Genomic DNA, 144,179 nt, shown 5'->3' on the forward strand with positions numbered 1-144,179 from the left:
TGCCAGGTTTGCTCTTTTTTCGTTGTGTGCTCATTTTCAGTGGGTGCAGGAGAAGCTGCATGGCCCAGGTATGCTTCTAATGTCTTTGGACAGGTTTTCTTGTAATGTTTGCTGTTACCTTTTCAATGCAGTATTCTTGGTGAGACATTTTTTTTTTCCATATTTCTGAATTTTTAATGAAAATATTGATTTGCGTCTCAACATCCTTTGGTGTCTGCCACTTCTTTCCTCTCGCCCGTACAGCCTTTGGAAAGGCTAACGAATATTTAAAACTTATTTTTAATCTTTCCAAAGGCAGGACCAATTTTGTCATTCCCTCATTCCCTCCGCACACCTCCCTCCACCCCACCACATGCGCTCACTAACCTTTAAGTGGCCATATCCCTTTTTACTTGACGCAGTAGCCCTCTAAGGAAGCATATTAAGATTATTTAAATCGGCTAACCCTGCTGAACTAGATGATGTGAGCGGGCATCTTCAGCAGTGCAGGTGTGTATGAGAGTTCAGAAAGTGCAATCGGTTTGCCTTCTGATCGGGGAATTAGTCCTATGTTGTTTATATTTTAATTAGTAGCTGACTTATTTGGTTTTCTTTATCTGCATTTTTTGTGATAATCCCATGATTCTGGAATCTGTCTTCTCCATTCCGTGTTTTCTTTCGTCCTGGGATTTTTATGTTTTATAGTTAATGATCCTGTGATTTCTGTGTCTTCCATCTGTTGATCCCATGGTCCTGCCCTTATTTCTTACTGCACTTCCTTATTTTCCCACTAAGAACAGAAATCTGGAGAGGACACGGGTAACTATTGTTTCATGAAGCATCAGGATTAAAAAATGACTGTGATTATTAGCACAAGAACCTAGTTCTCTCACCACAAAATCTCACCTCATTTACAACATGAGGGCCCCATATTCAGTGTTAAGGAATGTGACAATTCTGACTTAGAATGTTCCTGACTTCCTAATGAGCTCACGTGATACTCAGTTTCAAGTCACACGCACCAGTCTTTCTTGGACACACTGAAGTTAGTTAGCATATGGAGCTCTCAGGCTTTTATTCATTTGTAACTGTTTACAAAAATGTTCATGTTTTTGAGGGGGCATCAACGCCTTATAAACTGACTCACATGATCATGTTAAACCCAATTTTTATACAGCTGCACTGGCACGGAGCGGGCGAGCATAGGTCAGAAAAACTTGCATGCCCGATTGTGACACTGCAAAGTGTGCAGAAAGGGGCAGCACTACAGGCAAGCAAATCTCCTATTACTGTAAATGATGCGGGTCATGCCTCACGCTGAATTTCAAGAGTTTGGGTAAGGCTCTGCCCCAACAGCTGCTCGCTCACGTTACGAGCAAATGATTAGCAAACCAGCCTGGCCTTGAAGGAAATTGCTTTGTTTTATTTGAAGAGTTGTTGAAGTCTAGTTTTTTTGGTAGTGAGAATTTCTCTGCTTGTGTATTAAGAATTCCGCGTAGTTTATTCCCCTCTACATAGTAGCCTTTCTGCTGAAAGGCTACATTTGCAACAGTTACTCCTGCTTCTCCCAGCTCCACATTCAGGTAAGTATATTTTGAAACCTTACCTTGTTACTGGAGACCTAATAGGCGGTCCCTTTAAGGGACAGCGCCTGTTAGGCCGCATGTACAGCTGCCTCAGGGCAAACCAATGTTGCAGTTGGTGGGGGGGGAGGGGGGGAGGTCTCAAACAGGTTTTGGGCCCCCTATTTGCATATGCAAAGGGCCGAACGCCTGTTTCACTGCATGCAGATTTTTAGCCTTTACCAATATGGTGGCCAGCCCACTTCTGGCTCGTGATAAGCGAGCGCTTCCTGCCCGCTATATTCGAGGCTTAGGAGGCCATTTAGTGCCTGAAAAACAGGCGCTGAATTTCTAGGCCCATGATACCAAATGTGTCAAACAGGGCAAGTTATTTCCAGGGTGAGGTTCCTGACCTAGCAGTCCTTGTAACTATTCCAAGAGGCCCCTTAATTATTTGTGAAGCTATAAAACGCTGAAAACTGGAGTATTTCCCTCTTCAGTGTACCAGGCACGGTATGGACCACAAACACATTTACAAAACTAAACAACACGAATGATGTTGCCTGCATTTTTGTTTTAAACTAAAGAATTAAGGAGAGCACCTTTGAAATTCAAGGGCACCGCATTTTCACTCTCTTTGCGTCCGTCTCTCATTTCCCAGGCAGCGCACTGTGCAGAGACAGGCAGAATTGTTTCACTATTATAGCGTCACTCACCTGGAACATGGTGCAGGACAGTACGAATCCAGCATGCTCTTCTTCTGCTTTTATATAAGTTATAATTTTGTCTTTTCACTCCGGAATAAAGGGTTTATTCTGGTCCATGCATCATAATGTGGCTGAGAGAGTGGTCAAGCCAATATACACCTCAGCCTCTACCTTTCCACTTAGTAACAGATAACGAGAAATGCCCGAGAGGCACAGATTGAGACTCCCTCTAATTTCTTCCCCTGTGGGGGAGTGCCTGGCTCTGCTTTGCACATCTTCGATGATGTGGCCAAGACTAGAAATTCACTGTTTGGGCAATCATGCATTACATAGAAACATAGAAATATAGAAGATAGGAGCAGAAGTAGGCCATTCGGCCCCTCGAGCCTGCTCCGCCATTCAATGAGATCATAGCTGATCATCCAAATTCAGTACCCTGTCCCTGCCTTCTCCCCATATCCCTTGATCCCTTTAGCCTTAAGAAATATATCTAACTCCTTCTTGAATATATTTAATGAATTGGCCTCAACTGCCTTCTGTGGTAGAGAATTCCACAGGTTCACCACTCTCTGGGTGAAGAAATTCCTCCTCACCTCAGTCCTAAATGACTTACCCCTTATCCTTAGACTGTGACCCCTGGTTCTGGACTTCCCGGCCATCGGGAACATCCTTCCTGCATCTAGTCTGTCTAGTCCTGTTAGAATTTTATAAGTTTCAATGAGATCCCCTCTCATTCTTCTAAACTCTAGCGAGTATAAGCCCAATCGACCCAATCTCTCCTCATACGTCATTCCTGCCATCCCAGGTATCAGCCTGGTGAATCTTCGCTGCACTCCTTCCATTGAATAAACCCATGTCCTACCACTTCTTGGCACAGAAGGTTGGAATACCAGCATGCTGCAGTAGGGAACCACTATGGAGTACTGTTCCTTTAAGTCTTCTTTATAGGTGTTTGTTAATATTTATATGTGTATATCTATACTTGTATCTGAATATATAGGGAATTGCTGGCACAGTTAATTAGAACCTACTCTTTCATATCCAGGACTTGGCATTGAATTCAGGCCAATCAGATGGAAGGAACGTCTTCTCTCTGCTAGCTTAGTTGAAATGGGTTTGTGCAATTTCAACTCAGTTCCCAATGGGTATAAATGCACAGCTGAAAACTGTCCATTATTCAACATCCTGCCATGCTTTATTTCATGAAGTATCGCGTAAAACATGCCAGGGTGAGATTAGGGTGTTTCTGAAGAAGTATCCAGCATAACAGTTGGGCCTTAATATTTATGCATTCCAGTAGGCCTCTGTCACAACCTGCCTTGAGAATGTGTGCAATAATCATCTGTGAAAGTGAGGTATGTTCATCTCTGACTGCAGGTGCAAGTGTGTGACTACTGGCTGGTGTGCAGCCTGATCTGCCTAGCGTCCCTTCGATGAGGTTCCTCTTCTTCCTCCAAGCACTTCAAACAGGGGGATTCTAATTGGAAAACCTATTGGTGTTGGGGGCAAAAAATTAAAACAATTGGCACAAAGGGTCAATAAAACCTGTGCCCACAGGGAAAAAAAAAGAAATTCAGACCAGAATAGTCTCAAAATTATTGTATGAATTTTGTTAAGCGCTCTTTAAATTTACTTTTGCACACAGCTTAGCACATAGCAATCTGGATCCTATTTATTTGGGTGTGATTTGGAAGTGACATTGTCCCAGCATAAAGGATGGGAAAAAAAAGGTGTGGGAGGCGTGATTATGTCACTCCTCTTCATTTGATTCTTATAATGAAGTCACTGCCTGAATCAGGCAGGAGCTTCCCTGCCCGGAGATATACCGTATGTGCAATATGGGCAGAGGCTCAGTATTCCATGCCGCAATGCCTGTGAATTAGCACACAAGGCATTCACAAGATGAAAATTGACCCCACTGAGTGTGAAGGATGCATGCCTTGCAATTGAGAGAGCACATTGAAGGTTTGCAGTGGAACCACAGACCCTAACTATGATCAAGCTTTAAGATCTGGCTACTGAACCAACAAACCCACAAATAGTTCCTGCAGGAAGTTGGGGAGAAAGGTCCCTTTTTCTTTTAAGGTATTTTGAATATCCATCTGTTCTCCCATGGTCTTCCAGGACCACTTTGAACTTAGGACATTCCCTGCAGGGCTCATGCCTTAATTCCAGAGCTGCCAAACCCAAACTTGCACACAATCAGCACATTGAGGAATGGTCTTTGAACTAATAATTACCCACCCCAAGAGAACGGAAGGCCAGCATGCCAATCAACTACCATGGTGGCAGTTGGCTGAACAAGAGAACAAAGGACCATAAAAATAATTGAGAGCTAAATGATGGATCATCAAACTAATTTGCTTTAAAATTAAATACTGTACAAAGCAGCTGTAAGTGATCAGGGACCATCTAGCTGCACAACTGGAAGTAAAATGCCATAAAATGATCTAAATATGTTGATGCATCTACAGAGTCTAACAAAGCCCTCAGTAATAATGTTTGAGCCATAAACACTTTTATATAAATATGAATGAATTGACTCTCCCGGCGTGGAGTTTCAACCACTGAAGGCATATATTGGCAATTTGGACACATCCTCCTATTAAAATAATGGGGCGCACGCTCCAGAATTCTTGATATGTGTCCCAGTAGGCAAAGCTCCATGCCAAGAGTGACAATTCGTGAAATTACCTCTCTAGTTAGGGATCTAAAATCACTAAGTGAGATAGCCTACAGGATATCAGTCAGGTGGCTGCATCCTGTCCAATGTCACACTGTAAAACAGAATAAAAGGAGTAACAAATTGGGGCACAAAATGCTGCAGTCATCTTTGCTAGGTAAACAAGCACAGAGGTGGAGATGAACATTTTACTTCCGCAAGGTAGTTTTGGGTGGCCATATTTTTCTCTTTCCTCCTTTATTAGGGTGACCATATTTTCTAAACCGAATCCGGGGACACACAGGGAGCACAGAAAAGTAGCCAGGATGTGTTTCAAGAAAACCGGCATGACGACTTTGTTGCTTCTGCTAGTGGAATACATGTAGAGACAACGCCATTTTCACTTAACACCGAATCTCGAATCTTGCGTGTGTTCTGGCAATAGTGCTGTACCATCTATACTCGTCCCTGAATACCCTAACTTTTAATTTCTCAATTTTAAGTCTGTTCCAAACAGACTGAGATTTTCCATATAAGGTGTGATATACCGTCTGTCTCAGATGGTTTCAGAAACCTCTTCCCGGTGGGAGAATTTAAAGCTTGGCTTTTTCAGTAAAAAAAAATCACGATGCACCGTACTAATCTGAGGTAAAGTAAATCCACTCACCCATCAGCTCTCATTGTGCCCTCGGCGCATTTTAAAGGTTCCACCCTCTGACCAGTCATTATTGGCCAAAACACGGGGTCAGATGACTTAATCCCCCAGAGTGCAGTGCGGCCCGAGCTATCGATGGGACCTTTTCTCTGCCACGCTGCATTGTGGGAAGGCAGGGCCGCCATCGTCACCTCCATTCAACTGGCTCCTGGATTCCGTTCCTGAGCTCAAACCGGGTGGAACAGGCTGCAAATCTCCCCTGGGGTTTCTGTACATTTACGTTTTTAAAAAAAGACTCTATACGGGGATGAGTTTGCTGAACCGGGGACTCTTCTGGGGACATTGTTTGCCCGGGGATACAATACTTAATCCGGACACTGTCCCCGGAAAACGGGGCCGTACGGTCAGCCTATCCTTTATTCCTCTAGGAGTCTCCCTCTATTCTGAATGGAGAATTCCTTTCTCCTTTTTTTCTCTCCTGTCTTCTCAGCTAGAAAATTACTATCGGAGAGTTAACTGAGGGTTACAAAGTAAACTGCATAACACTGAAGAGGCAATAATCCACACTCAGCCAGCATCCATTTAACAACTGAAATAGCACTGGGAGGCCAGAGCAGCTGTTCACGGAGCAGAATTGCTGACAAATGGGGTTTTACAGAGTGAGGAAAGGCAGGTTTACTGCCCAGGTGCTGGAAACCCTACTGCAAGGAGTCAGAGAGAAGAGGGACAGATGGCCGCCCCTCCCCCCATCTAGAAGCATGTGGTGCAGCTGGCCTGGGAGGAGGTGGCTGAAAGCAAACAGCACCAATCAGATGCCACAGTACAAGGTGTGACTGATTTTGATGCAAGACCCTCTCACTAGACAGTCCAAGGAGTTTGTGAATGAAAGAAAAACAGAAATTGCTGGACCTGTTCCAAGTGAAATAGCGATTTACTTGTACTTCTTGCAATTTAGTATACTGTATTCGCTGCTCACGATGTGGTCTCCTCTACATTGGGGAGACCAAACGCAGATTGGGTGACCGCTTTGCGGAACACCTCCGTTCAGTCCGTAAGGGTGACCCCGAGCTTCCGCTCGCCTGTCACTTTAATTCGCCGCTCCACTCCCACCCTGACCTCACCGTCCTCGGCCTCTTGCATTGTTCCAATGAAGCTCAACGTAAGCTCGAGGAACAGCACCTCATCTTTCGATTAGGCACTTTACAGCCTTTTGGACTCAACATTGAGTTCAACACTTTCAGACTATAACCTCAGCCCCTATCATTTTTTTCTCTCTCTCACTTGGCAGCTGTTGATGATTTTGCCAGTGCCATTTACACTTCATCTAGAGTCATCTTTTGTTTCTTAACTTGTCCCATTACTGTCTCCTTTTGTCTTGCCCCATCAGCCCTTTTGTCATTTAATCTCTCCTGCCTTCCGTCCTATCACAGACCTTCCCTTTTGTTCTATCCTCACCTCCCCCCTCTCCTACACTTGCTTAAAAACCTGTTACATCTCCAACTTTTTCCAGTTCTGACAAAGAGTCATCGACCTGAAACGTTAACTCTGTTTCTCTCTACAGATGCTGCCTGACCTGCTGAGAATTTCCAGCATTTTCTGTTGTTATTTCTTTTCTGTTCTTGTTGGTCCTTCTTTGTTAATTCTAGTGTTAATGGAGCAATAAATGAAATCCCCACGGTGCACAAAAAATTTGGAGTTTATGAGCAGGGCACCTTTAACTGAAGACTCTAGATCTGTACAGCAACACTGATTCTGCATGAGAACTAGCAGCACATTAAATCTGCGATGCATTAACTTTGGAATATGAAGATCGATTTTCTGGTGCCTAAGGCCAGTGATGCAGGACCAGAAGAGACACTGGGGGCCCAGGAGTTCTGGCTAAGAGTCTGTTATGAATGTTTAATTGGAGGAACTTGAGGTTCATCCAGGACTGGAAGTAGTTTTAAAACTGTTTATCTTAACCTTTTGGGTAGTTTATTCCTCATTTTTGGGCCATTTTTGGTTTCTTTTCATTTCACTATTGCTTGTTACTTTGGATTGGATCAGTTTCTTCCCTTTTGTTTCATTTCAACTTTACTGCTGCTCCACTACCCTTTAAGACACTTCCCCACACTTAGGGGCTAGATTTTCCTCAAAGGCAGATTTACCGCTGGAAGTGCATTAGAGCTGTTCTTAAACCCACCAGCGTTATAATTTTCCTCAGTGGACCTTCATTATATATTCATGGTACACACTCTCTGCTTCTGGGAGTGGAGGAAAAAGAAAAGAAAGACTTGCATTTCCATAGCGCCTTTCACGACCACCGGACGTCTCAAAAGTGCTTTACAGCCAATGAAGTCTTTTTTTTGGAGTGCAGTCACTGTTGTAATGTGGGAAATGCGGCAGCCAATTTGTGCACAGCAAGCTCCCACAAACAGCAATGTGATAATGACCAGATAATCTGTTTCAGTGATGTTGATTGGTGGAAAATCCAGTGCCACTGCAGCAGCTGAAAAGATCAGCACGGCCATTTTGTGTTTGTAACCATGTGGCTCAGTGCAATGTCTGAAGTTGGTACTTCTACAGTTTTAAAGGCTCTTCATTCGGGAGAGGCATGATCCACCCCCTTGGAGTGAGTATTACCTCATCCCCATTAATGAAACCTTCACTGCATTCCAGAAAAAGGAAGTGTCACCTCAATCCTTCAAGGCTTCTGTTGCAATCATCAAGCAACCACCTCAACCTCCTGCCACTAGAGGAGAAGCTAGAGGCCCAAGATTGAAAGTGCAAACAACAGTAAGCACCAAAGGGAGCCATGGTGGTCTTAAACAGTAAGAAGGTTGTCAAATTTGTTGTCAGTGAGATGTTATTGTGAGATGTTATTGCCACTAATGGGATATGTGTAGAATGATTTGGGGCACGGTGGCAGAATGCCTGCACGAAGGAGTAGCATAATGATCTCCAAATGGGAACCTTGGTAGTTGTCCAGGAGAGCTATATGTCAGCCAGCGACTGTGTTGAGTATATTGCCAAAAGGGGATTGTGATGACAGGACTCATTTGGCAGGGGCCTTGGATCTTAGTCAGCTAAAGGTCTCCCTTATGCGCTGTGCCCACAGCTGTCTGGCAGCTGGAACAACTCAGTCATTGCTTTGTGAGGGAGGCCATCCCTTCTGAAGGCTCTCTGGGGATTATGGTGCAGTAGCCCTCCTGTATCTGCTGACAGGGAGGTGTGAGTACCAGCGAGCGGAGGCCTGAGGTCATCTACAGTGCCTGGTTAGCTTGGCATCCCTGCAGTTAGTTTCCTGATCCTCCACCTTTTTCCTCCTCAAAGCCAAGGAATGGGGCAGGTCCAAGGGAGACCCCACTGGTTTCCGAAGCCCAGTCCACAGCCTTAGCATATAAAAGTCTGGCAAAAATAATTTAAAAATCTTTACAGATTCTTTAAAAATGCTTAAAAAAAGTGTCTGGAATTTCCACGGTGGATCATCCAGTGCAACTTTGGCAGAGGATTGGTGGAAACTCTGGAGAAGTGACATAAACAAGGTTTCAGGTAATCTTTCACCAAAGTTATGGTGGGAGATCGCGAGAACCCCCATGGAAAATCCAATCCATTAAGTTTGAAAAACTTAAGAAATAATTACAAAAACTTAAAAATAATTAAAATCTACTTTAAGTAGCACAAGTAAAAGCTTACTTACCTGGTCCCTATGGCCTTCAGTGATACAGCACCTCTAACCTGCTTCAAGCATGCCTATCACCTCCTCCCTTCAGGCAATCACTACCGCTGGCAGGTTCAGAACAGAAATACAGGAAAATGTGGCTCTACAGCAAACATCGCCTGCCTGCCCCCTTTTACATGCGGTGGGGTGGGAGTGCCACAGCCAAAGAGCTATGCCCCTAATGGGAGCAGAGAAAAATCCACCGGCATGTTTCTGTGGCGGTAGCCCTCAAATTCCTAATTTTCATCTGTTGGCTGCACCAGGTGCACCCAAAAACAGGTGGCCAAAATCCAGCCTCCCTGTCTCCTGGACAATAACGGACCCCTGCCTCATCACAGTAATGTGTAGCAGAAAATGGCCAATTTCGAACACTACTGCCACTTTAAGGAGCTGTGCCTGAACATTTATGCTCCTGTCCAGGAAATCCCATTCCTTCTCCTCCCTCTGCACTTCCAGCACAAGACACAAATCACAATGGCCCAGAAATTGGTGTCGGGGGCTTCCCGCGGGTGCAAGCCCCCGACCTACACTTACATAGCGCGCCGACAGTTGAAGCCTGGCCCTGCGTGGATTTCCTGTCAGTGGCCTGGTTCAGCTCCCGGCGCGCTGTGCTTGCGTGATCCAGTGGCGTAGTTAGTTCGATGAGCCGGCTGGGATCACATGAGCACTGGGCAACCAATCGGAGGTTGCAAAAGTTCATTCATGAGTTTGATCGTAAGAACTGTCAAACTCATGAAAACTCCGGGTGCCTAAAACAGTACTTAAACTTCAAATAAAAGTTAAAAAAAATCCCACTAATTAAATGAACTATTAATAACTGTAAAAAACTAATTTAAACAATTATTCAAGTTTTTGAAAAAAATAATTTTTTAACAAATCGGGTCTAAAAATACACTTACCTTACTGTAAAGTCTTCAAAAATAATAAACCTGTGGAAAAAAAATTCTAACTTTAATTGATAGACCACTTACCTTTTAAAACTAAGTACTTACGTCTGCTTTTTTCTCGCGTAAAAACTGGAGGCCTTATCGTACGGGCAACCCTGTAAAAAAAAAGGAATTTCAGCGCGCACGCGTAGACTCCTGCGGGCACGCATTCCACCTCTGAACCCCTTGGTTCAGAGGAAAGGAAATGCCGGTTTTCCGCGCATGCGCTGTGCATGCTGAAAACCGGCACTTCCATCGGGCCCACGCGTGAGTACACGGTGCTTACTCACGCGTTGGGACCCGAATTACTGGGCCATTGGGTGCACACTAGCACTATATAAATGAGGGAACAGTAGAAAACCCAGGGAAATCCCTTCAGTATACCAGCAGCACAAAATGTGTTGGCATAAATGCATTAGCACTGCCAACACATCCATAGTGGAATTTCAGTCCCTATATTGCTTAGGCTACAGATGGAATATTGTTGCATTGCTGGTTACCCCATTATATGAAGCATATTAAAGCCATTGAAAAGGCACAGCAATTATATCAGGAATAAGAGTTGGCCTTAATAAAGTATATATGCAGAAATGTGGCAAAAGGCATATTTGTGTACACAGATTTAGATGTACCATAATCAAAATGCATATCATCAAGTGCATAGGCGATATACATTTACTGTGTGCACATTTACACTGCTTTGCTCTTGTGGGGCCGGTGCTCTTTCTCTAACCTATGGCTTCTAATCTATCTCTATGTTTTTTTTAAATTCTCTGACAAGACCACATTCATTGCCCGTCCCTAGTTGCCCTGAGAATGTAGTGGTGTGCTAGCTCCTTGAACCGCTGCAGTTCATGTTCTGAGGATGCCTCCACAATGATCTTAGATTTGGAATTTCAGGTTTTGACCCACTGATGATAAAGCCACAGTGATATGTGCCCAAGTCAGGATGGTGTGTAACTTAGAGGGAAACTTGGAGGTGAAGATGTTCCTACGAAGGGCCGGTGGCTGTGAAGTACCTTTATCTAATTTTGGAGAAGCTGAAAGGTCTATGCATCAGCATCAGTGCCAGGAGCTTCCTGAGATGTTGCCACAGTTGCATTAAAGGGAACAGAGGTAGGTTCCACTGACATGCTATTTTGGTACGACTACTTCATATAGCTGATGTAGATGTAGAGCAACAACTATAATTTTACATTTAGGTGGCTAAGCCAAATAATTGCGTCAGGAGTAGCGGAATGTATCGCTGTGATGTCTCCTTCATATTTGTGAATCGGGCATTGAGTCGTTATATGTTCCATGGTCTGTTCTGGGTGACCACAGTCGCACATTGGCAAGTTTTTAATTCTCCATTTGTGCATCCAGTATCCGCATCTGCCATGGTTTGTGCAGATGCGATTTAGGGTTGCCCATAAGCTTCGCGGAAGATCGAAGCCAGGGATCTTTCACGAACATACATACGAACATACGAATTAACAGCAGGAGTAGGCCACTCGGCCCTTCGAGCCTGCTTCGCCATTCAATAAGATCATGGCTGATCTGATTACTCCACATTCCCGCCTACCCCAATAACTTTTCACCCCCTTGCTTACCAAGAATCTATCTACCTCTGCCTTAAAAATATTCAAAGACTCTGCTTCCACTGCCCTCTGAGGAAGAGAGTTCCAAAGACTCACGACCCTCTGTGAGAAAAAAATTCTCCTCATCTCTGTCTTAAATGGGCGACCCCTTATTTTTAAACAGTGACCCCTAGTTCTGGATTCCCCCACAAGAGGAAACATCCTCTCCACATCCACCCTGTCCAGACCCCTCAGGATCTTATATGTTTCAATCAAGTCACCTCTTATTCTTCTAAACTCCAGCGGATACAAGCCTAGCCTATCCAACCTTTCCTCATAAGACAACCCGCCCATTCCAGGTATTAGTCTAGTAAACCTTCTCTGAACTGCTTCCAACGCATTTACATCCTTCCTTGAATAAGGAGACCAATACTGTACACAGTACTCCAGATGTGGTCTCACCAATACCCTGTATAACTGAAGCATAACCTCCCTACTTTTGTATTCAATTTCCCTCACAATATACGATAACATTCTTTTAGCTTTCCTAATTACTTGCTGTACCTGCATAGTAACTTTTTGCGATTCATGCACTAGGACACCCAGATCCCTCTGCATCTCAAAGCTCTGCAATCTCTCACCATTTAGATAATATGCTTCTTTTTTATTCTTCCTGCCAAAATAGACAACTTCACATTTTCCCACATTATACTCCATTTGCCAGATCTTTGCCCACTCACTTAACCTATCTATATCCCTTTGTAGCCTCCTTATGTCCTCTTCACAATTTACTTTCCTACCTATCTTTGTGTCATCAGCAAATTTAGCAACCATACCTTCGGTCCCTTCATCCAAGTAATTAAGTTGAGGCCCCAGCACTGATCCTTGTGGCACACCACTCGTTACATCTTGCCAATCAGAAAATGACCCATTTATGCCTACTCTCTGTTTCCTGTTAGCTAGCCAATCTTCTATCCATGCCAATATGTTACCCCCTTCACCATGAGCTTTTATTTTCCGCAATAACCTTTGATGAGGCACCTTATCAAATGCCTTCTGGAAATCTAAGTACAGTACATCCACTGGTTCCCCTTTATCCACAGCACATGTTACTTCCTCAAAGAATTCCAATAAATTGGTTAAACATGATTTCCCTTGCACAAAACGAGGTGTTTGTTTGTGACTTCTTGTGAATTCCATTTGGCTTTCTAAGCATCATTAGGGTTGAAGTCGCATTGTTGAAGGTTAAGTGCATCGGTCCAAAAGGGCTTGCGCGACTTCAAGCATGGTGAGGGACGTTGTTGAGATCCTGGTGGATGGGGAGATGTTCGCTTTCCATGATTGCCTGGACTTCCCGGAGGGTTGCAGCATCGTGACAAATGGATGAGCGAGCGACAGGCAGCCAGGGTGTTGGAATCGACTTGAGGGTTCCAGTGAGGCACCGCATTGCAGTACCAGTTGGACATCAACAAGTCAAGTGCGGCTACCTCTGATCCATACCGATGCACAGTACTTGGCTACGGAGTACACAAGGGCCATCACTGATGTCCATAGCACCGATGCTAATGCTTCCCAGCTTGTTCTTGCCAATTTCTGGACCAGGTTGACCGTCGGCTTGGCGACTACCTTCTTCAGGTGGTTGTGGAAGGTTAGCGTGCAGTCCAGCTTCACTGCGAGATAGGTTGGAGTGGGGTCATGTCGCACAGTGTTGCCGCAGTAGGTCACTTTCAGGGTGCGCTTAGCATTCCTCTTATCAAGATGGAATGCAGTGACTGTTGTTTTTGAGGGGGTTTCTGCTTGAACTTCCATTTTTGGAAATATTCCTCCATGGTGTTTAGGTCCCCGTTCAAGGTGGACTCGATGTCATTGAAGGTGGCTGCTTCCGTTGCCAGGACAATGTCATCCGCATATGCAAATTTGCCTGACTTCGTTGGCAGCATGTCGCTCGTGTAAACATTGAAGAGCGTTGTAGTGTATGTACCTTTAAGAGAGAACTACTTTTACAGCTCCTGTATACTGTAGTACCGGCAGTGACCACACCTGTATATAAGCCTTGAGCATGCCTCTGTACTGTTAGTCTTTAGACTACCCTCCTCCAGTAAACACCTGTTGATTGTTAATTTACAGCCTCCGTCTAGTTATTGGAAAACATCATACTTTAAGAATCACGGATTCAACAAGCGTCAGCGCGAGTCCTGAGCTTTGTGGCAGTCCATTGTTGAGGAACCAGGGTGAGCTGTCTTTGTCGACCAAATGGACATGTAGCCGTCTATTGCTCAGCATCGTCCATGGCAGGCGTAGTGTTTGAAGCAGTGGATGATCCATGTGAGCTTCAGTATCAGGTCTTTAATCCAGACCATGTCGTAGGCCAATGACAGGTCTACAAATGGCAGCGCCAGTCTTGGATTGCTTCTGGAATCTGGCCTCCATGTGCATTGCAAGGGCCAAAACCTGGCCGCAGCAACTGCGTTTAGGCCGGAATCCCGCTTGTTCTTTGGGTATCACTGACTTGGCGAGAGGGCTGATTCTCCGGAGGATGATACGTTCCTGGCGTTTGTAGGTCGTGCACAGGAGTGATATTGGCCGATGGCTTCCTGGTCGTTGGTCGGTTTGCCCGGTTTAAGTATGGCAATGACTATGCTTTTGAGATGCATCCGGATTCCATAGCTATGGTGTACAGTTTTGCCAGCCATTGAAGTTATTTTGATGTTCACACAGCACTATGCCAACCGAAAAGCCAGCCAGAGAATACGGTATGTCATCTCACCTCACACCACAGGGGGCATGTTCTTATGAGTGGCATGATCTGTTGGAGCAGAGAATGATGCACCTGCAGAAGCTGCTGCAATCCCTCCTGCTGTCTTGCTCCTAATTAGCTGAAGTTGGCGTACACATTTTGTCATCCAATGTTGCCATAGCTACAGTCTGAGCATTTGAGATTTGCACACGATGTTTATGGCCTCACTTAGTCAGGCTGCTGTAGCATGTACCACCATGTCTGTCAGTTGATATACTCCAGAGCATTTGGTCCATGTCTTTCAGGTTGCTCATGATGTTGGAAATAGACTTTTCAGAGCACTCAGACCTTTTGACGCAAATCTCCCCATGGAACCAAGTGAAGCAGATGCACCATCCTCCACTCAAAGAGGTCTGCTGAGGAGCTTATGCTCTCGGGCATGTTTCGAGTGGGTTTGGAGTGGCTGAGTCTCAATTAGCTTCTTGGAGCCTCTCTCAAGGCACCTCTGGTGCCTTTCCAATAGAGCTGTTACCTTCACTGAGGGGATTGTGCTATACCTCCCTATCCTGTGAATTAAGTGATTTTATGTTGTTAAAATGTATGAAATGTTCCTCCTGTTGTTACTTTTGCAGACTGCTTCCAGCATAAAATGTCGGATTTCACACAAAAGAAAATTAGAGCTGATTAACTTAAAAAGCAAGAATACTAAAGCTCTGACAACCGAAAATGAAAAACATACTGTACAGGGTGGATTTTAACTCCGAGCTTGGGGGGAAATCACTCCAGCTAGTTAATGTCCTGCCTGCTAGAGGCAGCAGGAGGGCACAGCAATTTTAACCTTGCTTAAATGCCTCTGGTCCACTTCCTGACTGTTCCAGGCGGGGAGAGGGTGCAGAACAGCTGCCAGCAGGGGAAGATCGGGTAGCCCATAGCCGCCCGCCAGCTTCCAGGTAAGTAGTGGGGAGGGAGTGAATCCGGGGTAGGGGAGGCTGCCACTTTCCATGTGGTGCATACAGGAGCACTCCTGCTTCTCCGAACTCCACAAAGGATACTTCTTGACTTACCTGGAGGGCCTCTTCCTCCTGCCGACCTGCTACAGCCTGGCGGGAAAGCACCGGCGGCTTCCCCGCTCACGTCCAGACGAAGATGATATTGGGGTCCTATTGACGCAATGGGGCGCTGGTTTTCATAAATTCATGAGGCCCCTGTCTGCTTTAGGTGGGTGACTCATCCGCCTGCAGAGCCCTCCACGTTATTATCGGAAATGGCAGGAAATGGTCAAGTCTGGAGGGGGTAGGTAACCCGCTGCTTTTAACTGCCCACCTGCCCGGTTTCAGCCAGCTGGGTAGGGTTAAAATTGACCTCAAATGTGTTTGTATCATAACAATTTTGAGAACCAAATATAAAAAATTAAAAAGTGGCTCTCCTCATTCAGTGTCCTATTTAGCAAGACTCTGTTCTCAATCTCCTTTCAGATGCCCCTGGCGGGAATGCCAGGCGTTAATATTTTTCGCTGATTTGACCAGACAGATTATACTAAACATAAATCTTTTAATGGACAGATTAGAGGTCCTTTCACCAGACAAAGATGCCTGGAATAAACTCCTTGGCTAAACACTGCTCAATAGATCTCCAATGTGGCAAAATCTGGGAAAGATGATTTCTTCAGATCTCTCTGGAGATACCATTCCCTATGGATTCAGCACTTTGTGTTCTAGTGACCCAGCATTTCAAGATATTAAAAAAATTAATGCTAGTGAACTTTCAAAGTGGGAAGTGTGTGTTATGGATGTAGAAGGAATAAACCTCAATTATTCAAATGGTTGAGAGAAATCATTCGACCAAGCAGACTACAATTCTTAGCGAATTGGGGGGACTGTTTTGTAAGTGATGCACTCCTTATATCCAGATTTATGTTGTGTGCTAATTTTTAAAAATGTCAGCCTGATGCTGGTGTTTTTTTTGTAGGACCTTTCATTTTAATCAAAAGTAAGAGCTAGGCTTGCTGGGCTCAGGTTGGTAATTCGAATAGGTCGGTGTGATGTTACAAATCCGACTTCATACACCCGATGAGAACTTATAAAAGATTTCTAATATTAATTAGGTTTTACTTCAATCAAGATAAACACTTCTTACATTACAGATTTGTCAAAACCCCAAGGAAATAAAAGGTCTTTTTGTGTAATTGAATGATTAATGATATCAAGGAAAGAAGCTCTGGAGAACTGGGAGTTTATCCGCAGGGGTGTTACTACTGAGAATGATATCCTCTACATTTAAAATTCGAAAGGGTTTTAGATGATGCCATACTGCTGAGTTTTTAATAGTTTTATTCGAGATATCCTCCATGGGTTCAGCGTCACCAGCCTCCCTCATAATCAGACCTCTGTCCCCTATGAACCAGAGTGTGCCTTTACTTACCCAATAGCTGATAAATAAGACCCAGGGATCAAACAGAGAATCTTGCCACTATACTTTGGTTTACTATAATATATGATGTGCTGTCAAGTATCAGCTAGGTTCACTGATAGTACCCTTGCCTCTGAGTCAGAAAGTTCTGGATTCAAGCCCCTTCCAGAGAATTGCACCCAGAGGGATAAATTTAACCTAAGCCGCCGGGAGGGAAATGGGCAGTTTCTGGTCAGATTCCCTTTTTACACCCCACTTGAATTTACTCTCCTTTGACTTCAATGGAGAGTAAAATAGGACGGGTTAGGTTAAAGTTTCCCCATAACCTAGGCTGACACTTCAGTGCTGCATTGCCTGGGGTGCTGTCTTTTGAATAAGATATTAAACTACAACACTGGCATCTATCCGACAATGTTGAAAACTGCCCAGGTATGTCCAGTCCACAAAAAGCAGGACAAATCCAATTCGGCCAGTTATCGTTCCATCAGTCTACTCTCAAACATAGAAACATATAGAAACATAGAAACATAGAAACATAGAAGATAGGAGCAGGAGTCGGCCATTCGGCCCTTCGAGCCTGCTCCGCCATTCAATGAGATCATGGCTGATCATCCAAATTCAGTACCCTGTCCCTGCCTTCTCCCCATGCCCCCTGATGCCTTTAGCCTTAAGAAATATATCCAACTCTTTCTTGAATATATTTAATGAACTGGCCTCCACCGCACTCTGTGGCAGAGAATTCCACAGGTTCACCACTCTTTGGGTGAAGAAATTCCTCCTCATTTCAGTCCTAAATGTCCTACCCCTTATCATTAGACTATGACCCCTGGTTCTGGACTCCCCGACCATCGGGAACATCCTTCCAGCATCTAGTCTGTCCAGGCCTGACAGAATTTTATAGGTTTCGATGAGATCCCCTCTCAATCTTCTAAACTCCAGTGAGTATAAACCCAATCGACACAATCTCTCCTCATACTTCATTCCTGCCATCCCAGGTATCAGCCTGGTGAATCTTCGTTGCACTCCTTCCATGGCAAGTACGTCCTTCCTCAGATAAGGCGACCAAAACGGCACACAATACTCAAGGTGCGGTCTCACCAAGGCCCTGTACAACTGCAGCAAGACATCCTTGTTCCTGTACTCGAACCCTCTTGCTACGAAGGCCAACATACCATTTGCCTTCTTAACCGCCTGCTGCACCTGCATGCTTACCTTCAGCAACTGGTGCACAAGAACACCCAGGTCTCTTTGCACTTCCCCTTCTCCCAATCTATTGCCATTCAAATAATAATCTGCCTTCCTGTTTTTGCCACCAAAGTGGATAACCTCACATTTATCCACAATATAGTGCATTTGCCATGTTTCTGCCCAATCACCTAACCTGTCCAAATCGTACTGGAGTTTCATGACATCCTCCTCACAGCATACCCTCCCACCCAGCTTTGTGTCGTCTGCGAATTTGGAGATATTACATCCAATTCCCTCGCCCAGATCATTAATATATATTGTGAACAGCTGGGGTCCTAGGACCGATCCTTGCGGTTCCCCACTAGTCACTGCCTGCCACTCGGAAAACGACGCGTTTATTCCAAATCTTTGCTTTCTGTCCGCCAACCAGTTCTCTATCCAAGTCAATACCTTGCCCCCAATCCCATGTGCCTTAATTTTGCACGCTAATCTCTTATGCGGGACCTTATCGAAAGCCTTCTGAAAGTCCAAATACACCACATCCACTGGTTCTCCCTTATCTATTTTACCAATTACATCCTCAAAAAATACCAGTAGATTAGTCAAGCATGATTTACCTTTGGTAAATCCATGTTGACTTTGTCCGATCCTGTCACTGCTTTCCAAGTGCTCTGCTATTACATCTTTTATAATGGACTCTAGCATTTTCCCCACTACCGATGTCAGGCTTACCGGTCTATAATTCCCCGCTTTTTCTCTGCCACCTTTTTTGAATAGTGGGGTAACATTAGCTACCCTCCAATCCATGGGTACTGTTCCAGAGTCTATTGAGTTCTGGAAGATGACCAGCAATGCATCTACTATTTCTAGGGCCACTTCCTTAAGTACCCTAGGATGTAGATTATCAGGCCCTGGGGATTTATCGGCCTTCAGTCCCATCAATTTTCCTAACGCCATTTCCCTACAAATACTGATTTCTTTCAGTTCCACCCTTTCATCAGACCCTATGTTCCCCGACATCTCTGGGAGGTTATTTGTGTCCTCCTTTGTGAAGACAGAACCAAAATATGTATTTAGTTGGTCTGCCATTTCTTTGTTCCCTATTATAAATTCCCCCGATTCTGACTGCAAGGGACCTACGCTTGACTTCACCAATCTTTTTCTCTTCACATATCTATAAAAGCTTTTACAGTCAGTTTTTATGTTCCCTGAAAGCTTACTCTCATATTCTATTTTCCCTTTCTTAATTAATCCCTTTGTCCTCCTTTGTTGAATCCTGAACTGCTCCCAAACCTCAGGATTATTGCTTTTTCTGGCCAATTTGTATGTCCTCTCCTTGGATCTTATGCTATCCCTAATTTCCCTTGTTAGCCACGGTTGAGTCACTTTTTTTGCTTTATTTTTATGCCAAACTGGGATGAACAACTTCTGTAGTTCATCCATTCGGTCTTTGAATGTTTGCCATTGCCTATCCACCGTCAACCCTTTGAGTGCCATTCCCCAATCAATCCTACCCAACTCGCTCCTCAGACCATCGTAGTTTCCTTTATTTAAATTGAGGACCCTAGTTTCTGAGTCAACTACTTCATTCTCCATCTTAATGAAGAATTCGATCATATTATGATCGCTCCGACCCAAGGGGCCTCGTACAACAAGATTGCTAATTAATCCTTTCTCGTTACATAATACCCAGTCTAAGATGGCCTGATCTCTGGTTGGTTCCTTGACATATTGGTCCAGGAAACCATCTTGTAAACACTCCAGGAATTCCTTCTCCACAGTATTGTTACTAATTTGGTTAGCCCAATCTATATGTAGATTAAAGTCACCCATGATGACTGCTGTGCCCTTATTGCACGCTTCTTTAATTTCCCTTTTAATGCCATCCCCAACCTCCGCCTTACTGTTTGGAGGTCTATATACCACTCCCACTAATGATTTTTACCCCTTAGTATTTCTCAATTCTACCCATACAGATTCCACATCATCAGAGCTAATATCCTTCATTACAATTGTGTTAATCCCTTCTTTAACCAGTAATGCTACCCCACCTCCCTTTCCTTTTTGCCTATCTTTCCTGAATATCGAATACCCCTGGATGTTGAGTTCCCAGTCTTGGCCATCCTTGAGCCACGTTTCCGTAATCCCAACCAAATCATATTCGTTTACCTCTATTTGCGCAGCCAATTCATCCACCTTATTACAAATGCTCCTCGCATTAAGACACAAAGCCTTCAGGCTTGTTTTTTTAACGCTCTTAGACCTATTAGAATTATTATTTACTGTGGCCATGTTTGATTTAAACCCTTGATTTCTCTGACTGCCACTTTTGTTTTTCTCCTTCCTATCTTTTGCTTTTATCCTTGTTTCCCTTTCCTCTGTCTCCCTGCTCAGGTTCCCAACCCCCTTCCATTTTAGTTTAAACCCTCCCCCACAGCACTAGCAAACAAACCCCCTAGGACATCGGTTCCAGCCCTGCCCAGGTGCAGACCGTCCGGTTTGAACTGGTCCCACCTCCCCCAGAACCGGTTCCAATGTCCCAGGAACTTAAATCCCTCCTCCTGGCACCATTCCTCTAGCCACGTATTCATCTGAAATATCCTTCTATTTCTACTCTGACTAGCACGTGGCACTGGTAGCAATCCTGAGATTACTACCTTTGAGGTCCTGTTTTTTAATTTACCTCCTAACTCCCTATATTCCGCTTTTAGGACCTCATCCCGCTTTTTACCTACATCGTTGGTGCCAATATGCACCACGACAACTGGCTGTTCACCCTCCCCTTCCAAGATGTTCTGCAGCCGCTCGGAGACATCCTTGACCCTTGCACCAGGGAGGCAACACACCATCCTGGAGTCTCGTTTGCGGCCGCAGAAACGCCTATCTATTCCCCTTACAATAGAATCCCCTATTACTATAGCTCTACCACTCTTTTTCCTCCCATTCTGTGCAGCAGAGCCACCCCTGGTGCCAGGAAGTTGACTGCTGCTGCCTTCCTCTGATAAGCCATCCCCCCCAACAGTACTCAAAGTGGTGTATCTGTTGGAGAGGGGGATGGCCACAGGGGACCCCTGCACTACCTGCCTGCGCCTAGTACTCTGCCTGTTGGTCACCCGTTCCCTTTTTTCCTGTCCAACCTCTACCTGTGGTGTGTCCAACTCCCTAAACGTGCTATTCACGATGTCCCGAGCATCGTGAACGCTCCAGTATGCATCCAATCGCAGCTCCAGCGCCGCAATGCGGTCTGTCAGTAGCTGCAGCTGGGTGCACTTCCTGCACACGTAGTTGTCAGGGACACAGGAAGTGTCCCTGAGTTCCCACATATCGCAGGAACATTTGCATCAGCAAAGTGATGGAAGGTGTCATCGACAGTGCTATCAAGCGGCACTTACTCACCAATAACCTGTTCACTGATGCCCAGTTTTGGTTCCGCCAAGACCACTCTGCTTCCAACCTCATTACAGCCTTGGTCCAAACATGGACAAAGGAGTTGAATTCCAGAAGTGAGGTGAGAGTGACTGCCCTTGACATCAAGGCAGCATTTGACCGAGTGCGGCATGAAGGAGCCCTAGCAAAACTGAAGTCAATGGGAATCGGGGGGAAAACTCTCCACTGGCTGGAGTCATACCTAGCACAAAGGAAGATGGTTGTGGTGACTGAAGGTCAATCATCACAGCCCCAGGGCATCGCTGCAGGAGTTCCTCAGGGCAGTGTCCTAGGCCCAACCATTTTCAGCTGCTTCATCAATGACCTTCCCTCCAACATAAGGTCAGAAATGGGGATGTTCGCTGATGACTGCACAGTGTTCAGTGCCATTCACAACTCCTCAGATAATGAAGCAGTCCATGCCCGCATGCAACAAGACCTGGATGACGTTCAGACTTGGGCTGATAAGTGGCAAGTAACATTCGCGCCACAGAAGTGCCAGACAATGACTATCTCCAACAAGCGAGAGTCTAACCACCTCCCCATAACATTCAATGGCGTTACCATCGCCGAATCCCCCACCATCAACATCCTGGGGGTCACCATTGACCAGAAACTTAACTGGGCCAGCCACATAAATACTGTGGCAACAAGGGCAGGTCAGAGGCTAGGTATTCTGCAGTGAGTGTCTCACCTCCTGACTCCCCAAAGCCTTTCTACCATCTACAAGGCACAAGTAAGGAGTGTGATGGAATACTCTCCACTTGCCTGGATGAGTTCAGCTCCAACAACACTCAAGAAGCTCGACACCATCCAGGACAAAGCAGCCCGCTTGATTGGCACTCCATCTACCACCTTAAACATTCACTCCCTCCACCACCGACATACCGTGGCTGCAGTGTGTACCATCTACAAGATGCACTGCAGCAACTCGCCAAGGCTTCTTTGGCAGCACCTCCCATACCGCGACCTCTTCCACCTAGAAGGACAATGGCAGCAGGCGCATGGGAACACCACCACCTCCAAGTTCCCCTCCAAGTCACACACCATCCTGACTTAGATGTATATCGCCGATCCTTCATCGTCGCTGGGTCAAAATCCTGGAACTCCCTCCCTAACAGCACTGTGGGAGTACCTTCACCACACAGACTACAGTGGTTCAAGAAGGCGGCTTACCACCACCTTCGCAAGGGCAATTAGGGATGGGCAATAAATGCTGGCTTTGCCAGCAACGCCCACATCCCATAAATGAATAAAAAGAAAACCATGTCTACCTGTTCAGGCAGTTATAAAATATCCTATGACACTACTTGAAGAAGATCAGGCCAATATTTGTCCCTTAACCAACACCAAAAATAACCCGGAGTAACTGGACATTATCTCATTGCTGTTTGTGGGACCTTGCTCTGTTTAAATTGGCTATCGTGTCTGCCTAGATAACAAGTGACTACACTTCAAAATAGCGTGTATCTTTCACTACCTTCAAAAGCCTTCACAAATGGAATTCATTGGCCCTGCTTTTTGTTAACTCCACTGACCCTTCTCCTATTGATTTAGTGTCAGATCCAACTACCACTTCCCCAATCACAAAGCCCCTTAAAACCTGTAATAACATTTGACAGATTTTATCAGTGCAAGTTATTGCTGCTGTCAGGGGTGCATAGGCGCTCCTGATATGGGACTCAACTAAAAATCTGTCTTGCTCTCAAACGTCCTTACCTCTATTTTGTCAAAGATGATATCGCCATTCGTCCTTTGTGCATCTTTCTTTTGTTGCTTCTTAATTCCAAATGCATTGTAATTCTCCCGTCTTGCTGCATTCCCAGTGAGTTGAAATCAAGATTCATCCAGTTAATATCTTACTCAAAGTTGTTTTTTTTCTGGGAGCTGAAAGCAGTTGAACTCTATAACTTCTTCATTCTTCTTAGTCCTCTAATCAAAACTTTTTAAAATCAAAGTTTGACAGCACAGCTTCCTGAAGGGTCTCCCACAAACCATTAACATTTCTTTCTCATTCAAATAATGATGCCAAATTTACTGTGTAAGGATTCTGCTCTGCCGTACTTTAAATCAATAACTGCAAACTACAAAAGCCTCATACTCATTCAATGTATATTAAAGATTCTGACCCTGATTATTTGTCAGGCAAGGATCAAACAAACTCGCCTAACATTCACACGTATGTTAAAAGAAATGAAGACTTGCATTTATATAGCGCCTTTCACGACTACCGGACGTCCCAAAGTGCTTTACAGCCAATTAAGTACAGTTTGAAGTATAGTCATTGTTGTAATGTACGAAATGCAGCAGCCAAATTGCGCACAGCAAGCTCCCACAAACAGCAACGTGATAATGACCAGATAATCTGTTTTAATGATGTTGATGATGACTGCTCTTCTTCAAAATAGTGCCATGGGATCTTTTACATCCAAATGAGAGAGCAGACTGGGCCTCGGTTTAACATCTCATCCGAAAGACGGCACCTCCAACAATGCAGGACTCCCTCAGCACTGCACTGGAGTGTCAGCCTAGCTTTTTGTGCTCAAGTTTTTGGAGTGGGACTTGAACCCACGACCTTCTGACTCAGAGGCCGGATTCCCAACCACGTAGAATGATCAAGTGTGAATGATTGAAATGATTGAATTGAACCGCCAAGATATTGTCTAAATCTAAACTATTGTTTAAATCTAAACTATACCATTGTTTCAGTCGCTCTCAGCGGCCCTTACAAAGTTCACTTGTGATAGGATCTTTCACTGATGAAGTTACAGAAATTCTTTCTCGTATGATAAAGTGTCTCTGTAGAGTGCTGAATACAACTTTCATACTCAAGAACTGGTAAAAGTACAGACAAATTGTCTAACTGTGTCTTTATTCAGGAAAAAAATGGTGAAATAAGATCTGATTGTTCTTTTTTAAAAATAATGGAAATCGATATTGCGAATTTAGAATAAGAACAGCAAATGTTGGAACTACTCAGCAGGTCAGGCAGCATCTGTAGAGAGAAACTGAGTCAATGTTTCAGGTCGATGACCCTTCGTCAGAACTGGAAAAATTTAGAGATGTAACAAGTTTTACGCAAGTACAGAGGCAGGGATGGGGGGGAGCGGAGGAAAGAACAAAAGGGAAGGTCTGTGATAGGCTGGAAGGCAGGAGAGATTAAATGATAAAAGGGATGATAGTGCAAGGCAAAAGTAGATGGTAATAGGACAAATAAAGAAACAAAAGACGGGTCTAGAGGAGGTGTAAATGGGAATAGCAGAATCATCAACAGCTGCTGTCCGAAAAAATGGGGATAGTGGTTATGATCTGAAATTGTTGAACTCAATGTTGAGTCCGGAAGGCTGTAAAGTGCTTAATCGAAAGATGAGGGGCTGTTCCTCGAGCTTACGTTGAGCTTCATTGGAACAGTGTAAGAGGCCGAGGACAGAGAGGTCAGAGTGGGAGTGGGCCGAAGAATTAAAATGACAGGCGACCAGAAGCTCGGGGTCACGCTTGCAGACTGAACAGAGGTGTTCCACAAACTGGTCTCCCAATCTGCATTTGGTCTCCCCAATGTGGGTTGGACGGCCCAACAAACACACCGACGGCTGCATATAGTGACTCCACTATTCCTGGAATGTATGGGGATGATGGGGTAATTCCCCCAGCAATCACACTTGGAAGTGACTGGGATTGAATTTACACACATAATTTGTATTATGTAACTATCCATCACTCATTGCATTTTGCTGGAGAAATCACCCTGTTTTTATTGGGAGAAGTTGCTGAATTCTGTTTGCCGCAGTTGATAGAGACTCTTTTTAAATAGATGCTGTAAATAAACTTTGTTTGCTTTGCTGTTTGCTGAGTAAGTGCTGTAAACCGATATGTCGATCGTGGGTACAGTAGCATAGTAGTTCTGTTACTGGATTAGTAATCCAGAGGCCTCGACTAATGATTCAGTGACATCAGTTCATAATCCCACCACGGCAGCTGGAGAATTTAAATTCAGTTAATTAAATAAATATGGAATAAAAAGCTAGTATCAGTAATGGCGACCATGTAACTACCGGATTGTCGTAAAAACCCATCTGGTTCATTAATGCCCTTTAGGGAAGGAAATCTGCCGTCCTTACCTTGTCTGGCCTATATGTGACTCCAGACCCACAGCAATGTGGTTGACTCTTAACTGCCCTCTGAAACATTCTTGCCATGGAGGGAGTTCAGCGAAGATTCACCAGGCTGATACCTGGGATGGCAGGAATGACGTATGAGGAGAGATTGGGTCGATTGGGCTTATACTCGCTGGAGTTTAGAAGAATGAGAGGGGATCTCATTGAAACTTATAAAATTCTGACAGGACTAGACAGACTAGATGCAGGAAGGATGTTCCCGATGGCCGGGGAGTCCAGAACCAGGGGTCATAGTCTAAGGATAAGGGGTAAGCCATTTAGGACAGGGATGAGGAGGAATTTCTTCACCCAGAGAGTGGTGAACCTGTGGAATTCTCTACCACAGAAGGCAGTAGAGGCCAATTCATTAAATATATTCAAGAAGGAGTTAGATATATTTCTTAAGGCTAAAGGGATCAATGGATATGGGGCGAAGGCAGGGACCAGGTACTGAATTTGGATGATCAGCCATGATCTCATTAAATGGCGGCGCAGGCTCGAGGGGCCGAATGGCCTACTCCTGCTCCTATCTTCTATGTTTCTATGTTTCTATGAAATGGCCCAGCAAGTCACTCAGTTAAGGGCAATTAGGGATGGACAATAAATGCTGGCCTTGCCAGCGACACTCCCATCCTGCGAATTAAAAAATGTCCTGCCATAAGTCCCATCCTGCCTCCAACTCATTGGGAATGTACGTTGTGAGGAGGATGCAAAGAGGCTTCAAGGGGATATCGACAGGCTAAGTGAGTGGGCAAGAACATGGCAAATGGAATATAATGTGGAGAAATGTGAAGTTATCCAATTTGGTAGGAAAAATAGAAAAGCAGAGTATTTTTTAAATGGTGAGAGATTGGGAAATGTTGGTGTTCAGAGGGACCTGGGTGTCCTTGTACACGAATCACTGAAAGTTAACATGCAGATACAGCAAGCAATTAGGAAAGCAAATGGTATGTCGGCCTTTATTACAAGAGGATTTGAGTATAAGAGTAAAGACGTCTTACTGCAATTATAGAAGGCCCTGGTGAGACCACACCTGGGATATTGTGTACAGTTTTGGTCTCCTTACCGAAGGAAGGATATACTTGCCTTAGAGGGAGTGCAACGAAGGTTCACCAGACTGGTTCCTGGGATGGGGGGATTGTCCTATGAGGAGAGATTGAGGAGACTAGGCCTATATTCTCTAGAGTTTAGAAGACTGAGAGGTGATCTCATTAAAACATACAAAATTCTTACAGGGCTTGACAGGGTAGATGCAGGGAGGATGTTTCCCCTGGCCGGGGAGTCTAGAACCAGGTGTCACAGTCTCAGAATAAGGGGTCGGCCATTTAGGACTGAGATGTGGAGAAATTTCTTCACTCCGAGGGTGATGAATCTTTGGAATTCTCTACCCCAGAGGGCTGTGGAAGCTCAGTCGTTGAGTATATTCAAGATAGAGATCGATAGATTTTTGAATATTAAGGGAATCAAGGGATATGCGGATAGTGCAGGAAAGTGGAGATGAGGTAGAAGATCAGCCATGATCTTATTGAATGGTGGAGCAGGCTCGAAGGGCCAAATGGCCTACTCCTGCTCCTATTTCTTATGTTCAGCTCTCGCTTGAAGGAATTCAGCAAATTGGCATCCACTGCACAAGCCGGGAGCCTTTGCCAGCAGTCCACTATTCTCTGGGAAATGCTGCCCCTGTACGCGAATGGAGTAATCTTTCGGTACAGCTATCTCATTCAACCATCCCCCAGCAAAAAGGTCACTTCATTCTGCAAATAGCCCTCAGCATACAATTCTTGGCCAGATGGTAAAGTTATGGCAGAGGAAGAAATACTGATGGGGAAATTAATGTAGTACCAACAATACAACACGGAAGACTGGTGCACCAGGTATTGCAAACATTTTTCAAGGAAAAACATTTCTTGAAAAGGTAAGTACATCAGCATAGTAGCTATGCTTAAAATACCTTCTCCTCCAGTGCCATTCTCAATTCTTCAAATAATATCCAATGCCAACTTATGCTGAGCTGCTGTATTGCAATAAATGGCAAATAAATGGCAAACACCACAATGTTCAAATCAATTGCAGTGCATTTGTTTCATTATGTAGTGTGTGAATTTTGGCAGCTTTAATTGGCATGGTGTTTCTCTGTGGTGCTTGTGCTTTCTTTCACTGAAGGTCTGCCTGTCACCTTTAGTGGCTTTAGACCTTCTTTGGCTGTACATTCCAAGGACCCTGCATGTGAGTCTGCTATAGCCAGTACTGTAAAGGCTGAGGCATGCTGCCTGTTTCCAGCCACCTCTCCCATGCCTGGTGCACCGGGTAACCATCAGATCCATAAATTGTATCTCCCTTCTCCTTAACTTCTTGAAGTAGGACTGGAACTGCCTAACCTGTAAAACTGGCTTTCCTTTATCTGATTTGAATGCAATTTTGCTCAGAAAATATCTGCCTTTGCATTGCTAATAAAATTGCTTACCTGTTTCACAATTGTGGCTACCAGCTGATTAAGAGGATTAGTACATCTCCTTCTAAAATCTTTGGCCCCCCACATTTTTGCCCTGACTGAAAACAGCAAAATTAATTGCGGTGAATGGCTGTTGTTGCTCAATGCAGACTTCAAGGGATGGAGGTGGCCTCAAACTTCTGCAGGTAAGGTCATGAGATGGAGCTAGGTTCAAAAAGGCAGTGACTGGCAGCACTTACCCAGTAATTGACACTTCTTCATTTCTTTGAAGGCCGGGCTGGTTTGGAACATGTGTGGTACTCTGTGAGGAAGCTGTCCCACCTGTCTATTTCTCTTTTCATGCCTCAGAGGCTGGGAACTCTTATAGGAGGATTTGCTTGAGAGCAGATCGTAGAATATCTCTGAGGAGTGTGAAACCCCCCCAATCATGGTTCTCTATCGCTGATCCCCCAATCTATCAAATCTGACACTGACAGTCCTGTCGCTTGGAATACAAGCTCTTGGTACAAGCCACAGTCACAGCATTTGTGAGAGAAACTGTGTCTGGGTTTGGTTCCTCTGTCCTCAAGAGCTGCCCTGCAGATCTCTGAGAAGTTGCCACCTGCTCCAGCGTGCACTGTAGTTGTGTAAATCCATGATGCATCGCTGCTGAGAAGTTGAAGTACTCTCCTGCACATTGTCCAACAACAATTGTATGGTTTTCATCATAGCCTTAAAATATATTATAAGGGCCTTTTGATCATTAATCAACTCTCTTCTGAAGACAGGCCCAGTAGGGCACCAATTCCTTGACCATACAACAGAGAAACACTATTTCTCAGCTGCCACGTCTACTTGCTGCTCTTCAGTTGTGATTGTGTTTTTCACTCAGTGTTCCCTTCTCAAACTCACTGTCTAATTGGCCCTGAATGCTGAGATATCACAGAATCACAGAATCACAGAAACCCCACAGTGCAGATACAGGCCATTTCGGCCCATCGAGCCTGCACCGACACATATCCCACCCGATCCCCGTAACTCCTACACCAACACATATCCCACCCTATCCCTGTAACCCCACGTATTTAATCCCCCTAACACTAAGGGTCAATTTATCATAGCCAATCAACCTAACCCGCACATCTTTGGACTGTGGGAGGAAACCGGAGCACCCGGAGAAAACCCACGCAAACACGGGGAGAATGTGCAAACTCCACACAGACAGTCGCCCGAGGCCGGATTCGAACCCGGGTCTCTGGCGCTGTGAGGCCACAGTGCTAACCACTACGCCTGTCTGTGCCAGGTATATCGTTTGGATATGGTTTGCTATGAAACATATGGGCTTGGGCTGCTACCAGCTGATGTCTCCTCAACAACAACAACAACAACAACAATTTGCACTTATATAGCACCTTTAACATAGTAAAACATCCCAAGGCACTTCACAGGGGCATTAGCAAACAGAATTTGACACCCAGCCACATAAGGAAATATTAGGGCAAATGACCAAAACCTTGGTCAAAGATTTTTAAGGAGCATCTTAAGTATTTTAAGGAGAATCTTAAAAGAGGAAAGAGAGACGGAGAGGTTGAGGGAGGGAAATCCAAATCTTATGGCCTTGGCAGCTGAAGGCACGGCTGCCAGTGGTGGAGTGATTAAAATCGGGGATGCTTAAGAGGCCAGAATTGGAGGAGCGCAGATATCTCAGAGGGTTGTAGGACTGGAGGAGATTACAGACATAGGGAGGGGCGAGGCCATAGAGGGATTTGAAAACAAGGATGAGAATTTAAAATCAAGGCATTGCTTAACCGGAAGCCGATGTAAGTCCGCGAGCACAAGGGTGATAGGTTAATGGGACTTAGTGTGAGTTAGGACATGGGCAGCCAAGTTCTGGATGACCTCAAGTTTACGGTGGGTAGAAGGTGGGTGGTTGACCAGGAGTGCATTGGAATAGTCCAGTCTAAAGGCAACAAAGGCATGGATGAGGGTTTCAGCAGCAGATGAGCTGAGGCAGGGGTGGAGTCGGGCAATGTTATGAAGGTGGAAATAGGCTGTCTTAGTGATGGCGCAGATATGCGGTCAGAAGGTCACCTTGTGAAGACCCTATGGAAGAGAAAAGAAAGGTGTGTTACAAGGTTTTCATGATGGAATATCTTCCCTTAAAGACAAGATGCCAATATAGGAACAGCAGTAGGCCATTCAGCCATTTGAGCCTGTTCCACCATTCAATTAGATCATGGCTGCTCTGTACCTCAACTCCATTTACCTGCGTTTGCTCCATATCTCTTGATACTTTTACCAAACAAAAATCTGTTGATCTCAGTCTTGAAAATGTCAATTGATCCAGCTTCCACAGCCTTTTGGGGGAGTAGCCTACTTCTGCTCCCATGTCCCTATTTTTGCACTTTTGATGCTCAATTTCAATATTCAACAATTGCAAGTCAGCTATAGAATGAAGTAAATGCAGAATAAAATACCCTTTACTCTGGCCCAACAATCTGCTTCAATTTCAACGTCAGAAAAGATCTTTTACTACACCAGTACAGTCATGCCATTGGTTTGACAGTAGTGACTGATAGGGAAAATGGAAATGCCACATTAGCACAGTAGAAGCACTTTTGATGCTGGGATTAAAGTATTTTATTAAGACACGGTAGAGGGAGCTTTATCTTGCATATAATCAATGCAATATCTAAGCTGGGAATACTTGCTGGTGTGATGTAGACGGAGCTTTATGGTGCACTTAATCCATTATATACCTGAAATACTTGATGCTTACACTCAATGGAAAAATGGTCCATTCCTTGAGCTGGATTTCCCTCTTCAACACTAGAACTGAAGTCCTTATCACAAGATCAGACAGAAGAAATAAAAGATGACTAAAGCTTGGATAAGGGTTTTTGGCAGTGGTGGGGTGAGGTGGGGCAGAGGCAGATGATATTGCAGAAGTGGAAGTAAGTAATCATGGTGATGGATAGGACATGGGGTTTGTAGCTTTGCTCTCAAGTAGAATAGCAAGGATTTATTGGCAAAAGAAGTTCTTAAAGAACCATCTGCCTACCACATAATCAGATTTCCATGCATTTCAACAGTCGACAATGAAAAATTATCAATGGCGACAAAATGGTGAGCATCTCTCCAAAGTCGTTGACAGTTTCCATTGGGTAAAGTGGAAAACCTTTTGAAGTGTACTCACTGTTGTTCTGTAGGCAAATGCTGCAACCAATCTTCACACAGCAAGGTCCCACAGACAGCAATGAGATAGAAGACCAGTTAACTTTTTTTGGAGATGCCAATTGAGAAATAAGTGTTGGCCAGCACATCAGAACTCCTCTGCTCTTCTTCAAATAATGCCATGGGGTCTTTTACATCCACCTGAACATGTAGATGGGATCTTGGTTTAATGTCTCATCCGAAAAATGGCACCTCTGACAATGTAGCACCCCCTCAGTACTGCAATAAAGTGTCAGCCTAGATTATGTGCTTAAGTCCCTGGAGTGGGGCTTGAAGATTTTCATTCCAGTGGATGGAAAATTGTGAGCAGTTTTTGCCTGATTTTGTCCGCCAAACTCTTACACCCCTGACATTAAAGAGAAAAATATGGATCCTTATCATGAACATCTCCTTATCTTGTGATCATAAAGTGCACCAAAGAGTAGATGTTTATAGAAATTGCACAAAGATGAGAATTCCACATGTAAAACCAGCATGACAGTACAATGTTTTGAAATTCCTACACACTGTGTCATAGTCCCCAGTTACCTGCATGAAGAGTTTCCAACCTTGGTTGTTTTGTCAAAGAAGGGTGGTAAGTGTAAGCTCGGCACTTTCCCACAGATGGGAGCGATATTAAGGCAGACACCTGTTCCTCCCCGCAGCCTGGGTCACTCTTACACACTGCTGGCAGATGTATAGAGTAGTCCTGGCAAAAGCCTGGGAGCAGAGGAAAAGGAGAGAAAAATAATGAAATATCTTACAATTAATGTTCCTGTTAAGCTGTGCGGCCACGCAACGGACTGGAGGTCTTGCGCAGGCTGCTCACTGGCTTTTACATGGGAGAAACAGCACGTGCGCGAAGAAAATAGAATGGGCTGCGCAGCCAGTTAAAGGGGCTGCTCACCAAAAAAAATTATAGGGAACATTGCTTACAAAGTTAAGGGAAATGCAGTGTGAATTAAAAACAGACATGCGTTAGACTGATCTGCATTAGATGCTCAGGAAGCTTTAATTGTGGGCCGATGTGGAGCGAGAAGGGGTGGAATTTTATTAATCTGCTTTCTTGAGCTGTTTTGACTTCTCTAGCTGCTTTTGTGCTATAACTTTACTTGAGCTTTTTCTAATTAGTGAACCTTTACTGTAATTATGTCATCTGCCAGTACCCCATCTTAAAACAATGGCACCCTGTGCTGTTTTTATTTCTGGTTACTGGTTTCTTTCAGAGTCGAAGCAGAACTGACTCCAATATCTAACAAACTTGTGCAACTAAAGTAAGATGCAACAGCAAGACACATAATTGTGTGAGAGGAAACAAAGACTTGCATTTATATAGCACCTTTCATAACCTCAGAATGTCCCAAAGCGCTTTACAGCCAATGAAGTACTTTTGAAGTGTAGTCACTGTTGTAATGGAGGAAACGTGGCGGCCAATTTGCACACAGTGCTTTAGTGATGTAGGTTGAGGGATAAATATTGGCCAGGACTTCGGGGAGAACTCCTCTGCTCTTCTTTAAAATAGTGCCATGGGATCTTTTACGCCCACATGAGAGGGCAGACAGGGCTTCGGTTTAACATCTCATCTGAAAAGACGGTAGCAGATAGACACAATCTGGTTTTTTTCCCCTCAAGCTGCTAGAAGCTGGACGACAACTCCTGTACACATGGGTCACGTCAGTGCCTGTATATCACATTTTCCTCAAAAGGAATGATTTGTTAATAAACTCAGAAGCAGTTTGTTGCCGAGACATGTCAACTTGTCCCGCGAGAAAAAGGAATACTATCAAATGATTACCCGCGCCATTGGTTTATATAGTTGTAATTTATGATAGACAAAAAAGATATGGGTGGGAATTTTAACCCTCCCATGCCCGGTAGAAACTGGGTGGGAGGGCAGTTAAAATAGCCTATGCAACTTACCCCTCCAATCCTTATTGCTTTCCTGCGGGTCCCGATATTAACCTGCTCATTTTTGCAGGCCAAAGGGACCCTGCCTGAAGGCAGTGGGGTCCTTCTTTAAATATGCAGATCAGACTCGCAGGCGATATTAACCTCAGGTCTGCGTAAAGAAGCTCTTGTGGCTTCCCCGCCAGGCCAATCCTGCTGAGAACAGGAGCCATGATCAAAAGAGGCCCGGGTAAGTTTAAATTAGATTTTTTTAAGGTTTCCTTGTTGTCCAGGAGGAGCAGGAATGCGGCTCTGGATCCCACAAGGACATCTTTGGCCTCCCCTGAAACGAATTTCTCTCCCCCCAGGCCTTCCCAAAATGACTGCCTGAGTGCCGGGGACCCATCCGTCGGGTCCCCAGCGGCAGCCTTCCCCCCGTCCAAGTTTCCGCCCCCACCCGGCAGCCGGGCAATGATTACTGACGGGTTCGTGCAGGAGTCTAAACCCTGATATAAAAATGAGACCAGGAGCTAAAATCTTTCCGGACCTCCTACGCACCAGCATGCAAGCTTGCTACTCGCCCCATGCACCCCCCCTCTCCCCACACACCATTCCCACTACCTGTTAAAATCAACTCCATGATTTCTACTTAGGCTGCAGCCCTTCAAGGAAGAAGTTGCAAAGCCCTCAGTAAGACCACATTACTTTTTTATTGACATAGTAGAAGATTGTAATTGTTTTCTATCAAAGTTAGATAATACTATGTTGATTAACTCCTTTTAGAAGGTATTGAACAAACATCCAGATATAATTGATATTGAAGATTATAAGGATAAATATAGGCATCGATGATCAAATATTATGTGCAGGCCTGTTCACACCATAGGAATGCCTTATGTGAAATACTGTGGCAAAGCCACTAAAGAGACTCTCATAGTAACTTGTACAATTGTCTTTAATCATTATTGTTACCTTTTAATGTTTGCCCTGTTTAAACAGCGCGGGATCGATAAAATCGCGATCTGACGCGATGACGTCATCACGTGGGTCACGTGACGTTCCCAACGGCGGGAAACATGATGATGTCATGACGTCAGGGTTGGAGGGCGTTTCCAGTTAGTCCTCGTGGAGTGAGCTAGTGTACAGACCTGTTTGGAGTTTCTCCTGCGTTTTTGTTTTGTAATACTTTCAGTGCATTAAACTAAGTTTGTTAACTACCAGTTTAGTTCACAGTGTTTTTGTTAGGAGTGCACAGACTCCTACAATACTATAGTTTGGGCCTAATAATGTTAGATTGATATGGTGAAGATTTTTTCTTAATTGTGGGAGAATTTCAGAATTTCCTCTTCTCTCAAGTTTTGCCTGTGGTTGTTCAACCCATTAAAATAGTAGGAAAGAGCTTATGAAGGTCTATATTTTTGCATAATCCTTTGTATGGCATAGGCTTGAGGGACTCACTGTTCTTTTATTTCGTACTTATGTTTTAATGTATTTGACATGATTTTTATGAGACGTATGAAAGATACATCTTCCGTTCTCGGACACAGCAACAAAATGAGACTTTTGATAGCTTTATAACTGATCTGAAACTGAAAGCACAGACATGTAATTTCTCTGAGCTCAAACCATCCATGATTCGTGACCAGATTGTGTTTGGTATTCATGATAAAAAAGTCAGGGAACGTCTGTTAAGAGAAACCGAACTAAATTTGGAAAATGCGGTGAAAATATGCCAAGCCAGCGAGCTAGCTCGAAAGCACGCGAAGACTCTCAGTGAAATCAATAATGATGCGATTGTAATGAGTGAAAATGCTGCTGTCGGTGCTGTGTCCTACAAGGGGAAGAAACGTGGGCAGAACAGAAATGAAAAGCAATCGGAGGATGAAATTTTTAATTGTAAACGCTGTGGTTACAAACACCAGTTAAGACAATGCCCAGCGTTTGGAAAAATGTGCACAAAGTGTAATGGAAAGAATCACTTTGCCAAACAATGCTTTTCAAAAGTAAAAACAACGAAAGGGCAACAAGTTAATGTGATTGAGGACACTGATTTAAGTGAGACATTTTTTGTAGGAATGGTGTCATGTGACGATATCAAAAAAGATACAGAAAATGTGCAGCCCTCAGAAATGGACAATGCTGAACATAAAGTCAATGCAGTAAAAGTGGACAAATGGATGATCCCACTGCAGATAAATGGAGCATTAGTTACATTGAAACTGGACACTGGGGCAAAAGCAAACTTAATCAGTATGAGTGACATAAAAAATATGAAAGAAAAGCCCAAAATACAGAAAAAGTCAGTACTACTGAAGAGCTATAATGGACAGAAAATAGATAGCTTAGGTGTATGCAGACTTAAAGTGACAGTCAAAGACAAAGTGCATCATCTCATGTTTTCTGTTGTGGCTGAAAGGCTTGATTCGATACTAGGTGACAAAGCTTGTGAAGACTTAGAACTGGTCAAGAGAGTCTACCGTATAAACTGTGCCATAAGCAGACCAGATGACTCAGGTGATGAAGCAGAGAGCCCATCAAGGATGAAAAGGCCAAAGGGTATCCATGTCTTCAAAAAGCCTAGTTTCTCCAAGAAGAAAGAAAAAGACTTTAAGGTCAAAGAGAAGCTAAAGGAAGAAAAGCACAAAGAGAAAAAACACAAGGAGAAAAAGTCCAAAGATATAACCGCAGCAGATGTTGTTAAGCAGTGAAAAGAGAAAAAGAAAATGAAGAAGCCTGCACCAGAGCAGGAAGCAGTTCCGGTGGATACTCCTTCTTTCCTCAGGCCAATCTTTGGTGTTCCATTAGCCGAGGCTGCTGAGAGGACTATGCTGTATGATGGGATCCAGCTGCCAGCAGTTTTTCGAGAGTGCATTGACTACATTGAGAGTTATGGCATGAAGAGTGAAGGAAACACTGAAACCCTCTCCAAGCAAAGATCGCAAGGAGACCTCGATCTATACAAGAGCAGATTAATGACAATGCCGCAACTGCATCTTGTCATTCACCGCCAGAACAATCTCATGAAGACACATCAGACTTACCCGTGTTGAGAAGATCCACACGTGAAGTAAAAAAGCCTGATAGACTTAATCTTTGAGTACAATGTAAAGCTTTGAAAATGTGTTGACTGTTTTGAAAATGTTTATGTTTATAGAGCACTAACAAAAGTGTTACTGATATTATCTTTATTGTTTTCTTGAAAGTTGATTGATATTGATTTTGTTAAACCTCAAAGAAAGGGGGATGTAGTGATCAATAGCATGTCATTCTATAGTGGACACTAGGTGGAGCTGTGTAGAGCTGTATATAGCTGTATGTATAAGACTACACTACCCAGCTGTATGATATTAAGACTACATTACCCATGAGGCACTAGGCTACCCACAAGGCAACAGTCAAGATGGCAGCCTGCACACAGGAGCACAATGCTGCATCTCTATTGATACTGTACCTAAAGAACGTGTACTGAATAAATGACTAGCTAGAAGCTAGCTGTGTTCATAATAAGAATGTCTATTTATTAATGAACATAACAGGGTAGATGCAGAGAAGATGTTTCCACTTGTTGGGGGAGACCAGAACTAGGGGCCATAAATAGAAGATAGTCACTACTAAATCCAATAAGGAATTCAGGAGAAACTTCTTTACTAAGAGAGTGGTTAGAATGTGGAACTCGCTACCACATGGAGTGGTTGAGGTGAATAGCATAGATGCATTTAAGGGGAAGCTAGATAAGTACATGAGAGAGAAAGGAATAGAAGGATATGTTGATAGGGAGGGAGGAGGCTCATGTGGAGCATAAAAACCGGCATGGGCCAGTTGGGCCGAATGGCCTGTTTCCGTGCTGTAAATTCCATGTAATTCTATGTATTGTGCTTTGTAATGACTATCTATTTCCAAACGTTCTTTTTTTATTCCAGCCAGTCTGTTTGTTACCTATATATGCTGATTGATAAGTTTGCTGTCCAATTGTATTGAAGGGTTTACTTAACTCTGGCCTAGAAATTCGGCTCCGTAGCACCCGATTTTTCGGCGCTACACGTGCCGACTTGTGTCGAAAATGGCTGCTCCAATAATGCCAAGCAGTATCTCCTTCATCGGGGTTAGGCTATGCAGGCATGCCTGTCCCCCTCCGGTTAGCAGCTGCTGCCTGCGGTTGTGCACCACCTTCTCCTGCAAGAGAGAGGGAAGTGTGTCAGTGAGTGTGGTGCAATGTGTTTGGTTGATATGCCTGTCATGGTAAAATAGCTGGCAGTGAGTGCAAGCTGTGAGATGTGGGTGTGAGGCTTGCAGCAGGATGTGAGGGTGAGGTGAAGCTATGATTGTGAGTTAAGAGTTGGGATTGCTAGAGGTTGTTGGTAGGTGAGTGATGGGGGTTGACGTAAGAAAACTACTAGGCACTTGGTCAGAGTATTAAACAAGGCTTTAATCGACTGTTTCACAACATGGAAGTCTAGTTATCCTTCACTAGTTCCTGTTGACAAAATGTCCCTGAGCAAGCTGGGCCCGTGCCCGAGTATTTATACTCTCCCTGGACAGTGCCACCAGCAGGCCGCCCAGTATATTTCATAAGTCATTTCTACATGAATGGCACGATTTATGTCATTCTTCCCGCCTGAAAGATTGGAAGTCCAGCGGCTTCTTTCTACCGAATTAGTCGGACTAAGAATAGACGCAGTCATTTGGATCTCCGTCAGTAGCCGGAAGGCATGTCTCCTTGGACCGTGTTTTGGTACCTGGGTCGTTTAGTTCGTACCAGCGGGCTGCCAGAGTCCGTGTCACTTTGATCGACCTGAGGGGTATTATGTCCGTGTGTAATTGAGACACGGACTGTAGGAGTTGGTTATAACAGGACTTTACTGAGTGGAGACAAACTGGAACTAACTATGCAAAGTTACTACACAGGCTTATATACAGGGGTGGTCGCTACTGGTACTGCAGTATACAGGGGCTGCAGAATATAGTTCCTTCTGCAAAGTACATACACTACAATTCCTCCCCTTTTAGCTAAACAGTACATAACATTCAATTAATAATTAAATAACATATTTACAATTACAGTTGTCATATACATTAGCTGAAGTTAAGCAATTATAAGTTCAGTCTTTGAGGAGGCTTCCTGATTCTGTCTGGATAACGCCTCTTTGGGGTATCAGGTTCTTCTGGCAGAGCTGATTCGGAATCAACGTCGTTGTTGGGTTCGTCTGCTTCCAATATTCCCGATTCTGAGGTAGATGCAATTGGTACTTCGGTTTCATCGCCAGGTGTATCGGATCGTGGTGTGGAATTGATGTTTTCCAGTGACTCTAGAATCTGGTCAACATGGCGTCTTACAATGCTCTCTCCAACGTCCACGGTATACATTAGAGGTCCTTGCCGTGTACAGATCGTTCCTGGCTGCCATTTCTCTGTGCGGTAGTCCCGGGCCAAAACTGGTTGACCTATCTTAAAACTCCTGGTCGGCCTTTCATTCATATTCTGAAACTGCCTGTTCTCCACATCTCTTCTGATGTTTGGCTTAACCAAATCCAAGCGGCATCGTAGTCTTCGATTGAAGAACATCATGGCTGGAGTTTGGTTGGTAACTGCATGTGTCGCATTCCGGTAGGCAAACAAGAAGTTATCCACCTTGTGTTGTAGGGGTATGTCTTCATTACACATTGCCTTGATAGCCTTCTTGAATGTTTGAACGAACCTCTCAGCCAATCCATTGGTGGCTGGATGATATGGGGTGGATGTGTAATGCTTAACACCATTGTTCTTTAAGAACCTCCGGAACTCTTCAGACACAAACTGTGGTCCATTGTCGGAGCAAATCTGTTCAGGCAGCCCATTTCTGGTGAATATGGTTCGTAAGACTGTGATAGTTTTTTCTGTGGTGGTTGAGGACATTTTTATTACCTCTGGCCACTTTGAATGTGCATCCACCGCAATTAAAAACATCGAGTCCATAAATGGACCAGCAAAATCAATGTGCACCCTTTGCCATGGAGATGAGGGCCACTCCCATGGATGTAGAGGGGCTTGTGGTGGGGCGTTTTGGACCTTCTGGCATCCTGTACAGCTCTTGGTCATCTCTTCGATTTCTCTATCGATTCCCGGCCACCACACAAACGCTCTGGCTAAGTTCTTCATTTTTACCCCTCCCAGATGACCCTCATGAAACTCATTGAGCACTCTATCCTTCAATTTGGGTGGAATTACTACTCTGGATCCACACATCAAGGTTCCTCTGCACACCGACAGCTGTTCTCTTCTTGGCGAGAATGCTGGCAGCAGTGGTTCGCCATGTGCTGGCCATCCCTTCACCGTTAAATCATAGACCCAGGAGAGTGTCGGGTCATTTCGTGTTTCCTTTTCTATGTTTGCATTCGTCACAGGGAGACATTCGACTATGGTCGAGTGGAATATCTCCACTGGATCCACTGCAGGTGCTTCTTCCACCGTCGGCAACGGTAGGCGCGACAATCCATCAGCATGCCCATGCTGTTTAGTTCCATTGTACTCGATGTCATATTGGTGTGCCCCTAGGAAAAGGGACCACCTCTGTATCCATTGTGCTGTCATTATCGGGACGCCCTTCTGAGGGTTGAAAATGGAGACAAGAGGTTGATGATCAGTTAGTAGAGTAAATTTCTGACCGTGCAGGTAGTGATTGAACTTCTTCACCCCCCACACCAGGCTGAGGGCCTCTCTGTCAATCTGGGCGTAGTTATGCTCGGCTGAAGTTAACAAGCTTGACGCAAAAGCTTTTGGCCTCTCTGAACCATCAAGGAATTTATGTGACTGTACCGCCCCAACACCGTAGGGAGACGCATCACACGCCAGTCTTATCGGTAGTGATGGGTTGTAGTGAGCCAATACTTCTCTTGAAGTGATTAGGTCTTTACTCTTCTGAAAGGCCCGCTTACATTCATCACTCCATTTCCATGCTACTCCAATTTGTAGTAGGGCGTTCAGTGGGTGCAGAATTGTGGACAAATTCGGCAAAAACTTATGGTAGTAATTCACCAATCCGAGGAATGACCTCAGTTGCGACACATTTTCAGGCACTGGAGCCTTAACTACCGCTTCAATTTTGTCAGGGGACTTATGTAACCCCTCTTCATCAATCACGTGGCCACAATACGATATCTGTTTCTTAAAAAACTTGCACTTGGGGCGATTGGCTCGTAGCCCATGTTCTCTTAGTCTAGTGAGCACCTGCTCTAGGTTGGCAAGGTGTTCAATTCAATTCAATTCAATTCAATTCAAATCGCTTTATTGGCATGACAAGTTACATCTTATGTTGCCAAAGCATCGGAAAACATTCATGTTTGTTCACAAAAATACAGATCTATCCATACAGTGTATAAACAGATATATCCCTGAGTGTATAAATATATACTTTCATATAATTTATATATACTCTTTTCTTATATTTACTGGTTGTCCCTCTGTTTATGGCTCACTGTCATCTTCACCTGTTACTAGGATGTCGTCCAAGTAACACTGAGTCCCCGGAATCCCTTGCAGGACTTGTTCCATCGCTCTTTGCCATATCGCCGGAGCTGATGCTACTCCGAATACCAGTCGATTATACTGGTAAAGACCTTTGTGAGTGTTTATCATGAGATACTTCCTAGAGGATTCTTCAACCTCCATCTGCAAATATGCTTGTGCTAGGTCAATTTTTGTAAAACGCTTCCCTTCAGATAGTGAGGCGAAAATATCTTCTATCCTCGGGAGAGGATATTGTACTGTGTGAAGGACTGGGTTCACCGTCACCTTGAAGTCCCCACAGATGCGAACCTTCCTTGGCTCCTCAGACTTATTGTTTAACGTTTTCTTCATGACAGGAACGATGGGTGTTGCCCACTTGCTCCAGCCTACCTTAGATAACACGCCTGCATTCTCCAGATTCTCCAGCTCTGCCTCGACGGCTGGGCGAATTGCATATGGTACCGGTCTTGCTTTGAAAAACTTGGGAATTGCATTCTCTTCTATTTTTATCGAGGCAGTTATGCCTTTAAGAGTTCCCAGTTCTTGTTGAAATACCTCTTTGGCGTTAGCTAAGATTTTTGACAATCGTCCAGGTGTGACGTCGTCATCCTTTTTACCAGCCACCGTCAGTGCCTGAATGGAGTGCCAGTCTAAACTTATCTTTCTGATCCATTCACATCCCAATAACGGTGGTCCACCATCTTGCAGTATGTACAGATACAATTTCTGTATTTCCTTGCCATTGTATTCGACAGGCACCCTTATTTTCCCTCTGGGGTATACTTTCTGCCCCGTATACATCTTCAAGACAATGGATATCTCTTTCAAGGGTATGTGTGAGAATAGCCGCTCGTAGTCTCGTCGATTCATGACGGTCAGGGCTGATCCTGTATCCAATTCCATTTTGACTTGGGACCCTGCTATCGTGAGGGTGACCCAAATGGTTCGGTGATCCCCTTTTGCGATTACGTTGTGAAGTTTGAGACAGCTTAGTCTCTTGTTCCCGGATTCACTATCGCTCATCTGGTCTTCGGAACTACTGTCCGTCATCTTTTGTACTTTCTTGTACGGTTCCTTAGTAGCCTTTTTGTTGTCGCTGGTCTTCTTCCCAGACCTGCAAACTCGTGCAATGTGTCCCATCTTTCCGCATTGCCTGCATATTTTGTCCTTGGACCAGCATTCCTTCTGGTCATGGGTTGTTCTGCCGCAGCGATAACATTTTTCAAATCCCTGTGTCATTTCGTGGGTGCCGTATTCCTGTGGCTTTTGCTGTATTTCTGCAGCTCCCCTTGCTGCTGCTTCGTACGATACTGCCACGCTGAAAGCCTTATCTAGCGTCAGCTCTTTCTCTGAGAGTAACCTCTTCTGGGTTCCTTCACTCAGGAGTCCACAGACAAATTTGTCCCGTAGGGTATCTGCCAGTCCTGCTCCGAACTGGCAGTGCTTTGATAGCTTGCATAGTTCCGTAAGGTAATCAGCATTGCTCTCATCTTTATGCTGATTTCTCCTGTGGAATTTAAATCTTTCTGCTATCAGTAGCGGTGTAGGATTTAGGTGTTCCTGTAGGATATCAACAATTTCGTTAAAACTCTTCGCCATCGGTTTGGCTGGAGTAATCAGGTTCCGTACGTTCTTGCGCCCATTAAGTTTAGTAGTACCGATGCCTTTTTCTCATCGGCTACTTCGTTTGCCTTGCAATATACTTCGACTCTTTCCACATATGTGGGCCAGTCTTCTATTGCATTATCGAAGGCAGTGATATTGCCAGTCTTCGGCATCTTGGAAATCTAAGATGGCACCTCCCGCGCTTTGCCTTCTTCCCCGATTTAACAAAATGGCGCCTCCCGCGCTTTCCATCTTCTCCACTGCTGCTAGCGCTGTTGCTGGCGTTTTATGCCTTGATGGCGACGCCCTATGGTCTTCGCGCACTTCCCCCCGCGCTGCTGCTAACACCGCTCTCCGCGGTTCCCGTGGCAAACTGCAGCTCCTCGCGGCTTTCTGCGCTTCTCATTTCTTTTATTTCCCCGTCGTCAGAGCAACCCTGCGGGACACTTCCCTCCCTCTTCTCGGGTCTGTACGCTGCCCGGCTTCGTAGCACCGGCCACGCCCTGTGTGCTCCACCCTCTCTCTCTCTCTCCTCTTCCCGACAACGCTGCTCGGCCCCGTTGAAAAGCCACCCGATCGAGCTCTAGCCCGCCGCAGCCCAGGAAGGATCAGTGTACTACCTGCCACCAGCCCGATTAGCTGGAACACCATCGACAGGATAACCAAGCCCCGCTCTCGACAGCCTCTCCTGCAAATCTTTCACTCCGATGAATCAGAGGCGGTTGCCCACGGTCGACGCCCATTTCTTCTGATTGTTTTATTTATTTATTTATTTATTTCTTTCTTCCTTCTGGCCTCGACCTCTGACAACTTCGCTTCAGGGATGGATCCCCATGAGGTGGTGCAGACTGTAGGTAAGTTCGGATCTGCTCGTCGCCAGTATTATGTCCGTGTGTAATTGAAACACGGACTGCAGGAGTTGGTTATAACAGGTCTTTACTGAGTGGAGACAAACTGGAACTAACTATGCAAAGTTACTACACAGGCTTATATACAGGGGTGGTCACTACTGGTACTGCAGTATACAGGGGCTGCAGAATATAGTTCCTTCTGCAAAGTACATACACTACAAGAGGGACTGGGGAGATCGTGGCTCCGGGTGCGTTTGGATATCTGTTGGTGGCCGGAAGGCACATGTCCTCGGACCGTGTTTTGGTCCCTGGGTCGCTTAGTTCGTAACAGCGGGCTGGCAGAGTCCGTGTCACCTTGATCGACCTGAGGGGGACTGGGGAGATCGTGGCTCCGGGTGCGGGCCCCCACAGGCGCAGAGCTGGCTTCACCATGCTCTGTAGTCAGTGACTGACCGGCGTCCTGGCTTCAGGTGGCCATCCCGTGGGGAGCGCTCTGTTCCCCAGGTTGATCCAGCGGAATAGCTGGCAGATCCCTTGACGTCCCAGGTAGGGCGTCATCCTCAGAGGAGCACAGGGTATCGGCATCATTGATACGGGTCCCACCATCAATTGGGTCCATGGGACCGGTTGGGCAGGGAGCCAGATCCCAAAGTGACACTGCAGATTCCCAGCCATCATGGTACTGCACGTATGCGTACGTGGGATTGACATCCGTCAGTTCCACTTCATCGATGAGGGGATCACTCTTAGAGGATCGGACAAATCTTCGGAGCAGCATGGGCCCAGGAGCTGCCAACCATAATGGTAAGGACGTCCCATGAGTGGAGCGATGCTGGAACCCGAAGAATCGTTCGTGAGGAGTAGCGTTGGTGGATGTAGAAAGAAGAGACCTGATGGAATGCAATGCGTCAGGGAGCATAGTTTCTCACTGCTGGTCTGATAGGTTGTGTGACCTCAGTGCAAGACGAACAGTGTTCCAAATGATAGCATTGTATCTCTCAACCTGTCCATTTCCAATAGGGTGATACGGTGTCATTCTACTTGTGGCGATTCCCCGTTGGGAAAGATAACTTTTGAGTTCGCTTGACATGAAGGAGAGACCCCGATCAGAGTGGATGAAATTGGCCGTACCGCAAAGGGAAAAGACCTGATCGAGGCATTCGATCACTGTGGAAGTAAGCATATTGGGACAGGGGAAAGCAAAGAGAAAGCGTGAATATTCGTCCACCATAGTAAGCAAGTAGGTGTTTCGCGTTGAGGAGGGCAGTGGCCCCTTAAAGTCAATGCTGAGTTGCTGCATAGGCTGTGTAACGCGTATGAGCGAGCCATCCGACGGACGGAAGAATTGCGGTTTTAATTCCGCGCAAATTCTACAAGTGGAGCATGTTCTTCTCACGTCTTCTGTAGAAAATGGGAGATTTTTAGATCGCACAAAGTGTAACATATGGGTAACGCCAGGATGGCATAAGTCAGTATGAAGATCCGCAAGAGTCGAAGTTGACATGGAAGAGCAGAATGCACGCGTGAGGGTATCCGGGGCCACATTCTCTTTGCCGGGTCGATAATGTATGGTGTAGCAAAAGGCGGCCAATTCCATCCTCCAGAGCTATATTTTGTTATTCTTGATCTTAGTGCATTTCCGGTTATCCAGCATAAAGGCCACGGAGCGCTGATCAGTTATAAGTGTGAAATGGTGACGAGCGAGAAAATGACTCCATTTACGTACTGCTTCGCTGATAGCCGTAGCCTCCTTCTCGACAGGAGGATAATGGAGCTCGCTACCCTGCAAAGTTCTGGACAGAAATGCAACGGGTCGACCACCTTGATTCAAGGTAGCCGAGATCGCCACATCCGATGCATCGCACTCGACCACGAAAGGGAGATTTTCATTGATGGAACGAAGCGTGGCTTTTTCCAGTTGTTGCTTGAGGAGGTCGAAAGCTGAAATAGCCATTGCCTTCAACAGAAATGACTGCGTGAAGCAGGGGCTGGATCTTTTCGGAAAAGTGGGGTATCCACTTCGCATAATAGGCGAACATGCCGAGGGCCCGACGAAGAGAGCCGAGATTCGTAGGAGGAGGGAGCTCCTGAAGCAGACGAAGTCTTTCCGGATCCGGTTTGATGACACCATTGCCCACCCAGTAGCCAAGGATGTTGACTGATGGTACTGATTTCATAGATTTGGACTCATTTAAGGTTAAGTTGCGACGACGGAGAACGTCAAGAAATTTCTGGAGGTTGGCGTCATGCTCCTTCTGGTCATGACCAGCAATGGTGATATTATCCAGATATGGAAAAGTGTCCGTTAAGTTATCCTGTTTGATTAGGCTATCTATTGCTCGTTGGAAGATGGCCACCCCATTGGTGACCCCAAATGGAAGGCGACAAAACTGGTAAAGCCGACCATTGGCCTCAAAGGCCATATATTTTTTGTCAGAGTCCTTTAACGGTACTTGATGGTATGCGCTCTTTAAGTCAAAAGTTGAAAATACCTTGTAGTTGGCAAGGTTATTGACCATGTCATCGATGCGTGGTAGAGGGTAGGCATCCAGGTCGGTATACTGGTTAATAGTTTGCGAGTAATCGATGCAAAGACGTTTCTTGTGTTGCTTCAGAGGATTTTTAACAACGATGACTTGAGCCCGCCAGGAAGATGAACATGGCTCAATGATACCATCAGCTAGAAGGCGAGAGATCTCTGCCTTGATAAAGGATAGATCATCTTGGCTGAAATGTCGTGATTTAGTAACTATGGGCTTACATTGGGGGGAAAGATTGGCAAACAAGGAGGGCTCGTCGAGCGAAGCCGCCGAAAGCGCACAAACCGGTACTTTGGAAATAGTAAGCTCCGGTTTTGACCCTCCAAACTCAAAAAAGTGAGTCTTTTGTGTTGTTTCTGGAAATCCTGTCCCGGGAGCACATCACTGCATAGGTTTTTGAGCACCCCGAGCCGGGTGGAGGAATAAGTGCGGCCATTGAGAATAAGGTCGACAAGTCAAAAGTCGGAAGAGTTGGTGGTCAGTGTCGTCAGAGCCATTGCAGTTTCCCTGTCTGAGGGGTAAATACGCAGTTTTAACTTACTGACAGCCTGCTCACTGATGAAGCTGTCAGAGCTGCACGAGTCGATTAGTGCACTTAAAATGTGTCCATTTACCGAAACCTTCGTGGCTGCATGGGACAGGCTTTGGGGGAAAACAGCTGTGATGGGAGGAGGAGTAGTTTTACCCTTGACAGTTGCAACCTTAGTAGGGGCTCTTGGGGGAGGAGCAGTTTTATAGGCAGCAGCTGTAACCTTAGTAGTGGCTCTTGGGGGAGGAGCAGTTTTATAGATAGCAGCTGCAAAACTAACAGGGGCTCTTGACTGGCATACCTTAGAAAAGTGACCTTTCTTACTGCAATCACTGTAGGTTGCGTTACGAGCAGGACAACATTTCCTATAGTGGAATGCACCTCCCCAGAAGAAACACTTCCTTCCAGATTGCCAAGATGCCGCTAGGGCAGGGTCGTCATCAGTGAGGGCTTCTAGGGTAGGGTCATCATCGGCTAGGATAGAGTCATCATCAGTGAGGGCTTCCGCCAAAGGAGTCACCAAAAGTGATAGCAGCAGTCCGTGCACGCGGTAAAAGATAGGCATCTGCATTTTTTTTTGCTAAGTCCAGAGAACATGCCTGGTCATAGGCAGCTGCATTTTTTTTGCTAAGTCCAGAGAACATGCCTGGTCATAGGCAACTTGTAACTTGAGAGTTTTATTCTCCAACAGACGCTGGCGTATGAAAGGAGACACAATTCCGTTAATAAAGGAATCACAAATTAACTCCTCCTGGTACTGTTCAGCTGAGACAGCTTTGAGGTTACAATCCTTGCTGAGCCTGCGAAGCTTTTGAAGGAATTCGTCAAGTGATACCCTGGGTTGTTGTCGAGTTGTGGCAGAAGATGGCGAGCAAAAATTTCATTTGGGGCCTTAACATATGTAGTATTTGGATAGCGGAGTCATAGTCTACACAGTCTTCAATATAGTCAAACACATGAGGGGATACATAATTGGCAAGTATCTTCTCTAACTTATCAGGAACATTCTCACCACACGCCCTGAGGAAGTTGCTGAATGTACGATACCAGTGTTTCCATACCTTAGCCGTTGTAGGTGAATTCGGGTCCAGGTCAAGACGGGCGGATCAGAGTAGTTTCTCCATGATGGATTGATTACTACCTCTGGTTCCCTTCTACCATTTGAGTTGTAGCCGTCAGTTCCCCAAATGTCTCAGAGTGTAAAGCAGCAAACAGTTGATTAAATTGACAGAAGAAAACTACTAGGCACTTGGTCAGAGTATTAAACAAGGCTTTAATCGACTGTTTCACAACATGGAAGTCTAGTTATCCTTCACTAGTTCCTGTTTACAAAATGTCCCTGAGCAAGCTGGGCCCGTGCCCAAGTATTTATACTCTCCCTGGACAGTGCCACCAGCAGACCGCCCAGTATATTTCATAAGTCATTTCTACATGAATGGCACGATTTATATCAGGGGTGTTGTGCATTGAGCAGTGTGTGAGGCTAGTGGTGCAGTTGGTGGGATATGGCATTCACTGACTTTGACCACTCATGTGAGGTCATTGAACTTCTTTTGGCACTGCATCCAGGTCCTTGGGGCAACACTGCTGGCATTTACCTCCATTGCTATCTGCTCCCACTGCCTTTGTAGTGCCTGTCTGGAGGACCTCCTGGCCTCCTACGGATACAGGACCTCTCTCATCCTGTCCACTCCCTACACTAAGGCCTCCAGTGCTGTGTCGGAGAACCTTGGAGCCCTCTCTCTGACGTGTCGTGCCATTCCTGTTTCTTTGCCAGGTCATAGAATCATAGAATAGTACAGCACAGAAGGAGGCCATTCTGCCCATCGAGTCTGCACCGGCTCTTTCGAATAGCAATCCAGTTAGTGCCACTCCCCCGCTCTTTCCCTATATCACTCCAATTTTTTCTCCTTCAAGTATTTATCCAATTTCCTTTTGAAAGCCACTATTGAATCTGTATCCACCACCCTATATCAGGCAGTGCATTCCAAATCCTAACCACTCATTGCATCAAATTCACTTCTGGAATGAATTCCAGCACTTGCTTTTGTCAAACTCTATCTCTCCTTTAAAAATTGCAGGCTGGCTTTAATTGGTGCTAGCCTCGCATGAACTTGGGCCCCCTGCTGAGCGTACAACCACTCAGCAGCACTTCCAGCACTGGGCTGCACACTGCAATCATGTAAATGACCAGGCAGCACGCGGTTTGCATGCTGCCTGCATCGGAACGAATGAGTGCGGGTTGATCGTGCATCGTGATCCCCGCACCCGCTTTCAGGGGCGACCGAATTTTTAGCCCTCTGACATTTATTTATTAAGAAACCAAGGTGAATTGCTAAGGCAAGTAATGCAGAACACCAAAGGACAGAGGTTAAGGAAGAAAAGAGAGATGGAAAGAATCTTGAAACATATTAATAATAACAGTAAAGTATTCTGCAAATATATCACTAAAAAGAGAATTGTTAAATGTGTGATGGGACCCCTGAGAGGAGACGATAAATTTAAACTGGTGGGGTGGTGCTGGTGAGAGGTGGGAGGAGGGGTGGGGGGAGATAGTGGGTACAACTGTACCGGGGTCTCGAACTCAAGGGGCCAAAATTTTATGTTTTCTGTTAAATAAACTTTAAAAAATCTTACAATATTAATTCATTAATTTACATTTGATTATAATCTATAGTAGATTTTGAAACTGAACTCATTGACAACAAAGTTCGGCATATGGGGTTGGGCCCCAACGGCAGGGCGATACCGAGCCCCCAAATTTCTCTTGACAAACCTTGATGGGGATACTTAGCAAAAACTTCACATCAGTGTTCACAATGGGGGAAAGAAAGAAAAAAGAAAGACTGCATTTATATAGCACCTTTCATGACCACCGGATGTCCCAAAGCGTTTTACTGCCAATTAAGTACTTTTGAAGTGCAGTCACTGTTGTAATGTAGGAAACGCGGCAGCCAATTTGCGTACAGCAAGCTCCCACAAACAACAATGTGTTAATGACCAGATCATCTGTTTTTTTTAGTGATGTTGATTGAGGGATTATTTTTTGGCTCGGACACCAGGATAACTCCCCTGCTCTTCTTTGAAATAGTACCTTGGGATTTTTTACGTCCACTTGAGAGAACAGACGAAATGTAATGGATGTGGTGTACATAGACTTTGAGAAAACCTTTGACAAGGTACCACATAAGAGACAATTTGAGAAGATTAAGGGGTATGCAATTAAGGTAAGGGTAGCAAATTGGGAGATTAATGACTAGATCATCTGTTTTTTTGTGATGTTGGTTGTGGGATAAATATTGATCAGGACACCGGGGCGATCACCCCTGCCCTTCAAATAGTGCCATGGGATCTTTTAGGTCCACCTGAAAGGGCAGACAGGGCCTTGGTTTAATGTCTCATCTGAAAGATGGCACCTCCAAAAATGCAGCACCCCCCTCAGTACTGCACTTTATACACCTTGTTGGCTGTGTAATGTGTGTGGAACAATGACGACAATTTGCATTCACATAGCACCTTTAACATAGAAAAGCATCACCAGGTGTTTTATAATGGGAAAAAAAGTAAAGGAATGGACGCTAAACCTTGGTGGGAGAATTAGGAGAGACAACTGAAAGCTTGATTGTAGGAATAAAGGGTGCAAGAGGGGACACAAGACTGGAGGAGGTTGCAGAAGTAGGGTGGAGCAAAGACCATGGAGGAATTTGAAGATGATTTTAAATTCAATCCACTGGGGGTCTAGGAGACAGTGTAGGTCAGTGGGAATGGAATAATGGACTGTGGTAAAATAACAACAGAGAATGCTGGAAAAACTCAGCAGGTCAGGCAACATCTGTGGAGAGAAATTTGAGTTGACGTTTCGGGTTGAAACCCTTCTTCAAAACTGGAAAGAAAATAAAAAGATCGAAGGCAAAGCTGCAATCGAACAAAAGAAGAAAAGGAGACAATAAAAGGTATTAGAAGCCAGATGAGATGGTAATGGGCCCGTGGAGACAAAAGGCAGCTGAGATTAGATGTGAAGTGTACTGGCAGGATAAGGACAGCTGCCAGGTGAGAGAGAGAAACAAAAGGAAAGGAGGGGGCAGGGGCGGGGCGAAAGGAGGACCCAAAACAAAGGGGTGGAAAAAATTTAAAGGAAAAAAGTAATAGGGGCCGAGGTTATGATCTGAAATTGTTGAACTCGATGTTGAGTCCGGAAGGCTGCAAAGTGCCTAATCGGAAGATGAGGTGCTGTTCCTCGAGTTTACGTTGAGCTTCCGTGGAACAGTACAAGAGGCCAAGGACGGTGAGGTCCGAGTGGGAATGGAGCGGTGAATTAAAATGACAGGCGACCGGAAGCTCGGGGTCACCCTTACGGACTGAACGGAGGTGTTCCGCAAAGCGGTCACCCAATCTGCGTTTGGTCTCCCCAATGTAGAGGAGACCGCATCGTGAGCAGCGAATACAGTATACTAGATTGCAAGAAGTACAAGTAAATCGCTGTTTCACCTGGAAGGGGTGTTTGGGGCCCTGGACTTGATGCAGGAGAGGATATGAGTGGCTGAGTTTTAAACAAGTTGCAGTTTATTGAGTATAGGAGGTGGCAAATTGGTTGTTAGAGAAATCAAATCGAGTGGTGACAAAAGTATGGATAAAAGTTTTGGTGGCAGTGGGAGGTGAGGTAAAGGCAGAGGTGGATGATATTGTGGAGGTAGAAATAAGTAGTCTTGGTGATAAAAGGGAGATGGCGTTTATAGCACAGGCAGAATGCCAAGGTTTTGCTGGGACAAGATGTTCTTAACATGGGAGAAAATAATTTATAAAACCTTTCCCTGCTATATAATCAGATGTGTATTTCATCCATCAGCAATGTAATACCATCAATGGTGACAAAAAACTGCTGACGAAACCCCAAAGCAGTTGACAGCTTCTATCAGGTAAAGTGGAAAACATCTATGTTAAAGGCAGAGAAAGAATGAAAAGAAAGAGAGAGAAAGAAAAAAAGAAACAAACAAACTTAAATTTATATAACACTTTTCATGTCCTTGAGATGTCCCAAAGCACTTCATAGTCAATGGATTACTTTTTGGAATGCAGTTACTGTTATGTAGGTGAACCTAGCAGCAAGGTCCCACAAACAGTAATGCGATAAATGACCAGTTAATCTGTTTTTGGTGGTGTTGGTTGAGGGATAAATGTTGACCAGGGCATTAGGAAATTTTCCCTACTCTTCTTCAAATAGTGCCATGAGATTTTTTTTTATGTCCATCTGAACAGACAGAGCCTCAGGTCAACATCCCATCTGAAAGACAGCATCTCTAACAATGCAGCATTCCTTCAGTTTTGCGCTGAAGTGTCAGCCTAGATTACGTACTGAAGTCTTGCAGTGAGACTTGAATCCACAAACTTCTGACTTAGGGGTGAACCAATCTGAAACCTGTATTGCATTTAGAGTTATATAAAATACACAACATGGAAACAGGCCAGCTGTTTTGGTCTTTCTCCTCCATATGAGAACTAATTCTTGAAATGGCTTCTAGTCCTGCTATTAGAGAAACCACTTCACTGATATTGCAGGATAGTTTCGACAATAACTGAATTGACTGCACCTATGCAGTTGTTCTAATGTCTGAAACAGTTCTAAAGTCACAAACTATGACTATTTTATTCAATGTCACGACCTTCCCCAAAGTCTGGGAAGATCTGTGCAGGCCATGAACAGAGAAACAACTTTTCTGGCCAGTTAGACATTGGAGCAAGTGTTTCAGTCACTCTGCCCAACAACAGCCGTAGTTCTTGTCCGACTTGTATGATGAGTTATTTGATGTTGGCCATTGGAGGCACTGCTGCCATCAGATGTCCAGTTCAAAAGCACCTATTTTGGTGCTATGCACTGCCTATGATGGTGGAAGCGCTGCTTTGTTTACATTTGTAGTTTTCTACCAACTTCAGATAGACCATTGGTAATAAACTGTACATGTAAATGAGCTATTATTTTTACTGCCTGAGCAGAATGATAATGAGCTGACTGCTGCCAACTGGTCATATATCATGATGGGGAATGGTTTGAAGTAGCTGGTAGTAGCTGCTGGTAGAATTGTTTCACCTCTAGGCAATATCTTTAATCATACATTCCTGTACACCGTGCACTTTATCAAATGTAGACCCTGTGCAACATCTAGAGGAGCAATTGCACTAGGAACTATTTCATATATCTTGTTGGACTGCATGAATTTTTGTTTTTGTACTTTCTGTATTTTGGCAATCTTTTATTAGCCATATAAGGAGTGAATTTGCTGTCGGTGGTATATGTAACATATCCACTACCATATTTGAATTGAAATTTCTCTATATTATTTTGACACATTTGTTAACCAGTAAAAAGGCTTGCATTTATATAGCGCCTTTCCTGACCTCAAGGCATCCCAAAGCACTTTACAGCCAATGAAGTACAGTATACTTTAAGCAGGTAAACAAATGCAATAAAATAAGAAGTGTCCATTACAAATATTACTAAGAGCAATGACTGGTTTGTGAAAAATTGCTAAATGAAAGTATGAAAAGAATGTGCATTCATTCCAACAAGACTATTTTTCCTCCATTAATCATGTACAATTTGCTTTGTAATGTACTCTACCTAATCCACTCAATCTCCTATATGAGGTAAACAACCATAGGTAAACCTCAAAGAAACTGAGGCTTCTACCTGACCTCCATGGGTAATCAAGCAAAACTCCAGAATATTAATCCAAATTTAGAACCCTCTTTACAGCTCTGACCTGTTGCATTGCTCAGGTGACTCATTAATGGTTACAGTAGCACATGACCATTGTGTTCTGCATTTGATTCTTTGTACTTATCTTAATCCTTATAAATTTCAATCTCATTCTTAAACAGATATTTGTCTGTCTTTTTTAAAGGAGCTAATCAGCAAAACATAAATTGTTTTTGCTGAAATTCTATTTTGTGAATCTATTACTCTTTAGGAAGTGTTCTCTTTATGTTATCCTGGACCAGCCACATAAATACTGTGGCATCAAGAGCAGGTCAGAGGCTAGTTATTCTGCGGCGAGTGTAACACCTCCTGACTCCCCAAAGCCTTTCCACCATCTACAAGGCACAAGTAAGGAGTGTGATTAAATACTCTCCACTTGCCTGGATGAGTGCAGCTCCAACAACACTCAAGAAGCTCGACACCATCCAAAACAAAGCAGCCCGCTTGATTGGCACTCCATCCACCACCTTAAACATTCATTCCCTCCACCACCGGCGTACCGTGGCTGCAGTGTGTACCATCTACAAGATGCACTGCAGCAACTCGCCAAGGCTTCTTCAGCAGCACCTCCCAAACCCGCGACCTCTTCCACCTAAAAGGACAAGGGCAGCAGGCGCATGGGAACACCACCACCTCCAAGTTCCCCTCCAAGTCACACACCATCCTGACTTAGAAGTATATCGCCGATCCTTCATCATCGCTGGGTCAAAATCCTGGAACTCCCTACCTAACAGCACTGTGGGAGTACCTTCACCACACGGACTGCAGCGGTTCAAGAAGGCGGCTCACCACCACCTTCTCGAGGGCAACTAGGGATGGGCAATAAATGCTGGCTTTGCCAGCGACGCCCACATCCCATAAACGAATTTTTTTTTAATGTAGCTCGGTGTCAAAAAAATTTTGTCTTGTAATATACTTCTGCGCAGCGCCTTGGGACGTTTTATTATGTTAAAGGCGCTATATAAATACAAGTTGTTGTTGTTGTTGTTCTCTTCAGTCTGGGATTGAATTCAAGGAGGAGGGTTGTTCAGAAAACCAGATTTAGAATTTTAAACCAAAATTACCTGACGTTAAAGTCTTGGCATCACAACCCCTTTTATAATCATATAAATAAAAATGATAAATATTTGTACTGTAACTTGTTTTAAAATGAATTCTGTTGGAGTTTTTATCTTTAAGGTGACTTATGTGAAGCTGATTATGTGATATTCATCTGATATCATTTGTCTAACAGTTTTGGTTTCCTTTTAGAAATCTTTCTAATTCTGTGCAGCATGATTTCCAACAATGGTAGGAGTGACGACTACAAATTTATTCACGTTTTTAACCCAAAAAAGAAATTGTAGGCCATTCAGCTATAAATCCAGTGGAACTATAGAGTTCGGAGCAGAATTGGTATGGAGTGAAATTCAGCTAGAGAGTTATTTTTAATTCATTCTCAGGCAGACATTGTTGGCAAGGCCAGCATTTATTGCCCATCCCTAATTGCCCTGAGACGATGGTGGTGACCCTTCTTCTTGAACTACTGCAGTCCTTGTGCTCAAGGTGCTCTCACAATGCTGTTAGTGGTTTGTGCCATTAGCAATATTGCCGTTCAAATTTTAAAGTGACCCAATAGAATTTCTGCACATGCCCACATTCACACACATTGTGAAATACTTACTCGACTTTTTACAGATTATTTTCACATTCATTTCATCCTAAGAGCAGAACTCCAATCATTTTAGGAAACTGATAGAATAGGACAATCGAGTTTAAAAAAAATCTTTATGATTTGGGATATTTTAATCATAAAATTTGACATTTTGGAAATTGCTACTCAAAATTCCAGCATCTGTAATTCCTGTTGTTTCCTTCGAGGCTGGGTCTTTAATGGCTCTCAGTAGGTGGCAGTAGAGCGGTGCCAGCACGGTAATATTACACCTCAGCCGCAGCAACATGGCTAGTCAAGCACTGCATCACTTTAAAAGCAGCCAAATTGAAACTCGCTTATATTTTATATTATTTTCTATTCATTGTTTTCTTGTTGAATCTGGATTCGGTCGTCGTCGGGATGATATGGGGGGGGGGGCGAGAACTATAATGCGGTGATACCTTTTTATAAAAACTGCTAATTTAAAATATACAATTTGCATCATTATTTAAGAAAGTTTAAAATATCACTCATGCTTTTTCTGCGTTTCCAGTGAGCTGTAAACAACGTCCCGCTTTCGCTGGCCATCAAACAGAATAATCCAGGGACTCCTGCCTGTCAGCACAGATGTTGTTTACAACGATTCACGGATCGACTAAACATGCTGAGTCTGTGCTTCCTACATCGTTGTGCTTATACGTTTTTTTCAATTATAAATCAGTTCTGAATAAATTATTTTATGCAATCCAACCCCCCTCCCCCAATCAAGGGACGAGTGTTGTAATTTAATTACTTGTAAACATGCCCGCTCGCCTTTTTTGTGCGCCTTCGTGAGACAGCAGCTGCATTTACACCTGAGTGTGAAATATGGGATATTTACGGAATAGTTCAAAAATTACGGGTAACGTGTTGTTTTTTTCTTTGCAAAGGGCAAGAACATCGTGATGACACCTGGGGTACGTGCAATGCAGAGAAAAATGCGGAGGTTGGGATTTGAATCCTAAACCCGCAGTTCTGCATCACAAACTTGCAGCATTGCTTTTCTCAAGAGATTGCAATAGGCACATTATTAATAGTAATATCAATAACAAGCTGAAACTGCATCATGTAATTTTAAACATTTTGCTATCCGCACCCCTAATGAAAGTTCTATTTATTATACACATATACGCACAAACCTAATTCCGGGCAGTTATATTGAGCCCAACTGTTTGTGGTTTGATTTATTTTAATCCTGATACAAATTTTGTAAATGATCTTAAATCTTGCAAGGAAGGAGGAAGATAAGTAACATTTTAAACAAATGCACCATGATTTGAAAAGAAAGCTAAACTACAACGAGGGGCAATTTTTTTTGGCCACAGTTTTTATAAATAGTAATGAATGGCGGCTACACCTCTCCTTACTACGTTTACGCATCCATCGAACTTGCTGGGTTTTTTAAGCAGGCGGAAGGTGGGGGAGAGGGGGGGGGGGCAGGAGGACATGGCGAGCAAAGCGAGAGAGTCTGAGCAGCCCGGCGCCGGGATGATTGACAGCTTGTCCGCGTGAAGGAGGGCGGGGCGAGTCGAGGAGGACAACGCAACAACATTCCGAAATAGAACGTAAACAAGAGAGTGGATGGCCAATGATCGGCGGCGGCGTGAGACAGGGCGGGGGGCGGTGCGCCAGCAAAGCGGTTGGCTTGGTGCATGTGCGTGCGTGCGCGCGACCCCTCCTCCTCCTCCCCACACCCTCCGTGCGCGCACACGAGCCGGCGGGTCACTGATTCAAGTTGAGTTGTCAATCGCCGCGTGTGCGCGCGTCACATGTCGGGGAGCGAGCGCTGAGAGCCGAGCGCGGGGAAAGGGGGGGGTTTACTCACATCGGGCTGCGCGCTTGTTGTGGTTCGCTATTGGAGGCGGAAAAAAAATAATAATAATAGGCAGTTTCTTTTTATATAAACTCCGTAAAGTAAGCCCAAGTGCGTCGTCGTGGGGTTTGTTGTTGTTGTAAGATCAGCTGTGTGTTTTTTTTCCTTTTTTTTGGGGTGGTAATTGTTTTTTTAATTTATTTTTTTTGAAGTGTGTCCGGTCCGGACCGGTCCGGTGTCTCACACACACAGTATGGCAAGTCCGCCTGAGCCCAGCTCACCGAGCGCCGAGAGCTTCTCGGACGTGAAGAAGGTGGGCTACTTGAGGAAACCCAAGAGCATGCACAAGCGGTTCTTCGTGCTGCGGGCGCCGAGCGAGCAGGGGCCGGCGCGGCTCGAGTACTACGAGAACGAGAAGAAATGGAGGCACAAGGCGGGCGCTCCCAAGCGCTCGGTCCACCTGGAGAGCTGCTTCAACATCAACAAGCGGGCCGACTCCAAGAACAAGCACCTGGTGGCTCTCTACACCAAGGACGAGTACTTCGCCGTCGCCGCCGACTGCGAGGGCGAGCAGGACAGCTGGTACCAGGCGCTGGTGGAGCTGCACAACAAGGGCAAGGTGCCCGACGACCGCGGGGCCGGCGGCGAGCGAGAGCGGGACGGTGCCGCCGCCGTGGCTGTTGCTTCTGCTTCTTCTTTGGCCGCCAACATGGGAGGAGCGGCAGAGGACAACTACGGAGAGGTCAGCCCCGGGCCGGCTTTCAAAGAAGTTTGGCAAGTGGTCCTGAAGCCCAAAGGCTTGGGGCACACCAAGAACCTGGTGGGCATTTACCGGCTGTGCCTGACCAACAAGACCATCAGTCTGGTGAAGCTTAACTCGGACGCGGCGGCCGTGGTCTTGCAGCTGATGAATATCCGGCGGTGCGGGCACTCGGAGAACTTCTTCTTCATCGAGGTGGGCCGCTCGGCGGTCACCGGCCCCGGGGAGTTTTGGATGCAGGTGGACGACTCGGTGGTGGCGCAGAACATGCACGAAACCATCCTGGAGGCCATGAAGGCGATGAGCGAGGAGTTCCGACCCCGCAGCAAGAGCCAGTCGTCGTCCAGCTCCAACCCCATCTCGGTGCCTCTCCGCCGGCACCTGAACAACCCGCCGCCCAGTCAGATCGGACTGAGCCGCAGGTCGCGGACCGAGAGCATCACGGCCACCTCGCCTGCCGGCAAACACAACTCGTTCCGAGTGCGAGCGTCCAGCGACGGCGAGGGCACCATGTCCCGGCCGGCCTCGGTCGACGGCAGCCCGGTTAGCCCCAGTGCCACCAGGACACATTCCCACCGCCACCGCGGGGGTTGCAGGCTGCACCCACCGCTCAACCACAGCAGGTCTATTCCCATGCCATCCACGCATTGTTCCCCGTCAGCCACAAGCCCGGTCAGTTTGTCGTCCAGCAGCACCAGTGGCCACGGATCCACCTCCGACAGCCTTTTCCCCAGGCGTTCCAGCGCGTCCATCTCGGGATCACCTAGCGATGGGGGGTTCATCTCCTCCGATGAGTACGGCTCCAGTCCGTGTGATTTCAGGAATTCCTTCAGAAGCGTCACTCCAGATTCCTTGGGACACACTCCTCCTGCCAGGGAGGAGCAGGAGTTAAATAATTACATCTATATGGGGAAACATTCTAACCTGGCTCCAAATTGTCAGAACAGGGGCGGTCAAAGGTGGACTCCTACTAAAGCCGAAGAGACAGATTCAGATAAAGGATTTAGGAAGAGGGCTCATTCATCAGGTACTTCACCACCCACAGTGATGGACCAAAAGACTTCTTCTCAATCTTCCACTGCTTCCTTTGAGGAGTACACAGAGATGACACCATCTTACCCTGGCAGCCGTTTATCATCCTGTAAAAATTCTGCTTTTGTACCTACTCATTCGTACCCCGAGGAGTGTTTAGATCTCCAACTAGTCGAAGGCAGGCGTTTCAGCCAAATGGAGGATGGCTATATGCCAATGTCACCTGGAGTGGCTCCTGTGCCCAATAAAAATGACTATATGCCAATGAGCCCAAAAAGTGTTTCTGCTCCACAGCAGATTATTAATCCACGCCAGCACTCTCGAAAAGATGGTTATATGATGATGTCACCTAGTGGCAGTTGCTCACCAGAAAATGTGAACTATGGAAAAATATGGACCAATGGAGGGAATTCTAAGCTGTCTGTTGGGAGTAACGATGGGAAATTGTCATGTAACGATTACATAAATATGTCTCCTGCAAGTTGCTCAACAACGAGCACGCCACCAGACTGCTTTTTCAATCCAGTTGAAGAGCCTCATAAGCCTGTTTGCTCGTACTTCTCACTGCCCCGCTCCTTTAAGCATGTGCATAGAAAAAATGACGAGTGCCCTTTGCGAATTGCTGTAAATTCAGGCCGTCTTTTGTATGGTGAGGATTCTTCTTCATCTACAAGCAGCGATAGTTTAGGAGGACAAGATGGTGGGCATCATACAGTTAACCCTGTTAAAAAGGAGTTGTACGTACCTCTGAAAGGTAAACTTGTACGCCCCACTAGGCTGTCACTTGATAATACGAAGGCAAGTACGCTGCCCAGAACACGAGAGCATCCCCTTCCTCCAGAGCCAAAAAGCCCAGGCGAGTATGTAAATATTGAATTCAGTGACAAAACCTTTTCTTCTAGTTCATTTTCTCTCGTTGAGTCCTCTTCAGTTGCAGGGAATCATCCTGTTCGACAAAGGCCACCCATGTCAGAATACATGAATATGAATTTAAGAACCGACGCATCCAAGTTCACTTATGTATCAAAATCTTCAGTGGACATCACCAATCCTGCAGCTGCCTGCACTTCCAGCACTTGCAGAAAAGATAGAGGGCAGGTAAGCTGCGATTATGTTAGTATGCAGCTAGTTGCCACCTGCCCAGATTTACTAGAATCATCAGTGAGCAACTATACTGAGATGACTGTCAGTGGAGGTATAACACCTTCCATATCTGTTCTACCTCGGGCAGAAGAGAACTCATTGAACACTGTTTCTGACATAGTGCCTGGTCCTCTGATGGACCAGATTTCAGGGAGGAGTGCCTTTACAGTGCTTAATCTTGTCCCCAATCGGAACCAAGGTGCCAAAGTTATCCGTGTTGATCCCCAAGGAAGAAGAAGACATAGTTCGGAGACTTTCACTTCCACAGCCAGTGTGACTGGCATGACCCCCCTACCTTATGTCGATCACATTAAACGGCATAGTTCGGTGTCCTTTGAGAATGTGTGGCTTAACAAACCAGGAGATTCTCTGGCTACAGGTGCCAAAGACCAGCCAAATGATGCCACAGTGCAGAATGATTGTGAAAATGGTATGAATTACCTTGATTTGGACTTGGCAAACGATTTTAACAACAAAGACTGGACCTCCTCTCAGCATGTAACCCCTCTTCAACCTCATGGAAGTACCTCTGGTGGTGGTGATGATCTGAATTCATATGCAAGCATCACCTTTCAGAAGCCAGATGAAATAAGTAAGCCTGCAGAAAGGGAAGGTAAGGGCACAGAACTAAGTGCTAATAGTCATTTTGCTAATTGCTATTATTTTGCTTCATGAACGATTTTTGTACTTTTTCCAGTATTCAAAATGCAATGTTTTGCCAACGTCTGCAAAAACGCATTTTGTATTATGTATACGAGCGCTCAAAAAAGAGAAAAAAAAAGTTTACGGTAGAATTTTAGCTGCTGAAGTTTAAAAATTTTTTTTATAATGGTTTATGGTTTCTTGTAGAATATTTTAGTATTTTTAGATCTGGATTGGATAATTTAGGAAATTATGATTCTAGTCATATTGGGGATACATGTATTGAAATTTAAAGCTTTTTAAAAAAAAAAAAAAAAAAAAATTTAGGCACACACCCAAGGGTATCATCTCTTGTCCAACCTCTCTGAAAATTTGCATATCAGCAGTTCCACTAAATGGAATAGCTGGATTGGGAGTTATATTTATATACATGTCCTTTTTATATGGAAAACTGGTCCTAAAGATTATTTGCTTAATCTCAAGTATTCTGTCAATAAATATTGAGCCCATTGCATTCTTGTACGGAAATAATAAAGCAGTTCTCCAAATGTTAAATGTGGTAGAATACATTTCTCCCATGAGCTAAGATTTGTATTTTTGTGTGTGAAGATCCTGTCTCCTGAATTTAAAGAGGAGAAACTCGAGCCTCCAGAATTAGTTGCTTTGGTTGCAGGAATTGTTTTGCAGTTGAGAAGGATTTGCATTTTCCCAGTTAAGTCTGTTTATGGAATTTTTAGTGCTCCTCAAAAGCTGGTTTTGAATGAGTCAATTCCAATGAGTTGCTATTTTGGAGCCCCTGGCCTGAAAGGGGAACAGCATATGTGAGGCCAGTGTGCTTGGCTTATCAGTTTAGCTACATGATGATCAGCACTACAGAGTTTATATGAGGAGCTGTAAAGGATTTTGATAATTGGAAAGCAAGATCTGGTGGTTCCAATCGTCACTCCCTGTGACTTGGCAGGAACACAGTAGAGCCTTGTAGCTTTCTTTGTATCATGCTTATAAAAATAGTGAAATGGCTGCAACATTTATTGAATATTTTGGAGAAATCTGTGGAGCCACTGAGCTGCCTTCATGGTTTGGCAGCCTGTTATTTCACCACAAGCACACGTCACGTAACCCTTTTTAACAACTGAAGCAACAGTACTGTAGCAAAATAAGTCTTCTGTTTGTTCAGCAAATGGGAATTAAGAAAAGTTTCCTGAATCCATGTGTTTCTCTGATGCAATGGTTGAAAGGGGGAGGAGAGCCTTCAAGAATGTATCATTGAAAACATGAATCAGGGTCACAGTTCAAGTTCTTGTAGAGTAAATCATATCTTTTGGAGAGTTTCCAAAGGATATTTTTGTAATCTGAAGAGTACAGGTATAAATGTGTGTGGATTATAGACTGCGTGTAATGAGGAAGGTTGCTATTTAGGAAGAAGAAACTCAGAAGATGTTAATTATGTTAAAATTTCTAGCAGTGTGGTGCAGATAGTGGTCTGCAGTAGTATTGTGGGGGGGGGGGGTGAAAAGAGAGAGAGAGTCAACTTGTGCATGTTTAGTGGGTACAGTACTTACAGAATGGAATTGACAAAGGATTGACTGAAGGTCTCATGCCAGGGAATTATGATGGTGTGGGTGGAAATCTGAAGAGGGGGAGGGCAGAAAGGAGGAACAAATCAGCAAATATCCAATCCATTGGTGTACTTGTAATAAGGTAAATCTTTTAATATAAATGTTTCCTGTGAAAGGTAATAATCGGAAAATACGCGCAGGCAAATATAATATTACTGCTCTCCTGATTGAGTTAATCTCCCATAAGTGTATCTTGAAGTTGGAAAGGGCTGCAGTATGTGGATAGTTAATGTCATTCAGTCATTTGCTTCAGCTTTTTGTTTGTCAAGGACACAGACTATGGATTTTCTCTGGTCACACTGCACAGACAGATAATGCACTCATAAACTGCATTGCCAACTGAAAGAAGAATAGATTTGAGATCTGATTGTGATGTCCCATAATTGTCATTTCCACAGGCAGATATGAGCTAACGAAGCTTTTTGGGGGGTGGTGAGGGAAGGCGCATAATGCATACAACATGTGGCTTGTGCATTTAATGGTCTGACCTCTGCTTTGCCCCTGTTTGGTGACTAGTAAGGACCCAATGCATGTGAAACAGAGGTCAATACCATAAAATACACAAATTGTACATTGCATTGCATCAGAGAAAGATATTGATTGTTTTTCTACGGCCTCATTATTTAGCCTTGCATGGAAAGTATTTCATTCTTGGACTTTTGAAGGTGTAAAGAATAAACAAAAGATTAAATGATTTTTGGGGATGGGGAAAGTATGGAAGACATTTTAAATAGGTGTACGGTTTAATTAAAATAATGTACCATTTTCTGACTGAGAAATAGTGTGTGCAGAAGCATTCTGCAAAAGAATCCAATCTGGATGCGAAGCAATAGAACCAGATCTGTATAGTCAGAAGTTAAGTACCTGGGCACCACACACATTTTGTTTTTGTGGCATTACTTCATGATCCGGTGTGTGACTATGGTCTAGTTTTGTTTTCAGTACATGTTACAGGTTAAAGGCCATGGGTATTGAATAAATTAAGCAGTTGACGCAAGGATTGCCTGTAGATAAAAAGAATATAAAGCCTTTATAACTGATCCTTTTTGGCAAAAACAGCCATGATACCAATGGTGAGAGCTTTGTATATTTTTAATGTTCCTGGACTTGGCAGCCTTCTCAGAGAAGCAATTATATTTTATAGTAGAGCATGGCTTCAGTTCTGAAGGGAGGGATTGCACCATTCCAGACGTGTAGCTCATTGATAGCTTGTTTAAAACTACAAGGAGGTTGATAGGAATGGGAAATATTGCTGGAAAATTTGCAAGGAAATGTTCTCCATTTACTCTTTTTTTCCTTTTTATTTCACCCTGCAAACTAGTTGTTTAAAGGACATCTATTTATGTCCATTAGACTTGTATTTATTGGGATCAATATGTTTTATATATGGTTATGCACTAGAGCAATCCTAAGAGCTTCTTTCCTCAATATTTGCTGTGCCCTATCCATTGCATTGCTGATCCGTTTTTTGTGTGTACATCTATCTAATCAAATCTTCAATTGCATCTTCATGAAGGACGAGATTATAATTATGCTGTGTCAACAAAATGTGTTTCTATGAGAAAACCTCTGATCGTTAACTTCTTTTGCACTCACTTATTGCTGGTTGGGCATTTTATCCTAGCAAGCCAAAGTATGTGATTTGATAGTCAAATCTGCATTCCTGAAATTATCTAAATTCTTTGAGGACATGACTTTCATTTGAAGGAGGGGGTTGAGGTTAAGGAGTAGATACTGCATGTAACAGGAGTATTCTTTCTGTGTGATTAAACAATAGTTGTCTCTTTCTCTCTCTATCTTTTCCTCCTCCTCCCCCCCCCCCCTCACCCACACACAGTTTCTAAGTGTGAATCATTTTAAGTAAATGAGATTATGCTTGAATATAACATTTTAGTTGCTGAAATCTCAGTGGAAGCATAATTACCTAACCTTCCGATGATTTTTAACTTCTCAAGACTAAGATAGCTGGATATTTTGTGAGGTATTGGGAACTGCCACCTAATAGCACTCACTCAGTACTTTGCATATTTATCTTCTGATTTTCTTACTGCTACCATCGTGCTTTCGATGTGGTCCTGTATTGGGGGAGCATCCACCATAATACAAGGTCTGTAGTTTTGTCCAAAAATTGTGTAGAGCATGAACTGAATAATTTAAATTGAGACTCCAGCAGTAGTCAGGTCATCACCTAAATAGTAAAGCCATCAGTGTGGGAAGTTGTGAAATAAAAGCGGATGGGGGAAATCCTACATCCATCTGACGACTCTTGAAGAAAACGATGAGGGGTGTGAAATGCAGCTGTCCGAGAAATTGTAAGATTTTCTGCTCTCCAAACAGTGAAGCCTGTCTTTGACCGGTATTTCCTTTTGTAGGAAAATGTTTCCAGCTGTTACCTCAGCCTATTTTTTTTCTTTGTTCCACAATAAATGAACATTGTGGGGGTCAGGGATTAATTAGACATTTTTGTCAGGGGAGGGAGATGAATCTGCTTCCAGATGCTCGTTGACAAGAGATTCCGACATTTACTTCTGTTTCCCATTTAGGCCCTTACTTAAATAAAGTCTGAAAAATTGTTTCTAAAAGCAATAAATATTGTATAAACAAATATATTTTTAGAAGTTCTAAAAGTGAAAAAAGGCTTCTAAATCAGGTTCGGCACAAGAATAAAAAAGCATACAGCTGGGTGATAAAGGAAGAAAAAGATACGTATCCAAGAATGGAGGCAGGGGTGGAGGTGAAAGGAATACCTGAGGATGAGTTCTAGTAGAAGAGAGATTCTGTTGGGGTGTGGAAGGGGCTACGAGACTATGGTTGTAATACTGTATTATCTGAAAACTGGTAACTGCAGGAAGTGGTTTTGAGCTGGTTGCAGTTATACTACTTCAGCTCTAAATGTCTACACTTTCAGCTCCCGACTGGTAAAATTTGACGGTCTTTAAAGTATAGGAAAGAATATTTTTGTTTTGAAGCTTTTTTGAAAAGCCTCTGTTTTAAGTTTTTAAAGCCCAAGCGGTCTTGAGCACTTTTTAAACTTGTTTTGACAATGAAGTGGAGTTATACACTCCATACACAAGACCAAGCGGGATGTGACTGCATCCTGGTGGGGGGTCCGGCACCACTGCATTTTGTTTACCAATTGGGACCTTCGAGTTCTTTGATGCCTTTACATTGGCACTTAATTAATTCGAGTACAGGAGATTAGTATCCATGTGCCATTCCCCTGAATTTACGCTTCCTTATCTTGCCTACACTATCAGTTTTACATTGCTGTGAAATGCAAACTTTGTCGCAGCAACCCCAAAATGATTGTATAACAGCAAGCTGTCGATCATTGTTTGAGGGGTGCGCGGTCGAAGGGGAAGCTGTATAGTTGGTGAAGGGAGATATAGAAAAAGGAACAAACTTTCAAACTGAGAAGTGCAAGGAAACGTCTTGATCTCGCCCACCTCCCCTGTACATACAATGCAGTCCTGGTAAGTTACAGCTGCTATTTTACTTTTTAAAACCTTATCCTGTACCTCATTCAAAAAAGCTGTTTTCATTAATATCCATCATCAATTTTTTGTCTCCAAAGCCTGTTTCCAGCAGTTTTGACAGTGGTGGGAAGTGGGTCGATTGTAAAGAAGAGGTATACAACTGCGAATGGTGTAAGAGAGGTTTGCTGATCATGACGGGACTTTTTTTTGCAGTTTGGTTGGTTTCAAACATTTTTGCAACATCAAAATCTTGACAGCAAGCATGTCTCTGCAGGACGGTCTTTTTCTTGAAGCAGGTGCTTAGTTGTACGCGGTGGGGGAAGTGACTCATGGAGCCTTTGAACTGGGTAAGGAATGTGTCTGGGGAGAAGAGACTGAATGATTGTTTGCTGCTACAAGCCTCAGGCCTGAAACTGGTGGGGAGGAATGTTATTGTGTCTTTTAAAGCAGGTTTCTCACATGTCTTTATGAGGCAGGGCCCCTGTGGAGTACCCTTCATTACCCAACATAACAGTGGCTGCCTGCCCATCCTGATCTGATTGGATGGTAATTGTTTGGCCAGCCTCGAGGTGAGGGGCCACTGGAAGGTTCCATATTGCATCTACTGTGACACCGAGTTGAGTTCACATGACTGTGTTTGAGAGGAGTGTCAACTAAAGAGCAGATTCTAAACGTTGATGGATTCTTCACTAGGAATTGGGCCACACAGTGTGACCAGGAAGCAAGAAACTATTCTGATTGCTGGATAGCATTAACACCATTTCTCTGATGAGCGAGCATCATAGATTAATGTTTATGCTATTCTAATTTTTTTTATATAAAATGAGAAAAGCTCTGATCAGTTACTTCTCAAAAGATGTCTATTTTGCCTAGATGATAGTATTTCCATATATGTATAAAATATCCACATTAATATTGTGGAGAATAAATCCATATGTACTGCCCCTTTTTTCATCATTATGTAAAGCATGAAGAGAAAGTCAGTGACTGACCTGTTTGGACACCATCCACACCTTTGATTGCTGTGATTATCTCTCTGCCGAGGTGGGATAAAGGGCAGTTCGAAAGATTACCTGTAATCATCTGGCAGTGTTCTCTGACTATATATGCTGTGCCTATATGCATCTCTTCACTTCACCTGACGAAGGGGCAGCGCTCCGAAAGCTTGTGATTTCAAATAAAGCTGTTGGACTATAACCTGGTGTTGTGTGACTTCTCACATTTGTCCACCCCAGTCCAACACCGGTATCTCCACATCATGGCTACTATTGACTCACTGTTGCTATACCTGACCCATGGACTGCACAGGTCAACAGAACTAACTAGTTTGAGGGTACACTTATATTTTACCCATAAATAAAAGTAACATTTTATTTAAAATGTTCTTCGTAAATCTCTTACATTTATATATTTGAAAACTATTGCAACCATCTAATGCCTTTATAACAAAACGCAAAATAAGGTGGTTAAAGCCATTGTACTGTGAGGCACTTTTGTATTTATGCTTGAATCGCACCCTCTTTCAGGAGAGTGATATCCGTGCACTGCTCTCCAATTTTTACATTGAGTGTTGAGCACATCTTCATAATTCCCTGGAATATAGAAGGGCAAGGGCCAGGGGTGATTTGATTGAGGTTTTTAGGACTTTGAAAGGAATTGATAAGGTAAATAGAGAGAAGCTTTTTCCACTGGTGCTGGAGCCTAGGACAAGGATAAAATCCGAGCCAGGCCATTCAGGAGAGAAGTTAAGAAACACTACATGCAAAGGGTGGTAGAAGTGTAGAGAAAACTCCCACAAAAAGCAGCAGACGCTAGCTCAATTAATAATTTTAAATATGAGATCGACCGATTTTTGCTAGACATGGGTGTAAAAGGATATGGAGCCAAGGTGGGTGGATGGAGTTAAGATGCAGATCAGCCATGATCTCATTGAATGGCAGAACAGGCTTGAGGGTTGAATGGCCTATTCCTGTTTCTATACGCGCATTGGGCTCCATTTTTGTAAGGGGACCCACAGGCAGCAAATGCTCTGACTGACAGCTTTATCCTGCCAGCAGAATTCTGGATCTACAGTTTCACAGAATGGCAGTGCAGTTGGAATCGTGCTTGTTTACATTTCAGATGCAGGTGACGGGGATGAGCAGACATTAATTGTCGGTTACACTCCTGTTATGGTGTTAAAGCACCTTTAGAACTAAAAGTGACAAAAGTTATTGAGCAAAATTAGACGGTGCTAGTCTGTCAACAGAATAAACATTAATTTATTCTACTTTAATATATTCCATTTTTCTATAGAAAATATTTTGTAATTATAACCTAAAAATAGAAAATATATTCCTCCAGCCCTACAACCCTCCGAGATATCTGCACTCGAAAGGTGCTATATAAATGCACAAGTTCTTTTGTTGTAAGAGTTACTTTTAAATATTTGAGCTTTTAAATCAAAGTGTAGTCACAAGTTTAAAAACTTGGCACTAAGACCATAGATGATTAAAATTATAATGGACTAGCTTTGATGACGTTTCCCTATAGACTGTAAATAATAAAATAGTTGGCCTGTTTTAGCCATGCTCTTTGTGTTGTAATGTCTCTGTTCCTTAGCCTCTGCAGTGAGCAATTAATCATTCTCGGTGATTTCAATTGCCATCATTGTCTCCCCTTGCTCCCCTCTGAATTCACTGCCCTCCTGTCCTTCCTAAACTTCTCCCTCCTTCTAAATTCTCCTGCCCATATTCACAGCCAGCCTGCTCAATCTTACCACCTCCCATGGTCTCAATCACTGACGAGGTCATCTCCGATCACTCCCTTGTATCCATCACCACCCACATCGCCCTTCCAATCCCAGTTCTTTGTGTCCTTGAGGGTGGGGGGAGAGACTCTTTCCTCCCAAGTCACTTACAACCACATTTTTAAACTCCCAACTACCTGGCTTTTGGCCCTCCCATTTACCATGATCCTTCGGTAGTAATAGATTTGCTCAATCACTACCTCACCTCCACCTTTTGATGCTCTTGTCCCCAGCAAAACCTTTGGTCTCCCCCCCCCCCCCCCCCCCCCCCCCCCCCCATCGCCATCCTTCTACCGTGAGAGTATGGCTCTCCTCTTCACTTCCTCAAGTGTAAGGGGCGCAGACTTGAGAGTAGCTGGCACACAACTAACTAGTTTAGTCATCTATCACCAGATATGGCTGGACCACATCAAGCGCTAATCATCCTCACGCTCCTCTGCCAAAACCGTGACTACTCCAGCAGCTTTCTGTAGAGCAAAGATGACCCCCCCCCCCCCCTGCTTCTTTGCTCTACTACCATCCATATTCTCAAATCCCTCTCCCCGGCTCATCCATCCTCCCCGCCAACAAGTGTGAGGAGCTCATGGACTTCTGTGTCACTAAGATTGAGACCATCCATTAATATAATGTGGATAAATGCGAGGTTATCCACTTTGGTGGCAAAAACAGGAAGGCAGATTATTATCTGAATGGCAATAGATTGGGAGAAGGGGAAGTGCAACAAGACCTGTGTGTCCTTGTGCACCAGTCGCTGAAGGTAAGCATGCAGGTGCAGCAGGCGGTTAAGAAGGCAAATGGCATGTTGGCCTTTGTAGCGAGAGGGTTCGAGTACAGGAACAAGGATGTCTTGCTGCAGTTATACAGGGCCTTGGTGAGACCGCACCTTGAGTATTGTGTGCAGTTTTGGTCGCCTTATCTGAGGAAGGATGTTCTTGCCATGGAAGGAGTTCAGCGAAGATTCACCAGGCTGATACCTGGGATGGCAGGAATGACGTATGAGGAGAGATTGTGTCGATTGGGCTTGTACTCGCTGGAGTTTAGACGAATGAGAGGGGATCTCATTGAAACTTATAAAATTCTGACAGGACTGGACAGACTAGATGCAGGAAGGATGTTCCTGATGGCGGGGGAGTCCAGAACCAGGGGTCACAGTCTAAGGATAAGGGGTAAGCCATTTAGGACAGAAATGAGGAGGAATTTCTTCACCCAGAGAGTGGTGAACCTGTGGAATTCTTTACCACAGAAGGCAGTAGAGGCCAATACATTAAATATATTCAAGAAGGAGTTGGATATATTTCTTAAGGCTAAAGGGATCAAGGGGTATGGGGAGAAAGCAGGGACCAGGTACTGAATTTGGATGATCAGCCATGATCGCATTGAATGGCGGAGCAGGCTCGAGGGGCCAAATGGCCTACTCCTGCTCCTATCTTCTATGTTTCTATGTAAGCACCATTTGCTGATTTGCCCCCTTTCTCTTGCCCACTAAGACAAACCTTCCTCCAGGCTCCTCCCTGTCCTCTCCAAGCTTATCCTGTCCATAAGACCACCTACTTATACCCTTGACCCCATTCCCACGAAATTGTGACCACCCAACATCCTTTCCTGGCTCCCATGCGTGCTGATAATTGTAAATGGTTCTGTCTCCTCAAGTACTGTCCACCTCTCTTTCAAAACTGCTGATGTCCTCCTCCCAAAAAAAAAAAAAAAAAAAAATTCCTTGGCGTCTCTGTCCTTGCAACATCCCTGTTCTGTCGAAAGCCTTGAATGTGTTTTACTCCACCACTGGTGGGAATGCCCCAGTTCTGTAAATCGCACCCCTTAACTCTCTGTCTCTGCACCTCCCTTTTTTCTTTGGCCCTTCCTAAAGCGCACTTCTTTAACCAAGCTGTTTGATCACCCCTCCTAATATCTCCTCCTTTGGCTCAGCGTCCATATTTTTTATTACTCCTCTGTGCAGTACTTGGGGACATCCTTGTACATTAAAGGCACTATATAAATGTAAATTGTTGTTGTAAGATGGTCCGACTACTTACAGGAGTGGCTAGCACTGCAGTACCCGAGAGAATGTCTAAGGCAAGGCTCTAAACTTGCAAGAATGCACACAGGTGTTTGAGACAGTTTCTGCAGAAGAAACTGTCCAAATGTGCAGATTGCATGTTTTAGTTCTAGGCCATTAACCAGTCATACACTCAGGATCAGCATTAACATTTATTTGTGTTGGTGTTCATTTGAAGTTCTGCTAAAGGATGTTTACTTTTAAACACACAATGACTGAACAAAGGCAAGCAGATGAGTGGCTTACATTGGGGTTTTATGCGTAAAAGCTTGTCAGTAAATCAGTGCAGCTGTTTTCTAGAAAAGCAACTGCTTCACTGATGGGTTGATATCGGTTGGCAGCCTGAATTTTGGTGACAGTAACATTATGTATGTGACCCATAACATTAGAATTGATTGTAAAACAAATTGCTTCATCAGTAAATGGCAAGTCCTTCAGGGGTCTCGACAGGTACATTTCTTAATATTTCAAGTTAATGTCACTTTTATTAAATTTGTTTTCTTGTGTATAAATAATGTCAGGCATACATCAAAACCAATTCAGATACAAATAGGATATAGAGCAGTACGCAATAGACTAATTACTTTTTGTAGCCGAAGTAATTTTTTATATTGCTCATATTATTGCTGAGAGTTTGCTTAATTCTGATACAAGTTTGTTTGTTTCCACATTTGCTGATGCATCCTTTTTTTTGTTTGACAGCTGCCACGATGGTAATATTTTCTTACATATTTGGGTCCGATTCCTGCCTTTCTAATCGGGACTTGGAGATGGCAGCATTTTTAGGGAGAGAGAAGGGGAATACAGGAAACAAATTGAATGGTCATAAGCATATGAGGGAAATTGCAACTATTTTAAATCCTACAGACACACCTTGGTGAATGTATTAGTGTTTTTAAAAAAAAAAAATGGTGCTTTTTGTAGTCGTATATGAATTGTCCTGCCCATGGTGCTAGGCAGATGTATTTGTAGGCTCTAGTGTGTGGTCTCTAATGTTAAAATAGTATTGATGGTATCTGTTTCCCATACAAGGATTACCCGCCTCCCCCCCCCCCCCCCCCTTCATTCCAGTGCTTGCATACCAGGTGTGATGCTTTCATAAGGATTTTGGAGATTATTCTGTACTGTGGTAGAGGGGAAGAAAGAGAGTCACCCAGCTAAAATGACAGCAGTTTTTAATAAACTTATCCAGCTATTCAAATGTTGGATAGCATCAGAACAACCGTTTAAATACTTTGTTGTGATGTTAATGAGCATGAGGAGAAACAAAAGGAAGGCGATATTTCGGTGGGATTTCTGCACCTAAAGCGGAGTGAAATTAAGACATATTGCCCACGAGCTGTCTATCTCCCTGCCTGGCTGTGTTGTCCAGCTGCTATGATGGTTCACTGTCATATTAGCTTGGATTTTCTAATGGTTTGGCATTCTTGCTTTTGAGCGGCAGCTTGCTGTTGCTCACTCTGTGGGATCGATTGTAACCCTACCCGCCTGGTGGCAAGTGGGCAGTTTAAAAACAAGGAGGTTATTTACCTGCTCCTATCCCAACCACTTCTGATATTAACTTGCAAGCCTAAAGTAGACGGGAGCCTCAAATGTATGCAAATTTGAGTCCTATTATGCCAATAAGACTCGAAACGGTTTTAACCAGGGCCTGAGCAGGGAAGCAACCAGGGCCAAGTGAGGTAGCCACCAGGGCTTTCCTGCTAGGAAGAACCCCGGTCTGCAGCTGTTCTGAAGAAGGAGGAGGCCCTTCAGATAAGTCTAAAATGTTTCTTTGTGGGGCCAGGAGGAGCAGGAGAGTCCTTCGGGGCTCCACAAGGAAAGTTGTGGCCTTCCCTATGCTGGAAACCCTCACCCCCAAGAATAGCTCTCAATCTCCTCCCCACCATTGACCTGGAAGTTGGTGGGTGGTCAAGGTTCGCCCGAGATTCTCCTGCCAGAGCCGTACTGCGCCCTCTTCACATGCATTCCGGCGACAAGTGGATCAATGGCATTTCATTGAGACCCAGCGGTTAAAATCGCTGCGGTCTTCTGCTGGCGGGAAATCAACTCGCCGGAGTGGTTTCCTGCCGGAAACCCACTCCGCTGTTTCTGTGTACTTGCTTGTCCCTTTCTGTTGTTCTGTTTTCTCTCCACCACCCCAGAATTCAAAACAGATCAGAGTGCTGTACGTGAGAGTTTCTCAAATTGTACATGAGTGCAAGATTCTGGAGTCAAAGAGGCCTTGTGTAGAAACAAATTACATCTCATTAATTCAAACCACATTTTCTAGATTTTTTGTTTGTTGCACCAGCCATCGGTTTGAAACCCTTCTAACACAGGATCTGCTGATTTCACAGAGCTCTTGGAGTCAGTTGCTGCTGTCCTTGTTTCAACTTGATTCCCAGCCTTCCTTGGCATTGAGTTGAGTGCTGGTTACAGGCCAGTACAAACACACTGGGGACTTGGGGGCGGGTTAGTGTGTGATGCACTAAAAGTTAGTATGTGATGCAGTAAAAAAATAGTAAAAGGTTTGAGGATAAGGGTGGATTTTAAGGCAAGGGGAAAGAAATCGGATCCTCGCACCACTAGTTGAAAGGGAGTGGAAATTTAACTGTTTAGAAGTCTGAAGTAAAACCTCTTATTTGGTTGAAAGTAAAGTTGAAAACTTAACTTCCATGACAACAAAATGGAATCTACAGTCTTCAGTCATTCTGAGTAGCTATAGAAAGAGGTTTCAACAATGAGAATGACGTGTGAAGATTTCTGCTCATTAAATTTGCATCTTGGGACTTGTTTTGCCCATAATATTTACTTAGTGAAGGTGATGCTGACATCAATCAGTGGCATGTTACCAATATTCAGTAACCGCTGATGCTTTCTAGTCTGGAAAGTCTGTCTTCCTTACTGTCCAGAGTTTTACTACATTTTCTGCATATTGGCTAGAAATTTACTCAAAGGTTTCAAGAGGTTCCATAGGAATGTGTGGGCATTCGTATTATCGTGCTTGCCTTTCCTCCGCACCCCGATTTATTATTTTTTTTTTATAAAATCCACTGGGAACTTGAGGTGTGAGAGAACTTGCAGAGCCTTCCAATCATCGAAACTGTTCTTTCTGGACGCAAAATAGCAAAGTGCTGATCGAGCCTTGCTTGTTGTGCCCCTTTTCTGCCCCTTCCAAAAAGCATGGATAGGGTACAGATTGATCAGTTACCACTTGCACTAATAACTGATGAAATAGGGGTGCTCTTCTCTGCTTGGAGTTGACATGTTAAGGAAGCATCTTGTGCATTTCCTTTGCTGCCGAGGGAATTCTGAAGTCTGCAGCAGACTGAGAAAGTAAGCAATGTGATGTGGGCCATCAAAAGAGATGATTTTGTTCTGTGTTCCCAAAGGCAATTGGAACATAAAGCAGCTAGCCCTGCTTTTAAAGGTCTCTGGGTTGAGCAGCTGAAGTACTTCCTTGTACAATGCTCATTAACAAAGCAAATTTCCTCCTCTTTTAATTGGATTAAAAATGAGAACCAATGGGAATTTTTGTTACTTAGTTGTTTCAATTGGTTAGTAATCAAGGGCTGCAGTAAGATAAATTGAATAGATTTTCCTCAATTTGTGAAATTATAAGGAGTAGCATATGTAGAATTGAAATACAAAACTTTTTAAAACGTTGTAATAAAAGTAACTAATTTTAGAGTCATCTAAATGATTCTAACTTTATTCTTCGAAGACTTGTCCTAGTCGACCATAATCAGTTTCACAAAGCCTCAGTCCTTGCACTTTATCTGTAAATAACCTTCTGGATTGCACATGTTTGGCTTGTTGCATAGGTACGGTAGCTGTAGGCCATTATGGTTAGATTGTAATGTCCTTAAAATCGAGGTCATGGATTTATAACAGCTGGGCTTTATTTAAAAAAAAACACCTACACTTCTTTCCATTTTAGTCTCTGCAGTATTGTAATAACATTAATGAAGGGATTTCAGACAGTATTAAAATTCAGGGGGAGGGAAAAGCCATACAGTTGCAAATCTATTTATATTGGAGAACTATAAAATCCCAGCAAAAACATTCTGTATAGGCAGACTAACTGCTTACATCATAATGACAGTTTACAGCATCCTATGCCCGTTCTCACTTCATTGCCTTTTTGTCAGACCTCAGTGGTACATGAACAGACCACCTGCTGAATTGTCTTCCATGCTGCTGAAGGCGCTGGTGCCTCCTAAATAATATTACAGGGCTGTCTCTTGTGGTAGCAATATAATATAAATGCAGCTGCGGAGTCCCTGGGTAACCCCAGCAGTTCTTGGTGAGGCACAAAATCCTTCCCATTTCAGTTCTTCATGGGATGAATAAACCTTTTTATATTACTATAAAACCCTTTTCAATAATCCAAGACTCGTAGCAAAGTGTGGTCGTGTCTGTTTAGAATTTTCTTCAAGGATTTCTGTAGCAAAAGAAGGCTGTGCAATTCAGACCTCGCAGTAGTCACCCACTGTTCTTGAACTTGAGCCCCTTGTTTTCCTTTTCATAAAGGGAGGACTGGGAACTATTATGTAGATGCAGTGGAATAGTGTTATCTATAGGTGGCTCTAAGCCCTTTCAAGTCTTAAAATCGATGTTTTACATTTTCAGACGATTCGTGTGTAGTTTGTATCTGTCTTGGCAAATGAGATGTTAAACATTTGACAGCAGAAAGTGCTGTTTTTCAGTGGTGTTGATAAACTGTAGAAGCTGGTTGCTAAGCTAAACAGCAATGTATGCCATTCATTTTTCGGTTTCCTGGTTTTATGTATACAGCAGAATCAGAGAATGTGTTGATTTCCTGAAGTTCAATAAACCTTTTGATGCCACAGAGTTAGTTAACAAAACTTCATCAAATATATTTGAATGGGTTAAAATATATTTTATTAGTGCTTTTCTTCAACTTATCAACAATATCAAAGAATTTGAAGCCATTATTAAATTAATATAGATGAGGCTGTGTCTCTATTCGCTTAAATTTCTGATGGGAAATCTTCAGCAGGGGAAACTATTGCAGAGCACCCCGTGCAAGAGATGCTTAAAATTGTGTGAACTGCAGATGTTTATACAAAAATGCTTTCGGTGGAATGAGAATGCAGGTATTTAATTGGCCTTTCCAAATTATTTGCTGCTGTTGTGTGTGTGTGTGCACATACAACCATATGTACTTGCATGGGCCTCCATGAACAACCACGTATAGGCACAAACTCCGCTTTGTATATGCAAGTGTATGTAACTGTGCCTGTGTGTTTTGTGGGAGGGGCGGGGAGAGAGATAATTTCAACCTAACGCGCCCAGCAGGAACGGAATGGGGCAGGTTCAGCTCGGACGCCCATTTTGCACCCTGCCAACTTTAGAAGATTTACATTCACAGAGTATTTGTGATGATGACCCCTTGAATTGTAATTTGATAATAGTGTTCTATGTGACATTAAAACAAGGTCATGTTGGCCAAGGATGTCTTATTACTAGTCATACAGTCGTCATGAACAGTTAGGTAATACATTTTTGAGGGAAAATCTGTCTTCGAAAATTAACAAAAGCCAAATATTAAGGTAATGGCAGTGTAATGTTGGTGTTTTCCTGTTGACTGGGATTATTTTTGATGATCATATAGGCTTTCTTTGATTTTGTATATTGCATATGTGAGAATAAGGAAGAAAGAGGAGCATTCTTTGTGATAAAGGGATTGCTGTTTGGTATCTGAAGTTGTATTCCAATTCATATTGGCACCTATACTGGCCTCGGAGGAGTGCAGTGCAGATTTACCAGCATGATACCTAGACTCCAAGGGTTAAATTACAAAGAGAGATTACAGTAATTAGGGTTGTATTCTCTGGAATTTAGAAGGTTAAGGGGTGATTTGATTGGAGTTTTTAAGATAGTAAGGGGAACAGATAGGGTAGATAGAGAGAAACTATTTCTGCTGGTTGGGGAATTTAGGACTAGGGGGCAAAGTCTAAAAATTAGAGCCAGGCCTTTCAGAAGTGAAGTTCGGAAACACTGCTACACGCAAAGGGTGGTAGAAGTTTGCAACTCTTTTCTGCAAACGACAATTGATGCGAGGTCAATTAATTTTAAATCTGAGATTGATAGATTTTTGCTAACCAACGGTATTAAAGGATATGGGCCAAAGGTGGATATATGGAGTGAGGTCACAGGTCATCCATGATCTCATTGAATGGCGGAACAGGCTCGAGGGGCTTAATGGGCTACTCATGTTCCTGGTCTACAAGAGCTTCGAACAGTGATGTGATTCATTGTCATTTACACATGGGATTTTGAGAACTGTAATGACTTGCATCATTGTAAGAAAACTCTACAATGTGATTTCCTCTCTTCACCGACACACGCACGCACGTACACACACACACGTACACACACACACACACACACACACGTACACACACACACACACACACACACACACACGTCCACACACGTCTTTGGTAATGGCTTTACATCCGGAGAAGGCTAGAAATTTTTTTGTCTTCATTTCAGTTAAATTAAAAAGAGCATTGCATGTGTTGCATGTTCCAAAACATGGGTGCAGAATGATGGATGTGGACTGGAACCTACAGTGAGTTGCCCATGTAGTGGTAACAAACTTGCATGACTGGGGCTGGTTGCTAAGAGAAGGGAGAGCATGTTGTTGGGTAAGTAATCCTAAGAGTTGTTCCTACACATCCTTTGTGACTGGGTCAGGAGTATCATTGGCCGAAACCTCAACAGGTCAGTTGATCACCATTTCAGCCAGGGTTGGGGGGAGGTGGCAACCAAATTGAAAGGCATAAAATATTTTCTAAATGGTCGTATCCAAATGATAAATTTCCCTATTCATTAAAAAAAAATGTTTCAGAAAGATAACAAATTACAGTTGTGGAGCGTGGGGTGGTCATCCTTCCCTGTGAACCGTGGTCCTCTATCACCACTACTTGAATGATTCCAGAGTTTTTTTTATCATACTTGGAAGATCATTCCAGGTAATGTAATAACACTTTGAGTCAGTTTAATTGTGGAGTGCTGTGTTTTTTTTAGTGTTGAATTTCAAATTTTATTGTGGAAGGTGACTAACATCAGTAGTTACATATTTTGGTTCTGTCTTCACAAAGGAGGACACAAATACCCTCCCAGAGATGTCGGGGAACATAGGGTCTGATGAAAGGGAGGAGCTGAAAGAAATCAGTATTTGTAGGGAAATGGTGTTAGGGAAATTGATGGGATTGAAGGCAGATAAATCCCCAGGGCCTGATAATCTACATCCTAGGGTACTTAAGGAAGTGGCCCTAGAAATAGTAGATGCATTGCTGATCATCTTCCACCATTCGATGGAATCTGGAACAGTACCCATGGATTGGAGGGTAGCTAATGTTACCCCACTATTCAAAAAAGGTGGTAGAGAGAAAACGGGGAATTACAGACCGGTAAGCCTGACATCGGTAGTGGGGAAAATGCTAGAGTCCATTATAAAAGATGTAATAGCAGAGCACTTGGAAAACAGTGACGGGATCGGACAAAGTCAACATGGATTTACAAAAGGTAAATCGTGCTTGACTAATCAACTGGAATTTTTTGAGGACGTAACTGGTAAAATAGATAAGGGAGAACCAGTGGATGTGGTGTATTTGGACTTTCAGAAGGCTTTCGATAAGGTCCCGCATAAGAGATTAGCGTGTAAAGTTAGGGCACATGGGATTGGGGGCAAGGTACTGACTTGGCTAGAGAACTGGTTGGCAGACAGGAAGCAAAGAGTTGGAATAAACGGGTCTTTTTCCGAGTGGCAGGCAGTGACTAGTGGGGTACCACAGGGATCGGTCCTTGGACCCCAGCTATTCACAATATATAATAATGATCTGGACAAGGGAACTAGATGTAATATCTCCAAATTTGCAGACGACACAAAGCTGGGTGGGCGTGTGTGCTGTGAGGAGGATGCCAAGAAACTCCAGGATGATTTGGACAGGTTGGGTGATTGGGCAGAAGCATGGCAGATGCAATATAACGTGGATAAATGTGAGGTTATCCGCTTTGGTGGCAAAAACAGGAAGGCAGATTATTATCTGAATGGCAATAGATTGGGAGAAGGGGAAGTGCAAAGAGACCTGGGTATCCTTGTGCACCAGTCGTTGAAGGTAAGCATGCAGGTGGTTAAGAAGGCAAATGGTATGTTGGCCTTTGTAGCGAGAGGGTTTGAGTACAGGAACAAGGATGTCTTGCTGCAGTTGTACAGGGCCTTGGTGAGACCACATCTTGAGTATTGTGTGCAGTTTTGGTCGCCTTATCTGAGGAAGGATGTTCTTGCCATGGAAGGAGTTCAGTGAAGATTCACCAGGCTGATACCTGGGATGGCAGGAATGACGTATGAGGAGAGATTGGGTTGATTGGGCTTGTACTCGCTGGAGTTTAGAAGAATGAGAGGGGATCTCATTGAAACTTATAAAATTCTGACAGGACTGGACAGGCTAGATGCAGGAAGGATGTTCCCGATGGTCGGGGAGTCCAGAACCAGGGGTCACAGTCTACGGATAAGGGGTAGGCCATTTAGGACAGAAATTAGGAGGAATTTCTTCACCCAGAGAGTGGTGAACCTGTGGAATTCTCTACCACAGAAGGCAGTAGAGGCCAATTCATTAAATATATTCAAGAAGGAGTTGGATATATTTCTTAAGGCTAAAGGGATCAAGGGATATGAGGAGAAAGCAGGGACCGGGTACTGAATTTGGATGATCAGCCATGATCGCATTGAATGGTGGAGCAGGCTCGAGGGGCCGAATGGCCTACTCCTGCTCCTATCTTTTATGTTTCTAGTTCTACAGAGGAATTTTTTGGGTGCAGATTATTCCCATAACACCATCAAAGCATTAATGATTTTTTAGTAGATATCGATGGGAGAGCAAAACGTGTATTATTGTTATATTGTAAAGCACAGCAAGAAGACGAGGAATTTTCAGTAATTTCCCTCCCCCTACCTTAATCAGGCTTAAAGTTCAGATCTGTTAAATGAATTAAAATTTCTCCCTTTTATATACTTAAGACCCTGCCACAACTACTCTTTGTTGTCTGCAAATAAGTAGAACATGGTGAGTTGTGGTTTTCTTCGTGACAGATTTTACACCGTGCGTCTGAGGTTAAAGAGGCTATTGGGTAAGGAATAGAAATTCAAGCCTGCAGGCAATAGAATGGCAAAAGTGAAAGAATGGTGTCGGATCTGTGACACACAGGCTGTTGCTGAACATCATCATCAGGTGTTTGAGACCCAGGACACTCGCTGAACATCTTCCTAGACATTGGTCATTAGAAACCATGTTGAGGTTGGTTTGGGTGCCTAAATCTTTCTGTTGAGCACAGAGCTTCCCATCTCTGTCATGAATTGCAATTTTCATATGTATCTATTTTAACTGTTTAAAGAGAGCCATTTGCATTCCCCAATGATTTGCTCGTGTCTCCAGGAACATAAATGTTTGCCATTGTAAGTGACTATGTTTATTGGCTGAGGCGAGCTGGGTGGATGAAGCAATCACACCAGTCCTCTGCAAGGCAGAAAAGCAATTTCACTTCCAAGTGGTTTGTTCGGCGCATTCCCAACCATTGGGGAAGTTAGCGGCCACCAGCAAAAAGTTGTTTGTGTTGTTTAAATGTAGATCTAGTGCTGTGAAAAATGGCAACACCTAAAATTGAAGAGATGCCTTCTGAAAGGTTTCTGTAGCATTACATCATTGGAGTGCACTGGTTTTAAAAGGAAATGGTTGCTTTCAGCCAAGACGTAATGCCGTCAATACAAATAAATGGTTAAAAAATATTGATCTGAAATGGTCTTCTCTGGAGCATGGCCGTACTGATTTGGACTCGCTTTGAGCAGCCTGGTCTGTGATTAAAGATATTCTGTATTGTTAGAGAGGGGTACGTATGTTTGTGAGTGCACCTGTTTCTGACACAAATATTTAAGACTATTTCTCCTTCCTCAATCAATCAAAGTTGTGAATACTTGAGAGAGTTGTTTGTTGGAGGTCTGAGTAACTCTGTTTAACATTGAGAAGTCATGAGGACATGATCAGGTGCTACAGTATATAAAAATAAGTTCATTTTAAAAAATATTTTTCATTTTAGTATTTCTATGCATCCCTCAATTTTGTACAGTTTTTGGGGGGGGGGGCGGCAGAAAATGGTTATTATATTCCGACTTGTGGTATATTCAGAAGACTAACCAGGTATTCATCAAAAATATTAACCATTTTGTGTCTCTTATTTTGCTATTGTAATCGCCATAGCATAGTTTTAAAATTGACACCTACAGGGGAGATAAAGTTCTGCAGCGGAGAATCGGCTACATAAGACATGTTGACTTAAAGCATGCTTGTATTTAAGTCCATAAAATGTCGTCTTTTACATTTCAAATTCATGCTCTTATAATTGATTGGTTACTGACAGCAGCAGCCAGTGTTCCCATCAAGCAGTGAGTGTGTCATAAGTGTAATGACTCCCTAAGGTATTTCTTGGTGCATTCTTTCCCAGAGACCCCATGCATACCGGTAATGCCCGCTCGGTCAAAAGTGAAACCAAATGCCAGTTATATAATCCTAATACCACTGCTGCCCCGATAGATGGATAAGCCTGTAACAGAGCTGTGGCTTGATTGGTACATACACACCAAACTTGCCTTTTGCTTTAACTATAATATGTGTCCAGAAAGAAAGTGGTGAGGAAAAACTGTTTCTGAATCAATATACAGAATGTATTTGAAGCATGTTTTTTTTAAACTTATTTTGAGTCGCCGCCTTGAACCGCTGCAGTCTGTGTGGTGAAGGTACTCCCATTGTACTGTTGGGGAGGGAGTTCCAGGATTTTGACCCTGCGACGATGAAGGAACGGCGATATATTTCCAAGTCAAGATGGTGTGTGACTTGGAGGGCAATTTGGAGGTGGTGGTGTTCCCATGCGCCTGCCATCCTTGTCCTTCTAGGTGGTAGAGGTTGCGGGTTTGGCGGTGCTGTCGAAGAAACCTTGGCGAGTTGCTGCAGTGCATCTTGTAGATGGTACACACTGCAGCCGCATTGTGTGGTGGTGGAGGGAGTGAATGTTTAAGGTGCTGGATGGGCGTGCCAATCAAGTGGGCTGCTTTGTCCTCGATGGTGTCGAGCTTCTTGAGTGTTGTTGGAGCTGCACTCATCCAGGCAAGTGGAAAGTATTCCATCACACTCCTGACTTGTGCCTTGTAGGTGGTGGAAAGGCTTTGGGGAGTCAGGAGGTGAGTCACTCGCCGCAGAATACCCAGCCCTCTGACCTGCTCTTGTAGCCATGTTTGAAGATTCTATCAAAAACAAATTCAGTATTTATGTGGCTGGTCCAGTTAAGTTTCTGGTCAATGGGGATCCCCAGGATGTTGATGGAGGATTTGATGATAGTAATACCATTGAATGTCAAGAGGAGGTGGTTAGATTCTCTTTTGTTGGCGATGATCATTGCCCAGCACTTGTGGCACAAATGTTATTTGTCACTTATCAATCTAAGCCTGGATGTTGTCCAGGTCTTGTTGCATGGGGGCACAGACTGCTTCATTATCTGAAGAATTGTGAATGGAACTGAACGCTGTTCAATCATCAGCAAACATCCCCACTTCTGACCTTATGATGGAGGGAAGGTCATTGATGAAGCAGCTGAAGATGGTTGCGCCTAGGGCAGAGATGATTGGCCTCCAGCAACCATAACCATCTTCCTTTGTGCTGTATGACTCCAACCAATGGAGAGTTTTCCCCCTGATTCCCATTGACTTTAATTTTACTAGGGCTCCTTGGTGCCACACTCGGTCAAATGCTGCCTTGATGCCAAGGGCAGTCACCCTCACCTCTGGAATTCAGTTCTTTTATCCATGTTTGGAGCAAGGCTGTAATGAGGTCTGAAGTAAAGTGGTCCTGGTGGAACCCAAATTGAGCATCGGTGAGCAGGTTATTGGTAAGTGCCACTTGATAGCACTGTCGACGACACCTTCCATCGCTTTGCTGATGATTGAGAGTAGGCTGATGGGGTGGTAATTATTCGGATTTGATTTGTCCTGTTTTTTGTGGACAGTGCATACCTGAGCAATTTTCCACTTTATCTGGTAGATACCAGTGTTGTAGCTGTACTGGAACAGCTTGGCTAAAGGTGCAGCTAGTTCTGGTGCACAAAGTCTTCAGCATTACAGCCGGGATGTTGTCGAGGCCCACAGTCTTTGCTGTATGTAGTGCACTCCGCTGTTTCTTGATATGACGAGGAGTGAACCGAATTGGCTGAAGACTGGCATGTGTGGTTGTGGGGGCCTCAGGAAGAGATTGAGATGAATCATCCACTCGGCACTTCTGGCTGAAGATGGTTGTGAACGCTGCAGCCTTACTTTTTGCACTCATGTGCTAGGCACTGCCATCATTGAGGACGGGGATGTTCATGGAGCCAACTCCTCCTGTTTGTTATTTAATTGTCCACCCCCATTCACAACTAGATGCGGCAAGACTGCAGTGCTTTGATCTAATCCGTTGGTTGTGGGATTGCTTAGCTTTGTCTGTAACATGCTGCCTCCACTGTTTAGCATGCATGTAGTCCTGTGTTGTAACTTCACCAGGTCAGCACCTCATTTTCACATACACCTGGTGCTGCTCCTTGCATGCTTGTTGGCAGCAAGTTGAAAATCTGCCTTCATGTGCCTACTCCTCTGAAATTTAACTTGTCAAATTGATACTGTGTCACTAATTAGCTGACATTTATTTACAGGTAAGTATTTGCAATTCCTAGTATTTACCCCAACACTATTTCTCCTTTTAAGTCTGAAAGGTTATTCAGTGTCTGTTAACTTTATAGTGAAACTGTTGCATTACCTGAACCTTTAATTTTGGTGTTGGAGCTAGAAATTTCCCAGATAATACCTCGGACTTTATTTGAAAAACAATCTAACCAGCATTATTTGTGTGTTTTTTTGGTACTGCCAATTTAAATATCTCTCTTACTGATCTTCCAGTGCAAATAACCTAGTGAGAAGGCGATTGTGTAACATTACTTAGGGGGACATTCCTTTCATGTACTGCAGTTGTGGTTACTTACTTTATCTGACCCTTCAGTCTGGCACAGAACATCGAGTCTGACCTCTTGGTGCTACTGTTCATTGAACTTTATGCCTTATGATTATAAACTGCTCCCAAGTTTACAGCAGTGAGTGAAATGTGACACAATTAGGGAACACAGTTTGAAGATTCTATCAAAAACAAATTCAAAACACCATTTTGACCTAGTTACATTTTTCTTGGTGCAGCCTTTCACTACTTTGCCATCTATGCAGGCGGTTTTCTTTCCTGGACTGCCAACTACCATCAGAAAAGGGTCTTTTAGGGTTTCCTGCGCTACAGCAAGGAAGCTTTGAAGTTGAAAACTTCTCCACTCCCTTCTACTCAAAATCCAGAATCGGTTTTATTCTGTACAGATAATGCTATTAACCACCATTTATAGAGAAACATAAAACCTGATTGAGCGAGTATAGCTTGCCTTAGAATACATTTATTAAATCAATCTTTGCACTGAACAAGATTTTGTTTCCCTTTTTTTAAATATAATGATACCTGATTGGTTATACCAGGTTTGCATAAACGGCCATTTGTATTGCAGCTATTTGCCTTTTTTTTTTAAAGATTGGCAAGTTTAAAGTGTTACTTATAGATGAGTTGATCCTGTGGTTGGTGCATTAGTTTTCCAAACTGGCAACCAGCTTCGAGTAGAAAGTGCAAGCTGAACCAGTGTGCAGTTTGAGGAAAGGCACAGAAAGGGAGAAGTTAGCTGACTGGAGTTACCTTTTGGAGCACAGATATTAAGTCGAGTTTATAAATGGCCAATTTAGTATCTCTGTCACATCAGAATACGAAGCTTAGCTGACTGACAATGAACATTTGAGAGTTCATACAACATAGTCTAAAGCAAGAGGTATGGGATATTAAGGAGGGACATGGCATTTTTGAACTGACATTGTTTGTTTAATGGACACCATTTAATTTCCACTGGGCTTAACATAGTTAACAGCCTGTCTGCTGTACTCCTGGAGTAGGTCAAATGTTGCATTGATAACCACACTACATCTGCAGAGAGGCTGCGAAGATGTTCTAGGTAGGGCTGCGGCATGCTCCTGTTTTAGGAAGTCATATTGTTCCTGTACTAACCTACCAATGTATATTTCTTTGCCAGATAGCATGGGGAATAGTAGGATTGGGGGTGGTATGCTGGCAGTTGCGGGGAGGGAGTGTGCCCGTGAAATTGTACTGAGTTGATGTAGAAAAATGGTTGTATGTACTTTATACGGTTAACTTGATAGTTTTCAAAAATGTAATCAAGTACTGAACTCCTCATGGACTTTTTTCGCTCTTTAGCTTTGTTTCAACTTCATTACCACTAAAACAAAATCTAATTATTTCTTAATACAGTGAGGATAGCTAATGGGTACCGGTGATGCTTCAAAACACTGACGCTGCATAAATGGACTATCCAATGGGTAACCAGCGTAACACATTCTTGGGTTAGCCAACCTTGGTTAAAATGATCCCCATGAGCTCAACAATCTACAGCTGTAGAACTTAATTAAGGTGCACTGTACAAAGCACCCTGTGGCAAATACCTGGTACACTTGCTGGAAAAATGAGTTTGATTTCTGTCAGTTTAACTACTTTCACACTACTGTTTTAGTTCAGATTCTGGGAGACCATCTTCTGTGATTTCTTTGAAATCCAGTTACCTTATCCTGTTGACAGACTTTTTGACCTACAAAAAAAAGTGTCTGTGAGCATATTGGTGGAGTAAGGAGGAATTTAAGTAGTGTAAACAGCTGGAGCCAGTTTTCCGCAGATTCCCAGAATCCAAATTAAAACAGCATCTGTATAAAGGCAATGAAAATCGCAGTTTACCTTCAAAAAAATCTGGTTAGTTTACAGACATTTGACAGCCAAGAGTCTGAAGTAAAGCTACGCGTAATGTTGAATTATTGGCTTCAGACCTATTTCCTGTTTACATATGAATCTGGAAACAATGCTGACTCTAAATGATTTGAAATTTAGATTCCTGACATGCTGCTTGTCTTTGTTCAGTAACCTATATATTGCCTCCGCAAGATCCTGCAAATCCATTGGCAGGATAGGCGCACCAACATCAGTGTTCTTGCTCAGGCCAACATCGAAGCTTTGACCACGCTCAAATCAGCTACGATGGACGGGTCACATTGTCTGCATGCCCGATTCGAGACTCCCAAAACAAAAGCTCTACTCGGAGCTCCGGCACGGCAAGAGAGCCCCCAGGTGGGCAGAGGAAACCCTTCAAGGACACCCTCAAAGCCTCCTTGAAAAAGTGTAACATCCCCATCGACACCTGGGAATCCCTGGCCCAAGACCGCACAAAGTGGAGGAGAAGCATCCGGGAAGGCGCCGAACACCTCGAGTCTCTTCGCCGGGAGCAAGCGCAAGGAGCGCATGTCAACCCAAGCACCCCACCCACCCGCCCCTTCAACCACTGTCTGCCCCACCTGTGACAGAGACTGTGGGTCCCCGCATTGGACTCATCAGTCACCTGCGAGCTCATTTTTAATGTGGAAGCAAGTCATCCTCGGTTCCGAGGGACTGCCTAAGAGAGAGAAGATATATTGTTTAAATGTAACCCGATTGTACATCATTGAGGTTCTCCTAACAGCCCCACCGCATTATTTCTCAATGAAGTAATTCAGATAGCTTTTCAAGTTCACTTTTTTTTCGCTGTTAGTGATGCTCCTCAATGATCCTTTCTGAAAATTAAATAGGTGCAAAAATAGCGATTCAAATTCTTTATTTTGTTCAATTCCCTTCTCCCTGGTTTTGAATATTTTTTGTTAAAATGGTGCCTGCTGGCTTGAAGGAGTAACTGAGCCCAACAGCGTGAGAGCTACGTTAACCGGCAGATAGTCATTAAATTAAAGGTGCTTAAGCATCAACTATATGTTAATTCATCTGTAGCATTGTTGGGCTTAGTATCCCTACAAAAGCAGAAATATCTGACCGATATTTTCAGAAAGAAATACAAGGCTGAACAGCACACTGAGAGGAGGAATTGATGATGGTTACTCGATGACAGTAACAACCGAGTTAGATTGACTGGATTCCCATTGCATTCGGAGAGGTATTGCATGCATCTATCACCATTTTCTCTAACCATACCAAGAACTTCAAGTTTTACTTTCGACTTCCACGTCTCTTATAATATTATAATGTAATAATCATAATTACACACAATCTATTTGATGGGAGCGACTTGAAATATTAAACCCATAAAGAATTCCTGGCAGCAACTGCCTCCTTCAGAGTAACTAAAATTATGGAGATTAAACCTGCCGCTGAAGTAGGCTTGTGTTTTATTGAGCTAATAAATGTCAGCGTTCATATTTTATTTTTAGTTTGTGTTTGTTTTTGTGTCACTTCATACATTGCATTGTAAAGAAGAGAGATTATGCTGTGTGCAGGGAATAATTTTAAGAGTGACATTTGCCCTTTGAAGTCTTATCAAAGTTATGAATGGAATAAACATCAAGGTACGATGGTGGAAGAATGCTTTTCATTGGTGTTGAGGTAAACAAAAGATATGCTAAACGATCTCTGCTGATAATATAGCTCTCTTGCATTGTCTAGCTTAGTTACTTCCATGAGACATGGGGCACTGCTGATGCTAAATTGGGTTATCCTGTCCTCACAGATCAGAACTGTCTTAAGTTATTAAAAAAAAGTTACATATGTTACTTAAAGCAGATGCAATTTGTCCTGATCAGTTAAACCAGACAAACTGTGTCAGACCAAACCCAATGTATTAAAAGTAATACACGTCATTGGTTTCTTTCGACAGGATTATTAGTTTGACATACTTGAGATAAAGGCATATGGCAAGAACTCGTTCTGATTCTTGGTTCCCCAACACCACCTGATTAGCTTAGCAGTGCATCTCAACTCCACATTTGGCATAAAGCAATGATCCTTGTACTGCAACAAATGGCTTTTTATCATGGTAAGCATCGCTGCACCAAATCATCTATTATGTACAGCTTAAAGTGCATGTTACAGGAAACTTTGGTTTATCCGGAGGTTGTATATCCGGAATACTCGATCTAACGGCAAAAATCAGGAGCCGTTTTTTTTTAGTTCTCGTTCTTTTTCCCCCCCCCCCCCCCCCCCCCCAAAGTCAGGCACTGCACGGCCTGTAGCTATAGCAACAGCTTCAGCTAGAGACGCTTGCAGCTGCAGCCGACTCTTTAGACGCTGTTGCTAAGCAACAGTTTGTTGTCAGATACGGAGATGAAAACCTCCGTATGCTTCAACATTAACTTTGTATGTCCGGCAGTTTTGATAGATTGGCAACACGCTGGTCCCGTCAGTGCCGGATATAACAAAGTTTCCTGTATATCATAAACTATTGCAGCGAGCAGAACAATGCAGTATGCTCTATCACGCGTAAATGATCATCGGGGAAATTGTATCTTACAGTTCAAGTGAGAAAGCCAACAGTGCTGACTGGAACTTCAGTGTTGATCCATAAGTGGACTGGACTGTTATGTTTTAGCAAAAGGAGCCTCATTGCTTACTTGATGCAAGTGTCACTGAATGCTGGTAGTTCATTTGGTAGATGTTGTTAGTAAAGCTTGATAATGTGCTAGAGACACCAAATGGCATTGAATAGAAACTTCAGATGTTACTGCCTTTTTTCTACACGTGGTTTAACAAAAAAAGGCATGTACCATTTCTTTGTGTAGGGTGGTTTTCTGCAACAGGTTGAAGCTGCTGTGAGGAAGGATGGGTACGCATCCCAACCATTTCTGATGAAAACCCTTGTTTTAATACTTGAATGCATGTGTTGATCTGTCACTCTCATTTTGGCTGTCATATTTAATTTTGACTGATTTAATTTACCACTCTGTGAGCTCTACTATTTCAATCTATATGTAAGTTGATCTTTCACCAAGGCATTACTGTGGGTGCCAGAGATTCCCTGTTAAAAGCAATTATATTAAGAGTGCCTTTATCAATGATACAAGAACAGTAATGCTGTTGTGTTATGTTGTGTGCTAACTGGCTATCATTTAGATGTTCTAGTAGCAGTATCTTTAAGGGTTGTTTTGGCATGAGTGAATCATATTTGCCAACCTGGCAGAGAACTTTATCTTCTAGGGTTGGTGAATTGATACAATTTTCTAGTCAACAGCAAAAACCTTTTGGCAATAGCAGAATACTGCGGATGCTGGAATCCGAAACAAAAACCGAAAATGCTGGAAACACTCAGCAGGCCAGGCAGCATCCATGGAGAGAGAAACAGAATTAACTATTTATATTCAGAATGGTGTACTTCATGACCAAAATAATATTCCCATGTTACTGTATATCCCCACATGTTTATGGAAAGTGGAATGAAGTTGGAGTCTATACTTTTTAATAAATGTATTATGGATACAGCAAAGGCTATGGGCCCCGACAACATCCCGGCTGTCGTACTGAAAACTTGGGCTCCAGAACTAGCCGCGCCTCTAGCCAAACTGTTCCAGTACAGCTACAACACTGGCATCTATCCAATAATGTGGAAAATTGCCCAAGTGTGTCCTGTCCACAAAAAGCAGGACAAATCCAATCCAGCCAATTAGCGCCCCATCAGGCTACTCTCAATCATCAGCAAAGTGATGGAAGGTGTCATCGACGGTGCTATCAAGCGGCACTTACTCAGCAATAACCTGCTCACTGATGCCCAGTTTGGGTTCTGCCAAGACCACTTGGCTCCCGACCTCGTTACAGCCTTGGTCCAAATGTGGACAAAGGAGCTGAATTCCAGAGGTGAGGTGAGCGTGATTGCCCTGGACATCAAGGCAGCATTTGACCGAGTGTGGCATCAAGGAGCTCTAGTAAAACTGAAGTCAGTGGGACAATAGCAAAATACTGCGGATGCTGGAAATCTGAAATAACAGAGTTTCTCTCCACAGATGCTGCCTGGCCTGCTGAGTTTTTTCCAGCATTTTCTGTTGTTATTTCTGAAGTCAATGGGAATTGGGGGAGGAAAACTCTCCACTGGCTGGAGTCATACCTAGCAAAAAGGAAGATGGTTGGGGCTCAAATCATCACAGCCCCAGGACATCGCTGCAGGAGTTCCTCAGGGCAGTGTCCTAGGCCCAACCATCTTCAGCTGCTTCATCAATGACATTCCCTCCAAGATAAGTTCAGAAATGGGGATGTTCGCTGATGACTGCAGTGTTCAGTGCCATTCACAACTCAGATAATGAAGCAGTCCATGCTCACATGCGACAAGACCTGGGTGACATTCAGGCTTGGGCTGATAAGTGGCAGGTAACATGCGCACCACACTAGTGCCGGGCAATGACTATCTCCAACAAGCGAGAGTTTAACCACCACCCCATGACAATCAACAGCATTACCATCGCCGAATCCCCCACCATCAACAACCTGGGGGTCACCATTGACCAGAAACTTAACTGCACCAGCCACATAAATACTGTGGCAGCAAGAGCAGGTCAGAGGCTGGGTATTCCGCGGAAGTACCTTCACCGCACAGACTGCAGCGGTTCAAGAAGGCGGCTCACCACCACCACCTCCATAGCAATTAGGGATGGACAATAAATGGAATGCCAGCGATGCCCACATCCCATGAACGAACAACAAAGTAGTACCAGAACTAAGATCACTTATTCATGCTGCATTGTGTTGGGGAATGTACTTGTTGGAAGAAGGTTTTATCTTGAGTTTCTGGCTAAAATTGAGAGAACCAAAATCTTGTGTACTGTGATTTGAGACCAGAATTGAGCTGTTTGATACTGTTGATGTGGTTTTAATGAGATTTAATTATGGTCTCCAGGGAAGATCTTTGCCTGCAAGAAGGGTGCCAGTGATTAGCAGGAAAACGTGCATATGTACAGTAGTATGCCTCCTTGTCCATGTGACAGGTGTGCAGATGCAATTGCATCACAGTCGATGGTGTACTCCCAACAGTTTATCCCTGTTGAGTTGACTGATCTCTGTAATGGGGATACTTTTTGGCAACATTAACATCATAAATATGTTGTGGATGAAAATTACTAATCAGCAATAATGAACATAAGATGTTTGACTTTGATATCACTCTGCTTCTTATTCTGCAAAACCAGTCATTTGAAAAGAAGACTGTTTGAAGGTAAAACAGTGACCTATTCAAATACTGTTGCATGTGTGTGTAACTGAATATCTGGTGAGTGGCATTGCAGCATGTTTTTCGTAGAACTACTTAGTCACATCATGCAAAGCCATGTGACAAACTGCACAACCCAAAATGTTGACTGTGTAAACTAAGAAGCAAATTCATAATTTAGAAGTGATTTATTTTTGACTGAAGACACTAATCAGTCAGGTGCAAAAGTCTTAAACTCAGGAATGTACAGCTAAAAGTCTAATGTTACAGGATTGAATGCAATGGGCACAGATGGAAGACCGATTAGTCTTTCTATTCACTTAACAGAAACATTTGCTTATCTGATATTTGTGGAGATGGAATAGACTATTTAACCCTGTTCGCAGTACAAGATGGTGACTGTCTGTGTTGGAGTATTGACAATTACAGCATCTAACTCCATTTTTCAATTTCCTGTCTTCTCCTGAGACATTGAATCTTTGCTGGAATATTGTTTTCATAGGCATTAGATGTCCTCTGGTACCTTGTCCAAGTGACCACTATTCATGTGTGGATCGTGGTGTTGATTGTCAACTGGCTATTGTACCACTGTGACTCACAGATAGGCATGATACAATCCTCAATATCTGCAGATGTCCACTTCCAGCAAGAGTCACTGGATGGTGATCAAAATCAGGACCTCTGGCTAATTTTCTTTTTAATTTAAGGATATCAGTACTTCAGCTGAGACCTCATGCAGCATAGATTGGCATCTGTGCTTCTGGTATGGTTCTGAGCTGCTCCTTTTGCTGAAGTTGAAAAGGACTCGATGACTGCAGCTGTAAACAAACTGCATGGAAGTTATTGGGTTGGTGCAACCTCCATTTATTTTAAGTATTCTGCAATTATCTCACATGCGTGCTTGCTTGTTCTCTCGCATGCTCTCTCTCGCTCTCTCTCTCTCTCATTCGGTCATGCTCGCTTTCTGTCTGGTTTGCTCCTGCTCTCTGCTGCTGGTTTACACCTTCTATTTGTCTCTCGCATTTGCTCTGCCTCTTTCACAGTTGGGGGTGGAAATCACCAGAAATAACTACAGTGGCAACAGGAAAAAGTGGGATTGAATCCACTCTATACTGCATGTTCCTGCAATCAAACAACCAGCTGAAGGGTCATTTGGGATGGTGGTAATCTGAAAATTGAAGGAGTCTACGTATAATTTTATAGTCTTGGATTAAGTTGGGGGGGGAAGTGTGTGTTTTTCATATCTCCAGTATTCTTTATCCGATTTAGTTTCTTTTTATTAAATGAAGTCCTTCAAGAGAGCTATCAGTCAGTGTTTATGGTGTAGATGCCCTATTGAAAAAAGGAAAGGACAACATTTCTCACAGCAGTCATTACAGATTAATCCACTAACCTCATTGCACCTTTGGGAAATAAACCACTCACTGTCGCAAATCCAGTGTGCCAGACAGTAATAAAAAGACCTGCAGCACAGACTGTTTATCTGATCAATAGAAGGTAATAGCTGATATTAAATGAAGCCCGCCTGCCCATTTCTGTCTTTTCTCTGTGCTGTATGGTTCTTGGGTGAGAGATGAAGATGCATTACATAACCATTTTAAACTCTCGTGTTTTATATCTAGTTACAGGTGGGCTATTTGTCATCTAGTTTGACAAAATGTGACGAGGATTGCATTTTTTTTAACCTTTATATAGTGAAAGTGATGATTGTTTTAATGGTTGAACACAATGCAAAATCAAAAAGCCACTTGGATATATATTCTCTCCCAATTTCTGCAGCAAATTCTGGTATCATTGCATTTTGATGAAAGCTTGGCCCAAGTAATAAACATTTTATCCTTGGGTTCTGGCCTTTTATAAGTGGTACGACATTGTGCAATAATTCCTGTTCCCATTTCTGAACTTTGTGCTCTGATCGTTGAGGAGAGCAGAGATGTAATAATACTTTTGCATTATTTAAAGGGAGTAACATATCTGAATCCCTTGCTTGAATAATATTTAAAAACTGGGAAAGAATTGTGCTACAGCAGAGCGTTTTTACTTCAATGTAGCCTATTCCCTAGACTGCAGAAAAGTGACACTTCAAGGCTGCCTTGACCTTTCTGCAAAACACTCTGATGTGGTCACTTTGATATACTGATTGGTACCAACTGAAAATATATTTTTACTCAAACTGTTATAGTTTCACTAGGGTGGTTACAATGACTTGTATTGTCCATATTTGTAAACTACTGAATCCAAATAAACCTTTGGATTCTTTGTCACACTTCTTTCCCATTTTAGGGATCCTGGATAAAATGAGTTGGTCTGCACACAATTTGTAGCCTTCAGTATGAAAGTGCTGATCATTTGGCACAACTGTAAATCAATGCTGGAACTAGATTATTATTTAAATTGTTGTCGGGACAGTCGGATTTAAAGTTCATGGTCACACAATACTGTTTTATAGGATGTTTCGGCTTGGGACCAGTGCATTCACCCCCATCTTGGATTAGCATTGCCTATCACAGCAGACTGGAGTGAATTGACACCTGGGTGCAGGATAGTTTGCTCTTCTGAGTTTGGGTGATTTATTTTGTTCACAGGATGTGGGAGATGTTGACGAGGCCACTTTTATTGTCCATCTCTAACTGCCTTGAATCACGCCTGTATACCTGGTTGAAGTTGCAGGTTCCCACCCCAAAGTACACTAGTGAACTAACTGAGTTCTTACAACAATCTGGTGTTGGCCTATAAATTACCAGTTTCACAACTTGACATGGTACAATTTGAACCATAACCATTGCTCCATCGCACCCCTGCAAATGGTTTGGCGGAGTGGAACTCTGAATTACATATGATTTCTGCAATGTTGTTTGAGATCCTAAGATCCATTCAGTTTTAACTAAGAAGAAATTCTATATTTTATCTATTGCGAATCTGTAGCTTGTCCTTGGCACTAGAATGGTTGAAATGAAGGCTGTTATTCTCTTGAGACCACCAGCTGAGAACAGGGTCTGGCAGTCTGCAAGAAAGCAGGCCACATTGTTTGATTTGATAATTGATCAGATAAGAAGGTACTGTGTTTATATGATAGGCAGTTGCACACTGTCAGCACTAGCATTTGCTAGGTATCACAGGCGCTGAGTGTCATTGCTTATTAACATGATATGCTACAATTATGTCTGGTTCTGATTTTGATTAGCAGTTCTGTAACTGGCAGCTGCCTGAACATGGGAGTACATATGACCAATTTTATTGGTTCGTTACTTCAGTTTATGCAGTTTCATCACATGTATAGGTCACTGAGGTGACTGAGGACTCGGTGAACATAATGATGTGCACTTACATAAAGGGACTTGTTTTTTTGGGAAATTATAAAGTAGATTAAAAGAAAATTAAAAGAGAAATTGTGTTACTATTTTCATTAAATAATGTTTCTTGCTATTGTGTAATTTTACTTCACATGATAAAGTGAATAGTGGTTTCCTGTTGATTTGGAGAGATTTGTGGGGCACACTGGATAGACTACTACTTCTGATGTGTACCCCCATACTAGAACAGTTCGCCGTATGGCCTGCTGTCCAAGATATTTCACACACCAGGTCAGTTTCAGTTCATAAGCGCAGGCTTGCTTTTAGAAGTTGACTTTTGCGGTAAGCGCACAGTATTGGGAAGCATTCCGAATCGGAGCACTGTACACAGTTAGAATGCTTGATGCTGACGCATATATGCTCTCAATTTACATGGGGTTTCATTTTAACCTAATCCACCAATAGAAACTAATACTGGGCATAGTGTCAAGCGGTCAGCTAATCTGATTCCATCAGTTTCCTGCCGTGCGGGTTACATTAAAATGACCCCCATACAGTGAGATAAAGATACGAGCCCTGATTTTAATTCCCCCAACGTGAGGACCGGGTGGCCATGTTAACTCCCGGGCATCATCGTAGCGACTAGGTTATTAGTGGGTGCGAAGACGATGCAAGCTGTAACTCACTAACGGGTAGTACCTGCATGCATTTTTGCCATTGGTGGCCCAAACCCCCCTCAGCCTGTTTCCTGACTCTGCTCTCTCCAGAATTCAGGCCTCCCCTGTAAACATTTGGAGCTTACAGATGTTTTCGATGTAAATATGTTTATTCAGTTAACAAAAAAAGTTGCTTACCTCTGTGCAGCATAACCGGGGTTTCTGCCACACTTCCAACAAAGTAACGGCAGCAATGCAGTAGCAGATCTGAGGAATCTGTCAGCTAGTGAATTCTAGTTATAAGGTTGGACTTCATATTAAAACCCCAAAATATAAGGGAACAGAATTAAAGCAGCTAAAGTGACAAAACTACTGAAGTATTCTGCGTTACCAGCTATATCTACACTAACATTAATTATGAAAAGATACTGGCCTAGAAATTCAGTGCCCTTAGCGCCGATTTTGCGGCGCTAGAGGGCCTAGCGCTGCAATTGGCGCCGGTTCCTAAATTGCCTGGGGCCCTTCCGCGGCGGTAGACCGGTAGCGCTGCGCCGGCACCGATGACGTCATCGGTGTGCGCAGCGTCCCGGTTGCCATGGTAACCCGCCCGAACTCCGAAATTGACTTGCGGCCGCCTCGCCCGTGGCAGCCGCAAGCAATGTTCTGGCAGAGGTGCCTTACTGGACTTTGCGCCGGCGCATTAAAGGCCCCGCGGCGGCCGGCCGCTTTCCCCGCTGGCCGCAGCTCCCTCCCCGGACTTCTCTCCCCCCCCCCCCCCCCCCCCCCCCCCCGGCACTTGTCCGAGGTGCCGGGCTCATTTTTACAATGATTTTCGCGGGCCGCGGCCGGGTGCAGGCAGCTCCTCCTTAAGGGAAGGAGGAGGCCTGCACTTCCCGAACCTGCCGCACCGCAGCGGGCGCCGCAGCGCCGGAATAGCGCCGCAATTCAGCGCGTAGCGCCAGTTTTCAGGCGCAAACAGCTTTCAGCAGCGCCGGCAGCTGTTTGGGCGCAGAACTAGTGAATTTTTGGCCCGCCCGGCGCGACTTAGCTCCGGCACTAACTTCCGGCGCTAAAGCCGTCGCTGCGCCAAAACCCAATTTCTAGGCCACTGTTTCTTAGAAAGAGGAGGGTGAGCATGGGACATGAATCTCTGAAGGGGGTCTCGGCCAAAGAATTTTCCAGACCTCTGTCCTTGAGGGAATGTTAGAGTATTAGATTAAAAGAAGAGGCTTATAATATTGTGAAGAATAATAGTAAGCCTGAGGATTGGGAGCGCTTTAGAAACCAGCAAAGAATGACCAAAAATTGATGATAAGGGAGAAAGTAGAATATGAGAGTAAACTACTGTAGCAAGAAATATAAAAACCGATTGTAAGAGCTTCTACAAGTATGTAAAAAGGAAGAAAGTAGCAAAAGTAAGCATTGGTCCTTTAGAGGCTGACAGGAGAAATTATAATGGGGAATAAGGATATGGCAATGACTTTAAACAAATATTTTGTGTCTGTCTTCACAGTATAAGACACAAAAAGCGTACCAAAAATAGTGAGGAACCAAGCGACTAATGAGTGAGGACCTTAAAGTAATTAATATCAGTAGAGAAAAAGTACTTGAGAAACTAATGGGTCTCGAAGCCAACAAATTCCCTGGTCCTGATGGCCTGCATCCTAGGGTTCTAAAAGAGGTAACTGCAGAGATAGTAGATGCATTGGTTGTGATCTTCCAAAATTCCCCAAATTCTAGAACGGTCCCAGCAGATTGGAAGGTAACAAATGTAACCCTGCTATTCAAGAGAGGAGGGAGGGAGAGAGAGAAAACCGGGAGCTGTAGGCCAGTTAGCCTGACATCAGTCGTCGGGGGAAAATGCTGGAATCCAATATTAAGGAAGTGGTAACGGGGCACTCAGAAAATCATAATATGATTAGGCAGAGTCAACATGGTTTTATGAAAGGGAAATAGTGTTTAACAAATTTATTGGAGTTTTTTGAGGATGTAACGAGCAGGGTGGATAAAGGGGAACCAGTGGATGTAGTATATTTGGATTTCCAAAAGGCATTCGATAAGGTGCCACATAAAAAGTTGCTACGCAAGATAAGGGCTCATGGGGTTGGGGGTAAGAGATTAGCATGGGTAAAGGATTGGTTAATGGACAGAAAACAGAAGAGTAGGGATCAACTGGTCATTTTCTGGTTGGCAGGCTGTAACTAGTGGGGTGCCACAAGGATGAATGCTGGGGCCTCGGCTATTTACAATCTATATTAATGACTTGGATGAAGGGGCCGAGTGCAATGTATCCAAGTTTGCTGACGATACAAAGCTAGGTGGAAAAATAAGATGTGAGGAGGGCACAAAGAGCCTACAGAGGGATATAGACAAGTGAGTGGACCATAAGGTGGTAGATGGAGTATAATGTGGGGAAATGAGGTTATTCGCTTTGGTAGGAAGAATAGAAAAACAAAATATTTTTTAAATGGTGAGAAACTATTAAATGTTGGTGTTGGGTGTCGTCTTACAGGAAACCCAAAATTAGCAGGCAGGTATAGCAAGCAATCAGTAAGGCATGTTAGCCTTTATTGCAAGGGGTTTGGAGTACAAGAGTAAGGAAGTCTTGCTACAATTGTTGAGGGCTTTGGTGAGACCACACCTGGAGTACTGTGCACCGTTTTGGTCTCTTTATCTGAGGAAGGACATACTTGCCTTGGAGGCACTGCAACAAAGGTTTACTAGACTGATTCCTGGGATGAGCGGGTTGTCCTATGATGAGAGATTGAGCCTATACTCTGGAGTTTAGAAGAATGAGAGGTGATCCCATTGAAGCATATAAGATTCTGAGGGGGATTGCCAAGCTAGATGCTGAGCGGTTGTTTCCCCTGGCTGGAGAATCTAGGACTAGGGGGCATAGTCTCAGGATAAGAGGTCGGCCATTTAAGACTTGAGATGAAGCGGAATTCTCTACCCCAAAGAGCTGTGGATGCTGGATCGTGAGTATATTCAACGCTGAGATAGATTTTTGAACTCTAGGGTACTTGAGGGATATGGAGATAGGGCAGGAAAGTGGAATTGAGTTCGAAGATCAGCCATGCCATTATTGAATGGCAGAGCAAGCTCGAGGGGCCGTATGGCCTATTCCTCCTAATTCTTTTCTTGGGGAAGATTTTTTTTCTTAAATCGTTCATGGTTTTTATTTTAAAAATGCAGCATGGTGCAAGCACCCAGATGGTGCGCTGGCTCAATGCATCCTGCTTGCTTGCATCCTGATGCAATTTTATGTTTTAGCGCAAACACAATATAGGAAACTTCGCGATATCCGGCACCGACGGGACCGGCGTGATGCCCATCTATGAAAACTTCCGGACAGACCAGCGCTAATGTTGAAGGATACGGAGGTTTTCATCTCCGTATCTGACAACAAACACTGTTGCTTAGCAACAGCTTGTAAACAGTCGACCTGTACCTTGGCAGTGTCTCTGTAGCTTAGCAACAGCTTCAGAGAGGCTGTCCAGAGACTGACTTTAAAAAAAAAAAAAAAAACAAATAAAAAAAAATGCTAGAAGAAAAAAACCTAACAAAACGGCTGCTGATTTCTGCCGTTAGATCGAGGTTTCCGGCCATACAACCTCCGGATAAACCAAAGTTTCCCGTATAGTGTTAAACTGGCCCAGCACATTTATAAGACCAGTGGGAGGGACCAATGCCAGCAAAAACTAGGTTTCCACTGTGAGTGGCTGTGAGCATGCTGGTAAATGTTACACTTTGCCATGCGACCCGCACGCTGGGAGCTGATGGCACCACGATGGTGTAAAAATGCCTATCTTTCCGTTGGGAAGTCAAGTGATTGCACTACAGATGCAGCACCTTCACTAGTTGCGCACAAAGCATTTTATTGTCTGCTCATTTAAAGATGAGCAGGATCTTCACTTATAAAGATAATATTTAGTGCTCCAACACAGTAAAGCCCATCTTAATGAGCCCGAGTTTTACTGGCAATCTCTCCCACTTCTGCTTTCAGTGCAATTCAAAGCATTCCATGAGGTTGGTTTGACCGACTCCTAGGTATCCATGTATTTTCTACATAAACTAACTCAACCCTTGGATTAGATTGCAGCCTGCAAAGCACTGTATCCATTATTGTCTTTCAATGCTTGTGCATATGGGCAATCTGGAAACTTGTAGAAGAGTAGTCAAAAAGGTCTGACATTACCTGATCCAGTGGTATATGGTAACAGAATAGGTCAAATTCTATTCTTAGTACATGGGATTCTGGGACTTCTACCAGTGTTTTAGAAACATAGAAAAATAGGAGCAGGAGTAGGCCCTTCGAGCCTGCTCTGCCATTCAGTATGATCATGGCTGATCCTCTATCTCAATACCATATTCCCGCTCTCTCCCCATACCCCTTGATGCCTTTTGTGTCTAGGAATCTATCTATTCCCCATCTTAAATATATTCAGTGACTTGGCCTCCACAGCGTTCTGTGGTAGAGAATTCTAAGGTTTACCACCCTCTGAGTGAAGAAATTTCTCCTCATCTCAGTCCTAAATGTCCTACCCTGTATCCTGAGACTGTGACCCCTCGTTCTAGACCCTCCCAGCCAGAGGAAATATCCTCCCTGCATCCAGTCTGTCTAGCCCTGTCAGAATTTTATACGTTTCAATGAGATCCCCTCTATCAGAATTTTAGCATTAAAAAACTGCTTTTTAAATTCTTATTAGTGGGTAGGTTTTATTGTTGAGTAACTCTTGGACTCAAAAGATGGGTCCAGGTGCCAGCAATAGATAGATCCTAGGTTTTCAAATCGAAGTCCCTGCATCCTAGAGGTCGCTGAAGATGTAGCTTACTGTCTGTTTCTCATCAGAATTCTGTACTTGTGTATATTTGCTGACTTATTAACATGTTTTTTCTGTTGCTGTATACTAATAGAAAATTATTTTTGCAGTGATAGCATTGATTTCTTTTGGTTAACTGACTATGTCTTTCAAACATTAGGACAAACATTTGTGGGAGTGTAACAATATTTCCATGGCATTTCCCAGAGAGGGTAGACAACCACTGCAGGAGATGATAAAGTAACTGGACTGCAGTCATAATTAGATAAACACTTGAAGATAGTAAAGGACATGGGAAATTCACAAGGAAATTGGATTAGAATAGATGTTCTGATAGGGGTGCTAGCATCAGCACAGGCCCAATGGCCTCTTGTACTGAAATTTTTGTGATTTTACGAAAGTCCACTGGTCTGGTAGTGTTGCATAACTATAAAAAGATATACTGGCAATTCATATACAAGTACCAGATATAAATGTGACAAATGGAGCTGCTTCTGACTGCAAATCTTGCTGTCTGAACGAGTTCACTAATTGATTGGATTGGTCATTGTCCTGCCATTAATCTGCTCTTAAATTCATTGGCCTTGTCTGCGGTTCAATACGTGCTGTTACAAGCATATTGGGCCAAAGTTTGCGGTCGGAAGTTTACCTCCGGAATATGCCTCCGATCTGGGGAAAAAATCCCAAAGTACCTGCTGGCTCCCGGGCTTCGGAGTCTTCGGGTCCTGGGCCTCCAGGCCTATGCCCGCGTAAAGATCCACGGATCCCAGGGATACTGTCGGTTTGGAAGCGTCCCTGGGATCGTGTGGGCCAGGCCAACCAATTAGAAAGGGGGATTCCATTTATGAACAGAATCCCCAAATAAATAATTAACACAATTCTAATAAAAATAAAGATTCCCATGTTCAAAATTAATTAAAAGTCCCTTTGATTGATTAAGCATTTAAAATAAAATATTTTTTTGAAAAATAATAAACACATTAATCTGGCTCAAAATTTACATTAACTAATTTTAAATGTTTTTGTATGGTTTAATCATTTTAAAAATCTTAATTTAACATCTATTCTGCTTACCAGGCATAAGGGTTTCATGGGCATTTGCTGGGCAGTCTCTGCGCCAGCGAAGTGTTTTTGGGGTGCATGCAGGCGATCTGTCGAGGAGAACCTTGACATCGCAAGTTCCCGGTTTTTGCGCATGCGGACACCAGGAACTTGCAGGGCCATTGAAGGCTTCCGACGGCGTATGCCGTCATCGGCCCCGCAAAATCCGGGCCATAGAGCTGACTGGCTGTGCTTCTGGGAAACATGTACGTTGCAATTGAAGGATTAATATCATGCATGATGGACTAATATGACCAATATCTCTCATGGTTTTTTTTAAGGTATACTGATCAGTTCACATGCTGGTCTAAGTGCCATAGGAAAACCATACAGATTAAATGGAACACAAACTGCTGATACAATATTATATCCATGTTTCGCATCTATATGGAGCTGTATGTCAAAATAATAATTACAAAAACTTTGGTTGTTATATTTCAAGACCCCGACTGAACAATGCGCTCAACTTTATTTTTAGGCACCTGTTGAGATTTTTGAAATCGGGGCTCCAAATAAAAACAATTATGAAATACAAAGTTTGTAAAAATATGCATTCTACTGGGTTCTAGCAATTCACTTATTCCAAAATTAAAGAATATACAGGAAACTTTGTGCTATCCGGCACCGACAGGACCGAGCTGCCAGACAAACCAGCACTAATGTTGAAACATACGGAGATTTTGAGCTCCGTATCTGGCAACAAACCCTGTTGCTTAGCAACAGCTTCTAAACAGTCGGCCGTACCTTGCAAGCATCTCTGTAGCTTAGCAACAGCTTCAGCGAGACCTTGCAGAGCCTGACTGGTGGAAAAAAAAGCAACGAAAAGAAAAAAAAAAACTAACGAAACGGCTCCTGATTTTTGCTGGTGGCTCGAGCATTCCGGACAGTTAATCTCCGGATAAACCAAAGTTTCCTGTACCTCTAAACTGTTGCTAAAGATTTCGGAGAGGATATAAGGCTGGAGGAGACTGGGAAGATGATGCAGGATGAGGCCATGAAGAGATTTAAAGATGAAGACAAAGATTTTAAACTTGAGGCGTTGAGGGACGGAAAGCCAATGTTTGTCAGTGAGAACTGGGGCCATGGGCAACTGGGACCAGATATGTGTAAAAAGTTGGAATTTGTGGAGTCCAGCAAGGAGCGTTTTGGAGAAATTGAGTTTCACAGAATCACAGAAACCCCACAGTGCAGATAGAGGCCATTTCGGCCCATCGAGCCTGCACCGACACATATCCCACCTGATCCCTGTAACCCCACGTATTTAATCCCCCTAACACTAAGGGTCAATTTATCATAGCCAATCATCCTAACCCGCAGATCTTTGGACTGTGGGAGGAAACCGGAGCACCCGGAGAAAACCCACGCAAACACGGGGAGAATGTGCAAACTCCACACAGACAGTCACCCGAGGCCGGATTCGAACCCGGGCCCCTGGCGCTGAGGCAACAGTGCTAACCACTATGCCACCGTGCTGCCATGTTTGGAGATGAAGAAAGCAGATGAAGTGACTGGTGGGATCACTTCAGTCTCAACTTTAAAATTGTGGAAGCAGGAAGATGTACTTATGTAAAAAATGAAATGATCTCGTGGGACCCAGGATGTGAGGTAGATCTAGTTTTGTTCTGAATCTTCAAATTCTGTTGTTTTGCCCTGTGATGCAGGGATTACCAGGCTGGCTTCACTAAATACACATGGCTGAGTAGACCACAGCAGCCAGCATTGTGACTGGGCACTACATATTGTGGAATATTTAGCACTAATGAGTCATGAAGAAACACAGGAACATTCCAACAAGCTCCTGTGCCCAACTTCCCAGTCTCTCTCTCTATGACCGAACTCTGCTGGTTAACTTGAAAATGCTGACCTCCGCTGAAGAATTTGCTTTCATTTTCGACTCTTGCAGAAAAGATCCGAGAGTCTTTAGTTGTGCTTTATCTTAATTGCCAAGTTTCATCGCTCCTCAAGAAACTCTATCATTCCCCTTGCAAAGTCTTTTCTTCACAATAGTTTTAAAAATTTCTCAATGCCAACACTTTATAGGAAGTATACGCTTTAAGTTTCAAATAAAAGTATTTTGGAATCCTGTATTCATTCTAGTGAGCTTTTATATAGACTTGCCCCTTTAGTGTAGTCCTTGGTGTTTTGAAGTAAAGCTTACAAAAGGGACATAACCATAAGAAAAGTAGCTCATCATTCAGTATTAGCAGAATATATGATTTATTCCTATTTATGCTTCAGCTTCTAGCACTAAAATAGTACTGCTGTCCTCAAAGGGTCAATCGGCATCGTGAGTCACTGGATATTCTCTTTCAATGTCTGTTGTATAGACCAGTCCTTCCACCATCCCTTTTATGTCCTTGGGTATTTTAAAGCTGTTGTAAAGTTGCTGTGGTGGGAAAAAGAGCATTTGTTCAACATTAGCAGAGACGAGCAATGTTTGTTGTTTGGCCTAATGGTGATGTCCATGTATGTTTTCCCCTCATTATTTCTAATGCATTTGACAGTTTGTATATTGAAAAAATAGTTGATACAGTGAAACATAATGGTTATCAGGTGCCCATGCAAACTCTAGTAAATACGCTGCTTTGGCTCGTCCTGAGAAATTGCATCTGACTGCCATTTAATTTGCTTTCCTTCCTGAGTACTATAATTATATGTAATTAGGTAGATTATTGAAATGACACAACCTGATTTGGCTGCTAAAAGACTATTGACCCTGGTTAAACTCTTTCATTCTACAGACTCATTTATACTATAGAGCAACCTTTGAAAGCCGCTCTGCACTTTCAGAATTTCATCGCCTGCTGATAAAACCAGCCCAATAGCAACAGTGTAATGAAATAGAAAAACAGGATGGAGAAAGTGGCAGGCAAAGATCATGGCTGCCTCTAGCCGCAATGCTTTCTGACATCCTCAAACCTTCTTATTACTTTTTGTGAAGCAGCTTTAGGACCACTTACCAACCCTTTAGTTTCTGTGCCCAACAGAGTAAAGCCTAGCCCAGAGCAAAAGAAAGTAAAAAGTGCCCACATGCACAATGGTTGTCGTATTATTTATGGCCAGTTTTATTCTGTTGGATACAAGAGCCACAACTCTGGTAAGTGATCTTGAAGTTGCAGTCAGAGGTTATCGCCACAATTTATAGTGACAGGAATGTATGACTTGCGTTGCTGAATACTGGAAAATTATCAAAATTTGGGGGTTTATTTAAATTGGTTGTTGGGAATTGAATTGGTTTTAAGTGGAAAATGGGAGCTGAATCACACATTGATTTGACTCACATGCTATAACAAAGGAGGTATTGGTGTCTTAACCGCATCAGTGTGAGCTGTTAACACACCCAAATGCTAACTACAGGAAACTTTGTGATATCCGGCACCGACAGGACTGAGCTGTTGCCGATCTATCAAAACTGCTGGACATACCAGCGTTAATGTTGAAGCATACGGAGGTTTTCATCTCCGTATCTGACAACAAACACTGTTGCTTAGCAACAGCTTCTAAACAGTTGGCCCGTACCTTGGAAGCGTCTCTGTAGCTTAGCAACAGCTTGAGAGAGATTTTCCAGAGCCTGACTGTTGGGGGGAAAAAAGCCACGAGAAGAAAAAAAAAACTAACAAAACGGCTCCTGATTTCTGCCGGTAGATCGAGGTTTCCGGACATACAACCTCCGGACAAACCAAAGTCTCCTGTAATAGCAATTAGCTGTGGAAAATGAAGCTTGATAATTACATGGAGCAAACACTATTCCTTACATTCCAACTTAGGATCAAAACATGGAGGTGAATTTCCTCTGGGCTTTGCCTGCTGCCGCCATAATTTTAGTGGAAACCACGTTTACACATGTTCTGCCAAGGTTACAGCGGTGGAGTGGAAGGTACCTGAGGAAATTGACTCCCATGGAGTCCCTTCAAGCTATGATGAGAGATGCAAGTTAAACAATACTGCTTTACTTGTGCTGGCCAAGGTATAATGGTTGCAGACTCTGGTGCTGCAGCTTCCTCCAAAATTAAGAGTATAACTCCATGATGCATTGTGTGAGAGAACCTATATTATGAGAATGCAGTATTGTATTGTATAGTAGTTTACAAAGCCTTATTAAAAACAAAACTAAATTAGTGAGATTCATTTGCTAATAATACAGGGTTTTAAAAGGTAAGATTGAAAAGATTCCACTTTATTTGTTCTACGTTCATGTAAGTAGTAGACATGTGCAACTCTTTGCTTCTATATGACTCGGCTGTATTGCATGTTCTCTGTTTGATGATCTTCCACAGTGAGAATGTCCTAATTTGATTTGTTCTTTTTCTATTTCAGAATGACATCTCCCTAACCCTCGGCAAGCCTTGCATGGACTTAATGAGTACCTAGGCTTTGAATAATTTGTACAGTACAACTAGGACCTCACTTTCTCTCACACAAATGATGGTACGACACATCAAAATCACTCCGGTTTGCTGCAAGAAACCTCAGGACATAGTTTTCTGACTGGATTGCATATTCGCCAATGTGTGTGTCTTTGCGCATATGTGTGTCTGTGGGGTGCACAGTGTGCGCTGTGACACATGCACTACAGCGAATCTGCCTCTCTCCCTCATCAGCACATTCTACTTCAACAATCTCGGTAAACAGAAATGGAAAGACTGTCAGCAATGCAACTCAGATGCCTAACCTGGACTGTAACACACATACATTAACCTTGACTTTCACATGCTGCTGAAAAACATTAAGGTTTTCACTGTAAATTATTAAGTATAGAAGTATTGATTTTTTAAAAGTTGCTAATGTTTGGAAAATACAGAATAATATTTAACATTTTTGCTTCCTTTATATTGATACTTTTTTGAACTGAAAATGTAACTTTTTTTCTGATGCACATCCATTATTGATGTGTGGAGGTAAATTTCCAGTTCTGTTATAAACAGGGAAATTTTGTTTAAAACTTGTGAATATAAGCAGTAAGAATGGATTATGTTTCTATTCTTAGATAAAAGCTGTTGTTTATACATAGCGTAATCCTGAAGTGCAAGCTTTGATGTACAGTCCCATTCACTGATACGGTTAAAGTACCAGTAATGCAGCCCTGCTGTCCTGAGTTGATTTCACAATTTTATACTCTTCCATTTTATGTGAGATATATTGCAGTCAGGGGATGCCGACATTACTGTACATGGTACCTAATGAATATCAATGGAATTTGAAACCGTAGTCAAAACAATCAAATTTAGTCTTCCTTTTCTTTGTGTGTGTATATATAATGTATCTGGGCAATGTATACATACATGACCTGCCCTGGAATGGACAATGTTGTGTTTGTAATTTCTGGAGGCTGACCCCCCCCCCCCCCCCCCAATCTCCCTGTAAGTAATAAATTAGAAAATGATTACACTTTTTTTTCCTCTGGTGACTTGATTAAATGGTAGACTGTGTCCCGAGTCCTGCTCACAAAATGCATTCACAAGAAGTTTCATTCATAAATTTGCTGGAAGTTACAGAAAATGGTTTACTTCCAGTAACGCAAAGGGAAGAGTGCTTAAAAGTGTTGACTTTTATGTCTGAATTGATATTCAGATGAGTTGCTAAAAAGTAACCATAGTCTGGGGGAATTGAGATGTGTGAAAGTGGAATTGCAGCAGATGGGAAAGAATCTGAGCATGGCAAAAATGAGCTTGGAAGAAGAGCAGGAAGCATTTGCTATGTTAATGGTAATGTGGAGTTGTTGTGGAAATGAGGCTTTGAATAAAAAAGTGTTTCTAATTTGTGCATCAGGATCTGCATCAGATACTCCAAGGTTCGGTATATAGCCCTGCTTAGATGTAGGACAAAGTTCCCTTTAATCTGCCCAAACAATGGGGTTGATTTTCTAACTTGCTGCCTGGGCATAAAGCTGGCGTTGCAGATTGGCTACCTATTCTAGAAACTGCCCGATTTTTTTTTTTTTAAATTTACATTGAAATCAATGGAGATGGAAATCGGGCATTTGCTATAGCAAGCAGCCAATCTGCAGTGCCAGTTTTATGCCTGGGCGGCAAGTTAAAAATCTACCCCATGTATCGTAATCCCAACCTCAGAACAACACCCTCCTATTGAACTGGTGTGAATAATTCAATTTCTGGTGGCCTCCCGATTGACCTCTAAGTGAGACTTGACAACCAATGCTGCATTTTTGGGAGCTTTGTGCTGTGAAATTACAGCCAATAGGAATAGGCTGAAATAAAAGCAGAAAATGCTAGAAGTATTCAGCAGGCCAGGGCAGCATTTGTGGAGAAAGGAACAGAGTCAATGTTTCAGGTCGATGTCCTTTCGTCAGAACTGGAAAAGAACATAACATAAGAAATAAGAGCAGGAGTAGGCCAATCGGCCCCCTCGAGCCTGCTCCGCCATTCAATAAGATCATGGCTGATCTGATCCTAACCACCAATCTACTATCACAGAACCATCTCCTGAATCTAACAGAATTAGACACACGAAATAGGAGCAGGATCAGGCTACACGGCCCCTGGGCCCGCTCCGCTACCCACAGTTAGCGATGCAACGGGTTTTAGGCAGGGAAAAGGGAAGGTCTGTGATGTGGTAGGCAGGAGAGATTAAATGACACACAGGGTGGTGGTGCAAGCAAGACAAAAGGAGATGGTAATGGAACAAGTAAAGAAACAAACTATGGGTCTCGAGGTGTAAATGGGCATGCAGAATCATCACCAACAGCTGCTGTTCGAAAAAATGGGGGCAGAGGTTATGATCTGAAATTGTTGAATTCAATGTTGAGTTCGGCAGGCTGTAAAGTGCCTAATCAAAAGATGACCTGAGTGTTTCCAGCATCTTCTGATTTTATTTCAGATTTCCAGCATCCGCAGTATTTTGCTTTTGTATTGGGAATAGACTGAAACAGCCCCAAATTCAGTTTACTTAAAGGTTGCAGTGAGAACACATTTTATCCCATCTGTCTGAATTGGATTTGAGCATAAGACCAAGAGGCGAAAAGGCAGCATTAGTGTAGAGTATGCATCTTCGTCTCCGTAATGTAGACACAATTCACGTACGAACTGGGGTCAAACAAGGCTGTGTCATCGCACCAACGCTCTTTTCGATCTTCCTTGTGGTAATACTCCATCTCGCCCTCCGTAAGCTCCCCACTGGAGTGGAGCTAATTTACAGAACAAACGGGAAACTGTTCAACCTCCGTCGCCTCCAGTCCAGATCTAAGGTCGTCCCATCCTCTCGTCGAATTACAGTATGCAGACGACGCTTGCGTATGCGCTCGCTCAGAGATCGAACTCCAAACCATCATCGACACCTTCACCGAAGCGTACGAGAGCATAGGTCTTACATTAAACATCCGTAAGACAAAGGTCCTCTACCAACCTGCCTCCGCCAGACAGTACTGCCCCCCCCCCCCCCCCCCGATTATCAAAATCCATGACAAGGCCTTGGACAACGTGGACCACTTTCCATACCTCAAGAGCCTACTGGCAACGAGGGCAGACGTAGATGACGGAGTCCAATACTGCCTTCAGTGTGCCAGTGCAACTTTCGGTCGCCTGAGGAAGAGTGTTTGAAGACCAGGACCTCAAACCTGGCACTAAGCTCCTGGTCTACAGAGCAGCAGTGATGCCCGCCCTGCTGTATGCTTCAGAGACATGGACCATGTACAGCAGGCACCTCAAAGCACTGGAGAGGTACCACCAACGCTGCCTCCACAAGATCCTCCAAATCCATTGGCAGGATAGGCGCACCAACGTCGGTGTTCTTGCTCAGGCCAACATCCCCAGCATTGAAGCTTTGACCACGCTCAATCAGCTCCGATGGACATAGAAACATAGAAGATAGGAGCAGGAGTAGGCCATTCGGCCCCTCGAGCCTGCTCCGCCATTCAATGCGATCGTGGCTGATCATCTAAATTTAGTACCCTGTCCCTGCTTTCTCCCCATACCCCTTGATCCCTTTAGCCTTAAGAAATATATCCAACTCCTTCTTGAATATATTTAATGAATTGGCCTCTACTGCCTTCTGTGGTAGAGAATTCCACAGGTTCACCACTCTCTGGGTGAAGAAATTCCTCCTCATTTCTGTCCTAAATGGCTTACCCCTTATCCTTAGACTGTGACGCCTGGTTCTGGACTCCCCAACCATCGGGAACATCCTTCCTGCATCTAGTCTGTCCAGTCCTGTCAGAATTTTATGAGTTTCAATGAGATCCCCTCTCATTCTTCTAAACTCCAGCGAGTATAAGCCCAATCGACCCAATCTCTCCTCATACGTCATTCCTGCCATCCCAGGTATCAGCCTGGTGAATCTTTGCTGAACTCCTTCCATGGCAAGAACATCCTTCCTCAGGTAAGGCGACCAAATCTGTACACAATACTCAAGATGTGGTCTCACCAAGGCCCTGTACAACTGCAGCAAGACATCCCTGTTCCTGTACTCAAACCCTCTCGCTACGAAGGCCAACATACCATTTGCCTTCTTAACCGCCTGTTGCACCTGCATGCTTACCTTCAGCGACTGGTGCACAAGGACACCCAGGTCTCGTTGCACTTCCCCTTCTCCCAATCTATTGCCATTCAGATAATTTGCCTTCCTGTTTTTGCCACCAAAGTGGATAATCTCATTTATCCACGTTATATTGCATCTGCCATGCTTCTGCCCAATCACCCAACCTGTCCAAAGCATCCTGGAGTTTCTCTGCATCCTCCTCACAGCACACACGCCCACCCAGCTTTGTGTCGTCTGCAAACTTGGAGATATTACATCTAGTTCCCTTGTCTAGATCATTAATATATATTGTGAATAGCTGGGGTCCAAGCTGCAGTACCCCACTAGTCACTGCCTGCCACTTGGAAAAAGACCCGTTTATTCCAACTCTTTGCTTTCTGTCTGCCAACCAGTTCTCTATCCAAGTCAATACCTTGCCCCCAATCCCATGTGCCTTAACTTTACACGCTAATCTCTTATGTGGGACCTTATCGAAAGCCTTCTGTAAGTCCAAATACACCACATCCACTGGTTCTCCCTTATCTATTTTACCAGTTACATCCTCAAAACATTCCAGTACATTAGTCAAGCATGATTTACCTTTTGTAAATCCATGTTGACTTTGTCTGATCCTGTCATTGTTTTCCAAGTGCTCTGCTATTACATCTTTTATAATAGACTGTAGCATTTTCCCCACTACCGATGTCAGGCTCTGTAATTCCCCGTTTTCTTTCTACCACCTTTTTTGAATAGTGGGGTAACATTAGCTACCCTCCAATCCATGGGTACTGTTCCAGATTCCATCGAATGTTGGAAGATGATCAGCAATGCATCTACTATTTCTAGGGCCACTTCCTTAAGTACCCTATGTTCCCCGACATCTCTGGGAGGTTATTTGTGTCCTCCTTTGTGAAGACAGAACCAAAATATGTATTTAATTGGTCTGCCATTTCTTTGTTCCCCATTATAAATTCCCCTGATTCTGACTGCAAGGGACCTACGCTTGACTTCACCAATCTTTTTCTCTTCGCATATCTATAAAAGATTTTACAGTCAGTTTTTATGTTCCCTGCAAGCTTACTCTCCTATTGTATTTTCCCCCTAATTAATCCCTTTGTCCTCCTTTGTTGAATCCTAAACTGCTCCCAATCCTCAGGTTTACTGCTTTTTCTGGCCAATTTATATGCCTTCTCCTTGGATGTTATGTTATCCCCAATTTCCCTTGTTAGCCACGGTTGAGTCACCTTTTTTGTTTTATTTTTATGCGAAACTGGGATGAACAAATTCTGTAGTTCATCCATGCAGTCTTTGAATGTTTGCCATTGCCTATCCGCCATCAACCCTTTGAGTGACATTCCCCAATCAATCCTACCCAACTCGCGCCTCAGACCATCGTAGGTTCCTTTATTTAAATTCAGGACCCTAGTCTCTGAGTCAACTTCTTCATTCTCCACGGGTCACATTGTCCACATGCCCCATACGAGGCTCCCAAAACAAGCACGCTACTCGGAGCTCTGGCACGGCAAGAGAGCCCCAGGTGGGCAGAGGAAACGCTTCAAGGATACCCTGAAAGCCTCCTTGAAAAAGTGTAACGTCCCCATCGACACCTGGGAATCCCTGGCCCAAGACCGCACAAAGTGGAGGAGAAGCATCCGGGAAGGCGCCGAACACCTCGAGTCTCTTCACCGGGAGCAAGCGGAAGCCAAGTGCAGGCAGCGCAAGGAACGCACGTCAACCCAAGCACCCCACCCACCCCTTCAACCACCGTCTGCCCCACCTGTGACAGAGACTTTTGGTCCCGCATTGGACTCATCAGTCACCTGAGAACTCATTTTTAATGTGGAAGCAAGTCATCCTCGGTTCCGAGGGACTGCCTAAGAATGTAGAAGTTTTATAATGAGGAAGCTTTCAGTTCAAATATTTACTTACAGTAGCAATTGCCTTCAAAGATTACAAAAATGCTGTTTTACAAACAATTCTGAATAGCTGTCTCAAAGGACCAGGCCCAATTCTAACCCTTTCTTGTTTTACCGGATTGCTCGAGGCATATGTTCTTGATCTTGGGCATTGTAGGATTTTAAACATGTATCTACCTCTCCATGGCATAATGGATTATTATGGTTGTACTTTTGGCTGCCATGGCAATGCATACTACCGGTTAATCTGTGGTTATCTCACACCCAGTCATTTGACTGCATTCTTTATAAATTTGATGCCTTGCCCCTGAATTCCATATTTATAGGAGTTATTATAGCTGTCAGATTTAAGTGATTTACAGTAAAAGTGCTGAAACCGAAACATCTATTTATGTAAAAGTTTTGAGTGTCTCTCACACTCCAGATGTCTCCTTGTATAAAACACCAACTAATCACAGCTGAGCCATCTCTTTAAAAAGTCGACTAAAAGAGAAAAAGTTTGCTCATTTTATGACCCTAAGATAACCAGGAGATGTTAAAAATGAAGAGCCAAGAGAAGCCAATGAGTGAAACTTAAGGCAGCAACAATAATTAGCTTCTAATTGACCTTAACTATTTAGATCACCTGCCCTAGGAGGTACCTGAACAGTGACATTAAAAGAACAGACTGTGTTAACAGCTAAACATCACCATGCTCCATACTAATAGCAAGCAATGCCATTGGATTTCAGCTAGTGTACATTAAAATCATTTTTTCTCCTTTTTTTCCTAGTGAATAGAGGTCAGATTATGGGAAGCCAAATTACTGGTTTTTGAGTGGTTCATAGGCTTCATGTCTGTAAAGTACAAAAGGGAAAAGTTCTTGTGCTTGAAATATCTCTGAGGTGACCAGATGTTAGGCATGCTATCATATTTGGAGAATGGACCTCCGGTTTCTTTCTGTCTGCTAAATCTCAGTCATAACATTTTTATTTTGGCGTTTTATCTATATTTCAGTAAACAAAATGGTGAGACCACATTTGGTGCACAATATTTTTCCAGCCACCAGAAGGGGACTGAACTTGTAAAAATGTCTTAATTTGTTCAAGTTGTAAAGCACATAGAATGAGTGTGAACTAAGCTTAGCTTCATAATACTGAATATAAAAATCATGCATTCTTTGCACCTGTTAATTTTTCAGTGAAAAGATTTTGAATTGAGATTTCTATTCAATGAAGAATCTTTGGCAGGATTAACTGGGACCAACACTGCTGGCTGCTATCAAGCAAAGTGATTCTTATCAGGGGTTTCCCTTCTGGAGTTTGAACTGTTTGGTTACCTGATGATTAGGGTGAAAAATGGTGATCATATGGTATTAAAATGACCTCACCAAGTAATTGGCATTAATTTGGAAAGCATTTTCTGAGCCAGATTATAAAATACAGGAAACTCTTGATTTACCGGCACCTAAATAACCGGAAATCTCTATTAACCGGCAAAATTCAGGAGTAGGTTCAGGTAAGTTTTACTTCATATTAGTGGCCGTTCCTGGATCTGCGGCCATGTAACCGGGGTTCCTGCACCTGTTGCTATGCAACAGGGACGCCTGGATCTGTGGCCGTGTACGGGGCTCTCATACCTTTTATTATACCTCTATAATCCGGACTTTTTGATAAACCGGCACCATGTCAGTGCCGGATAAAAAAGAGTTTCCTGTATACCAATTCAAGAATTGAGTGAAGAAGTATATTAGCAACTATCTTTCACCCCTGGAACCTGGGTGTGAATCCAGTTCGAAATAATGGAATGAAAGTTTCTTCTCTCTGCAGAGTGTAAGTGAAATTAGTTTTGGTAGTTTCCACCATGTTCTAGATGGGCATGTACCCGCAGTACAAAACTAAGCCAATTTGACACGAGGGATAGCTGCTGGTGATAGGGAGTTGCCTAAGATAGATTGTTGAGACAGATATAAAGAAGCTTTACTCTGCAAATGGCTATGCTATAGTTGGGAGTGATTGCTGCTAACAATGAGTGGCTGAAATGGAAAGCATTCCATTTTAAATACTAGTGTCCCTCAGCTTGAAGAATACATATAAAAGTATATAATTCAGCATCATCTGTGTTTTCTGTGACTATTTTGTCTTATTTTGGTTTTCATAGGAAAGTCATGAAGTTTTTCTTCACATAAGTTCTGATCAACAAATGGAATGGGCTTCCACATAGACTAGTGGAGGTGAAAACCCTGGCATCATTTACGAACCAACTGAATGCTGTAATGGGGAACTTCAGGATAATTTTGGATCAATGAGCTCAAATTCTTATTTGTAATTATTTTGTAATTTGTGTCATGTGCCATTTTTTTGCTTTTTTCCTGTTACATCTTTGCAGAACAAAACCCTGCTAAACAGAATTAAGAGTACTGCTTCAGCCCCAACTAGGAATTGATTTACCAGTGAAACACAGAGCACGGATATATTTTTCACTCTGCGAATACATTACAGCCAAAATAATAGCTGAAATTCAGTCAGGTCCTGAAGGAAATGTTTGGGAAGCCAAGAGGTGGAAATCAGAATAAGGCTTTTGAAGGAAATTAGGTAACCCTGCAAAACAGATTTTATAATCTCTTGGGGTCCTGGAGCAAAGAGGGTGGGAGGGGAGCTGTTTTGAACAGGCCAATGATTGGTGGAATTGGGTGGAGCACAATCAATTTTCTCGTCCACCTTTTCCTCTAGAGAAGGTAAAGGTGCCTATATTTTACAGAAAGAACACCATAAACGCTATGGGTAGGATAGAGGGTGAATCTGTCCAAACTGGTATTTAAGGATTAGCAGAAAAATAAATCAAAATTCAGGTAAAGGGTGATTGCACACTATCAAAGGAATGTATAATTATGCAAAGGGAGATTGTGAATTCTGCAGCTGGGCACATTCTTTTAAAAGAGCCCACACTGTCCACTTTAACTGCAAGGTTCGAAATGTTGGCCAATGTTTGACAAGATTGACGGATGATGCATACCATGTAGTTTCTGAGTTGTCTGGACTTGACCGGTTAGCATAAGCTCAAAGAAAACTTAGTTCACACATCTGCAGCATTGACAGAGACTCTGGTCATTGTAATCAAATCTGTGTGGAGAAAAAAAACTAAGACATTAGCATAGTGGTTACAGGTATAGACCAGTATTGCTAACAGGCATTGGCGAAGCTTGAAGCTGAACTGTGCACCCTTCCTTGCTGCAGATTTGCACAGGGTCAACACACTCTTTTTCCAAATATGTAACTAAACGACTGCAACAAACATGAAATAGGGTGGCAATTGAATTTTTGTTTCTAACATGGCTACGCAAGTTGATGGGGACATTCCACACGTTCTGTGCTTCCATCTTTAGAGCTTGAGTTCTTTCTGCCAGTTATAAGAATCCAAAACATAATGAGCTTGGATCAGGCTCGTTCCTAATTTGGTGGAAATCCACAGCACAATATTGCCCACATTTTCAGACTAACATGACCAACATAGCTGGTGGAAGAAATAGAAATCCCTCACAGGTGCAGAGGAGTTGCTCTTCTGAAATTGCACGTTATTAGGGTAGAGTAGAAGGTCCTTTAACTCTGCATCTAGTTGTGCTTTGCTAACTTAGAAATGGTCAGTAGTGGAAAAAGAAAAAAATTATATTTTTCTGTACTGACGTCTTTCATCTTGAGGAGCACAACATTCACAACAACAATAACTTACATTGTAGTGCCTTTTAATGTAGGAAAACATCCCAAGGCACTTCCCAGATGCATAATCAGACAAAAAAATTGACATTGGGCCAAAGAAGTCGGTTTTAATCAAGGTCTCAAAGAAGAAGAGACAGTTGGAGCGGCGGAGAGATTTAGGGAGGGAATTCCAGAGCTTAGGGTCTAGACATTAAGGCACAGCTGTCGAAGCTGGGGTGAAGGGAGTAGGGGATGCACAAGCTAGAGTTAGAGTAATGCAGTGGTTTCAGAGGGTTGATGGATTGGTGTAGGTTACAGAGGTGGGAAGGAACGAGTCCATGAAGGGATTTGAACAGGAGAATGGCAATTTTAAATTGAAGGTGTTGAGGGGGACCAAGAGCCAATGCAGGTCAGCGAGCGCAGGGGCTATGAGTGAGTGGGACCTGGTATGGGTTACGGCAGTAGAGTTTTGGTATGAACTGAAATTTATGGAGGGTGAAGGATGAGAAGCTGGCCAGCATTGGAATAGTCGAGTCTGGAGGTGACAAAAGGCTGGATGAGGGATTCGGCAGCAGATGGGTCTTGGCTCGCCAGGAGATGGGTGATTTTACAAAGGTGGAAATAGGTGGTCTTTGTAATGAAGGGGATATGGGATTGCAGCTCAGCTCGGGGTCAAATAGGATGCCAAGGGTGTGAACAGTTGGCTTAAACCTGAGACTGGCTGGGGACAGACAGGGATGGAATGGTGGCGGGTGTAGAGTTTGTGGCGGCGGCCAATGATGAGGGCATCGGTCTTCCCAATGTTTAACTGCAGGAAATTACAACTCATCCAGGACTGCACGTCGGATAAGCAAGCTGTCATCAGCCTACACATGGAACCTGACAATATTTCTTCATGTGATGTCGCCATGGGGAGCACATAGCTGAGGAATAGGAGGGGGCCAACGACAGATCCTTGAGGGACTCGATAGATTTTTGCCACTAACTACATTCATTCCAGAGGAGCTGATGAACACTTCAGATGGTTCTCCTCTGGCAGCAGCTGCGCTGCTCCCCCTTTAACTTATAACACTGCCGACAAAGTCAAGCTGTAGCGGCATTAAAACAAATGTAATGTGATAAAAGTATATTACTTACAAATCCATTAGGCTAGTGTAAAAGGAGCCACTCTTATCTGACTGTCCTCACAACTTGCAGTGTAACCGTGTTTCCTGTAACTAGACATTGATAGGGATATGCAGTGGTGCACTGCTCCATATTAGAAATGGCAATAAAATGTGGGTTGGATACAATAACTAGACACTGTCTTTTCATCTCTGGGATCTGGACTTGAATCCAGCCAAGATTGATGGGATTAAAGTCTTTTCTCTGTGCCAAGAAGGCACAGAGCTAGATTTTCCAATTCCCATTATCCATTAAGCAATATTTGCTCCTACATTTTGTTGAATTCATTACAGCAAACAGTGACTTTAGTACCTAACCAAATCTAAGATTATGTTCCAATTCCCAGTGCTAATGTTGACCATCAAAGGCTATGTGTTCCTATCAACGGGCTGAGCTAAGCTATTAACCTCCTTCATATTTAATGTATTTTGCACTACTGGTGATAACTGGAATAAAATATTCAAATTACCCAAGGCTGATTATTCCACCGGTATTTACAGTAATTAACTGTCTACAGTTAAAAGAGTGTGAAGAATATATCTGACCAGTAATTGGGATTCGGGTTGCAAGATGTGAAGCATTTTTCCGTTGCCCATCCTGAACACTTTTTTAAGCACATGTATACGGTCCTGCCCATTTCAGTTCAGCCATAACTGAGACAAGCAACTGTTTAGTGGGAAAATACATTTTATAAATAGTAGCTGAGGTTGAAATTCGCTCAAGGTAGTCTTAATCTTGTTCCAATGCTATATATGGACTTACATTTTAACAATTTAAAATAAAGCTGCTCATTAGGCAAGATCCTGGGCCTTGTATGGCAATGTAGAAAAGATTTGCTTGTTCACATCTTACAGACTACAAATTGGTATCTTGGTACCAAAATAAAAAATGCTAAAATATGAAAACGTTGCACTTTCTTCACAGATAACTGTAGACACCCAAGGGGCCTTTATTTTTGCTCATTTCTCAGACTCTCTTTAATATTCAGAATCAAATGGTACAGCGTGTCCTCTCATACAGATGTTATATGATGGGAAACAGATTTGCATAAAGTTTTGAACACTGCCTCACTTAAAGAGTAGGCATATGGAACTGACTTCCATCTTTATTCATGGGAATAATAAAAAAAAAGTATTCTCAAAAGCCTTTTCCATTTGTCTCGCAGCAACTCATTTAAAAAATTATTATTTAAGTAGGCTGGAGTTTGATGAGTGCCTTTGTGGATTTAAAATGTTGTAATATGAAAATCCAATAAAAAAAGGTACAGAACACTAAATCGTTAATTAACTGTATATAATGAGACAGATTAAAATGCTGAAAAGTGCTAAATATTCCAGAAGAAAGTCATAAATGTTTGCATTCTCCAAGCCAGCAGATGTCAAAGTGATAAAATTGACCCAGGAACTAAAGCAACGGTAATTGTAAATATTCACTCTTGTTATGTATGATTCTTATGTACTTTTATTTGCTCTTTTTCTCCCTTTTCCAGTACTATTTCGCAGCTGGGAGAGGGTGACCTGGTTATAGGTCCTCTGCCAATACTGCTCTCCCTTTGCTTTGATGAATCTCTTCTGCAGCTGCTCTTTCCCAGCACCAACTATTTGGCAGACATTGGTCATCTGAAGGTCAGAGTGTGTCTTAAGGTGATTTTACATTTTGCTTCAGATTTTGGGAGCAACCTTAAACCAGCCACTGCTCTCTGCACTAATAATGACTTGTGTCTTCTTTCTCTAGGCAGATTTGAAAAACAGAGACTTGGTCGTCTCAGAATCTGCAGAAGAGCAGGTCTGGCAATTTTTTAAGTCTGCCTCCTCCCAGGGGACCTGCAGAACAGAGGAGGCAGAGGTCAGTATCAAAGATCTTTTTTCAAACTTATCTTAACAAGAGAAAGAGCATGGGCACCAAAAAATGCTGAGCTGCCCCAGTGCATTTTGCCTGGTTGCAATGTAACAAGGAGACACAGTGATCCAACTCAGCGAATTTACAAGGATAGGTTTGAAAGCAATAATACTGGCAGCAGGTTTAGAAATCCAGAAGAAACTGAAATCCGAAATCCCTCCTAAGTCAAATAGTTGAAAATCCAAAAATGTGGTATAGCTTGCACACTACAGTCCCATCGACGGCACAGCATTCACGTTGGGAATTGATGGAGCTGCAATAATGTAAAAGTGCCTTTATTGCCAGCATAGCACCAGTCAAGCATTATCACTAAGTATTGCCCTTTGAGAGCCAGAAGAAACTTGAGAAAGCTAAATTTATACGCAAAAGTCAAAACCTTCATGCGTTATTTAAGAACATAAGAAATTTGTTTTAAATTCAACAAAATATAAAGTGTGGAAACTGAGATGGGAATTTGATCCCCAACCCCCTACCCAATATAAAATTGTTCACACATTAGTATTTTAACCCATCGGGTGCTAACTGAAGTTTTTTTCTATTTAAAAGTATGCCACATCTTCATTTTGTAACTATACTTCAAATAACATTTTCCGTCAGCAAAAATGGGGCAATAATTCCTCCCCAAACGCGTGAGTACGGAAGGGGTACTCACGCGTCTGGCCGGAGGAAATGCCCGTTTTCAGCATGCACAGCGCATGCGCTGAAAACCGGCATTTCCTCTCCTCTAACCCAAGAGGTGAAGAGGCTGGCGCGTGCGCTGTAGGGGGCAGCGCATGCGTCTTGGATTTCCTCTGTTTTGGGGGATTTGCGCATGTGTAAAGGCCTCCGGTCTTTACGCTTGTAAAAAGCACACGTAAGTATTTATTTTTACAGGTAAGTGGTGTTTTAGTGCAATTTAGAAATTTTTTTTCCACAGGTTTTTATTTTAAAGAATCTACAATAAGGTAAGTTTAGTTTTAGGCCCTTTTTATTAAAAATTTATTTTTTTCACAAAAAAAAATTATTGTTTAAATTATTTTTTTTAACTTATTTCAAATCAAATCAAATCAACTTTTATTGTCATTGTTAGTGCACAAGTGCAGTACAACGAAATGTAGGCTTGCGGCTCCCGAGAGTGTACATTTAGATTAAGACATTTAAACATTCAATATACATTTGGCTTGTAATACATTAACATAAACATAACCATAATAAAGTGCATTGGCAGATGTGCAGGCTTTAGAGTTTATTTGTGGAGTTCAGTAGGATGACAGCCCTGGGAAAGAAGCTGTTCCTAAATCTGGTCGTACGGGTGCGAATGCATCTGTAGCGTCTCCCAGATGGCAGGAGGGCAAACAGACTGTGGCTGGGGTGGGTAGGGTCTTTGATGATGGACCGTGACCTCCGTAAACAGTGTTTCTGGTATATGCGCTCTATGGTCGGTAGCCGGGTGCCGGTAATGCGTTGGGCAGTTTTGACTACCCGCTGCAGGGCTTTCCGGTCATAGTAGCTACAGCTGCCATACCATACTGTGATACAGTTTGTCAGAATGCTCTCTATTGTGCAGCGGTAAAAGTTAGAGAGGATCAGGGGTGACAGGTTACATCCCTTCAGCCTCCTTAGGAAATATAGGCACTGCTGGGCCTTCTTCACCAGAGAGGAGGCATTGAGGGATCAGGAGAGGTCTTCCGTGATGTGGACTCCGAGGAACTTAAAGCTGTCCACCCTTTCCACCACAGCCCCATTGATGTGGATGGGGGTGTGACTTCCGCCTTTAGACTTCCTGAAGTCCACAATGATTTCTTTGGTTTTCTTGATGTTAAGGGCCAGGTTGTTATCGGCGCACCACTTCACGAGATGCTGGACCTCCTCCCTGTAGGTTGACTCATCGTTGTTGGTGATCTGGCCTACTACCGTGGTATCATCCGCAAACTTGATGATGGTGTTGGAACCATGAACAGCCACACAGTCGTGGGTGAAGAGGGAGTAGAGGAGGGGGCGCAGCACACATCCTTGTGGGGCCCCCGTGTTCAGGGTCGGGGGGGGTGGTGTGGTTACCTAATTTGACAGACTGGGGTCTGTTTGTTAGGAAGTCCAGGGTCCAGTTGCAGAGGGAAGTGTTCAGGCCAAGAGTTTGGAGTTTGGTGGCCAGCTTGTTGGGGACGATAGTGTTGAATGCTGAGCTGTAGTCTATGAACACCATTCTGATGTAGGTCTCCTTACCATCTAAGTGATTCAGTGCCGAGTGTAGAGCAGTTGTGATTGCATCCTCCGTTGATCTGTTTGCACGATAGGCAAACTGGTGTTGGTCAAGAGAGGCGGGAACACTGGCTTTGATGTGAGCCAGGACCAGTCTCTCGAAACACTTCATTATGATGGGTGTGAGTGCGATAGGTCGATAGTCGTTCAGCCACGTCACAGCCGTTTGTTTTAACTTAATTTAATGATTGGGATGTTTTTTTAAATTTTATTTAAAGTTTAAGTAGTGTTTTGGGGTGCAGTACTTCTCATGAGTTTGACAGTTCTTACTCTCAAACTAATGAATGAAGTTTCCCCTCCCCTGATTGGCTGAACAGTGCTCACCTGATCCCAGCCGGCACATCGCACTAACTACGCCGCTGGGTCAGGTTAGCACAGCGCGCCGACATCAGAACCGGGCCACTGACAGGAAATCGACTGCGGGCCAGGTTTCAGATGTCGGCGCGCCGGGTAAGTGCACATCGGGGGCTTGCATGCGGAGCAAGCCCCCGACACCAAGTTCTGGGCCATTATGTGCTTTTCTCCTTCATCACTGCACTGAAGCATCAAGTTACATTGTGCACTCAAATCCTGGACTGGGGCTTAAACTCACAACTTTCTAACTCAGAGGCAAGAGTGCAACCACTGAGCCAAGCTGGCAGTAGAAGATTTAGGGAAGATGGCTGAAAGTTTGGCTAAAGAGAAGGCTTTTGAAGGTGCGAACAGATGTAGGAAGGCAGGAAGATTTAAGGCAATGCAAAGGAGGCCACATTTGGAAGAGTGAAGTACACAGGCTGCTTCGTAGGGCTGGAGAAGGTTGGAGAGATAGGGTTGAGCAAGACTGTAAAGGGATTTGTAAAGGAGGACAAAGATTTTGAATTCAATGCTTTGAGAGACAGGAGCTAGTGGAGATCAGTGGGACAGAGGTGATAGAGGAATGGGACTTGATGCAGGTGTCGGAGTTTAGGATGTTGGACTTTGTGTAGGATGGAGTTTGAGAGGCTGGTGGGGAGAGCTTTGGAGGGGTATAGTAGGATGACAAGATTACGACAGTGGGAAAAGGAAGAGAGTAGAGGGAGATATTGCTCATCCACCCAACACCATCCAGAATCCTAGATATAGGATATGCTATTTTCAAATAGTTTAGCTGCTTTCTCCAGTTGCTCAATGAGTTTACCCAGTGCATCAATGAGTAATACAAACCAGGAATGACCCAGGTTCAGTGCCTAGTTGGTGTGAGTTAGCTGATCTCAGCTGGAACAGTAACTAGGGCAATGTAATTGGCCTCAGCACCCTTGTGTTAGAGAGGAGAATGATCAGTCAGGGCTCCAGATCTAGAAAGCTATTCGGTGATCCCCTGCTAGGAATGGTTTGTGTGAACATTGGATGAGTACAAGATTGGTCTTGGCTGTGATGCTGCACAAATCAAATAGCCTCACAGTTGAAGCATGGCCACTTGGTGAGGTAGTAGATAGCAAGAAGTGCCTATAGAACCATATCCCCACAAGAAGTCAATGTCAATAGGAAAAGGAAAGGAGAGAATATTGGTGAAAAAAATAGCAGAGGAGGATGTGGTAATACATAAAAATCCATAAGAGATAAGTGCCACCTCCTGGTTATAAATTCCTTGATGTGGAATCTCACAGAACATGCACAAGAGTTTTGGTCTGGTCTGGTGGAATGCACAAATGCGTCATTAAGCTCTGTTGGAATGCATCTTCACATTCTCACTTTTCATCAGAGCGACTGTGTTGCTGTAAATGAGACAGGTCACCTTGGTATTCTTCAGCAATGAAGAACAAACCAATAAGACTCTACCTGGACAGTTTTGGATTGGCCCTTTCCAATTGCTACTTTAAACACAATGTAGTCCCTTCATTATTTTACAAACCTCGATCAAATCACCCCTAAGTCTATGCTTCTCATGATCCAGACCTTAAAAGCTGAAAGAATCTAATCAAGTTATTGAAATAGAACTGGTTAGAGAACTAGAGGGCACAATACAAAATTAAGAAATCTGAAGCATACTAGAAATTAAAATAGATGTATTCTGCATTAGTGTAGTAGATATTTGGAATTAACTCCCTTCAATTCCAGAATATCAATGTACTATCTGGTAATATTTTAATCCACATTATCCTTTACAAGGAAACTGGAGGAATATCTGGTTTCAAATGGGGCTGAAGAATAAATATAGGTATAGAAAATACCATCTAAAACAATAAAGTTCCAGTCTGCTCAGACCATGGGAGTATCATTTTGAGATTTCAACTATTCATGGTTGGATAATATGGTTTGTAATGGTTGATTGATATGTTGAAATTTTAGCTTTGAAAATCAATGGAGAATTTTATTTTGATGAAGTTTTACCTGCAGTTATTGACCACTATCAGGCAGAGTCCATGGGAGTCTACTTTGTACATGGTCTCTTGGAGGGAATGAATTTGATGGGTCGAACTACCTTTTTTTGTTGGAAAGAAGTGATTGGCTGTATTTTGGTTCAACTTCAAATAAATATGGCTGAGCTATGTCATGAAGATCCGTGCAGAAGCACTGGGGTCAAAACTACTGAAGCCCCGCAGAAGTGCGGCGGGATGGGACTTCAGCCTGGCCTTTGCCCTTGCCTTAATCTCTTCCCTAAACCTGGGGATAGCATTGTTTGAATATTGGAGTTGGGCACCGGCACCTTCAATGGTGCTGCTGTGGTGCCTGTAGAATTAGTGGCACCTTGCCACTCCATTGGGTGGCCACTGGCCAGTCTAGCCCATCTATCCACAGGTACAATATTTACTTGATTGTTTCTCCCTTAATATGTTGCCAGTATTGATCTCTCTAGGACCGATTGCTGTCTTGATACGGCATGGCAGAGCCAACCTACAGTCCCAGTATGGCAGTAAGCCTGCTTGATGCTGGCTCAGTTGGTAGCACACTCGCCTCTGAGTCAGAAGGTTGTGGGTTCAAGTCCCACTCCATGAGACTTGAGCACATGAATCTAGGCTGACACAGTGCAGTGCTGAGGGAGTGCTGCACTGTCGGAGGTGCCGTCTTTCAGATGAGACGTTAAACTGAGGTCCCATCTGCTCTCTCAGGTGGACATAAAAGATCCGACGGCACTTGTGGTGTATGTAACCTGTTCCACCTTAAGAGAACTTAAGCCTGTTCCACCTTAAGAGATGTACTACTTTCTCTGGCTGCTGTATATGTAATACCGGTGGTGACCACCGGTATATAAGCACTGTGTAGTAAGATTGTATTTCATATAGTCCTGACCTCCAACCAGTAAAGACCTGTTGAACTTTAATCTTGTAGTCTGTGTGTTATTAATTACAACTAGAACACACAGACTTTACAGCACTATTTCGAAGAAGAGCAGGGGAGTTATCCCCGGTGTCCTGGCCAATATTTATCTCTCAACCAACAAAACAAAAACAGATTATCTGGTCATTATCATATTGCTGTTTGTGAGACCTTGCTGTGTGCAAATTGGCTGCTGCGTTTCCCACATTACAACAGTGACTCCACTTCAAAAAGTACTTTATTGGCTGTAAAGCGCTTTGAGACATCTGGTGGTCGTGAAAGGCGCTATGTAAATGCAAGTCTTCCTTTTTTACTAACCACTGCCTGTACAATAGGTGGAACTGCTGGGATTACCAGTGGAGCTTGGCATTCTGCCAGTCCCGCCTCCAAGTGTCATGTTACGACAGGGTGGGCGGGAGTGGGTGGATGAAGTGCCCACCCACCCTCCATTAGATTTAAGCAATGATTCCAGAAAGGAGCATAAACCTGGTTCTGCCCCAAATTCCTGCCCTCCACTCCCATTGTGGTACAATTGCATCCCCTAAAATCCCAGAATTTTGGGGCTACTAAGTTTAATTAAATATTTTAAAAAATCTGTATCAATATATCACAGCATAAAGTCGAGAGTAGAGGGTGGTGGATCTGGTTAAGTTTGGTCTATTGGTTAAATGGACCAAGAAGAAGCACAAAGGGGAAATGAGCTGTGAGAGTTAGTGTTGAATAAATCATTAACATAGTGTAAATAGATGCTTTAGGACTAGCTTTTGATGTTCTTCCTACCTCTACACAGTAATGTAAAACTTAATCCTGGAGCTAACAAGCTATCTACAACTCTTAGGGTGCCATTCAAAGAGTGCAAACTGGAGTTTCACTTGAATATATTATTGGGAAGAAGAAAAAAGTACATGTTCTAAAAGAAGATTCTTGGTTTAACATCAGCTTTGGTAAAACTTGGATCGATAAAAATAGACAGTTTGCAAAGCAAATACAAACTTATTTTCAGAAAATAGCTTGTATGGCATTCTTTGAAAAAATGTTGGTTGCAGGACTCATTCCTTAACAAATAGTTCAAATAGAGTGTTGCAGGAATCGTTAATTTCCTATCTGAAGTACTGAGGTCGAGTCAGTCTGATAATTAAACGATGTTTAATGCAAACTGGTGGAAGTAACAATTAAAACGCAAGAGAACTAATCAACAGGTGTTTGCTCAAGGCTGGCTCCATGAGGACTGAGATCGAAAGCTTCTCCGCCTGACGTCATCACGCTTCCCGCCGTTGGGAACGTCACGTGACCTGCGTGATGACGTCATCGCGTCTGGTCTACATCTTACAGATGTAGACCAGATTTACATACAGCAAACAAATACAGGTACCGATTCACTCTGTTAAAGGCAATTATGTACATCCATATAAGAGTCCCTTGGTGGCTCTGCCACAGTGTATATTTAACTTTGAAAAGGACAAAGAAGATTGGCAACTCTGATAGGCACATCTTATTAACCCTTTGAGTGACAAATTTGCAGGATTTTGCATAAAAATCTTGCAAGACAATTATTCCCTATTTGTAATTTATTGGCCCAGATTTTGCGCTCAGCACGAAGGAATGGTACTCGCTGTTCACTATGCTAACAGCTGCCCACAGAATTTTTGTGGGCTTTTGAGTGGAGACTTAGGGGGAAAAATTCAGTTGATTGCTCCTCACATTAGAGCCTTAAGAGGGCACTAATGGGGCACAAAGCAACTAGCGCCGGGCGCGGCGATGTTTGCGCTGCTCGCGAAATTAACTAGACATTTTGCGGCGGTGATAAACACTGCCGCCATGATCTCTTGCGCCGGCAGATCGTGACGTCAGTCGAGTGCGCAACGCCCCGGACCGGATATTGAGTGGCGCCCCCTGCCTTACCGCCTGCCGCTAGCAACGACAGGTTGAGGGGAGCGTTTTGCCGAATTTTTCCCCCTTACTCTCATCAGGCGTCTGATCCAGCGCGGCGCCCTCTACAGGGGATCTGTGGCATGTGTGAGCAGGTAAAGCAACAGCGAGGCTGTTCAACCAATCAGATTGAAGAATCCTCACTGAGACACACACCAGGAAGAATAAAGCAGGAAATATAAATTAGATTTGAATCTTGTACAGAAAGCAAAATAAAGATTGGGAAAAAAAACATAGGATTAAGAGGGAGATAAAAGAGACAGAATCTCCAACACTAATTAAATTCTAAAGGAATGAGATTCCACACTTGTAAAATTAACTTTTCAGGGCCAGAGAGGTTGTTTGGCAGTAATTATCACTCATCACACCATTAAAAATTCACTTGCTCCTTTAATGCACCAGCCCTATCTTTTTCTGGTGTGTTTAGTGGGTAACTAGTGGGTCAGTACTGAAATTTCATACCATTACATTGATATCAGTGCTGAGTCTATCGGCAAGGACTGTTACAGCAGAGCTTATGGAGGAGCGGAGTATCTCTGTCGCAACTTCCTGATTTTCATATTTTATATGCGCATTTGCGGATGCCAAAAGTTACTGTCTGATTTACTCCGTAATAACAGTGAGCTCTGTTAGCCTCACTGTTATTATCAATGCAAAACCCGGGGCAATGTATACAATAATATATATAATAAAATACCATTAAAACATTTTTAAAAATAAAATTTCAATTTTGAAATAAATATTGAGGAAGTTTGACCACCACATTAATCTGCTACAATGACTTATGCATTGGTTAATTTTAGCTTCTGAATTCCCAGGAACTGAATCTAACCAAAAGGAAACATCCTGAAAGATAAGTGTATTCCCATTACTCTCTAAAGTGGAACACACACATTTCTTAGGACTGCAGAATTACTCTGTTCTTGTAGGGTACCTCCCCAAATTGTCAGAAGCAACCTTTTCTCTTTATAGATGCTGACTGATTTCAGGAATTTTCTGTTTTTATTTCAGATTTTCAGCAATTGAACAGGTTTTCACTGGAGAAAAATCCCTTTTTATTATTTCACCATTGCAGGCAATGCCATATTTTGTACTGTCCAGCATAGATCATACAGTAATTGTGTATTTTCAGGGCTCAGTGCCTTGTTGACATCATGAGCCTGTAATTGCCATTGCAAAGATAGCAGATGTGTGTGCTTGGAAGTCGCTCACAGACACATACAGATGTCATCAATTCAGTGACATTTTTATCTTTTCACTTGATAAAAGAACTCCTCAACATAGCACCAACTGGATTTACTACATGCTCCATTCACCTGCAATAACTGGCGTGTTTAATCTAGAGTGATTGTTGAGTTGGGAGCTCCTATATTTTAGGGCTGGGTTTAACTCCACCATCCCACCCCAAGCTTCCCGTCCCATTTCCCTCCTGTCTGCCCCTCTTACCATCATTGCCAGGGATTGCCTGGTGGAGGGTGGCAAAAGGAGTAACTTCGACAATTTCAGATTAAAGATCTGGAGGTCAAACTTCTCCCACATTTTTTTCAAAATTCACTCGATGTTTTAATAATGTGTGTCATATATCATTATTATTATATGTACTTAATACAAACAGAGAGTAATTATCATGCAAGATTTTAATGCAGAATCCAGTTCTGATGAAGGATACATCCCCAAGATTCACAACCTGCTTTTTCTCTCTTAAGATGCTGGTGACCTGCTGTATATTTGCAGCATTTTCCATTTTATTCCCTGATATCGTGAAACTGTTTATGCAGCTTCTTTAAGTTGGAATTTTTTTATATGAAGTAACATGTGTTTAAAGAACTTCACAATATCTATGACTTAAGAACACAAATATCCTGTAATCTGACAACAAATATTTTAAATTTATGGCTGTTGTATAAACATTGGGGAATGTAGGCATGTAAACTCCAGATTTCCTCCACAGTGAATATCTGTAGCAGTGCCTGCGATGTGTGTTTGTATTAATGCCCAGGCTGTGTAAATGTAGCAACTTGTAGCAAAGTCTGTGCTGGGTGACTGGTGTCCTTAATGTATATAACTATACAGTTGTTTGTGCTTTGTGTCTGTAACTTTGATTGTGTTGTGTGACTTTAGTAAGTCTCAGGCCTGGCAGAGCCATTCTGCGAACAGACAGGGAAACATGCTGGAATAAACCCGGGAGTGATTTCCTCCTCCCTCTTTATGAAGATATGCCTGGCATCCACTGTGTAGCTATATTTCAAGAATGAAGAAACTATGCTCATGATATGTCCCCACCTCTGCAATAATAATCACACAATGTAACAAGACAGTGCAGTATATCACTTTTATGAGTTATCATTATAACTCATGAGTCCTTGAGTTACAACCCAGTTAAAAGTGTCTTTGTTGGTCGCTCCTTGTTTCTATGTTGCTGACCTAGTTAAATGAGTGTCTCCCTTAAGTTGTTGGTCCAGTTATATTGACATCTTGATGAGGGCATGGGGAACATAAAGAGCTGGAGAAAAGTGAAATATAATATTTGACTTTTTTCCAACACAAAACGTTTTCATGGATGTGAAATTTATTATTCTTATTTGAAAATAGTGAATCAGGACACTGGGTACTACAGCGCTGTGCACACTGGTCTTTCGCCTCTGGGACCTGTATTTGAATGCAACCCAAGCTAATGGGAAGAAAGGTTTCCTCTTTCCGTTGACTGTTAACATCCTAAGTAAAGTGAGTTCAGGCAGTCTCAGCTGAGATCCTAGTGGACATGGGCCATTATTTGGCAATCAGAGAAACTGCTCCACTGGCAGGAGGGTTGGTAACCAGAGGACACAGATTTACGATAATGGGCAAAACAACCAGAGGGGGATGAGGAAATTTTTTTTAATGCAGCGAGTTGTTATGATCTGGAATGCACTGCCTGAAAGGGTGGTCAAAATAGATTCAATACTAACTATCAAAAGGGTATTAGACAGATAATTGAAAAAAAAATGCAGGGCTATGGGAAAAGAACAGGGGTGTGGAACTAACATGATAGCAAAATACTGCGGATACTGGAAATCCGAAATAACAACAGAAAACACTGGAAAAACTCAGCAGGCCAGGGCCGCATCCGTGGAGAGAGAAACAGAGTTAACGTTTCAGGTCAAAGACCCTTCGTCAGAACTGAAAGAAAAGCAGGAAATGGGATAGATTTTAAAGCAAGTGGGGGCTGTGAAAAGGGAGAGGGGATGAAAGAACAAAAGGGAAGGTCAGAGATAGGATAGAAAGCAGGAGAGATTAAGAGACATTGAGAGGGGTGTGGAACTAATTGGATAGCTCTTTCAAATAGCCAGCACAGGCACAATGGGCCTAATGGCCTCCTTCTGTGTTGTATGATTTTATGATTCATTGGCCCGGATAGTGCGGTCAGCAGCGAATGAATGACGCCAGCCATTCATTACACTTAAATTTGCCCACAGATTTTTTATGAGATTTGGCACTGAAACTTGCTGTGATTAGAAAGCCATTTCGGTGCAGCGCCCTCTACAGGGGATCTGGGACCTGTGTATCTCCTTAACCAATCAGATTGAAGACTGGTTATTGCTCAGCACAAAGTCTGAAGCAGGTAGTGTAAGTTAGAATAGTTAATTCAATGCCAAATCATGTACAGAAATTAAATAAAGAGAGGGAAAGAAAGATGGGATTAAGAGAGAGCGATAAAAGAGACAGAAAGAAAAAGTTTTTAAAAATTTAAATCTTTTAATTTTTTTAAATCTCCCAACAATAATTAAAACCTGAAGGAATGAGACTCCACACTTATAAAAGTTCATTTTCAGTGTCAGAGAGGTTGTTTAGCAGTAATTAAGAATTATTACACTGTTAGAAGTTACTTACACTGGAGTGGACAAGCCCTAACTTTTTCTGGCGAGTTTACTGGATATATATCGGATCAGTACAGCAATTTCACACCGTTCAATGTGTTTCAATGCTGAGTCTCTCAGCGAGATGCCCATATAGCGCAGCTTCTGCAGGAGCAGAACATCTCTGACAGCAACTTCCTGATTTCTGCATTTAACTGTGCGTGTGCGGTTGCTGGAAGTTGCTGTCTGATTTACACTTTAATAACAGGGAGCGCTGATAGCCTCACCATTATTTCTATCGCAGAATCCGGGCCTATGATTCACAGAGCCACAGGAGGGACCTGGTGTGGGAAAAATAAAATGTCAGACTATTGTAATAATTTTCTGAGATTGCAGCTGAGACACATTTTTGGGACACAGTAACTCTACCCCTAAGCATGCTACACTTGACCATTACTAGAGAGTGCTTGATGCTGAAAAAAAAGGAAATAGCAAGTCACATTTAGGAGCATGCATGTTTGAGCCACATTAGCAGCATAAAAAAAAAGAAAGATTTGCATTTATATAACACCTTTCACGATTTCAGGACGCCCAAAGCGCTTTACAGCCAATGAAGTACTTTTGATGTGTAGTCACCGTTGTAATGTAGGAAATGCACAGCTGAGATGTGCCGTGTTTGTATAATGCTGCTAGAATCTTAAGAGGGAACACAATATTAAAAATTTAGATCATTTTCTTCTGCCTCTCATTAAATCAGCCTGGATGGATGAAGTATTTGAAATATTTGCTGTTGGTGTGAGCTGCGCTGCAAATGCAGTTTGTATTATTTTTGGCCAGATTGGGGATCGGACACTTGCCAACATAAAAAGAAAATGTAATGAGGTAAACCAAAATTTCAACAAAAGAAAAATCCTTTCCCATAAATATGGGAAAATAAGTGTCTTTGGAATTTAACTATGTCCGGCCATTTCAGTCCAGTTTGAAAGGGCACTGTCCTGAGTCTTTTAAATATTTCCTCCCCACAATCCATCACAATGCAAAAGACACTCGTCCCCCACTCAGTATCGTTCACCTCGTTTCCAAAAGATGTTCAAAGCTGTGAAGTAACTCAACGGCCTTGCAGAATTCATTGACTTTAACCTAATGCGAATGCACACAAGAAAGAAAAAGCATTTTGTTACAAATGATAATTTATTTACTGCTCTTCGGATCATGAAGATGGCTTTTTGTTTTAATTCCAGGGAACTGGCAATCAGGTTAGCACACTGTCCGTTTATTACTGACACGCTAGGTTCTGAACCAGCCGAGACTGATGTGATGAAAGTTTACGTCAGAGCTCCTAGATAGCATAAGGATTCCTGTGCATGGGAAACCCTGTCCAAAATTTGATCTACACAGATGCATTTTCTCATCTCCCACCAGTCCACATCTCTGTCTTCGCAGATGTGAGCACTTTAAATTAAAGGCACCGACTGCGCATAGCCCAGAAAGGTGGTGTTTTTTCAACATAAACTAACTGTGACTAATAACCAGCTATGAAGGAGTTTTTAATCTATTATTTAGCACAATAGCAGCATGAGTTTCCCCCCCCCCCAACTTTTTCAGACTGCGTTTAGTTTTTGGTAATTTGCGGGAAAAGGTTTAAAGCTACACAGAAGTGTCCCTGATGGCTTAGTGGGTAAGTGCACTGCATGTGTGGCACTGAACCGTAGAAACAGGAAAGTTCATAAGTTCATAAGAACATAAGAAATAGGAGCAGGAGTAGGCCAATCGGCCCCTTGAGCCTGCTCCGCCATTCAATAAGATCATGGCTGATCTGATCCTAACCGCCAATCCACTATCCAGAACCATCTCCTGAATCTAACAGAATTAGACACACGAAATAGGAGCAGGATCAGGCTACACAGCCCCTGGGCCCGCTCCGCTACCCACAGGGCCATGACCGATCCGAACCTAGACTCATGTCCAAATTCCTGCCCGCTCCCCATAACCCTTAATTCCCTTTACTTCTAGGAAACTGCCTATTTCTGTTCTAATTTATGTAATGAATAGCTTCTACAGCTTTTTGGGGCAGCATATTCCATGGACCTACCACCCTCTGAGTGAAGTAGTTCCTCCTCATCTCAGTTTTGAAAGAGCAGCCCCTTATTCTAAGACTATGCCCCCTAGTTCTAGTTTCACCCATCATCGGGAACATCCTCCCCGCATCCACCCGATCCAACCCCTTCACAATCTTATATGTTTCAATAAGATCGCCTCTCATTCTTCTGAACTCCAATGAGTAGAGTCCCAATCTACTCAACCTCTCCTCATATGTCCATCCCCTCATCCCCGGGATTAACCGAGTGAATCCCGGGGATGAGGGGATGGTTAATCCCGGGGATGAGGGGATGGGTTCAATCTGTGTTCTGCACTGCATTGCCAGCGTGATACTGCTGGTAACTACAACTGGTCTTGCTGCGGTCCAGCCAGATCGGGTATTGGGATGGCTAAGCCAGTTGTGCGTGAGGTACATTCAAGTCTGCGTCCCTTGAACTTGAGGGAGTGAAGACGGCGGCTGAACCAGGAAGACAATAGAGAATGAGGATTTTAAAGGAGAGGCAAGAGGGGTGGAACGAGGTTATATGTGTAAAGGAGGAGAGGAGGCTAGAGGAGTAGGGGAGAAGCTATGATGTGACTTGGTGATAAGAGCCAAGCCAGTTTTGTTGAGGCAGGTAGTGAAAGTAGGCTTTGGTAAAATAAAAGAAAGACTTGCATTTGTATAGCACCTTTCACAACCTCAGGACGTCCCAAAGCGCTTTACAGCCAATGAAGTACTTTTGAAGTGTAGTCACTGTTGTAATGTAGAAAACGGTAGAAGCCAAATCAAATCAAAATCAAATCAAATCAACTTTTATTGTCATTGTTAGTGCACAAGTGCAGTACAACGAAATGTAGGCTTGCGGCTCCCGAGAGTGTACAATTTGGATTAGGACACTTAAACATTTCAACATACATTTGTACATATATATTAGCATAAATATGACCATAATAAAGTGCATCGGCAGATGTGCAGGCTTTAGTGTTTATTTGTGGAGTTCAGTAGGATGACAGCCCTGGGCGTCCCTATGAGCGGAGTTTCTATCATAGCCAGAATGTCAATACAATTTCATGCTGCTCCTCTGCACCTCAGTGCAGTGCAAGAGTGGAAGCGATAGAGGCCTGGGTACTACCTATGTGAAGAAGACCCTGGGGAGTTGGGTGAAAATAACTTACAAAATGAGGAATAAATGAAATTTTAAATAAAGCCTGATCGCTGCAAGAGCTCTTCCTTCTTAGTGTTCTAAATACACTCCAGCCCCAGGCTCCTGGACAAAGGCCAAACTATAATATTTCCTTTGCTACTCAGTTATAATGGCATTCAGGAAAACAATTGGCTCTAATAACTGCCTTCCTGTTCCTACACAAGTGTGAACCACCCAACGACCTCTTCAATCAGTCATGTGAATAATCTGTGCGTTTCCTTTCAATAGTAAATGTGACCTCTCGATGGTAGCCCCTGTTGTTCACCAAAAAAAATTGCAACCACAGAGACTCTGCCGTGGGCCCTGCTGACAGTATCAAACCCTTTTCCTAGACTACTTTCAATTGACTGAAGTCTGGTGCCTGATCACAAAGCTGATTATGTTTTATTTTGGCCACCAACATTTTTGAGAAAAACACAAAAGCTCCAAACAGCAACAGGCTCGCTTCCTGTACATTCCGATCCAGTATTGAACTGATTTTCTTTAATTATTTATACTTTTATCAGATATAAAGCACGTTGTAGTACAAAAACTAATAGATTTGGAATGTGATAATTTATATTTACAATAATACATCTGCATTAAGAGCTCATAATGTTAGATTTATACAGTCTAGGCCAGAAGAGAAATATGAACCATTAGTGATTACAAACAGAAGACTTGAGGATGTAGATAGAAGATACCCAGAGAGAAAAGGAAGACCTTTCTGGTGAATTCACCCCGGCCCGTCTCCCTCCATTTTGTCTTATCCTCTCCTGAAGGGGCTCCTGGTCATGGTCTGGAATGGGAACCATGGACAATTTCCCGTTCTCTAACTCAAAGGCATTCAGTGGATTTTAATATTCAGCAGCTCTCATGGTCATTTTCTAAGTATTAAACCACAATTTATCAGGTTTATTGCAATGCAATTTCACCACCTGCCATGTAATACAGGTAGACTATCCTTTATCCGAAAACCTCGGGACCAGCCGTGTTTCGGTTTTCGGAAAATTTCGGATTTCGGAAGGTATTTTATAAGACTGGGAAATTTGTCGGGGGTGGGTCGGCGGGGGTCCGCGGGGGGGGTCGGCGGGGGGTCGGGGGTCGTCGGGGTCGGCGGTGGGGGTCGGGGTCGGCGGGGGGGTCGGCGGGGGTCGGCGGGGGGGTCGGCGGGAGTCGGGGTCGGCGGGGGGGTCGGCGGGCGGGGGGGTCGGCTGGGGGTCCGCGGGGGGTCGTCGGCGGGGGTCGGGGTCGTGCGCACGACTTACGCTGACCCTCTGCTCAGCGTAAGTCGTGCGCCACTCTGGTCATGTTGTGCGCACGACTTACGCTGAACGAAAAAACCTTCGGTTTTTAGAGGGTTTCGGTTTTCGGAAGTTCGGATAAAAGGTAGTCTACCTGTACTATGTAAAACTCTCAACCTCTGGGTTACTAATCCAGTAACATAACTAGTAACCTTTCTAAGGTTATTTTTATTACTTTTTCTTCTGTCTTCGTGCAACATAACCGCCTTTCCATTATCAGAGTCTTATCTGCTGCTGAAACCCTCATCTATGCCTTTGTTACCTCTAGACTTGACTATTCCAATGCACTCCTGGCCGACCTCTCACCTTGCAACCTTCGTAAACTTGAGGTCATCCAAAACTACAGCTACAACACTGGCATCTACCCGACAAATTGGAAAATTGCCCAGGTATGTCCTGTCCACAAAAAACAGGACAAATCAAATTTGGCCAACTACCGCCCCATCGGTCTACTCTCAATCATCAGCAAATTGATGGAAGGTGTCATTGACAGTGCTATCAAGTGGCACTTACCAATAACCTGCTCACCGATGCTCAGTTTGGGTTCCACCAGGATCACTCGGCTCCCGACCACATTACAGCCTTGGTTCAAACATGGACAAAAGAACTGAATTCCAGAGGTGAGGTGAGAGTGACTGCCCTTGACATCAGGGCAGCATTTGTCCGGGTGTGTCATCAAGGAGCCCTAGTAAAACTGAAATCAATGGGAATCGGGGGGAAAACTCTCCACTGGCTAGAGTCATACCTAGCAAAAAGGAAAGTGGTTGTGGTTATTGGAGGCCAATCATCTCAGGCCCAGGACATCACTGCAGTAGTTCATCAAGGTTGTGTCCTCGGCCCAGCCATCTTCAGCTGCTTCATTAATGACCTTCCCTCCATCATAAAGTCAGAAGTGGGGATGTTTGCTGATGACTGCACAGTGTTCAGTTCCATTTGCAGCTCCTCAGATAATGAAGCAGTCCATGCCCACATGCAACAAGACCTGGACGATATTCAGGCTTAGGCTGATAAGTGGCAAATAACATTCGCGCCACACAAATGCCAGGCAATGACCATCTCCAACAAGGGAAAGTCTCACCACCTCCTGTTGATATTCAATGACATTACCATCATCAAATCCCCCACCATCAACATCCTGGGGGGTCACCATTGACCAGAAACTTAACTGGACCAGCCACATAAATACTGTGGCAACAAGAGCAGGTCAGGGGCTAGGTGTTCTGTGGCGAGTGTCTCACCTCCTGACTCCCCAAAGCCTTTCCGCCATCTACAAGGCACAAGTCAGGAGTGTGATGGAATACTCTCCACTTGCCTGGATGAGTGCAGCTCCAACAATACTCAAGAAGCTCGACACCATCTAGGACAAAGCAGCCCACTTGATTGGCACCCCATCCACCATCTTAAACATTCACTCCCTCCACCACTAGCATACCGAGTCTGCAGTGTGTACCATCTACAAAATGCACTGCAGCAACTCGCCAAAGCTTCTTCGCCAGCCCCTCCCAAACCCGCGAGCTTTCCTTCCTAGAAGGACAAGAGCAGCAGGCGCATGGGAACACCACCACCTCCAAGTTCCCCTCCAAGTCATCCTGAGTTGGGAATATATCATTGTTCCTTCATCGTCGCTGGGTCAAAATCCTAGAACTCCCTCCCTAACTGGGTGGGAGGGTAAGCTGTGAGGAGGATGTCGTGAAACTACAGTACGATTTGGACAGGTTGGGTGATTGGGCAGAAACATGGCAGATGCACTATAATGTGGATAAATGTGAGGTTATCCACTTTGGTGGCAAAAACAGGAAGGCAGATTATTATTTGAATGGCAATAGATTGGGAGAAGGGGAAGTGCAAAGAGACCTGGGTGTTATTGTGCACCAGTCGCTGAAGGTAAGCATGCAGGTGCAGCAGGCGGTTAAGAAGGCAAATGGTATGTTGGCCTTCGTAGCGAGAGGGTTCGAGTACAAGAACAAGGATGTCTTGCTGCAGTTGTACAGGGCCTTGGTGAGACCACACCTTGAGTATTGTGTGCAGTTTTGGTCACCTTACCTGAGGAAGGACGTTCTTGCCATGGAGGGAGTGCAGCGAAGATTCACCAGGCTGATACCTGGGATGGTAGGAATGACGTACGAGGAGAGATTGTGTCGATTGGGCTTATACTCACTGGAGTTTAGAAGATTGAGAGGGGATCTCATCGAAACCTATAAAATTCTGTCAGGTCTGGACAGACTAGATGCAGAAAGGATGTTTCTGATGGCCGGGGAGTCCAGAACCAGGGGTCATAGTCAAAGGATAAGGGGTAAGCCATTTAGGACAGAAATGAGGAGGAATTTCTTCACCCAGAGAGTGGTGAACCTGTGGAATTCTCTGCCACAGAGGGCGGTGGAGGCCAGTTCATTAAATATATTCAAGAAAGAGTTGGATATGTTTCTTGAGGCTAAAGGGATCAAGGGATATGGGGAGAAGGCAGGGACAGGGTACTGAATTTGGATGATCAGCCATGATTTCATTGAATGGCGGAGCAGACTCGAAGGGCCGAATGGCCTACTCCTGCTCCTATCTTCTATGTTTCTATGTTTCTAGCACTGTGGGAGTACCTTCACTACACGGACTGCAGCGGTTCAAGAAGGCATCTCACGACCACCATTAGAGAAGAGCAATAAATGTTGGCTTTGCCAGCGACGCCCACAACCCACGACTGAATAAAAAGTTAAAAAAGCTCTGCTACCCGTATCCTAACTCGCGGCAAGTCCCGTTCACCCATCACCCCTGTGTTCGCTGACCTACATTGGCTCCCGATCCAGCAACGTCTCGATTAAAAAATTCTCATCCTTGTTTTCAAATCCCTCCATAGCCTCGTCCCTCCCTATTTGTGTAACCTCCTCCAGCCCTACAACCCTCCAAGATCTCTGCGCTCCTCCAATTGTGGCCTCTTGCGCATCCCTGATTTTAATCGCTCCACCATTGGTGGCTGTGCCTTCAGCTGCCGAGGTTCTAAGCTCTGGAATTCGCTCCCTAAACCTCTCTGCCTCTCTAGCTCTCTCTGCTCCTTTAAGACGCGCCTTAAACCCTACCTCTTTGACCAGGTCACCTGTTCTAAATATCTCCTTATGTGGCTCAGTGTCAAATTTTGTTTGATAACATTTCTGTGAAGCTCCTTGGGATGTTTTACTACATTAAAGGTGCTATATGAATGCACGTTGTTGTTGAAATGCGGACTTCTCTCAAACCTTTGACGCTCTTTCTTGCCTCAGCCACTAGGGCGTGTAAAAAAATCCCCGACTCCGGGTCCTTGCTGGGTGCCCTGGTTTTCACTCTGTTGACATAGTCAAGAGCAGCACTAAGATAGAATAGAATATAGGTGTTGGGAACGGCGCTGAATTGTTCCACTTAAATTGCTGCTCAGAAGAGTGTTAAAATCATGCCGAGTCTCTGCTAGGATGGAGAGAAGAGAAGGGAGGAATGGGGAAGAAGAAGGAGGAGGAGGAATTGGTAATGCCATGGAGAGGGAATGTGGAAAGGGGGTGGCTGTAGGGAAAGAGGCTGCAAGCAGATCTCTGACATTAATCCAGAGCCAGCTGCAGATATTTTGTGCTTTCCTCCATGTACGGTCAAAGGTAAGATCTGTGGTACAAAGGAAAAAGGTTATGCGAGAAAGAAATGCCTCTTGGTTCCTCAGTGGGTAAATGAGCTACCCAGTATGGTACTGAGCCATAAGCTAGCAGGGTCCCTGGCTCAATCCTTGGTCTGGGCTGAAATTACTCTTGTTAATAATTTTTGCAAAGATAAGTCACAAGCATCGAATTTCTGCCTTTTTCATTAAAATTATTGACAAGAGGAAGCTCATCTCGTGGTGTGGCAAAGATCACGCTCAGTTGCGATGCCTCTCATGATTGAATTGCTTGCCAGTGCTCTCAGTCTAGGTTTAGGTGTGAAATATGTTACGACCCCCAAACCATAAGCCAGCATGAGCTACTACCTTTAGCAGAGAGGAGGAGAGAAAATTGGGAAATAATATGTCCTTATGCATTAATGAGGTACATCCATCCACAAATTGAATCGGGGCACTCATAGGAACATAGGAACACTCCTCTAATGTTGCAAAACTGCATACTGCAAACAAGCAGAATTATACATGCCGAAGGGTCATACACTAAACAGAAATAGGTATTGAACAGGAGTATACAATAAACAGAAATATTATGTACACACAGTGGTTGTTTTCATTTGTGAATGGGGCCCATTTTAGACACCTGCTGTAACAAGATTTTTCCAGTTATTTCTGTAACACTCCAACTCCATTTTGGGATGTTCAACCAGCTCCAAACATAAACCGTATAACCCTGTGGCATGTGAAAGCCAGCACTAACTTGGAGTGTGACATTTACAACCTCCAGAGGTTCAGTTCAGAAGCTCAGTCTCGGGAGGATTGAATGTTCCTTTAATGACATCATTGGAATTCTGCTTTGCTGCAATCAGATCCAGGCTAGTGGGATCTAGGTCAAGGGTTCAGCACAAGCAGTCAGCACTGTTTGATTACTGAGGGTAGAAAGAAGCATTAGGGGCCTCAGTCTCAAAATAAGTGGTGCATGAAAAACATTAAACACAGTGGATATTATACATTGCAAGGATTTGAGATTGCAATATTCAAACACAATTTAGCAAACAATATACATATAATGAGGGTGATTTTCCACAGAGGTTCTCCTACACATCTGCTATGACTTCGGCAGAAAAGCTGTGGCAACCCTGGGAAAACGGACCATCGGGAAAACGCCCCTGGAAACTCACCCAAAATTGTCTTGTTTGACAGGTTGACTGGGAGAGTCCTGGTTTGATTTAATTTTGTACCCTCTTCTCTCCTAAACGCACTGACCTGCACTGGAGTACAGGTTCTTGGGAGCGAGCAATTTCCAGTGCCTTTGGAAAGCTGTGAGTCCCATTGCAAAGCTACGGGAAAAGAGCGGGGGAGTGGGACTGATTGGATCGTTCTTTTAATGAGGCGGCATAGGCACGATGGGCCGAATGGCCTCCTTCTGTGCTGTAAGATTCTATGAAGTCCCAATTCTTTATGTTAAATCAAGACAGGGAGTATCAGCACAATGAGCACCATGTAGGGGCTGTTTTTCTGAGACTTAAATTGAGCTTAAGGCACTTTTGTTGTGTCATTCTTGCTCTAGGAACAGGAAGTGGAAATATTCAAGCCCAGACCAGCAAATCATTATTAGATTGCAATCAGGAAGAGAACCCTGACTTATTTTTTCCTTTTCTGGCCACATGACATTGAAGCCAATTGTAGCTCCTCCCACTGCCCTAGCTGAGATCAGATAACTCCGCACAGACCAAAGGTCAAATTTAGAACCTTCCGATCTATCTGGCTCAGTGGCGGCCCAGTCAGTGCATTTACCCTCTGAGCACCATGTTGTGGAAATAATCATGATTCTACTTTGTACCCCTAGTCTCGGGTACGGCTCAGTATAGTTGCAGAGTTAAGTTCTCTCCGCTGCTACAGCACCTGTTGTGTATGTACCTTTAAGAGAATAACTGGTCTCAGACTGCAGTACCGGCAGTGACCACCCCTGTATAAAAGGCGCTAGGGAGCCTCTGTTGTTTTCAGTTTCACTATTGACTTCCATCAGTAAAGACGTGTTTTGTTCAACTCCTGCTGTCCGTGTCTCAATCATTCACGGACGTAATACTGGCGACGAGCAGATACGAACCTACCTACAGTCTGCACCACCTCCTGGGATCCATTCCTACAGCAAAGTGAGCAGAGGTCGAGGCCAGAAAGAAAAGAAAGTAAGAGGCAGCAGAAACGGGCGTCGACCGTGGGCATCCGCCCCTGTGATAGCGGAGTTGAAGATTGCTGGAGAAGCTGTCGGAAGCGGGGCCTGGTTCCTGTCGACGGTGCTTCAGCTAATCGGGCTGGTGGCAGGTAGTGCACTGATCCTTCCTGGGCTGCGGCGGTCGCGAACTCGAGCGGGTGGTTTGCAACGGGGCCGAGCAGCGTTGTCGGGAAGAAGAGAGAGAGAGGGTGGAGCACACAGGGCGCGGCCGGTGCTACGAAGCCGGGCTGCGTATAGACCCGCGAAGAGGGAGGCAAGAGTCCCACAGGGTTGTTCCACGACGGGAAAATAATAAAAAAAAGAAATATTAAACGCGCAAGAAACCGCGAGGAGCTGCAGGTTGCAACGGGAACCGCAGAAAGCAGCGCTAGCAACAGCGGGGAAGAAGGCAAAGCGCGGGAGGCGCCATCTTAATCAGCGGGGAAGAAGGCAAAGCGCGGGAGGCGCCATTTTGTTAAATCGGGGAAGAAGGCAAAGCGCGGGAGGCGCCATTTTAGATTTGCAAGATGCCGAAGACTGGCTGTATCACTGCTTTTGATAATACAATAGAGGACTGGACCACATATGTGGAAAGAGTCGAGGTATATTTCGAGGCAAACGAAATAGCGGAGGAGAAAAAGGCATCGATATTGCTAAACTTAATGGGCGCTAGAATGTACGGCCTATTGCGGGACCTGATTACTCCAGCCAAACCGAAGGCGAAGAGTTTTAACGAAATTGTTGCTGTCCTACAGGAACACCTAAACCTGTTGATAGCAGAAAGATTTAAATTCCACAGGAGAACTCAGCATAAAGATGAGAGCAATGCTGAGTACCTTACGGAACTACGCAAGCTATCAAAGCACTGCCAGTTCAGAGCAGGACTGGCAGATAGCCTACGGGACAAATTTGTCTGTGGACTCCTGAGTGAAGGAACACAGAAGAAGTTACTCTCAGAGAAAGAGCTGACGCTAGATAAGGCTTTCAGCGTGGCAGTATCGTATGAAGCAGCAGCCAGGGGAGCTGCGGAAATTCAACAAAAAACACAGGAATACGGCACCCACGAAATGACACGGGGATTTGCAAAATGTTATCGCTGCGGCAGAACTAACCATGACCAGAAGGACTGCTGGTCCAAAGACAAAATATGCAGGCAATGCGGGAAGATGGGACACATTGCATGAGTTTGCAGGTCTGGGAAGAAGACCAGCGACAACAAAAAGGCTACTAAGGAACCGTACAAGAAAGTACAAAAGATGACGGACAGTAATTCCGAAGACCAGATGAGTGATAGTGAATCCGGGAACAGGAGACTAAGCTGTCTCAAACTTCACAATGTAATTGCAAAAGAGGATCACCGAACCATTTGGGTCACCCTCATGATAGCAGGGTCCCAAGTTAAAATGGAATTGGATACAGGATCAGCGCTAACCGTCATGAATCGACGAGACTACGAGCGGCTATTTTCACACATACCCTTGAGCGAGACATCCATCGTCTTGATGACGTATACGGGGCAAAAAGTATACCCCAGAGGAAAAATAAGGGTGCCTGTCGAATATAACGGCAAGAAAATACGGAAATTGTATCTCTACATACTGCCAAATGATGGACCACCGTTATTGGGACGTGAATGGATCAGAAAGATAAACTTAGATTGGCACTCCATTCATGCAATGACGGCGGACGGTAAAAAAGTTGAAGACGTCACTCCTGGACGATTGTCAACAATCTTAGCTAACGCCAAAGAGGTATTTCAACAAGAACTGGGCACGCTTAAAGGCGTAACCGCCTTGATAAAAATAGAAGAGAATGCAGTTCCCAAGTTTTTCAAAGCAAGACCGGTACCATATGCAATTCGCCCAGCCGTCGAGGCAGAGCTGGAGAATCTGGAGAAGGCAGGCATGTTGTCTAAGGTCGACTGGAGCGAGTGGGCGACACCCATCGTTCCTGTCATGAAGAAAATGTTAAGCAATAAGTCCGGGGAGCCAAGGAAGATTCGCATCTGTGGGGATTTCAAGGTGACGGTGAACCCAATCCTTCACACAGTACAATATCCTCTTCCAAGGATAGAAGACACCTTCGCCTCACTGTCTGGAGGGAAGCGTTTTACAAAAATTGACCTAGCACAAGCATATTTGCAGATGGAGGTTGAAGAGTCCTCTAGGAAGTATCTCACGATAAACACTCACAAAGGTCTTTACCAGTATCATCGATTGGTATTCGGAGTAGCATCGGCTCCGGCGATATGGCAAAGAGCGATGGAACAAGTCCTGCAAGGGATTCCGGGGACTCAGTGTTACTTGGACGACATCCTTGTGACAGGCGAAGATGACAGTGAACACCTTAACAACCTAGAACAGGTGCTCACTAGACTACGGGAACATGGGCTGCGAGCCAACCGCCCCAAGTGCGAATTTTTTAAGAAACAGATATCGTATTGTGGCCACGTGATTGATGAAGAGGGGTTACATAAGTCCCCTGACAAAATTGAAGCGGTTGTTAAGGCCCCAGCACCTGAAAATGTGTCGCAACTGAGGTCATTCCTCGGATTGGTGAATTACTACCATAAGTTTTTGCCGAATTTGTCGACAATTCTGCACCCACTGAACGCCCTGCTACGAACGGGGGTAGCATGGAAATGGAGCGATGATTGTAAGCGGGCCTTTCAGAAGAGTAAGGACTTAATCACTTCAAGGGAAGTATTGGCTCACTACAACCCAGCACTGCCGATCAGACTGGCGTGTGATGCGTCTCCCTACGGCATTGGGGCGGTACTGCCACATAAATTGCTTGATGGTTTAGAGAGGCCGATAGCTTTTGCGTCACGCTCATTAACTTCTGCCGAGCGTAACTACGCCTAGATTGACAGAGAGGCCCTCAGCCTAGTGTGGGGGGTGAAGAAGTTCAATCACTACCTGCACGGTCAAAAATTTACTCTACTAACCGATCATCAACCTCTTGTCTCCATTTTCAACCCTCAGAAGGGCGTACCGATAATGACAGCACAACGGCTGCAGAGGTGGTCCCTTTTCCTAGGGGCACACCAATATGACATCGAGTACAAAGGAACTAAACAGCATGGAAATGCTGATGGATTGTCACGCCTACCGTTGCCGACGGTGGAAGAAGAAGACCTTGCAGTGGATCCAATGGAGTTATTCCACTCGACCATAGTCGAATGTCTCCGTGTGACGAATGCAAACATAGAAAAGGAAACACGGAATGACCCGACACTATCGCGGGTCAATGATTTAACGGTGAAGGGATGGCCAGCACATGGTGAACCACTGCTGCCAGCATTCTCGCCGAGAAGAGAACAGCTGTCAGTGTGCAGAGGAACCTTGATGTGTGGATCCAGAGTAGTAATTCCACCTAAGTTGACGGATAGAGTGCTCAATGAGCTTCATGAGGGTCATCTGGGTGGGGTAAAAATGAAGAACTTAGCCAGAGCGTTTGTGTGGTGGCCGGTAATCGATAGAGAAATCGAAGAGATGACCAAGAGCTGTGCAGGATGCCAGAAGGTCCAAAACGCCCCACCACAAGCTCCTCTGCATCCATGGGAGTGGCCCTCATCTCCATGGCAAAGGGTGCACATTGATTTTGCTGGTCCCTTCATGGACTCGATGTTTTTAATTGCGGTGGATGCACATTCAAAGTGGCCAGAGGTAATAAAAATGTCCTCAACCACCACGGAAAAAACTATCACAGTTTTACGAACCATATTCATCAGGAATGGCCTGCCTGAACAGATTTGCTCTGACAATGGACCACAGTTTGTGTCTGAAGAGTTCCGGAGGTTCTTAAAGAACAATGGTGTTAAGCATTACACATCTGTCCCATATCATCCAGCCACTAATGGATTGGCCGAGAGGTTTGTCCAAACATTCAAGAAGGCTATCAAGGCAATGTGTAATGAAGATATACCCCTACAACACAAGGTGGACAACTTCTTGTTTGCCTACCGGAATGCGACACATGCGGTTACCAACCAAACTCCAGCCATGATGTTCTTCAATCGAAGACTACGATGCCGCTTGGATTTGGTTAAGCCAAACGTCCGAAGAGATGTGGAGAACAGGCAGTTTCAGAATATGAATGAAAGGCCGACCAGGAGTTTTAAGATAGGTCAACCAGTTTTGGCCCGGGACTACCGCACTGAGAAATGGCAGCCAGGAACGATTTGTACACGGCAAGGACCTCTCATGTATACCGTGGACGTTGGGGAGAGCATTGTAAGACGTCATGCTGACCAGATTCTAGAGTCACTGGAAAACGTCAGCTCCACACCACGATCTGATACACCTGGTAATGAAATCGACGTTCCAATTGCAGCTACCGCAGAACCGGTAATATTGGAAGCAGATGAACCAAACAACGACATTGATCCCGACTCAACATTGGCAGAAGAACCTGATACCCTAAACAGGCGTTATCCAGACAGAATCAGGAAGCCTCCTCAAAGACTGAACTTATAATTGCTTAAACTTAACCAATGTATCTAGCAACCGTAATTGTGATTGTAATTAGTTATCATTTAGTTGTTAAATGAATGTTATGTACTGTTTATCTAAAAGGGGAGGAATTGTCGTGTATGTACCTATAAGAGAATAACTGGTCTCAGACTGCAGTACCGGCAGTGACCACCCCTGTATAAAAGGCGCTAGGGAGCCTCTGTTGTTTTCAGTTTCACTATTGACTTCCATCAGTAAAGACGTGTTTTGTTCAACTCCTGCTGTCCGTGTCTCAATCATTCACGGACTTAATAGCACCGTGCCTTAAACTCAACGTGACCCTCAGAAGAGCAGCCCAAATGGAATAAGGGACACTCCTGCTGTTACAGAACTGAACACTCAATGCTAACATTTCTAAATATGAGGGCCTTGAAATTCATCTCAGGGTGGGGAGGGGGGCAGCGCAAAACAGGCGGTGTTGGATGGGCCGCCCGTTATAAACAGCGCCTCAATGGAGCTGAATATCAGGCGCTGGGTATAACGGGCGGCCAATCCGATACCGCCCATATTGTGCCACCGCCCGAGATGAATTTCTCGGCCAAAATCTTGCATCTGGGCAAATTTACCACACTTCAAGTGTCAAAAGTATAAAGAAAAAGAAGATAGGCAGTTATTTTCTGCTGTTATTTTCTGACCTTGATAATCTGGCCTTTTCACAAGGGCAGGAGCCAGGATGTACAATCACCTAGCAATCTACAGAAACTGCACTCATCTATATTACTTCAGAATATACCTATTTAGATCACTTCCTCACAGGGAATACCTGAGCAGTAACTTTAAAAGACAGCAGCTGAAAGACAGCAGCTGAACATCAAACCCGTTCTCGAGAGTCCAGATTACCTAGAAAGCAATAGCACAAGAGGT

General features: G+C 43.7%; 1 protein-coding gene across 1 annotated transcript; it reads left to right on the top strand.

The window, feature by feature from the left end:
- Positions 1-56,423: 56,423 nt before the first annotated feature.
- Positions 56,424-105,399, top strand: irs1 (insulin receptor substrate 1). Its single transcript, XM_085989965.1, has 2 exons — positions 56,424-59,989; positions 104,329-105,399. Exons 1-2 carry the CDS (start codon positions 56,695-56,697, stop codon positions 104,331-104,333), a joined length of 3,300 nt encoding a protein of 1,099 aa, XP_085846091.1. The 5' UTR covers positions 56,424-56,694; the 3' UTR covers positions 104,334-105,399.
- The last annotated feature ends 38,780 nt before the right edge of the window (positions 105,400-144,179 follow it).

This window comes from Somniosus microcephalus, chromosome 6, assembly GCF_052327205.1.
Source record: "Somniosus microcephalus isolate GS21.2 chromosome 6, FLI_Smic_1.0, whole genome shotgun sequence".
NCBI classification, from domain to species: Eukaryota; Metazoa; Chordata; class Chondrichthyes; order Squaliformes; family Somniosidae; genus Somniosus; species Somniosus microcephalus.

Excerpts from the sequence above, each read along its gene's own strand:
- irs1 (XM_085989965.1), top strand. The coding sequence starts at position 56,695 with ATGGCAAGTCCGCCTGAGCCCAGCTCACCGAGCGCCGAGAGCTTCTCG.